Source organism: Lepisosteus oculatus, chromosome 1 (genome assembly GCF_040954835.1).
Source record: "Lepisosteus oculatus isolate fLepOcu1 chromosome 1, fLepOcu1.hap2, whole genome shotgun sequence".
Taxonomy (NCBI): Eukaryota; Metazoa; Chordata; class Actinopteri; order Semionotiformes; family Lepisosteidae; genus Lepisosteus; species Lepisosteus oculatus.
In genome coordinates, this window is record NC_090696.1 from 32,634,394 (window position 1) to 32,778,572 (window position 144,179).

At 35.5% G+C, this 144,179-nt stretch overlaps 1 protein-coding gene across 2 annotated transcripts; it reads left to right on the top strand.

Moving 5' to 3' along the window:
• The first annotated feature begins 3,545 nt into the window (after positions 1-3,545).
• LOC102692336 (B cell scaffold protein with ankyrin repeats 1) lies at positions 3,546-111,724 on the top strand. 2 transcript variants are annotated; one of them, XM_015345060.2, is made up of 16 exons: positions 3,546-3,636; positions 8,429-8,818; positions 14,958-15,097; positions 24,193-24,331; positions 27,933-28,075; positions 37,566-37,680; positions 55,406-55,602; positions 93,954-94,038; positions 94,993-95,220; positions 102,889-102,951; positions 105,971-106,152; positions 107,855-107,918; positions 108,562-108,591; positions 109,262-109,338; positions 110,891-110,926; positions 111,159-111,724. In XM_015345060.2, the coding sequence occupies exons 1-15, from the start codon at positions 3,624-3,626 to the stop codon at positions 110,921-110,923; spliced, it is 1,899 nt and encodes a 632-aa protein (XP_015200546.2). In that variant the 5' UTR covers positions 3,546-3,623; the 3' UTR covers positions 110,924-110,926; positions 111,159-111,724. The 2 variants fall into 2 exon arrangements, with proteins under 2 accessions (XP_015200546.2, XP_015200547.2); XM_015345061.2 differs by having other exon boundaries at positions 111,657-111,724.
• The last annotated feature ends 32,455 nt before the right edge of the window (positions 111,725-144,179 follow it).

Below are 144,179 nucleotides of genomic sequence, written 5' to 3' on the forward strand. Positions count from 1 at the left end.
TCTGCTTAGAAAAAATATAATCTGAACCGATTCAAAACATTTTGGAAATATTCAAAGACATTCTCAATTACTGTTCAGGTCAATATATAGACTAATAATAGTTATGTCTACCTTTACTAGCCATGACTGCAAACCGTCAACCCTTGGAGAGAAAGACGTTCCTAATAAAGACATGACTCACGTTGTGGAAGCTGTTCAAGGCTACTTGAAGTAGCTCATTTAAAGTTACAGAACATATGGGGCCCTACTCAACATGATTCACACAATTCTGTCCAACACAAATTCAATTGATTTCAATGTGGGTTATGAGATTTTGACTTTGTTTTTGAAATGTTTCTCTGTGCTAAGGATGATTGTATATTTCTTGCAGCGAGAACTCTGGAATTATTCTGATGATAAAATGACTACAGGCCACATACATTCTGTATTGACCTGCAATACCCCTGTCATGCCCTTGTCCTTCATTTGGAAATTAAGTGTACTTGAATTTTATCTATTTTATGCCCAAGAAATGAGGGTCCCTAGCACCTTCAACCATAGAAAAAATTAAGTTGGTGGGTTAGTGTGATTCAAAGCTACACATTGCTGTTATCTTAAACTATAAGATTTGAGTTTATAGTCGTCTTAGAATGAATTCTGACTTCTCAAAAAGCAAAAAAAATATATATTTCTCGTTAATTCTCGCAAATTCTGTGTGTTATTATCCAAATTTTGTCTTCTAATTACTTTTTTACAAAACAGAGGTAAATTATTTCACAGCAGGGCAAAACTAGTCTTTTCTACTAAACCTGAAGCCTAGACAGATGGGATACTGTTTTTTGTAAATCAAAAAGACATTTTTAAGTCAACGAGAAGTATGTGTATAACATATTTGATATATAGTAACACTATTAACACAGACCCCAATGTATTTTTCTACCACATTGAAGTAAAAAGTGAATCAGACTTCTTTGTATGAATCATTAGGGCAAAGTATTGAAGAAACACATTGTCATTAAAAAAAACATTCTGGATAAAGTAATACAGTATAATCTCCTTCCTTATATAGAATATAAAAGGTGGTTGTAGTGATTATTATTATTTACTGCATGGAAGGGTAATTTAATCTCTTTGGAGCTTTTAGAGGATGAAACAATGTCCACATGTTGGTGTTTAATCACTGATCCATTAAGTGTGACCATAGATGCATATAGTGAAAAGGGAAGTTACATGTAATGTTCTTTTTATAATACCTCAAAGCCAAGAGACTCTGTGCTCTGTTCAACTGCTGCATAGAGAAAGGCTCACTTTCACCTCACTAAGAACAATAAATGCCTACTGGAATCGATTGTATGTGAAGACTTGAAAATAAAATCAATTAGATTGTCAAGTAGGTAGCTTTACCAGCACTGATAGGATGCAAAGGAACAGGTAAAGGTTTATTCCATGCTGAAAGGAAAGGAGACACAATGTTTTGGCTTTGGAGCCTTCTTCAGGTGTGAGGGAGAGAGGGAAACCAGCAGTTGATAAAGATTGGGCGAAGAAAAGATAGGGTAGTTGAGAAGGAGCAGGTAGCAGGAGAGAAGGAGTATCAACAGTCAGTTCTCCCTGTAAGAGTAAGACATGGAAATAGGAAACATGGTGAACACAGTGCTTAGTCAAACTGCAGACTGAACACCTTGAGGGTGAAACCGAAGTTGTTTGGGTGTGTGTAGGAATTTATATGTTCTTCTAAGGTGCTCACCAGCTGTGAGACTGACTGAGCTTGTTTCCCTTACATGCATGACAGACTGACTGAGAAAACGGCCTGCTTCCTGTCTGTTTGTGATCACAGTTTGGGTTTATTCCAGACTTGGCCTTATGTTTTTAATACTCTCTATTTATTAGTTTCAAGAATATAGATGTTTCTCCCAAGATCACTTAATAGGCTTAGTAATGAGCAAGGAAAAGTAGGAAACATACTGATGGGTGTGTGTTTAGGTCACTCATTTAACTAGGTGGTGTAGATGCTTAAGGGAAGTTAAGCAATAAAAGAAGTATTTACAATAGTGGGTGCTATTAAGACATGATTTGCCAGGTGGGTTTTCTCCCAGATGCCAAACGTCACGTGCTTTAGCCATCAACCTTCCACGTCCCATTAAAGTTTATACATAATTAAAAATTGTTGATTGTTAGATGTTTTCAGATTTAAGAAAATACTTTCCATTTATAATAATAATAATGGATAATCAACAAAATAAAATGGTATGAATAGATTTGTTTTATTTTAAAACATTGTGCAAGACCTGTTTTCAGGGATTGATTGCAAGATGGAGTCCCCAAAATGGTAAGAATCTTGTTTAAGCCTTTAAACTTTACCCCCCTTGATTTGTAACTCGGGATCAAATTGTACTCTAATTAGTCATAGTTTTGCTCCCATTTCATTTCTCTTTATGCCGATGTTCTAAGCTGTTACTTACTTTTAGTTTCTGATTGTTTATTTTCTACATAAATTGTATAAATGGGTACACAATATGTAACTTATTTCCTTGTGGCTTTTTTTTCCTGTTAGCTACAGATGAAGGCTGTTTTCTTGCATTCAATGCTAGTTGGGGGCTGCCCCAGAATTCAGATAAAACATGTCAGCCTTCTAACAAGAAGCCCATCAACTGAAAGACAGGTGTAATTGTTTTTTTCTATAAAATAATTTTGTGTTCTTTATAAACAGTATGAATATCCCACAAGACCCAACAACAGTAATCAGTTCATTACACAATAATAATAAAAAAATTATCTAACAGTGCCAAGGGTTTCCCAAAAATAATTGTTCAGGTGGTGTACAATTACATACAAAGTGCCTGATAAATGTCCAGAGCTCTGTTTCAACAAGAACTAGAGCAGAAGGTGATTCACTGTACAATGGTGGACATTTGTCAGTGCTTTCTGTACATTTTCATGTATTTCTAATGTTCCTGGAGATCTGATTGCATATTCTCTTTGCTCCTATGTACAGGTTTTTTTTAAAACCAAGGGTGTTAGTAAACCGTCCCTTGGTTTACCAACACCAACCACAATAACACAATAGCTTCTGAGATACAACCTACAGTAAATCTGAAAAGCATGGAAGCCATGGAAACCAGATACTGCCTACCGTAGATAAGGTAAACTGAGAGACAATTGGTTTTTGAAAAGGTCCCATTTGTAAGATACCTATTGTATCCAGCAACTGCACTACAGCAACCTCAGTATTGCACTCATGATCTGTACAAAGTGTGACACACCTGAAGAAGGCTCCACGGCCGAAACGTTGTGTTCTCTTTCTTCTTTTTTTCAGCATGGAATAAACCTATTACTTGTTAATTTGAAGATATACTGTGTATCATATACAGTAGTGACTTCTGGACACCTCAGAATACAGTTATTTTATGCCCTTCTTATCTCATCACCTAATCTTGCTAACCGGGAAACATTCAACTTATAATACACCTCTAAATAAATTAGTATCTTTACATTTCCTGATATCACAGCCAGTGTACCAGGAAACACACAACCTATAAATAATGAGCATGTGAGCATTTCCTCACAATACAGCCAGCGTGGTTGGGTTTGCTTCTCTTGCTCAAATAAACAAAAGCCTTCAGACAAGGAGATTAAAAAAACACAAAATGAGCCACCCAGGTATGTTATCTTTTACTATTTTGTTTTTTCCTTGTCATGTTGAAGTTGTACAACGAAGTGATAAATTCGGAGCATATCTTTGCATTTACAATTAGTTGAAGAATGCAGTCCATATTGTACATACATTTAGTCAAACCTTCTTTATTTTGTTTAGGTTGGATTAAGATGGAAGTCTTAAATCAGAACTCATACTGTAATCAAATAATCAGAACTCATAAATCCGTATAGTGAGAAAATGCTCAATTGAATTGTGTGATATCCATACTTTTGGCAAAAAAAAATCCAGTGAAATGCTAAAATCAAATTTAAATGAAAAATACAATTTTGAAAGAATACAAAATGTAAAGTGATAAAAAATCTAATTTTTTTAATGTGAAAAATCTTGTTAGATCTTGGCCTGTAAATATTAACTTTCTAAATTGTAAATTCAGAACACAGTGACTATAACCTAAGTTGTTGATATTTTTAGGAATGTTGAATGCATTCTACAACAAACAAAATGTCAGGGCTGATAATGTCAATATATTGGGCTGATAATTAGTGATACCTGCTCTGACATTTTGTTGAAATAAAAGTAGGCAAAAAACATGATAGAACTGTTTGTTCACTTATAAAGTTCATTGATAATGATAACTTATATGCAATGCAACTGTAGAAAGCAGCTCATTATGTTCGGAAATGACTAATTTGTTGAATTATTAACCTTAGTTACAGGGGTTTTATTAGAGAAAGAAGAAAAGTTTAGTACATTTTGAAGTTTCTATGCTCTGATTAAAAAAATAGGGAATACCATTGATTGTAAACATTCTAAATATCCAATTACCACCACACATACTGTATAGGTATAGCTCCAGCAGATGACTCCCATTGATGAAACAATACTACATTTAGAGTTTAGTATGGAGCATAACTACAAATCACTCAAGTAAATTACCAATAGAAAGAAATACAAGCACAAGGTCAACGTAAATGGACCAAAATTATCACAACAGTTTAGTACAGGGGTATGTGAGTATTTGGAGAGACAAACTTGAACTGCTTGAGAAAGAGGATGATATCTTGACCATAAAGAAGAGGTTATCAGGACTCCAAAGGTACAAAGGGAAACCCAATTTTGAACACGCAATGTTTTTAAATAACACCAAATATAAGGTTTTACAATTTAGTAATGATTTTTAGAAAATATACCAGAATTTATGTATGACTGCTGTCTTCTTCAGAGTAGTCACTTTGCAAAGGTACTGTATATACCAATTTCAATGATGCTGCCCTTGCTCAAAATATCTTACAAACTCCTCTTTTGAGTTTGTTTTCAAAATCTGTGTCACATTCTCATGAATATCCTCAATGGTCACACATCTTTAACTTGAAGAGTAGGGTCAAATTTGGAAACAGCTAAAATCACACAGAACCAACTAAGGCAAATAAAGTAGGTGATAAAGCTGGGTCATATCTTACTTGGTCAAAAAAATTCCACAGAAAGCTCATTGCATGCCAGAGCATGGCCCTGATGTATATCCCAATCACTGTGTGACAGTTCAAGCCTTTTGTGTAGATCCACACTCAAAATGTGGCACAATCTGCACAGTAACATTTCTCATGTTCAAGTTTTGATTGTTTTATTATATTTAATTCGTCTGCTGTTACACTCACGGTTAATTAAATGAACCAAATAATTTTCAATGTTTTCATTACTCCAGAAATTCTTTAAACCTTTTCAGCCAGAAAGGAACTCTTGCTCTTGATATTACCTCATCCTCAAGCTTCTTTTAACATGACAACTGTCTCACTTGCACATTGCTTTAATGTTTTACAAAATATCATATTAATTCTGTGTGCTTAATAATGGTCACTCATAAATTAAAAATTCCATGCATAAGCCCTGAAAATGACCCCTGAAGAAACTCCAAAATCAAGTTCTCACAGCTTAGAGGCAAACTGCTTGTCTAAAGGTGGAAAAAAAATCTAACGAGACAATGGTAAAGGAAAGAGAAAAGCGGAGAAAAGTCTAACCTTCCAGTACAGTTTACCATATAACAGTGACGAACAATGACCTATTGTGGCCGATGAAGAGGGAATCAGAAAACAAGGCACTGATGATAGCATCTGGGAGTGGATGCCAGCTGAAGCACAGACTGAGCATGACCAACAGGGAGAACAGGGACCAGGACACAAGCTGGGGTCAACAACACAGAATAAAGGATAAGAAAGATTATCATGGGCTGCAGGAAGGTACAGTAGCTTCACTGTACCTGGTTTATATGTGGCTCTGAAGAGGAATGAAAGAGGTGAATGTAGGTTTGGGAAAGATCATCTGAGTATAGGAGGGAGATAGATACTGTACTAAAGAAGATCAAGCAGTATTTAACTAACTAGGTTCTGCGGTAAGGAGAAGGCAAAATAAGTCAGCAAGGCATCTGAGGAAATAGCAGGCAGTGGAACAAAAAGTGCTATAACTGCCTTGGCAGAGGGAAGAGGGAAAAACTAGGGTCTTATGAATGAAAACTGGAGGGATTGGCAATTTAAATAGTAAATGGTGTTGCCTGTGGCAAATGATTAGTAGGTAGATTAGTATTATGGTTCAAACAAAAACTGTGCAATGACCTTTCTAAAATGTAAGCCTAATGAATGGGATTAGCTAGTGAAAATTTGTTCTCAAAAAGAAGAATGTCTAAATATATGGAAAATTCATTTTCAGCCCAAACAGGCAAACAAAGATATAGTACAGTACAGTATGTTTTAATAATAGATACATCTAGCTTGAAACATCCAAAGAAAGTAAACAATTTGTAAACCTTGCATTTATATACAGTTTTGATTCTCATTCAAAATGATCCCAGATTTCTTTACATATAGGAGGAGACTTCACTTCATCCACCACTGAACTGCACAACACACATGGGTGATTTGCAGCAGCCATTGTGTGCAAGCATGCGCACAACTCAGAAGTGGAGAAGTGAGAAAAGTGTGGGTTAAAGAGGAAAATTGATCATGTGTATGTCAGAATAAATGCACGAGGTGCAGGTGCTGGAAAGTACACACAAAGCTGCATACAGTATATCACGATGGGGCTAAAACAAAAGGGAGTTCAAACCCCCAGATATTAAATTAATGTTAAAAGAAAGATAATCTGTCATCTACTAGACCCGTGGTTTGGACACCTGCTCTTGCAGGGATTGATATGGCATCTGCAGTATCAGGGGCAAAACTCTACTTAGATAATAATCACTACTGCAAGAGGTATCTCAAATAAAATGTACTATACCGGACAGAACTGCTGTAGTGTTAGGAGTGAGTGTTCTAAATTGAAACTAGGAAGGTGAGCATGTATATATAGCTTAAGAGAAAGCCAGATTACATATGTAGTAAATTTTTGAATACCCTGTAGACCTTTTGCATCAGGGGCTACATTTATACCCTTAATAGCAGAGGCCAATGCAAATGCTACAATAGGCATGAAGAGTAGAGCATGAGATTCAGGAGGTGGGTAAGGTGTCAATATTTTTCTGTATTGGATTCCAGCCACAAGGAAGACAACTGCAATTTGAATCCTGTGTAAGACATCTGTAATAAACTGTAGATTCCAGAGGCAATTGAGGCCAAAAGCTATACCGTGGAGCTCATGGCTGAAGTAGATGACAAAACAGCAGTAGTGGGAACAATTGAAGTACTGAGAGCAATAGAAGAAGACTGAATTATTCTAGATGCACTTTCAGGCAATGAAGAGGATGCCTGCTTTGAGGTCCTTGCAGACGGTGGAGGCTCCTCACTGTTTATTAAATTGCCTCATCCAGGAGTATGGAGTCTGTGGATTGCTTTCATTTATCATGAAGGGAGGAAAGATGCATAAAACCCTTTTTTTCTGCAAGTACTGTATAGGCATTTCAAATATATAAGATTATTTGTGTGTGTATATCCCCAAATCATGTAGCCAGCAGCTATATCATAATGTAACTCACGACTGGCAGCCCCCTGAAGCTCAGCAGGTGTGACCCTGACAAGTACCTGGATGGAGACCTAGTGGGAAAGCTAAGGTTGCTGCTGAAAGAGGTACAGCAGGGAACACTTACCACCCTGCGATCTGTCTGGGTCCTAATGCCCCAGTATAGTGACAAGGACACACTATATATTAAATAAGTCATTCTCTGTTAGATGAGACATAAAACTGAGGTTCTGACTCTGGCATTTAAAATCCCAAGGCATTTCTCAAAAAGAGTGGAGGTGATAGACCCGGTGTCCTGGCTGAATTTCCTTTTGGCCTTTTTACCAAACATGGCATCCTAATAATCCTCATCTATGTATTGGCTTCAATACTCTGTTCTTCTCCCTGCTGATGTGTCATGAGCATACTGGTGCACATTGGCTGCAGTCACATCATCCAGGTGGATGCTGCACGTTGGCGGTGGTGGAGGGAAGTCCCCATTACCTGTAAAGCACTTTGAGTTCATATGATCATCTAGTCAACTGGCAATTCAGAGACTTGGTTTCTGTTAATGATTTTGAATCAAAGATTTCAGGGCTTTCTTCCCAATATCATTAACTCTTTCGCAAATACTACGATGACAAAAATCTTTATCCCTGTGCTTACAGTAGTTTCATATTTGATGTGACATCAAAATTCTAATGAATACACTTTGTTACAGTATGTAGCACTTTGAACAGCTATTCCTTTGAGAGAAGATCTACTAAATTAAAAACAAATCTATTAGAACACAAACTTTGATATGCTATACAAAGGTGGACTGACAAACTTTCACACAGACATGTCATGCATTTTGTATTTTTCTTGCAGCTCAAGATCTGTTAATTATCTTTGAAGATGAGGCAGAACAATGGGCGACTTATTTGAAATCTGTTTTTTTGAAAAGCACCAGAGAAGAGAATATATGCTTTTACAACATTGGGACAGTTTCCATCAGGAAGGAAGAATTCCTGCAGCTCAGTCAATACAAGTGTAAGCTGCTCATCTTGACCAAGGGAATGCTGGATGGGCTCTGTCAAATCAGGAAATTCTTTCTGGCAAGAGTCCTACAACCTTCCAAAAGCGTAGTGATACTGCTGTGCGGTGTGGATAGCTTAAGCTCACTGTTTGATATGGTCCCCATTGGATCTGACTGTTTCCAGATTTCAAGTGATCAGGATTCCAAGGAATACTTGACCATTGTTACCCAAATTCTACAAGGTGAGTTTGAAACTATACATCCTTCACTATCCCCTTGACATTGTTATGTTATGTGAGACTTAAATGACACAATAGTATACAGCTGTACTACATTATACAGATCATATCCAAGTTTTACAACAGATAATTAAGGTTGTGAATGGTAACTTTTTGAGAAAGCTACCATCTTGGCTTAAAACTGAGTTCCAGTGAAGTGGCTTTGAGCCAAGATGGTTGCCTTTTAATTGTAACATGAGGTATAACTGGTCGGAATGAGTAATTGGCACTCAGAGGAAGTAAACTGCCAAGTGAGGTAAAGGAGCTGTTGGAATTACCTGGAATTAGCCTCTCTGGTATAAGACAAGCTAAAAGGGAAAGGGTTTCAGTCTGCATCTAGCCTGGAAAGTGGAAGAGTGAGATCATAAATGGAGATTTCTTATTAGAGGCAGGTTGAACTGGCTTACAAGCTTGTGAGGCTCAGTTCATGTTATACTGAGGGGTGTCCCAGGTGCTGGACATGTAGGCTGATGGTAGTTCATTAAACAGGCTCAGTAGGAATAAAGTGCACTCCTGAGGTACAAGGTTGGTCAACTGAACCAGTGTCTGGCTTAACAAAACAGGTTCAGCATTTTAGCTACCGCAGAAAGAAAGAGATAGATTATCAGTTTTACTTTACTCTACCAAACTTTCATACAGTACCTCCTTTTGATTTACTGTATACTGAAATGTAACTGAAGCAGAAAAACAAATAAACAAACAGAGATTAATATGGAAAGTCTTTGACAAACATCCTGCCATCTGTCTTATTCACACTTCTGATTAAAACAGATGTTGAAATTCTGCTTGCACACATAGCTTCCTTCTTAAACTTGGATATTCTAAAGGCCAGCAGACAAATGTTTTTTCAGAATTTTTTGTTGCATTTTTCTTATACATGTACAGCTTGAATCACACTATGATGTCTCACTATGGTAATTATAAAACTGAACAGGGACACAAAACAACATTTGAAAAGTTACATGGTGATGAAAAGTAAAACAGCTGTTTTTTTGTAATAAAATGAGGCTATAATATAATTTCTGAATGCTTGCGTATTTCTGCTATGATTTCAAAGCCTAAGGTACTGTGTATTGAGCATTTGTCTCCAGAAGTATATACAGTACATACTGTATATATACACACACTATTTTAAACTGCAAACCAATGCAAACAGCCTTTTGAAAGTATCTGGACTTTTACTGTACAAAAGACATGGCCAATCAACCTACTGTAAGTAGTTCTGCTCATGGGGGTGAGAGCTCTTCCCACAGCCTGGTAATGGGTAGGGTGGCTCGGTCATCCCTCTTCCTAATGAGAACCAGACAGGGATTGAACACTCTAGCCTGGTGATATCAGCAGTGTGTGCTCAGACCATTGTACACCTGTACCAGGAATAACAAGGTGTCTGTAATAATACTATTGATTTCAGCAAGGTTTAGTATGATATTAAGTGCTTTAACTTTTGAACAAGTATACCATTTTTTGTGACAGGCCCAAACCTAAATTAGGTGGCTCAATGAGTATGAACACATAAGAAAACTCACAGCAACTCGGGAATTGCAACTGAAGAGTCTTCAGTCACAAGTACCTCAAGATACAGTACATAGTGTAAAGTCATCCTGCTACTAAAACAACGCAACCACCACTTATACAGTACATGAGCCTTTTATGTACATAATATTAATGGTTGATCCACATGTGAGAATCTAAAGCCTTGCCCAATTATCTACTTAATTAGCTAATCACCACCTAGTGAGACTATTTACATTTAATAGAGACCTTAAATGGCAATTATTCCTCAATCCTCTGAAAGACCAGACTGCCACACGCTTATATATCAAATGAACTAGTATAAGTTTACAATTTATGAACTTTTTTCTTTATGAAAAAAAATCTGTTGTATGACATATTTTCTTTGAGACAACAACAGAAAAGACTGTCTGCGGCAGCATTATTCTGATCACTTCGCAAAAAGGGTTGCTATGAGGTCAACATTTGACTCTACAGTATGTGCTGCTTTGCCTGGACAAAGTCCTAAATTCACCTGACCAATTGAAAGGTACAGTACAATGGTATTCCAGAATGCATTCATTTGTAACATGCACAATTGCCTTTTAATCTCAAGACAAAAGGGATCTCAAAAGGTTTGATTCTGCAAAGAGTATATTTTCAGTCTTGCCTCCTGTTACCCATTGTATTCGTTGTATATGATACAAAAAATAATTACTATACTCAGAATATGTTTGAAGTCCAGCATTCATTGATCTAATCAAGGGAATCAACAACCTCAGGAAGCAAAATCTCTTCTGTTGCATCTTCCCTTCAAGATATGGGGTGCCTTTGCCTGTTTGTTTCCTGCTGTCATTCAATTAGTAGGTAACTGGGCCTGTGTTCTATACATTAAGATTAAAATACTGTATATCAAAATGTGCAAATGTATTTGTGGAGTTGGTATTTTATCTTTTTCATTTAATGCTAGATCGCCAGAAATGCATACAAAAATAAAAAATGTATCTTGGCTAACAGTTTTGTGTTTTGTTGCTTCTGGTGATCTGCAAAGCATTCCAAATGTTCATCTCATTGAAGACATGATGGTATCATTTTAATTGCCAGTGAAAGAAACCTGCTTCTTCTGTGTTTTATAAATCGTCGGTGTGCAAAATAAACAATCAGTTCCTTTACAAAGAAATTACTTAAACGTATGCATATATTTCAACCTACAAAAATAAGGCCTTCAGTCCCTGAAATCATAGGTAGATACTGTGTTTTGTGAATAACTGTCTGTTCTGCTGCACAACATACTGTAGGTTTTGCATTGTGAAATAGTGTAATCACCAGCTCTGCTGGTGTGTCTCATAAGCCTTATCATGTTTCATATTATGAATTCACCCAGGGCTTGTTGAAAAAGATTTTTGTTTAACATCACATCCCCATACCTTTGTTGCACGCAGTCTTTATTTGAATAAGGAAAATGTGTTGGGACGATCTAATATTTTATCACATAGATTGTGCCTGATGCTTTATATTTTCAACTGCTTTGTCTTAAATGTTATTTTAATAGTAATTTGTTATTACCATTCTGTTTTAATATACATTAGCATATCAGTAAAACTTTAATTAAGACAATTATATATGTTTGGTGAATAGGAATGAGAATTAATAGGGTTGTAACTCGTTTGATTAGTCATTCATGATTCAAATTCATTGTTATACAATTTATGAACTGTTATGAAAGTAGTTAAAAAATGACAGTCCATGACTTTGTGATCTTAAGTCTGTTCATGGTCACTAATGTGCTGATGATTTTAAAACGAGAGGTTCCGCTGCCTTTAGTGCAATCAAATTGCAAATTGACATGTTGCATTGTATAAAAAATAATTTAACAGTTATTGAAAGCATAATAAGAAATAACTGAAATTGAAAATAGCTTGTGACATCAAAATGTAAAATAATTTAACATTTAATCAGCTGTATTTATTTTATGATTTAATTTTAAATTTTAAATCACAGAGACCTGTGGTGATAATTACAATGCCATGCAGATTTGAAACACACCCTGACAGGAACTGTTCTATTCTTCTTGGATTTTGATTATCTCAGTATGTGCTTGAGCAAGTAATTATTCTAGCTGCATAAAATCTCTTTAACGTAACCTCAGTATGTACCTGAAAGCACGTTTTTAAAAGATATATAAACATTTATTGCTTATTAAAAATAAAATGTGGCTCAGATCATAAATATTGATGTTCTTACTAAACAAAAAGAATTACTGTGATGAGGTATACAGCAGCTGATATCTTCCTTTTATTTTGCAACAGATAAGAGGGTAGCAAGATAAATGTCTTTGATCTCAGTTTTATCTAAGGTAGTTAAAATTCCGCTAACTCAATAGCATCAAATAAAGAATTCAAATCAACACATTCTAAATTCCAAATCTACTGTATAAAAAGCAACTTCCTTAGACCAATATGAATGTCATTTCAATGTACAGCACTGGATTTTTAAAGTTAAAATGGGCATGTTTTATTTATCCCTGGCCAAATTCCTGAAGTAAACCTAGTTTAAATCTGACTTTTAAAATTCAACTTCATGTTTAATTGTGTTTTTAATGATGACAGAGAGGGCAGTTAGGGGCCCAAAAAGGCTTTTGGTAATTGTTGCAAAACTGACATTTCATTATTTTTAAAACTAAAGGGTCAGACTAGAAATTAACTTGGAGCTTAACTGTAAAAATATTGTGGACTTCTACTGTATATGATTACTAAAACAAATGGAGTGTATTAACAGTTATATGGTATAATTACAATATATTCTATTAATTACAATGCAGGTTCTGGTTTTATCCAGAAGGCGTGTCAGATACTTTTCTGCATTACTCGTGACTTGAGTTTTGTTTGCCCATGTTTCAGTAAAGTAGAATACAGGCGGTCTTATGTCAAGTCTAAATGGGAGCCTTACGCTTTCTTCATCTATAATCTTTGTACAATAGGTGCTATTCCTGAGATTTCTAAACAGATAGATGCAAAGGCATCTTGTCTCAAAGCTGAAGTACACCTATGGTTAACATTGTCTTCCTTTTCTGCTTGTGGTTTTTTTATTTTTTAGGAGCTTAATATACTGGCCAGTAATACTGCTTTGTGTGACATACTGTATATAGTAGTCACTCATTAGGACTCTCTAAATTCACTCTGTGAATTTGCCAACTGATGGTTTATTATGAAACATTCTGGATAGGAGGGACTCTTGCTGGTTTCGAGATGTCGGATCCTTGTCTCACTATCTGTAAATTCACTGAATTCACAAAATCCTGATGACTATTTTTTTCCATTGGTGCTGACCTTGGGCACTGAGGTTAAGGACATTCATCTACTTGCCTCTTGTATGGATGACCAACAATTATTGACCATTGAAAACACTCACCTCCCATTTTGTCCGGATGTAATGATCTGTCATTATTATGAACTTCCCTCAGTCAATCAGCTCATCGGTGATGATATTAGCAGCTTGGACCAAGATGAGCATTCTGCTACTTCAGTCATCATGGCAGGTTCTCTAGACCTTGCTTTAGAATTTAGGGGCTTCATTACTACATGTATGATGAATCGCAGTAGAATTTATGTCTTTCTTGACCAGAAACTTGATTATGGCCTCTGTGCTTAATTTTAGTGAGAACTATGCTTTATATTTCATTTACAGTAAATACCTTGCTTAATGACTTTTGGTATTTTGTTTGAATAAAAATGATATAATATAAGGATAAAAATTAATGAAATAAGGTAATATTCATAAGTATGAATTAACTTGAGATTCCAAACATGCTGTAGTAAAACCCAGCGATGCTTTGATTATGTAGTTTATGTTTTAAGAAATTGTTGACTTTATCCAGGATTAAATTTTTAAATTTCCTAAGCTACTTTGGGAAATGAATAGCCATAGCCTAAATAGCAAGGCTCTTGAAAAAGTACACTAAAGATATTTCATGTTTTTTGACAAAATCTTGCTTCTCAACAGTTTACATTGCTAACTACTGTGCCACAATAACTTAAAAACAGAATTCACATTGTTTCACACTGGACTGGAGCACTTTTCTTAAATTACTAATGCATGTAAAAGGCACATTATTCTGCAGAAGTGTACAGATGGCAAATCACATGCAAATAGGCAACGTTCCCTGCTTGTTGATGTTCACTTTTCCTGACAGACATGCAAATCAAAATGTTTTATGCTCCCTTACCAATGAAGGCTTCCTGTTTCGTGAATTTTTCTGTTCTCTGTAAAAAATGTCAGAATCCAATGGTACAGGGTGTATCATAGTGTGAAATGTGAAGACAATAGTTCTGTATTACAAACATAGTATACAGCACACAAGCACTCCATTCTGGGCTGTTGTCATAGAGACAAACACACTTACAACATACTGTAGTGTCAATGTTTTTATTTTACACTCTTAGTCCCCCAGAGTGACAAAAACGTTGCATGGTTTAATTTAATATAAATGGAATGTCCTGGAATTAGTTCACCATTCCTTTGTAAGAAATTGTGATGTACAGTACCTAAAGCATTTTATACTAACTTGTAAAAAATGTTTAATATTGTGCTGTATATTTATTTGTGCCTGTAGGTACACAGAGTTCTTTGCAATCCAGTTCTCTATCAGGAAGAGCAGCTGGAAAGGAAGTAAAGCTCATAAAAAAATATTCTTCTGAGTCACCACCGGTCGGATCATCAGTGGTTGTCCTTCCTACTAGAATACCATGTGAGGTGAGTGATGCAGCGGAAACAGAGGGGACCACTTTATTAACACTATTATCCAGAACACCCTTGCACAAGCAGGTAATCCAGGGCCCAGGGAGGCAGCTGTCTTGCAGGTTTTGTTATTAACACCTCTGTAAAACATGGGAACAACAATTCATTTGTTCATCTCAACACTGATTGATCCGATTCCTTAAATGAAAGCCCTGGAAAAAGAAAAAAATAACTTAAGCCCAGTGAGCAGCTGTGACCGCAAGACACATGGCAAAAATGTTTTTTTCTCATTTCCATTAATTGTATTATATAACAGGTAATGTAACGTTTGATTTCTGATCTTTCTTGTTTCATTTCGTTGAGTTCTTTTTTTCATGAAACATTATCCGTTATTAAGAAACACAAACAAAATACAGGACACACATAGAAGAACCAAAGTAATATTGCTACAAATAGGGGGGTTTCAAAAATGGGACTGATCAAGCAGATTAGTCAGTCCTAAAATAAATATTCATAACCTCCATCTTGAAAGCGCTTCCTCCAGAATAATACCTGAATGGTTGGTATGTGCATTTGTGTTCTCCGGCACAGCAAAAATAATTATTCAGGCACACTTTGTTAAACAAATATTTATTAACAATGACAGTGACACACTTCTCTACACACAAAATAAACTTACAACACACAGGGTACTGCATTTACTGTACAAGTTTACAGTCAAGGCATTTCAGAGCCCAAAACATAGACCACCCAGAAAATCCCAGGCTGTTCTAGTTATATTTTACAGCTACTTATTTGACAAGGACACTACTGACAAAGCCACGGAAGCAATGTCCTTACGCTCACCAGTTGTACTTTGGAAAATACAGATTCATCAACACTTGTCTCAGAGAAAATTACATATACTGTAGAAATGTGACCTGTCTGCTTTCAAGACAACAAGTGCAAGAATGTGATTACTTCAGCTTTCTCCACAGTCACTTGTTATTATGGAACTGTTACCTTCATATCAACTTTTTCTAGTAAATGTCAATTACATCTATGTGGTTTGTATTACACAAAAAAGGAACATTATCCAACTTGTTCAAATTTATGAAACTTTTCATTTTAAATGAGCCTTGTGTGAGTAAAAGGTAAGGTTTTATTTGTGATTTCATATTTAATACAGTAAATTTTTTTATATACTGTATTACATATAATTTTTTCACATATAATAATACATATTTCCACTATGGGAATCTGCCATTGCAATGAAACTACTGACACAAAAAACATTGTCTTCAGTTCCAGAAGATGAGTTTTGGCTTGAATACTGCGCGGCTTCCTGTTAGTTACTATTTGTGAAGTTTTCTTAGAAATGTTTCATTAATTTGATCTCAGAACATGTTTCTCCATCTCAGGAAGCTGGAGTTTAGGTGTTGGAATTTGCTCAACAAAGAAAAGGTTACACACTGAGTGCGTTTTGTATGAAGAGTACAAACAAATTAAATCAAAACAAAAAAAAACGATGTCTGCAAAAAAAGCTGTTAAATGGAACAAGAAAGCACTAAATTATTCATAATTATATTTTTATTTATATAAAGTTTTAAAATAATACAACTATTTAGATTCCCCACCATAAAAAATATTGATTTAGGTGATCCCCAACTCATTGTAAATAAACATAATCAATCCCACACACTGGGTGATTGAAAGTTTGTGCTAATAGGGAGCTTCAATTCTTTTCCCCTATAAAACCATGTTGTACTTCCTGTTGTGAAACTGTTATATTTAACTACAGAAAAGAAACAAATATTTAAAGATATTTTCACAAGCAACACATTTCTGAAAAGAAAAGTTCCGTCAACATCACTAAATTTGCCAGCTAGAATGGTTATGTAAAGATGTATCAGAACAAATACCTTCAGCTCCTGTAGTACTATAGTGTGTCTTTGATATTAAACACATAGGGCACGATATTAAAGAGGTGGCCAACATAATTATTATTGGATAATGTTGCAAAAGTTTTAAAAAAAGTGTCCATTACTTTCTTTTTATCTTTTATCTCACCCAGTAAAACATACAGTTTGCATCAACAAATTATCTTGCATCACTTTTTGTTTAAGATCACTACACTGCTGTAGAAATAAGTTAGATAGGTTGAATGCCTCCCTCACATTCAACCATAACCATTCTTATGGGTTTTTTTCACTGAATGAATGCTCACTTTTATAGATATTAAGTACTGCTAATTGCCCTGGATAAGGTCGTCTGGGCAAATTATTGTTCTTCTCGTATTCTACAGTAATTTCAAGGTAATTAATTGAATAATGAGTTAGACATTAAACATACTGAAACTTAAAATTCTCGTCTGTTTTTCTGTTGATGATAATCACTCAAGTGACTGAAACGTTTGTACACTTTTTAAAGTAAAAAGTGCTTTTTAAAATAATAACCATATATACTCACTTATACAGTATATATAATTTGTCCACTTCTGTGAATGACATTGCAGATTTCTCCTTACATGGTCTGAGCACCCAGAAATTAATTTTGGAATTCACCTAAGTGCTGTTTGTTGACCTTCATTTTTAGTGCAGTGATTTCTGTTTGTTCAGAAATTGAATACAACTTTTACAACTTTCCCACATTGCAATTGCAACCCTGCTGTAACAAAAGCAAGGCACAGATTCTTATTTAGGAACTGATTGCAATATGGATTTTATGCAGTTGGACAGTTTTATGGCACTGTACCATTTGTTTTAAGCATGTAGTAATTCATCTGTAAACTAGTGCAGTGAATTGAAATGATTATTTATGGTCACATAAGAACATAAGCATTTGAAAAGGTTACCAACGAGAGGCCAATCATCCCATGTAGCCCATTTATTAAATAGTTGACTGATCCTGGCTCTTATCTAGGTGTTTCTTGAAAGAAACCAAGGTAGCGGTTACCAATAGCTGATCACGAAAAGGTGGTAGGATCCTATGCGGTGCTAGCCTAAGATTGAACAGAGGAAACAGAGGTTTTAGTGAGCCGAGCCAGGTTTACTTATCCAAAACGCGTAGTCAATATCGAGGTCCAGCGTGGGTCAAAATGCCGGTAGCACAGGACGAAGGATTTCACAGCTGTAGAAGTCGAGGCGAAGGTAGCTCGGTGAGGGTTAACTCAATACTCAGAGTGGAAGTGTTGGTGAGTAGCCCTTACGTAGTGATTAGATTGCGCGTCAGCGTTTTTGAGAAGTAGCCTGGGCTTGTATTTGATTAGTGTGTCAGCATTTGTGGGAAGCAGCCTGGGCTTGTGTCTGATTAGTGAGCTGGGTAGGTAGTTCCACACTCCCATAACCTTCTGGGTAAAGAAGTGCCTTCAAAATAAGCTTCTCTTCTTAGTTTCTTCTTAAAATACACTACTTCTACCAGTAAATGCTTATTATAATTATAACTGTGACCAATTCTACAGTGCTTTACATCCCAAAGGTCCCAAACATTAGAGAAGGAATACAGGTGAAGAAGTATTTCAAGCTAATGAAAGCCTTCATATTATGCAGATACAAAGCTTATTTTTCTATCTGGTATTATAAAAGTAAGATATGAAATGAGCTAGCAGGCATGCTGAATTAATCCATTAAAGCAATTTAAGCAATGAAACATTTCAAATAAACAAAACTGCTTCAGCTAATATTTAAAAACAAGTCCAGCACATGTGCACTTACATATCAAAATCTAACTCTGTATTCAGGACGACACTACTATAAAAGCCACAGTTCACAAGCCCCATATACTGTAATATTTTTTAAAAAATAGAAGTTTATTTAATTTTAAAAAGCATGTCCCCCTTGGCAATGAAACGCAGGTAAAGGAACTAGGGAGTCAATGATTAATGAGACACATCTTTAATAAATGCCTTGTTCTCATTCTGCAGCTAAAACTGGCAATGATTTCTTAGACTACAGCACTGGTTTGGCAAAAATCATAATGAACCATTATTTATACTGTATGTGCATAAGATGTACTGCAGGCTCAAGCCACAAATGCAAAATAGACTAAGCATATTAGGAGCTGACAAACGTATGTGATGTGGATTGTCTAGGAGGAAATGGGTTTGTGGAAATGCATTTTTCATGTATTAGTTATGCCATGCGAGGACAGTTTTTGATTGTTTTAATTTGCTAGGGTTTTTAAAGAGGCTCAGAAGTTAGAAATACTTTCTGTATAACAGAACATACAATTTTGAAAATAGCAATTAAAGAAGCACAGCTTCAGGTTTTCCAAATAAGATGATTAGTATCTGTTTCTATAAATTGCAAGAATCAATGGAGTACTGAACCTACAGTATATATGCTTTCAAATATATTTTCAGTAGTTCAGTTACATCCTAATAAATGCATTAGAGGTGGGGATGCAAGAGAAATACGCAAAGGGAGGCTTATATACAGTATGCAGGCGAGTGGAAGTCTGCAAAATTAAAATCTAACCTTTAAATTTGTCTGTTACAACCTTCATATAGTACTTTGACTGGCAGTCTGGGTTTCTTTTCTTACTGTAAGCTTACTGACCCTGCAGTATGTTATCTAAACACCGAGATTTCTTACCCACAGTGTTAGCTCTGCAGCAATGTCAGCGAAGTAGTGAGGGTTTTAATTTACTGTAAGTTAGAAATTGGAACAATACAGTAGATTGTGAGAGTTGTTTGACAATTCTTAGCCCACAAACATAATAGTTTATAGGCTCACGTTTGGGTTCTAAAGTATGCAGTATACAATTTATTGATACAACACCAACATATATTTGTGAATCAATCAGCTGTGATACCACAGGTCGATCATTCACTCAGGGATTACAAACATCTGAGTTAATAACTTCAAAGCTACAATATATCAACTATGACATGTTGTGGTCTACCAAGTAAATTTTATCTGACATAGTTACTGGAAATCACATTTACAGAATAATCTCAGATACAAGTTAATACAGTATGTATCTACATAACTATTGTGAACTAAACTATCAAATGAGTTTCAAATAATAATTTCAAGAATTATAACGTTACCAAAGAAGTTTTGTACTCAAAGTTCTGTTGGCCAGTTGTTTCTTCATAAGTCTGAGCTTCCTGCTTAGATGTGGCTGAAATGGATTAGTCCATAGTCTGACTATGTCAGCTGTCAGCTGTTTGCTCTTTGCTGGGAGTTTTCAGGTACAGAGAAGAGAGAAAGGCTTTGCCTAGTTTGCTGATGACAGCTCTCTAAGGAAGGTAGCATCGTGTTAAACTTTGATCTTTAAAACAATCTGTGCACAGTCGCCTTATTGGGTCTAGCCACAGGTAAGATGGGTGGGAGACACGTGGTTTATCCCAGCAATACTGTAGCTTTTTACTGAATAGGCTTGGAAATTCATTTGATGGTGTAAGATTAGGATTTGGCCATAACCTACTCTGAGAGTGAAAATTGGATGCACCTGGCTTATTTAGCCGATTAGTGACCTCTGTGAATTTAATGCCACGGAAGGGAAAAATAACTAATTTGATTGGCTCTGTTGGTAGTTTACACATTCCACAAGATTAATATTCAGGGAATGTTAGTAGCTAGGTGTGAATGGGCTAGGGGTTTGTGTCTAAGCTCCAGCAGTTCTGTGAGAGTACACAGAAGAAGGAGGAAGCCAGGTTGAGTTCTACAGTTAGGTCAGTGTGGGCACCATGTCAAATAAAACCCCCAAATGGGTAATAAGAATCATTTCAGCGCTACAATATGTAAGCAGGTGGAAGGAAAGGTTAGGGTTTAACTTTCTTATAAAACTACACTTATCTGTCGTTTCCCCATAGCAAGCTTTGCTTTTCAAAGATCCCAAGCAGTGAGGAATAAATCACAATAGAGAAAAAATAAAATATTTATTCAGGTATGAAAGTAACACAAAAAATGTAAAATGAGCTGTTTAGATACGAGGAGGAGAAATTAGGGAAGATAACTCGACAACCTAATTAACTCTGCTTGTCAGCTACCAGCAAAGCACTACTCCTAATTCATGTCACTTTCATTTCTCATGATCAAAACAGCAATCGGGAATATGCTTTCATGTTCTGGAAACCATTCTGCACTCACAGGCAGACAAACAGGCAGAATAAGAACTTTGATTACACAGTTAGCTGTTATTCAGATTTGTATCAATAATTCAATTAATTAGCTACTAGCTTTTACAGTGCTTACTAAAGGGCATAGAGGTGTCTCTTAATCTAGGGGAAATAAATTCAAAATATTTAGGTGTCTGTGATGGACTGATGTCCATCCAAGGTTTTGTCCTAACTTCTCTATATACTGTACCTCCAGGACAGACTCTGGGTTGTAGTTTGTTCCCAAATGATTTTCCTGGTAAAATATAAGTACACCTTTAAAAAAGGGTTGATATTACCCTCAACTATTAATGGATGGAGAGATTGTTTTAAGCACACTTTAACTTAAACAAATAGTTATAAAACGGTTATAAATCATTGCAGGGTGTTTTTACTCTGTTTAGGTGCTTTTGAACATGACATTAGTTTTGTAATATTGCATAATTTTCCTCTCAGTGCAAAATATAATTTGGAATCTTTGTTACACCCCCAGCTTATACCATTATTTTCATATTTAATCCACACCTTTAACTTTGTATGTAGGATGTACATTATAAAGAAGACACATTACATGCTGAGCTGTTGATTATAAAAGCAGTTCAAACATCTATTGAAATTGTTCAAGATTATCAACAGTTAAAGGTGCCTTTTAAATTTAAGAAAGATGACATCATAAAAAAACATAATTAAACATTAAAACCTCTAAATTCCAGGCTTCTTTAGATTGCATAGCACATGGAGGAGTGTGAATACTTTTGTCTTAGATGGTACTGTATGTACTTTGTAACGTCAAACATTATGAACTTCAGTAAAATTCAAAAAGTAAACAGTGTAGTGAGCTGTGGTACAATTAACATTTAGGTCATAGATGTAATTCCCAGGAAAGCTTTTAAAATTCTAAATGACTTAAGACGTGTGAATTTTATTACAAATTGTATAACTCTTATTTAGAAATAAATAAAAACAGAACCCATATGGTTGTGAATTAAGAGAAATGTTTTCACATTAAATGTCGGCATAAGCAATTGATGTGCTGATAACATTTAATGATACTCTTGATATATACTGTACATCTGTAACAGGTAGTTTATAATACCTGAATTCTGGTTTTATGTTTCTTGTTGTATTTCTTTTGATTTGGCACTGAACTGAGCTTTCGGTCTCTACTCTTCTTAACACGTAAATGATTGTTGATTTTTTAGCCACCTTGTGAACTGTAGTTGCAATTACTTGCATGGCATACAGTATATCCTAAGATCCTTTTCACCAGGGAGCACTGTTGAGAACGGGTGATCACACATGCTGCTTCAGCAAGTTTCTTTACAAAGCTGCTCAGAGTCTGCTGGCCTGTATGCAATTGCACCATTTGCCGGTTTAAAAAAAAAACAATGTTCTTGCCATTTTTGCCCAGCTCCCTGCATCTGAGGTGAGTGGGCGTGTGATCTGTGGCCTCTAATTATGTAGAGCCATACCTCATTTAATCAATACTGTATAGACAGCAAGAAATACATTGAGCAGAGATGCTTCTATAACTATCTGGTTCGAATGAAAGCCTGAGTGCTGTGATTCTTTTTTATTTTTCACACATGATTACTGAAATTAGCAGAAGATAACATTCTTTTTTGAAAGAACCAAATAGCACAATAATCAAAAGCACAAGAATGATTTACTAAGAATTACACTGATATCAGGAAAACATTGTACTGTAGTTTAATAAATTGTTTTTTTTTTTGCCCACAATTTTAAATTCATAATTGTATACATTAAGAGGGACATTAATCAAACAAGTTGCAAAACTGCCATTCACTATACATTTATATTACAGGCTTTTACAAGATTATAATTTTTTTGCTATTTAGAGTACTGCCACAGCTCAACTAATTCACAAAGACCCAGCTTCGCCTTTGTTACCTTTTTAGGTCAAATGTGACAGATGAATTTCACTACCTATTAATCAGAAACAAACAATTTACCCAAGAGCAAGTTTGTTTGTTTTTTTTCCTTCTGATGTTTTTTTTCAACCGTACCTTTTGGAAAGGTAGATGAAATGCAAAACAGAACCCAAGTTGCTTGTTGTTTAAAATGAATACAACACAATAATTACATTCTATTCGGGTATATTGACCTGAGAATCTTTTTAGTAAGTTATTTGTTTTGCTTAACTCACTTTTCTGTAACAAAACAAAAGTATGCTCTTGTCTTTTTATTGCCGCACAGTTGCTGATAAAACAGATGATAAAATAGATTATCCGCAGCATATAACATATTGTGAGGCATCTGTGACATTTTAAATGTTCAGGAACAAAATGAACACATACTGTATTATTCCTGAAAATGTAGGTATTCTGACATATGGATGATATCTGTATTTCATTACTTAAGCAAAGCAGCTCGGTTACATAGGGGTTAACACTGTGCCTCACAGCCCTTAGGTCTTCGGTTTGTCCACTGTGTGTCTTCACATTGGTTTTCTCTGTGGGCTTCTTTTTCCCAGTGCAATCTGAAGACCTGCTGTTTAGGTTACTTGGTTTCTTTAAAATATACCCCATGTGTGTTTGTCCCCTGAGAGATTAGAGATAGATACATATACATTATCTAGGATACTGTACATTAAACTGAATCGACTGTATTGAATCTGTATTTGTTTCAGGCAAAGCTCATTCTTCTGATGCACCAAAAATCATGTCCAAATTCCATATCCCAAATCACTAAAGAAAAGTATGTTTCTGATTACTTTCACACACACCAAAGCATCTAAAAAAGAAGGAATTTAATCCATTTGAACATTAGCTAGTGTTCATCTGTTTTATTTGAGCATCACATAATGCCAAACGCCACCTTGTTGTGATGGAGATAAAGGTATATGCAGAGTATTTTAAACTGAATTTCACAGTACCCAAATTACCCTTGAACAACACCGAAGGTACACACTATATATGTAGGCTGGTTTCATACAGTACATTACTTAAAGAATTAGGTCAATAAACAAGAAGAAGTGTCTCAATAATGTTTTTTTTCTGTTTTTTAGAAACCAGGGGAACTTTTTATTTTGCTACAAGATGTGGCAGCCCCAAAGGACACTGTGGTGGAATTCCATGGAAATGAGCAGAAAATAAAGGTCCAGCCTACATTATGGAATGAGAAGACACTCTGTATGAAAGCTTTAGGTAAGAAGGACTTAATTTACTTTACCTTTACGACACACGTTTTTTTAAATTTGGACAGTCCTTGTACATAAAATCTATGGATTAGGTTCTGCTCTTTGATTGATTTGTAGCTCCTTCCTGAATAAAAACAGTGGCACAGGGAGCATGTGATTTATGAGAAACAAATACATTTGCAGCCTCCTTTCAGAGATGGGAATGACAGTTGTCAAGTACTGATTTGCTGTTCTTCAAATATTTATGGGTCCATAAATAATTGAAGAAAAAACAAAACAGTCTTTTTGCAATCTATGTTCCTGTTGCTTTAGGAAATGTTGGCTTCTGTTAAATGTGCTTAGACTAGATCACTTTTCACTGTTCACTGTTATATTTTATCATATCTTTTGTAGTATAAAATAAATCACATTTGTTGAAATGGCAGTGACAAGCCTAGGCGTTATTATAATTTTAAAGAATTTAAAAGAACATTACACCTGTTTTCATCACCAATAAGCATTGTGTAAAATCACATTTCAAGCCTTTAAAAATTAATTATTCCCTTGAGAAAAATGGCTTATATAATAAGAAATTATCATGTTTTTGCAAGCATTTCCTTATTAGTTTATCTAACACAAAAACTGTGAACAAAAATGTAGTTATGATACAAATATAACGAAGCTTAAAAAGTAAATCGATATGTAACAAAAAATCAATCACAGAAAACAATATTATATTCCAAATATAATAACACAACATAAACTAGACATTTCAGACCAAGAAACCAGAAGTTATTCAATGTTGCTTTGAACTATTTCATGTTTCCACTAATGCAAGGTGAGAAATTCCATGGGAATAATTAGAAAATTAAATGCCAGGGTGTCAAATTCCTTTTTTCTGTGCTGTTAGGTGCTATGTGGGAAAAGACTCTTCTTTTTTGCACTCTGAGCAAAATAGAGTGGCTCATGAGCACAACCATCAACGCTCTGAGCAACTTGAAGATATGTTAAACATGTTTAATAACAGCATGACCAAAAAGTGAGTAAAATAACATAATGTGAATGTTCGATTCACTTATAACCTAATTTTATTCCATTTGCCATGGTATAACAACACTTGTGGATTCTTCCACTTTGTGAAGCTCTTTTAAATGCAATGAATGTGACAGTGTTCGCTTGGATTCTATATTTCTATTCTATATTTATTTTGTACTGAGCCTTTAGAACATTTTGGAAAGTTGTCAATACAGCTGTCTGAAATAAACAGCAAAACACATTCCATAAAGATAGCACTTAAATCCATGCACCCCACTAATACAAGGGCTATAAGTATTTTCTTTCTATAGGAGTCATTTTTATTTGCTTAATATTTATTGTATCGGATCCCACTTAAGTTCTCAATTTCCTGCCTTTGTTCTCTGAACTCGTATGTAGAATCAGACATTAAGTTCTCAATAATTTCTGGGATGATTCACTAGGCTAGGTGCTTGATTTGTTTCACTGAGCTAAAAAGCATAGTGAATTAAACTTATGAATCATCCAGAGGCTCGTGAGTTGTTGTGCAACCTAGTATGTTTTGTTCTTGGGACTTTCAAGATCACTTAGAGGCAATACCATACAAAGGCCTGGTCTGAAGTGCACTCGGAGTTTGAAACTAAAAGTATAAATGCATTTTTCCTCATTCTTTTATTATGGTACAGATTTAATTACTTATTGATTCAATAATAATGAGTGAAAATGTTTTCTACAGAAATGAAGGATACGAAGTTTAGGATAGCTCTATGAAGTTGCTCCCCCTAAAAACAGCACAAATGATGAAACCCACCACATTTGTTAGTGATGCATTTGTGCCACTGAAAGTATCTTCCCAGCTGCTTTTGTTCCTGAGATATAGTGCTTCTTTTTTCAGGTAATACAGTGGCCATTTACAACATGTAGCACTAGTAACCCTTTATGGGAAGTTAAAACATTCTATTATTGGATACTATGATACGAATGCCTGCAATTTTGATTCTGTGTGTGCCAGGGGGAACATATGCATTTTATACCAGTATTTTCTGTGCGTTCATGTGAACAGGAAAATTTAATTTGTCTCCAATATCATACCGTATTTTCAATAGTTGAGGGTTTAGCCTTAAAACACAAACATAAGGAAACAATTACATGTTCTTAATAAAGGCTATAACTAGCAAGTCTTAAAGTCAGTCAATATTTTTTGAAAATCTGAAGAAGTTGTCAGTTTTTCATTTTGTCCTTTTCAAATAAATAAGCAAATCCATGGACATTTATGGATTCGATCCATTTTTCAGACTACGAATTTAAATAGATTAGTATAAGCAACTCTGTGTATTACAAAGACCATTGTTGTACTATTTATTTTATGCAAAGTAAACTTATAAATATCAAAAAGGGAAACTATGTACTAAATTGAACATGGTAGTACAACATCGGAAACTCTCATAAATGCAGACCTCAGAAATATTTGAAAATATTTTTTATTTTCACATATATTAATTGAACATATATCTAAGTTCTTAAAAATGTAATTATCTACTGTACATGTACAGTACATTATGTATTTGTAGTTACAATGCTCTAACTTGTAAACATAACACAATTAGGTCACAGTCCTTTTATTTTCGTATTTCTGGTAAATCCTGGGTGTAGAACACAGCTTGAGGGAACACCTTGATGTCTGTAAGATGTAGATATGACTGTCTTAAAGTCATCATATTTCTCTCAGCTGAAATCATTACTTTTGCAGTATGCAATGTAATGACCAAGAACATGTTTGTTTGTCCAGCTCCACGAAGCACCCCAAAAAAGCACTATATCTCAGAAACAAAAGCATTACAAATGCTACTTTCAACATCACAGACAGGCGCAAATGCAGCACAACAGGTTTCGTCATATGTGTGTTTGTAGGGGGTCAACTTCACAGAGCCGTTCACGTTGTATCAAAACAATACTTTATTTACTGAATTAGCAAATCATTTTCACCTTAATTTGAACACATTACAATATATCAAATTTCAAAGCTGGTTAAAACTTTGATGTTTCTCTGGCATCCACAATAAATGGCTTCTTCTGCTTTTCAAAATATTATTTTGCCTAAAACGTTTATTATTTGTCTTAATTATGAATTCTAAAATTTTCTCTTTAACAATGATAAAAGCAATACGGGGGTGGGGGGGGTAAAAATAGATCCTTGCAAAGCTTGCAGAAAATCCTAAATTGAACCTCTACGATGGTCCATTTTTAGAAAATGTTCTTTTTTGAACCAGAAGACTTTGCAAAACAGTAAGGGAGTGAAGAGAGAAAAATATATTTTAACAATGTAACAAATCTTTCATTGAATGTCATAATAAAGATGGAAATGTGAAGGAAAATGTGAAAAGTTGTTAAATGTCAACCAATTACACATCAAGGTGAGAAAGTGTAACTTCTGTGCAGAATTTCACTACATAATCCTTTTAATGAGACACTGCATACCCTCTTAAATCACCTGTGAATCGTAAAACAACCTGATGTCTTTTAACAATGTTTTATTCAGCACAAGGGGATGGTTTTGAGGGATGATGCTAATTAATATTTTTATTCATATCTAAAATTAAATGTTTTCTTTTCAGCCTTTCCTCCAGGAACTGTTAATGTCACAGTCTACAACAGGGGAACTGTTACAGGCAAGACACAAGTACAGTACTACAATACAATGGGAGAAATAGCAGTGCTTCTTAAGAAAGCAGCAGATCCCATCAACTTCATGTGGCAGGTAAGTGTTACATTTCTTTACAGCTTACTGACTTGGTGGGTTCCTATGTCAAATATGTCTAAGATAAAAATAAAAACAATAAAAATTTAACAAAATTAATTTAACACAATAACATGGCTCACATACAAAGTTGTTTTTGATTTTGTTGTGTTTGTTCATTTTGCTTGAAATTTTTAGTGTCTGCAAATTTAGAAAACTGCTGAATCATAGACAAATATGGTCAATATTTCCCAATAGTAGAGAATCACTGTCCAGGGCCAGACAGTGCACTGTCAGCTCTACAATCTCCAGCCTTATTCTGAATGTTGACCCTGACCTGTCATGTCAATGTTTGAACCCCCAGTTGTGACCAGCATCTATGAAGCCCTTTCTATTTTTAAAAAGAATAGTGAGAAAAGAATGTTGCCTGACTTGACTTTGCAGATGCTAAAGAGAACATTCACAAGCAGCTTTTGAAACTACGTACATCATTTGTTCACATAGTCAGTTCATATTGTAATTGTACAATCATTTTTATACAAATATCACATGGCTTGATAGCTTCACAGATTTCCCCGCTACTGACTCACGATTTTGTACTGTATGGAAGAGGTCAGTAAGTGACTCACTGTACCTCTTCAGCATCACCCATATTGGAAATGAATTAGACACATGCAGTATTAGTGACTTTTAATTTCACTTCATTTATTGATTCCCTTCAAAGGGTATATAAACTTACATGCAATACAGAATAGTTGATGTCTACCATGCAAAACCAAGCTTTGTAATCAGATGTGAACACAGCAGATTGCTTCAAATATAATTTTGAGGAGTGAGTTTTCCATTTTCATACCTTGAGGTCACAAAAAATACTGGCTCATCCACGGTGACTTATTTGTTATTTTTACAGAGCCCCTTCTAAAACAATGAATAGTTTAGTTTAGATGATACTGTATGTAAAGCAAAAGATTGATATGAAACATTTAAAAATTTGACCTGATGTTTTATTGATATTGATGGTTTGCACTTTCTGTGTTACTCTTTAAGAGTAAGAGTGAAATAAGTAGTTTCTGTTGTGTGAGTGTACTTTCAGTGACAGAACCTTGCATCTCAACTTTATATACACTTTTAGTTTGTCTTGAGCATAAGCATTTTTTCAGGTCACAACAACATTTGCTACTGACAATAACCACAATACTGTTTCACTAAATGTGTTTAAAAAGGGCAATAATTAAGCATGGTTTCCAGTTTTTCTGCATCATTCCACAATGCTGTAGGTTGAAGAACATGGGAAGATAGATGTACTGTAAATGCTGTTTAGTGAGGTGAAGTTCTCAAGTATAAAAATGAGTATTTTTATTCACCGTAGTAGTTCAGGTGGGTAGCTACGTCAGCATGCGTAGGCTGCGTAGGAACAAGTAATAGGTTTATTCCATGCTGAAAAGAGAAGAAACTGGTGTACACTCTGCTTGAAGTCTGCATTGGCCCTCTGGGTGATCCCATTTGTCCAAAGACATACTGATAGGTTAATTGGCTTCTGGGTAAATTAGCTTTGATGTGAGTGTGAATGTGTCCATGTTTGTGTCTGTGTGTGTCCTGCAACGGACTGGAGTCCAGTCCAGGTTGTATTCTGCCTTGCACTCGATGCTCCAGCTCTCCCATGCCCCCGAATTGGAATAAGCAGTTAGAATATGGATGGATCTTACCAAGATATACTGCAAAAGTACCAAAATTAAACTTTTAATTTTTAAAATGAACAACAAAACGTTTTATGCAGCTGTCAATGAACAATGTGGGGGAATTTAAGATACCACAAGCTAATGTGTATTTTAGTCCAGAGACTTCCACTAAACTATTGCAAATCATTGTAGAATGTACTTTAACAATCCCTTGGGTTGGTTTTTAGAATATGCAGGTACAGGACTACAGACACACCAACCACAGCCATAAGGTTCTGAAATACCAAATATAGTGTATTTACAGTGGGGGGAAATAAAACAAAAACAGCCACAACCAAAAAGACACCGAAACAAAACCTAAGCTCCACTTTGAGCTCATAAATGTGTTGAAGTCCTTAACTATCATAGCCAGGCAAGTAATTTGCTTACTATCTTGAAAACAATCACAGCACATCATTGTTTCCTCCTTCTTTCTCAAAACTCACAAAAGTTTCCTTCTCCCTTGTCTCATTTGAGCATGTACTGCTCAGGATCTGCCCTGTGTCCCATATACAGTAACAGCCCCCACCCTGAAAACCTCTGCCTTATGGTTTTAAAACAGTCACCTGACCACTTGCTTTCAAACAATTGGTCAAGAGACTGAGAGCAGCAGCTCATTCCCACAGATCACCGGACAAGGCTGTGCTTTTACAGTACCTAACACTGTGTTTAATGAAACACAATGTTTGTTTGCGCCCTCTACTAACAGAGGGTAGCAAAGAAGGCTAAGATAATTTTGGAGTGTGGTCCCCTCTTCTGTAAATTTACTCCTTCCATCTGGGAGATATCGCTTTGTAACTTTCATTCCCTCTGCAATCTCACTTTAAAACAATGTATAATAACTCTTATTTTCTGATGTACAGTACACTGTGGTACTGTATGCTTTGTTGATAATATATGTCTGTATTTGTTCAATTGTTGTATTGTATTATGCCATAAAACCAATTTCTCCAGGGGATAATAAAGCTTGAATTGAATTGAACTGTCCACAGTTTTCCCCTTGCTATTACTAAATCTGCCTGTGTAATTATACCACACACAAGCCAACATAAGCAAATACTTTTTTCTGCAGGACATACTTTTCTGAGGAACACATTTAGGTGTGCTTACTTTTTTTGATTTTGCTACAGTGCTCCAGTGTGTGTAGGAGGCACATAAATCTGGAGCTCTTAACATTAACTTAATTAAATTTTTTAACTTGCTGATGTTGCAAAATGTATATGGTCTATGAAAAGATAATTCTAAAACACTGACTGTGCAGGAGTAGGGTATGAAACCATTTTATTTATTATTCATTCAAAAAAAACTTAAACCTTTTTTGGAAATCTCTGCATGGGAAATTCAGAAGATTTATTTCCCTGTTTTACATAAAGAACGGCTGGTTTCCAGAATATATACAGGTTTAAAAATGACTAAACATTTGTATTTGTATCTGTCTTTTGCATTTACAAACTTCTAAAGAATGTTTTAATTAAAATGTGATGACAGGGGTTCATATTAGAGGTGATATTGGGAAGAACTAATAGCTTTTGTTCTTCCATTTGTTATAATTTATATTTAAACTGGTAAGAAATTTAGTCCATTGACTGCCACATAAATTTAAAATCCAATTGTATCCTTTTATGCTGAGTTTAACTGATTAACTCATACAATGTCATAAAACCAATCACCCTTATTACTTCAGTTATTATGTCAGCATATTGAGCAGACCAAGGAAGACTTCAGCCAACTTTCAAATTAAGGTTACAGCAGCACCAAGGTTACAAATTAAGGTTACAGTGTAACCCTGCCTAAAAGTACATATTTAATGTTCCTTGTAGGAACCAATTGGTTCTTAAGATATAAAACTGGAGGTTTATGTTTCCTTAGTGTTCAGATAGGAAAGAAAAATGTTAGGAATTGTAAAGCTTGGACTTGCACAGAGGACTGTGCCAACTTTGCTTCATGGGTTTTAAAATGGATTTAATAGCATGGCAGCAGCTAAACCTTTTTAATGCACACAACCTCACATATTCTGGTTTATAGAAGTCTGCTTAAAGGTTTTACATTACTGATACCCAAGGAAAACCCACAAGTAGGCTATGTTTAATATCAAAAGCTAATTGAACAGATAATGGTGTTATTGAACAGACATATGGATGGACATCAAATTCTTATCTTGTCCACGGTTATCACGTCCACTTCCCCGTGCCTAAAAGCTCCCTGACTGAACTAAGTACTGTGCGCATCTTTTCTAGTACTCTTCATTGCCGTTTGTTGCAGGTGGATGTGTTTCACATTTAGCGTTGTTGGGTTCTAACATTCATCACATTCATCCAGGCCAGGAGATGCGTTTGTCACAAATACTTGACTCCTACATGCAGGAGTACCCTTCTTCCCTGACCACAGGTTGTTTTATCTTTCAGAACCCACAGTACACCCACAGATTAGACAAGGCAGTTACAGTAGGAATGTTTAAGTGCCTTTTTATTATCTAACAGTTACAACACCCTGTCTACCCAACATCCAGAGCCCTTTGCACAAAACTCTCTCCAAGGGACACACAACCAGCAGTTCTGCCCTCCATGTAGTTCCTTTTTTGATACTTAAGCATCTTCTTTAATCCAAGGAATCCTGAACAAAGTGTCTCTGGTTTTCCCCCTCTACCCTGTTTATCTGTGAGACCACCTTTGGAACAAGGGGGGAGAAGGACGATGTTGGCTTTCCTCCTCTTCTCTCAGTCCCTGGTGTCAAACTCATGTCCTCTCCTGGATCCAACTGCTGCAATCTCTCTCACAATCCTTCCTCCTCCAAAGTTCCTTGAGTTCCCTGACTCTGGATTTTTGAAGCCCTCTTAACATGGACAAGGGCTCATGACTCATTCTCAGGAAGAGTGGAACATACTGTATGTCGGCAAGCAGTATTAATTCATAGTTGAGACACTGTGGTGCTAATGTGGATACCGCATTACGACACAAAGTAATCTGGACAGCTCACAGCCTTTCTGCAGCAGTTCTCTAATATCTTCAGTTACCGTAGTAATATTGATCTCAATGGAATCCTTTCTCAATAAATAAAACTGAGGAAGAAAAGAGAGATTCGATATTGTTTCACAGTAAAGTCCTTACTTTTGTTCAACACATTTTTAAAATTGAACAGAAATGCTTCGATTACAGAGAAACTCAAATTATATCGTTTATGGTGTAAACAGTATGAAATCAGTTATTAGTCTGTAAAATTAGTTTGTAAAATAACTAAATAAGTAAAATGCAGAGAATTGTTCCATGATTCTTAACTTGATTTAAGAATTTTAAGGCAATTAAATAATCCATTAAAAACACTTATGATATAAATACACAAAACCGTAGAGAATGTTGGTTAACAAGAAATGTTAAGGATTACAGTACACATATAGATGTGGCATCAGAGTCCTAGAATGAAATTGTTACAGAGCCTGATGTAAGAAGATGACAACAAAAATAGTTTATATGTGCAGTAATCTGCAACATAATTTTTCATGTTGGTGGGAATTCTTTGAACATGCATAGTAGTGAACACTTACAAATTAACGTGGCATTTGCCATATGTTGACACAATACATCATTACAAAAAGACCAGCTCTTGTTGGGTCTTGTCTCTTTATGCAGACATTTCATGTTAACAATTCAGTTGACACTAATTACTGTTTTCTTCGTAGATGCATTTTAGCATGTGACTTTCACCTTATTGATTTCTTATGTGAATCTGTTTCATGAATCTCCGTGCTACAGTTAATGGCACATTATTAAGGTAAAGATGACTTGTGACAACATTTCCCTTAATCTGTGGAAAGACAATTATCAAAGTGGAAGAGATGAGAATTGAACCAATGACCTTAACTCACAACAACGACTATGCTAATCAAAGCAGTATTCAGGTTACTCATAGAGAGTCATCATAACATCTACAGTAATTAACTTACATCTTAATTTAACATATTCAGTTCCAAAGCAGAAAAAGATAAAGTAGACATTTTTTACACATATTTGAAAATGCCATAGAAAAAGACTTTAGTGTTAGACTCGACCCCGCTAGAGCAAGGTGGAGGGAGCTAGCAGACTCTAAACTGCCACTCAGTGGCCGTTACCATGGAGATGCATTCCAACAAGAAATCTGCATCACCTAATGGAGGCGAGGACAAATCCATCACAAGGTGCACAAAGACACACACACTCACCCCAGGGCCATTTTTCCCAGAATTCAATTAATCTACCAATATGTTTTTGGGGTTGTGGGAGGGAACCGGGAACAAACCCAGGCAAACGCAGAGAAAACATACAAACTCCACACAGATAGCACTCCAGAATCTCAGCATTGAAAGGCAGCAACACTTACCACTGACCCACCATGCTGCCACAACTGGAGCTGTTAATCCATATACACAACACATACAGTAGCTGAAGACATAGTGTGCTGAAGAAGGCTTTCACTTTCTTGACAACTAGAAACCTTGCAATGGAAAAGTCCATCTGTACAAACATCTGAGATTATCCAGCATGGGGCCAGGATCTACAGATGCAAGCAGGTTTAAAAAATGTTACAAATTCATAAATCTGGATCTAGAAAAGAGGGGAAGAGAATCCAAAGAAAAACTGTGAGCAAAATGCATAGGGAACATCATCAAAACATACTGCAGGAAAAAAATCAAAATGTTACCATATTAGATAATTAAGTTCTCATACTCATGGTAGGAGTATTGGAAACAAAATGCAGGAGATAGAAGCTACTTTTGAGGTGATTATAGTGTAATTGGAGTCAAAGAATAATAGCTGTTGGTGGAGTTAGACAAAATTTACTTTAAAACACAGAGGAAGCAGAAATTATTTGAGATGAATCAACAGTCTCAGAATCTAGACGGGTCAAACTAGTGTTAAACGTATTCTAGTCAATCAAATTTAAATTTCATTATAGTATCATTATCACACAGTCTTTTTAAAGGAATAAGGGATGTAAATGTAGTCATTTTGATTAATTGATCAGTCATGATGGACTTTAATACACTCAGGTGACTTTAACTCTTCCATGAGCACTAAATTATCTCAGAGTGAGATGACTGGATACAGATGATGAGGTTGTTTATTCCGTTGACTGTCAAGTCAGAAATTGATCCTGGTGCCACTTCTATGTTGGAGTAATGCCAGAAATGGAGTTTCTGTTACTCAAGTAACTCATCAAAATGTGATCTTATTGCTAGAGGGTGAACATTTTTGCAAGGTGAAATATTGCATAGAAGAAGTAAAGGCATGGCAGATAATAGAAACACCTAAAATAAAATAATCTCCAGAGCATGATGATATAATCCCAGTAGAATTTAAAAAGTACAGTAGATATTATGCATATGTTGTTAGCAAAACAATTCCAAAGATCATGATAGAATACAATTAATTTAATGGAAATCGGTTGATGGAGTGCCAATCAATAAAAACTGTTTCATAGAAACTACGGTACTGTATGTAATTATAACAATGTCTTATTTTTCATTATACTCAAAATTGTTGGAATGAAAAACATAGTTTCTGTTTACATTCTGCATTCAACACTCTGCACTTGTCATTAAACTGTCTGCAAGATGTTTGCATAGTTTTTTGTTCTTTGAAAGGTTTCATTGCAAGTTTTAGTGTCTGCTAATCATCCTGATTTGGTATCACCTGTGAACATTGTAGTAGTTTCCTTTCTATAACTGAATCTACAATGCTGACACACAGTAAATTAGTAAATTCCACTAATTACAGTATATCACTTGAATTTGAGAATTCACCTCTTTATCTGTATTCTGTTTTCCATCCATTTATTGGTTCTTAATACCAATACACACATTATGCTGAATGCCTAATGCCTGCAATTTGAGCATAAAGCTTTTATGAGACATCTTTTTGAAATTCTAAATATGCCATATTGCATGATTTTGTTTGTATCCATTACTGCTACTGTCTGTTCAAACAGCTAGAAAGTTAGTATAGTGTGATCTAGCTTTTCTCAATTCATGATGACTATTCCCTCGAATCATATTACCATTCAGTACTTCTATTTAACTGTATTATGCATCATGCAATCGTATATCTTCTCATGTTTCTGGCATTATAACTTTGACTATTAACAATACAGATTAGTTTAGGTATGAAAAAAACAATCTTTTGTTTTATAAATATTGAATTCACATTGATCGGAATCTGGGCAGAACAGTGGTGCAATCAACAGCTTTGCTGCCTCATAGCCCTGAGTTGAGTTCCTGGGGTGGTACAGTATCTGCATGGAGTTAGTGCATTCTCCCTGTGTTCATATGGGTTTTTGCCAGGTGCTGTGGTTTCCTCCCACTAAACAAAGACGTACTGTTAGGTTAATTGGCATCTGGGGAAAAAGGTCCCAGTGTGAGTGTATCGGGTCACATCCAGGATACATCCTGCCTCTCGCCCATTGTTTGCCAGCATAGTTTCCAGCTCCTCCATGACCCTAAAGGCAGAAAATGGATGGATTTTCATCCATAATGATTGGAATTTGCAAATGGTTGATCACTTCAACTAAAGGCAAACTACACTACTGTATATATGTGCATCCAATATGAAAAGCTGTAACAGTTTCTCCTGTAAATGTAATCACATTTGCTTTTCAAATACAAAAGACTCATAATGTCAGGCATTCTTTATCAATAACACATTTATTAAGCTACAATATATATATATGGATATTTTTGTGCAGCAAAAATAAATATATTAGTAATAAAAACTCCCAACAACTGTTTTGAAAAATAACCAAAATTTCAGTGTATAATCACCATAAAATTGTTCCTGTATAAAGGTAAAACATTAAAATAAAAAAGTAGCAAAATACAAAACATGTACAGTATGTCAGGTGGGTAGCTGCGTCAGCATGTGTAGGCTTCAAAGGAACAAGTAATAAGTTTATTCCATGCTGAAAAGAGAGGAAAGAAAACACAAAGTTTTGGCCGTGGAGCCACCTGAAGAAGGTTTATTAATCAGTCCAATTTTCACACAACACTGGCTTCAGATACTGTACAACAGTACAGGCTACAACAGTCAGCCTTCTTGCATACAACAAATATGTACTGTAGCAGTAGTAAATACATCATCCCTGTCAATCACATTGGGCAGGTCTCATTCTACAAGTCCTCTTTTTACCGGCTAGCTGACATACAGTAGCAGCAACCGAGGCTGCTACACTGTTTCACTCAAACCAGACATCACACAGATGTGATAACCACTTAACTCAGGCAGCACTATTCTATCACTTGGCCTTAGAGCAGGCTGTCTATAGAAACCTCCAGTCCTCACGGGGATGGCTTTTGGAACCAGTCCCCTCCTGGGATTCTGATCTTTTACTCGTCTGGCATCCCACTGCGAGATCCAACTACCAGAGTTCTCCCCATGAGACTCTGATACTTGCTGCCACGCCTGGTAGTGAAGGTCTGACTCCCCTGAGTCCCCAGGATTCACTCACTCACACCTTATATAGGGAATTGGCTTCACATCAGTGATGCCAATCCCCCAATATTCTTTTGCATTATACAATCTCCAGCTGCCCTATTACATGTAGAACATTGGCACATCAGTGTGCAATAGATTTCTAATAATGTCTATGGGTTAGATGTAGGTGTAGGTACTGTATGTTAACATTTAACTGTTGTGTCCAATATAGAACAAGGCCTAATATAAATCCAGTATCCAGCTCTGAATGATCATTTACTTCAGTACAATAGGTGGTTTTAGTGAAGTGGAATTTCATTTGAGTTGGTGTCTCATTTCTGTCTCCCAATTCAGGCATTCCAGATTTCTTCAACAGAAAAATTAGACCAGTTGCTCTCCTCATCACTGAGACAGAGGATGCCCACAGGGGGATTTGGGGTTCTTCAGCTTGATGAGAGCAACAAAGGCTGTAAGTACAGTATGTGAATGCTTCAGGATCAGTAATTAAGAAGCAAACAAATATTCTGATTTGTCATGACATTAAGAATTTAAGTTAGACATAAACATGGAACACATAATTATTCTCTTACAAACAAAGAAGAGGTGAATGAATTAATCTAAATATAATTGTGTGTACTTTAATTGGAAATGCCTGGGATTTTCTTTTTGTTTTCAACTGTTTTTGATAGTTGCAAACTATAGGTGCAACTCAAGGGTCTTTCAAGAAGAGAGCTTTGTAACTCTTAAAATTAAAGTGATATGCAGATCTGAAAATAGTTACAGTATATATAAAGAGAACTAATTGATTTTTAGATATAATTATCTAATTAAGATTTTTATGTCTTACTCAGTACAGACATTAGACAGAAATAACCAAATAATTCTTCAAAAGTCAATTTTTCAAGTAACAATACACAATAACAAAGTAACAAAGTAAAAAAATAAAGTAACAAAGCAATTTCTTTCATTCTTTTCTTAATAGCTAAAACATTATAAACAATATAATAATAGTGGACTTAATTATGGAGTATAATTATCTGTGTAGAAAATAGAACCTCTATCGTCACAATTGTGATGACGATTGGTTTTGAGTTACTGTATATACAGACTTAGTAATGTAGCTTTTTTTTAAAACAATATCATTATTGTTTTTTCAATATTAAATATAACACTAAAACTTTGTACAAGTAGTATGCACATTTACAAATAGCACATACATCTGCAGTGATTTGAAGTACAAGTTTGTATAGGAGTTCATTTTTCTTAAATATAAATATATTGTGTACAAGGCTTAATGTATTTCATTTCAGAAAACAGTTTCTCTAATTTAAACCATTACTCCCCTTCCCGCAAGATTTTACCCTTCTGACTCTCTAGAAAAATTTTGGAATGTATCCCAAAGCTTTCTAAATTCTTCCGTTTTTTTAAACTTAAGGAAGTATTATTTTCCTGTGCAGGGTATGAAATCATCTCCTTCAACCATTGTGTCACAGAAGGACATTCCTCCTGTTTCCAAGTACAGACTATCACTCGTTTTGCCTCGAAAAGGCAGAGAATTACCAACTTTTTTTTAGTCCTCAGTTCTTCTGAGTATACTGTATATTGTTACAAATAGGGGGTTACAAAAATGGTGAAAATCAGGAATTGACCAAGCTGTTTAGTCAGTAAGTAAAATAAATATTCATAACCCTTAACTTATATATGTAACAAATGTTTATTAATGATGACAATACAAACACTACGCTACACAACACAACATACAACACACAACTTACTATATTTATAGTACAGTATGTACAGGCAAGGTATTTCAGCGGCATAACATCCTAATCACCTAGAAAACCTTAGACTGCTGCTAAGTATCAAACTCCAAAATCATGCCTACAAAGGCCAAAATATGGGTGGAGCGGTGGCTCTGTGGCTAAGGATCTGCGCCTGTGCCTGGAAGGTTGCTGGCTCAAATCCCGCGGTCAGTAGAGGAATCCTACTCCATTGGGCCCCTGTGCAAGGCCCTTAACCCTAACTGCTCCAGGGGCGCCGTCTAATGTTAGATCCTGCACTCTGACTCCAAGCTTCTGTCTGTGTGTCTGTGTCTCCATGGAGAAAAGCTGGGGTATGCGAAAAGACGAATTCCTAATGCAAGAAATTGTATAGAGCTAATAAAGAAACATTATAAATAAGAGATAGGCTGCCTTCTTAATAATTGCAATACAACCTGCAGTTAAATCTCTCTGTCTGCAAACCCGGATGCCTCAAAATAAAACACAGCATAGCAAGCTCTCTCTAGCAAGGTTCAAACGCTTACAGTGTATCTCCAGGTTTTGTTTGGATGACCATGAAGTAGGGACTCTTGCCTGATGCAGGCTCCTGGCTTCTCTCTCTTCTCTCCTCTCTTCACTCTGCGCTCTGCTGAGCATAGTCAGAAACCAAAATAGGAGGACTGAAGCTAATAATTAATGTTTGAATATTGAACACCATTTGAGCATGGATAAATTGAATATCATAAGGAAAGAAAAAAAAGATCAATGACATTTTTGTCTACATCTGTGATGTAGAGTGAATTAGGACTTGTAGACTGTTTTAAACACAGGTCCTTAGACCTTCTCTTAATATTTAGAATAAGTTGAGGGGTAATATTTTTACTTCTGATTCTCTAAACTGGTGCATACAAAAATCCCTAATGGAGAAATAGCTCAGGGACCCGAGGGAAGAAATATTTATGAAGTGTCAGACTTGTGAAAAGTAAATGCAACACATGGTCTGCTTCACTTCAAGCACCCAGTAGACTTGTTGCTTTCAGCTAGAATTCACAAGCCCATAACACTTTGGGTCTTTCTCTAGGTAAACTGAAATTATGTAAAATAATAATTTCTCATACAGAAAATAAGAAATCTGGAAAACAACAAAAATTAAGACTTGGTTTAATTTACAAAGAAATACAACCAGAAGACAGCTATTTTTTTTACATTGAATTCCTGATAGTTGTATCACTAAGGTAGAAAATGTTCCTTCTGGCTGAATGTTCAGTGGATAATGGAGCAGTACTAACAGGCGCTTGTTATTAGATTCTTTGTTATTTATAACCAATCAACCACTGTAACACTAGCATGCTGAAATTTCAAGAATGATGTTGTGTGTTCTTCCTTTTTTGGATTCATATGAACTTTTCTGCTGGATATAGTATCATCTCAACAGATTACTTACAGTAGCAAAATTTCTTTTGGAAGCATTAGTATTTTTATCAAGGGCAGCTAACACATACAGTACCTGACTATGTCAAAACAGTATTTACCTGAGTATGAAGCTCAATTCAATTGAAATTGTATTTTAGAATGTACTCCTGAGTCTTTAGTTTTTAGGCTTTTTATTATTGAAATTTTTAAAAAATAATTTCAATACTTGCCAGTATTTAGACTCTGGGAGGAAACCCATATGAACGTGGGGAGAACATACAAACTCCCAGGCACAAATGAGTAAAATGATTTTGAACAAATGCAATATTGTTCATACTGTACAGTATGTATGTTTTGTGGAGTAATCAAAGTTATTTGTTGCACTTTAGTATATAGGCAGGGGAACATTTTTTCTGTTCATTTTTTAATCTGTTTTAGAGGAGTTCAATCATAACCTAAAAAATGGTATCTTTGTACCGCTGGCTCCACAGCCAAGCACATACAGTATACAGTACCAGATGTCTGAACCTCTGTATGCATGTGTAGAAAGTTTTTCTTTTCAAGTTTGACAGATATTGACAACAAAAACAGAAAACATATGAGTGACAGAGAAAGAGCTTTATTTTTAACTGTCATCAATTCCTGCCAGGATAAGGTGACTGCACCTTGAGGCACACTCATACTAAATAATGAAATCCATTTTATTTAAAATGTTAATAGTAATGTTTAATTGACAAGTACACCCTTCTACTTATTCGTGGTTTTGCATGCTTGCAGTGTCAGATGAGGCTTCCCCTGAGATACATTCTGAATCTTTCTAGAATGTTCTCAGAAGCCCAAAGCTTCTCTTTCCAACTCCAAGGCTCAATTCATAATTTGTGCACACATTTTTATGTCACCCATTGTACTTCTACATCTTCATCACCTCTTTCTGAAGTTTATGTACTCAATAGCTGTAAAGACATATGCTTTATGCTCATTTTATAAAATGTCTTTTAAGAATAGAAAACAGTTGAGTATTGTATAAGTTTCCTGTCTTGTTCTGTTTTTGCATGAAGTACAGTAGTACAGTAGGTATACCCATTAGTATAAATATATAAGTATGATAGGAACAAGTAATAGGTTTATTCCATTCTGAAAAGAGAAGAAAGAAAACACAACGTTTCAGCTATGGAGCTAAGTATGATATACAGTACTATAGATTTTTCCCAGTTTATTAAGTTTCCCCTAAGATGATAAAAGGTGAGAAACACTGGCCTAACTCACTTTAGAATAAATCAGTTTTGTCCATAATTTATACCCATTATAATGTATGTAATTAACATTATTAGCAAACCATAATTAAGATAAAATTATACCTTATGCCTCACCAGGCTTCCTCTAGTCACATTAATTTAGAATTAGATCAAAGACTATTTTACTTAATTAAGAAAAAACAGAACCATCAGTTAAAGTGTTTTATTTAAATGAGAAGTAAACAGGAAAGTGATTTGTTTTTAGTGTATGCCACAGATGTTGTGAAAACTGAATTAATTCACATTAATTAGTGCATGCAATTGTAGGTTGAATGAAAACTGAAAATAAATATTGTTCAATATACTTTAAGAAAAAAATATTCTCCTTTTCATGCATTATAACTTTTTGGGGTAAAATTGTGTTCTGATTCCCACCGAAGTATCTACTCTCAAAAACATTCAAATTATTTTAAATTTGTTATCTTAAGTTTCTAGTAAGTATAGAGAACTCATTGAAAATTTCAAAGCTCATTCATGGCAGCAGACGTTTCTACTTTTAAATGAATTATAACAGTCATCAAAATATCCTCTGCCTATTAAGGCAGGGTTCGTAAACTTAAATGGAGTAAACTAATTTTTATTTTTGATTTCTTGATGATCTGACAGGATTCACATTTGTAGGGCAGAATGTTTCTTCTGACACATACCCAGCAGGTAAGCTGCTTACTGGCTTCAAAACACAAAACACTCCTCTCCAATCATTCTGTACATCTCACAGACTCCCAGTTCCACACAATAATAACCGTCTTGCTCAGAGTCGTAAGCAGCTCTATCTTCATTTGTCCTTTTCTGGATGCCTCAGCTTTCCTGTTGTGAAATCAGTCAATTGTCTTTTAGCAATAGGGGAAGATGATTCGGGCCAGAGCTGCCATCTTGCCTGAACCTGCTGTTCTCACAATATGCTCCACACAGCCTATACCTGTAGTATTGATCTGTATGGTGCATTAATCCCTGGTTTAAAAGGTACTATACTGTACAGTATGTCAAACACAGAGAGGGTACAAGAAAATAATTCAATTATGCACAGAGTTAAAATGGTACTTCATAACTGTATAACATGAATAACATTGTTAATTCTACTGACATATGTCACAGATAAGCCAACACATGAAGTCACATACTGTATGGAAATTAGGAGCTGGTGCATTTAGCATTGAGAATAGAAAACACCTCTATAAACAAAGTGTTATGGGAGCCTAGAACAACCACCCCGACTATATTGTTGAACCTGGTTTGATCTCATCATGCAAAGGCTACATGTAATCACGTAAACTAAATGTGCCAATTCAGTTCCACTCATTTTGTACTTTTTTTGGTTGATGTTAAGACTTTTCCAGTTTTCATGCAAAATTAAAAAGATGTGCAAATTGTATTGTTTTTTAAAACAGACTTTTATTCACCTGTAAGTTACAATGTATGTCATAGCATCTTAATTTTCAAAGTCTCTGTTGACACACCAGAAAGCAAGTTATTTGTGCAATAAACAATAGGGGATTTGCTATTTAATGATTCTACTCTTAAATGGTTTTTTATTCATCCACTATGATTTCCACATTCTTAGACACTCATATCATTGTTACTAATTCTAACGTTTTTAATCCTAAACCTCTTGATTCACTTTTCAGTACAACAAACCTGGATGCAAGTTAGCAGTCATGTGATCTATAAATAACTTTGGCATCCCAGAATAGGATATATACTTACATTATACATATATAAACATACAGTTAATTTACACAGTGGTGAATTGTTGCACTTGAAGCCCACAGCAGTTTGACAGTCAATAGAAGACTTCTAAATAAATAGCACTATAGACTTGTGTATGTTACAGTATGTTACTTTGCTTCAGTTGTTTTGAAAGTAACTAATCTCAAAGATGTTAAGGTGAGCCTGGTGTGGTGAAAAGCCACTTACTGTAGCTAACAGTGAGGATATTTCAAAATGTTCATCTTTTTTGTATTTGAAGATTTACTGTATGTACAGTATGCTAATTATTTCACTTATACTGTCTTTATTTTACTCAATACAGTATACCCTTGGTTTAATGGACTTCCCTTGAATGGTCTTTAACTGACAGAAACAAAGTCTGCTACAGGGGGATTTTGTCTGTAAAATCAGAAATGTCAGAGTTTCCCTTCAATGATGAACAAAGTCTGGCAAAGCAATAACTAGTCCAAAAAGCAGGCTTAGTTTATTTGTAAAAAACAGAGTAAAATAGAATAAATAAAAGTTTAAATAAGTTGTTCAAACCTTTAATTAAAATACTGTTAAAGTACACACACTGAACAGTGTATCACAATTTGAAATTGTTTGAATAAAAAAGTGTCCATAAAACAATCACAGTATAATAATGTATACTAAAATAAGATCAGTAAAATCCACAAATAATAAAATGATCAATAGCATCTTTTGTGCAACAAACTGTACCTGGTCTAAAAGACTTGAATATCAATGGTGCCCTATAGACGTTGTAAAAAAGTCAAACGATCAAGGAAACACACACACATATATATATATAGTATATGTTTGTGTACAGTATATTTTCTCATACTGTATGTGTTTTGGGACTGAAAAAATGTCATTCATAATTCATGATCTGCAATAACAAACACCCCTTCCCCCATATTATTCCGTTAACTATGTCTTGACCTCTGTAATGCCTGTAATGTAGTGTATATCTGTGACAAAACACAAACTGTGCCACCACAAAGCTGATGATATTAGTCACAGTATAACACTGAAATAAGAAGAAAATACATTGCAAAACCTCAAATCTACCATTCTTGAAAATTTCATGTAATCTTCCACCAGTATAATCCTTAACATAATTCGTTTAATGACATTCTACTAGAATTTTGTCCAACAGTTAATCATTTACTGATTAAATTTCATATGTACAGTACAGTATGGCAGATCAAGTTTTGATGTAATAACTTCTTACTTTGTTATTTTTTATCTATGTAGCTACTATAGCTAACTATAAAATAACTACAGATGTCTAACAGCACTTTGTTTAATGGCTTCTAATTTAATTTAAATTTAAAGAAAATATACAGGGTCTTATGGCTACCTACTGTACAAGTTATTTCTATGGGGGATGATTGACTTGATCCCATAGCAATTTCAGATTAAGAGAAATTAAAATCAATGTATACCACATAATTTCTGTTCAGTCATGAACACATAGTATGGACATTGGTGCTGAGTTAGACACTTCAGTCATCTAAATTGTGCAGTAGAATGGCAATCACTAAACTAGACTTGTCAGCAGATGTATAATTTTCCCTTATTGAGGTGTTTAAAGATAATTCAATAATTCGCAATTGAACATACACAATCAGAAAATCTATGAAAGACAGAAAATGCAAGATGATGCATGTTTTATCACAGACCCCTACTCCAATATACCCTTTAAGATAAGAAAATCCTGCACTGAGTCTGAGTCATTTATAGTATTGGTGACATTTAGAAATGTTGTTGTGCCTTACAGTTAAGACAAGCATTACAGTGTTCTTTTCTTTAAAAATCACACACATATGGGATGTTCTTAGGGTGTCTTCCCTTTGATTTCTGTTGGCAAATTAGATATTCAAAAGCATTTAAAAGGGTATAAGAACATGTTCCTGTACTTCCACATACAGCAAAAATGAATTCTACAAGAGCTAACGATTATATTGTTCACCTAATTTTCTTTTACCAGAGCAAACAATGGCATACAGACAGCAGCAGAACTTGGTACTGTTGCAAAACTTTAGAGCTTTAAATAATAATTGCTGCATATATACTGTATTAACAGATATAGAAGTTACATGACAAACGACTTACACTGTAATGAAATGAACTACAGATAAGTGTCCTTCTTTTGGATTTTGTTTTAAATTAATTTCTGAATATTTATTTTTAAAGAATCCAATTTCCAGAATCTAAATAACACAAACTTTATCTTTAGTTCAGGTAAAATAAATGTATATTCTAAGTGTTAACAAATAACATCAAAATAGCCATTTAAGGGCAATCATTTCTTTAAAATAGCTTTAAAGCTTCTATATGGCATAGAAAAGGACATCCTGTGCAATGTTTGGCTAACAAAGGTCATTGGTATGTTTGATTCAGGAGCAGTGAGTACCATCTCACTGGTTTTGTATGTGTGTTTACTGAGACTGATGGGACTAAGGATATTGTAAGTGGTTGAATTGTGGTAAGCATTATTGATTGCAATTGCATGCTTCTTATAGTGCTCCTTGTCATGTGACGGTTCCCCTGTCTGTAACCCTAGTGTGTCCTGTGTACAGAAACCCCAGAAGTTTTGGTACAGTAGCAGGGAAACAGATATTTTGGCTTATCACATGATTCTGGCCTGTGTGCATGGCTGCACTTTTGGCTGTCACCTCCAGTGCCTGAAAGCTACAGTAATGTATGTGGCTAAACAGGTCTTCAATAAAATACTTTTGACCTTTCTATTTGTTATTGCCAGCACTTGAGTATTTTTTGCATAGTTTCTACCTAACTACAAGAAAGAAGATTTTTAAATTATGTGGAATTTGGGACTGATCCAGCTCCAAGATAAAACACTCACTATTACAGGCAAAGTGCTATGTATAAAAAACAATGTATCAGTACATGAATGCAATATTAAATTCCTTCCAATTTTTGGGGGGTGGAAGTTCATTTAATTGTGATTTTTGCACAAGAAATACTGTATGCAAATGTAAATGGTTCTGATACCAAACTGAAAATGCATGCTGGAAGAGTAGCATCAGTTTTTAATTAATGATGTGCAATTAAAAACTATGTAGAGTACAGAACTAAATATTATACTAATTATTTTTATAATATGTATTTATTTATAAATTACAAATATTTATAATATTTAATATTTACTAATTATAAATATTAAACTAAAGATTCACTTGCAATGAAAAATAAAGGCTTCAGCTGCACTATAACAACTGGATTTTATATACAGTACATATTCTAGGGAATAATGGGTAGACCCCCTGAGCGCTTGGTGCACTCTTTCTCGGAGAGCAATCTGAAAACTGCTAGTGCAGAAAACTGTAGTCAAAGGTCATCTGAAAATTAGTTCGCTCATTGGGAAACTCACAGAAGTCACTCCATTGACCTTTGATCTGAAGTGAGTCAATCAATCAGTTGAGTTCATGTCATGTGTCTTTGCCATGACAACCCTCTCTAGTCAATTATTTGTTGGTATGTGTGTGGAGTAAGCAAGCTGAGACTGGTCCTGTATTAGTTTTCCCTTAAGGTTGTCAATAGGCTTTGTGATTGGAAGACAACAGTCTAAGGATTTTATGCAAATAAAAATGACCTCAATCTACCACAAATGAAGTTGTGCAGTCACCGATGTGTGGTCTTTCCAGAAGCTAAAATGTGAACCTAGTCTCTTGGATTATGGTGGAAACCTTCAAACCAGATATCCAAAGGCTTTTTGAAGAGTTATTAAATCAATTTTCTATTTTGGTAATCCCATGTATATAAACACCTACCACATGTTTTGGGGAATATTTAATGGAAGTAGTGGAAATAATTACTTTAAAAGGAGTATTGCACCATTTATTTTTTCACGTAAACTATTTTACTAAAACTTTTTACAATTTGTTAACATTATTTAAATTATGAGTCTTCAACGCATCAGAAGGAGAGCTTCAAACTGGCTGCAGTGTTTTGCCTTAAAACTGGTCTTCCACAATATTCTAAAATAAACTCACTGCCACAAAATAAAATCCAGTGAGATGCATATGCTACTGTATGTGTTTTGCAAAGATAAGCTAGCCGTCCATGTTTTAAAAAAGTTGAATGAGATACAGGTCACTGGATCTAGCAACCAAAAGACTCAGATAGGCTGTATGGCCTACTCTGGTTTGCTACCTTATGTTCTTAAAGCAAAGACAGGAGGAACAAAGCAGATAGCCACTGAAATGTGTAGGGTTTTGTGTTTCTCCAATTAAGTAGATTAATTCGTCTCCCCTATACTATATTGTAAGACATTTGCCAGAAAAGTTATAAATGTACTGTAGTTTGATGTCATTGTTAGATGAGATGATTGTGAGGACCAGGATTACAATGATGCATTGACTCATTGCATTTGACATTAGTGGTGTATCTGTGGATGTGGAGTGTTTCATGATGTACATTGTCATATGAAGTCTTTGTCAGCTACACATAAACCAGTTCATATCTAGTTAGTGGCTATATTACAGCCCAATGATTCTGCCTGCTGAATCCTCCACACTTCGAAACTGCTCAGAATGTAAAATGCTCTTTCTTTTCTTTTTTCTGCCTCAAGACTAAATGTCTGGAATGACTACTTTGGTGCTGAACAGCAAAACGCCTACAACTCTCATCTGTAGAGTTACAGTACATCAATATGGCGGTGTTTCACAAGCATTACAATATGAGTCCAGAATACAGTTAGAGCTTCTTTCTGTCAGTTTTTTTTAATTTACACAAGTTCATACAGTAATTGTTTTTAGCTGAAGAAAGAACTTCGCAGTAGCTTCTGCTATCTTGCTGTTTTAAAATTCTTGACATGGAAAATGGATTATAGCTCTCAGCAGAGTAGTTCTTATTTGATTCCATAGCTGAATCTACCATCTCAGCTGCAGCCCATTGCAAGATCAGTGCCTTCCATCTGCTCAGGACTCAGGCAGAAATTAAAAATATGCTTACGCTTTTATGCTCTCTTCTAGTATTTAGAGTAAAGGAAAGTAAAAAGGTTAGATAAGATATGAAAACCATTGAGTATTTCCCTAAACAGAAAAGTGATATTGGCTTTCTGGAGTAAGAATACTATAAATGTATTTTTTTCCTTTTCCTTGCCTTGTCCACTCCAGTCCATGTTCCTGGCTTCCTTACTGTGACCATATTACTATACATTTACTCCTGAACAGCTAAATACCCAGTTTATCTGTTTTTCTATGAGGCTATTTGGAACAGATGTTAAAATAAGACTGCTCCACCAAATACCCCCTCCTTCAACGATCCAGCAACATTGGAATATTTTATTATTGAATCCACTGGTAGTTAACCCTTATGACACAATGCAATTTCTAGGAACCCTCTTGAAAGTAATTGCTCTTATGTAAGGATCTGCTTAATTTGTCCAAATGTTTTCGACCAACCTGTGTACCATAGTCAGAAAATGTTTTTTCATCTCTTCATCCAGTTTGGTGGTCACAAAATGCCTGCTGACTCAAACATCCTCAATGCTACTGTGAAGACAAGATCTGAAATTCTGTAGTTAGTGATGAACCTTTGTTGTGCTTTTGCTTGCAACAGCCAGGAGCTTTTGAGGAATATTTTTCTGCACTGCCATGTTATATTCTACTTACTGAAAGGAAGGTCTGATAATCTTGGGATTACATTAAACAAGAAATACTTGCCCTCAGCTCTGAACACAGAAAGTCAAAATGAGACCATTCAACTATCTTTGTTGTCAGAAATCTTTGAGCTTCCTACAACTCCAGGTTCTTCACTTTCAAACAGCCTGCAGGACTCCACACTGTCAGCAAGCAAAGGCCTAGAAAAGTCTTATTACAGCTTTATACTGCAGTAGGTCTGAGAAATATTTCTGACTTTCTTTCTTAATTCTCCTTTGGACTTATTTCTTCTTCAAACTGTTTCCCTTGTTCATAAAAAAATATAATTGTATTATAAAAGCTACATTCTTATTCTGGGTCACTGCAGCTTTTACAAAGATTTATTTCAATATGGCCCTTGTACATTTTAGACAACCACTTTTTTCTCCTAGGAGATGGTTACAAATGAGGCTCATTTCCTTATTTTTTTTATTTTGTAGTCACATTCTAACTCATACCAGATTATAGGATACTTTACATACAATCTTCCTTAATTAAACAAATTCAGGTTTCTTGAAATCACATGTCTATCCATGTTGCATATTTAAGAAGCCCCTTATTTGACATCCCTCCCAAGTGCAATTTGCTCTTCTCAAATCCCTGGGTCCTACATTTTGATTATCATTGGCCAAATCTCTCCACATTGAATTTAAAGTTATTAGTTCAGTCCTTTCAGGGAATGTGCTATGGGGGGCTTCATTTCTCTGGAAAATTGCCTGTTCAGGAAGATTGATTAATTGATTGACTAGAATGAGAATGCAGCAGAATACTTTGCTCTCATTTCTTGGGTACTCATTTAATCAGCTGCCTGAGAAACACCTAGTCTTCAAAAGACAAAGCAAATTCCTTCATTTACTGTATACCCTGCTTTGGATTCAAAACTGATTTCCACCCATCTTCAGTCTGGATGGGATTCATTTAAAATTGACTCTACATTAGGACTAAATTTATAGCAGTGGGCTATAGCCAACTTTTTAATTCTTTCATCAACACAGCTTAAAACTAAACAAAAATTGACATTAATGAAAGCCTCTTGCACACTTCTTATTTATATGAGTGATATACTGTAAACTAACATAGGCAGAATGAACATATCAATACAGATGTAAATATACATACGTACAGTACAGTATACGCTTAGCTGTGTCACTCTGATACTGTAAGTCCTAATAAGGGTGAAACAGCTGTCTGTGGCTGTTGAGTTTCCTTTGGATTTATTTCTGTTTTTATATATACAAAGCAGAATTAGGAGTCTGTTTAAACAGCTTCTCTTTCTAGGATTGCAAAGTGACCAGAGCTAATGTTCATATTCCCGTAATTCACAGTAACTGCTTGCTCTTCAAGAAGCACTGTGATCCTGTAAGGTGTTCCTTATAAGATATATGTAAGTGTATGTGTACTTCTAATGAAATTCAAAAAGGAAACATTCAGAATATTCTACAATAATCACAAATTTAGCATTTCAGTGAAATTTTTAATTTTATAATAGGAGAATCATTTTTATGCTTGCCTCTCTGTATTAAGAAAAAGATGCTGATGTGGCAAAGGTAGTTGAGATTAGATTAGCATATATTTAATTCTTGAAGCTATCCGTCTTGGTATCTGATGCTTATGCTGTTGAACATGGTCAATAGTGCAATCTATCACCAATCATTACAATCACGCCTGAAAGAAAATCCACCCACTGGGAAATCAGGCCTGCAGAGAATACACTTTCACAGGTTGATTATCTTATTCATACATTATAAACAAGCCTATCATGAAATAATAATATATTTTTTTCATATTTAAGTTTTGCATTTAATTAATGTACTCTTTTTCTCCCATGCTTTTTTAATGTGCATTGTTCATTATTTAAGTACTTTTGTACTTAAATACAAAGCTACTTAACCTTTGCAAACTAAACTAAACTAATTTATTATGCAAACTAATGCTGTAAGTACAGTACATTAACCTAGCTCTATTCTCTTTACTTAATCAGTATTTTCTTAATATTCAGAAAAATAATATTAATACCCATTGAACAGTATGAACTGCTGTACAGTATACTGCTATTATGCTGTATTTTAGCCTGTACTGTATGTATTTGCCCATAAACATAAAGCTAAGGTTACTAAAATTTAATTAGGTAATTTAAATACAATGTTTTAAAATAATTCACATCTGTTAAACATCTGTGGTTTCAAAGAAAATAAAACCAGAGATGTCCAGTCCAAACACACAGAACATATTACATTCAGAAAATTAGATATGTTTTTTTTCTTCTTAGTACTTAATATAATTAAAGTTTTTATAATCATTTGGCTTTGCAAAAATCCTGAAGCACTTTCTCGCACAACACATTTCCCCCTTCCCTCCTGGGAATGTCAATCCTCAATTTTGGCACGTCTCATTTGGTATTTGGTAGCAGCTATGAGCTTAAGAGGCCGTAAATGTAAAGTATACCCTATAGTATATCTGCTGAAACAGTATTTTTCAAATAAAGATTATCAGCAAACACTAAAGGGTTTTGGCAATCTCTAAATATTCCTTCTCTTCACATACAGAAGCTCTCCAGACAGCTGCTTCAATTTTAGATGGATTCCTGAAGAAAGGTGATGTCATTTTTTGCAGTTGGCTGATTGGTCTCTTAGTTGAGCTCTTAACCATAAGTCAGTCCCAGTTTAAAACCTGTTAGTGGCAAAGACCCTTTTAGCCTACTGTATGTCTGCCTGGAATTTCCTCCCCTTAACCATTTTGTTATATCTCTACAGCAGAACATAGCAGGAGCCTGATTCAGGTCTTAAATTGAAGCTAACCCCATTGGCTTTGAGTGTGAACAGTCACATTTCTTATATTTTTAAAAGTACCTTGGAGCATGTTAGGAATAAAGGATTTGTTGCTATAGTTACTTAACCGGATAGAATTTGATCTTGCTTTTTGAAAGAGAACAGCCAGACTTTGACTTATAATTGGTATTCTACGGTACTGTGTGGAAAAACCACAGCAAAAGAACACTTGTCTTAATCCAGTGACCATGAAATACAGTGCTTTATAGAACACTTGTCCACGCTTGAGATCCGCTGCTGGGATTTGTAGTGCGAAGTGTTACTCAGCAGATGACTGCAGTTCACTGCAGCAGTCTTAAAGACAGTGCAGGACCCAGGCTTCTCTGCTGGGTTCTAAGAAGAGCCAACGATGACAGGGCGCTTGGCTGAGGTGAAAGGACTGCGAGATGTTTACTGGCAGGTGGTAGACAAGCGGGTGACAGACATGGTACAGGGCTGCCTGGAGAACAGGCAGACTGTGGGAGATTGACAAGAATAGGGCTGCCCGGGAAACAGTCAAATGCTTGCAGGCTGGCAGGGTATATTCACCACTGGACAGATGCTGATACCAAGATACGGTCTTTGGTGATTGCAAGAATAGGTGTCCAAGCGCAGGGTTGCTTGTTACACTACTCTCAGTAGCTCAATCTCTGAGCACTGGTCTAAAAGTGTTTCAGGCCCTAACTGTGGTGGATAATTGCAGGCTTGATTGTAAGATTGACTCCTTGATTGAATGGGAGCCAGACAAACAGATAAGTAGCCCAACCTAGTCCTCAACGGGTCGGATGTAAAATGAGCACTCATTGGAAGACTACAGTTTCCTGTGGTAACTGCAGGCAGCAAGCCAGTCAGAGTCCAGGCATGACACTAAGTACAGTAATTGAGTGCAGGGAACATGTTTACCCAGTCCCGAATTTTTACATTATGTACTGTATAAAATATTTCACAAAAAAAAACAAATATTTTCATGTTTATTTTTAGTTTCATTCTATCATTTAGATTGTATAATTTTCATTAAGACAAAATATTACGTTATGTTATTAATGTGCATGTAAACCTGAAAAAAACACATTGCATTCACAACAGACTATATGTTATTTTTTAGATATTCAGCTAACAGTAAATTTACTTTGTGATAGAGGCCAAGGGCGTTATACTTCATGCATTCTACACAAAATACATTATATGTGCTCCTTTATACTTATTTGCACAAAGAGCAGTGTGACAATATTTTTTGTTAATGAAAGTTAAACTTTGCATGTAGTAATATTATTGTGTATATATTGCAATATATTAATATATTTGGGCAATATTATTTACACAATGTTTGCATTTATACACAATATACAGTAGGCTTCCATTAAGAGTCCTGCAGGTCCCCTCTTATTATACATGGTACAGTAATTTGAGTAGCTGTGAAGTGATGGGATAAAGACCAAAGACAAATATTTACCATACATGTGGTTTTTGTGAGTGGCATTTATTAATTTTACATTTCTAAGGTAATATTCAGTTTCTGTAAGTGTTTAAAACAGAACTGGAAGTACCAAGAAAAGCATGTGCTGCACTGTTGTTTTTCATTTGGTGTGTGAGTCAAATACCTGGACCAAATACTACATTTTCCAACTTGCCACACAGGATAAAAACAGTAATTATGCCCTGTATTATATAATTTTATAAGATATATAAAATATATTTATTAAACCATTATTGTATTGCTTACCGTCAGTGCAGTTTTGATGGGCATTCCAAATTCCAAATAATAGGTTTATTCCATGCTGAAAAAAAAGAAGAAAGAGAACACAACGTTTCGGCCGTGGAGCCTTCTTCAGGTGTGAGGTCATTCCAAATGACTGCATGTTTTTAAATTTACTTCAAAAAACATATTTATATAAATATTGTAAAGTTATTTTGAAAATAGTGTTATCCCACACATTCCACTTACCACATTTTTTTACAAGATGTTCACAGGTACAACATACAGTATAATAAATGGGATTTATCTGAAGTTTTACAAAATCGAGTAAAGAATACAGTGGATGATATTTTGATTAATTCCCTTGATTTAAAGTCTGTACTTCTCATCCTTTATATCTCATCTCCCCATATGCCTAAAACATTGGTTCTCAACCACTGTCACAACAGACATTGGTATAGAGTTTTGTAAAGTCACTCACATAAGGGAAGGATAAATATGAATAGATTAAATTGTTGATATATACAGTATGTATTAATGTTGTGGAGTAAACGAAGTGTTGTGTTACAAGTCCATGTATATACAGTACATACATTTGACGAAGGCAACGTGGTAAAACAGTAATAAATAATTGCCTGCTAATGTGGTAGCTTACATCTTATCTAATTTGTTTTGTATTCTCCTAGCATTTAAGTGTAAGCGCTTAATTCATGTGTTTTGTTTTTACCTTTAGTTCTCCCTTGTTTGCTGCTACCAAGGTAGCTTTCATTTTCTTTATTTTTCTCCTACCATTATATTTAAACTGAAAGGCTTCCCATGATAGAAATTTGTAGCCTTCCCCTGCATCTTTTGTGTTGACAGTTTAACATTTGAAATCATTCACCTTTGCTCAGTGCTGGTAGGATTCCTGAGAAAACAGCTGATTTAGTTCTTCAATTTATTGCCAAGTTGTTTGAAATTTTTTCTGCATGGAAAGGCTCTATGGATGATCATCTCCTTGCCACAAACCCAGCAAACTATTTTCTTCTCATGGCCCCTGGTGAAAATCTCACTATCAGTGTTCTGGAGAATAAAATCTCCAACAATCTCCACTTCTTTTTCAATTCTTGGTTGAGACCAGTGATTGACCCACACTTCCTTGCTCAGTATTTTGAGTCACAAGCTAGTCAGTTTGCTGCTTCTTACTTTCTCTCACCACACCTGAATGATTTAATGGATTTTGACCTCTCCTTTCAACCCTTGGATTTTGCTCTTTTGGACTATGCCTCACGGACTCGTTTGCCATCTCAGACACTCGCTTCGCATACTGTTGGTCTCAGCTCATTTAGCGACGCTCCGGCCTAACAGTTCTCCAGTGTATTAACCTTTTTGGTTTCTATGTGAAAATTAGGCAGATGTAGCTTGGGTTTAGAGTTCCTCTAGAATGCTCCACATGTACACAAAATTATCTAATGTATTATACACTACGTGTGATGTACTTTATGCAGAAAACTGTATTTTGGAGATGACTACTGTACATGGACAAATGGCTGAAATAATGTTAGCCTTCCTGTACATACTGTAAATAACACCTTTTCAACTCCTCTTGAAATACTGCTTTGTAAACTAGGCTAGCAGCTATCATAGATAAAGATTAAAGAAGAGTTTATTTTTATTTAAAGGCAAACAAAGGCAAATTACTGGATATATCAACTGCTAGCTACCAAACAAATTCTTGCCCAATTAGAAAATGGACTTCACCTGGCTTGGTTCTTCCCTCTTTAATCCATTCTTTAAGTATTAGAGTATAATCACCCTCCAAGACTTGCACATTTTTCTTTAAATTATCTAATTTCCTTTATTGATAGCTGAACATTCAGATGATCTACCGACTCTCCTTCACTTTGCGGCAAAAAATGGATTGAAGAATTTGGCCAGTCTGCTCTTACAATGTCCTGGAGCTTACCAAGCTATCAAAATGATGAATAAAGACGGAGATAACCCTCTGAAGCTTGCTGAGAAACACGGCCATACAGAGATGCAGAAACATATGCAAGAAACCCTGGTAAGTATCCACAATTCTATTAATTATTTCGAGCAGATGATGATGGATTAATGTATGTTTATTTTATTTATGGATAAGGAGACAGTCCCAAAAAAATTGTGTTGATGCAAGTTTGGTAGGTGAAACATACAAAATCAGTTCCTTAATAAAATTGATTTCAAAAGGGCTGACAGCCAGATCAAACATCCTGCAGGGAATTTTAATACTTTCAGTGTCATACGGTAGGTGTCTCACCAGCAACATGTTCTTTCAGTATTAATGTAATTCTGCATTCAAACAGCACCAAAGGAGTCTGCTTGCAATACTGAAAACGTATTAATAAGTGAAGGGGTTTGTTTTGCTTGATACGACACAGCGCTCCTCCACCTCCACTGGTCAACATCAATAAGTCTTGTCCTGTAAAAAGGGGAAATAAACTCTCTCCTGCTGACTTTGACATTTAAAGTAGGGAACTTTCTAAGATACTTGGCATTGCATACCTAGAGTACTTTGCATTTTGGTTTATTAATTATTGATTGTAATGATGTCAGTTTCTTTTGCAACAAGACTGCTTTGTGTTAAACATTTGTGCAACTGATTTAGCACTGTCTTTTGCACTGTTTTGTGGAGGAAAGAACAGTAACAACATGAGAGAACATTTAATCTAAATACAGTATGTAATTCAAAAATTGGAACTAATATTTTGGTAATATAATAGGCAGACGTTTCAGCACAGGAGCAGATTCCTTTTGGATAGATTTTAAAAACTTTGAGCCATTTGGTTACCTTGAGTGAGAGTATCTCGGTGTTTAAGACTGGATTTTTCATGTCTGACCCTGGATAGAAGGTGTATCTGTTTTTTTGTCTCTTTTTAAGCAGGAACACCCGAAGACCTAGAAGATGTTCATGAATAAGATCCATTTATGCCAATAAAAAGCTGTTATAAGTTTAATTAATTTTCACTCATTGTTATCAGCTACAGCACTTGCTGCATTAATGTGTGAACTGTACAAACTATACAATTGAAGCATAGTATTTAATATTTCTTCACTCACGGCCCAGGTACAGACATGCAAGACTGGTAGCTTTCAAAATATTCTCAGATATAATTCACAGAATTGGAAAAAATACTGCTTCCCATTCTGGTAATTGGAGTGCATTGAAACTGCATGTTAAAAAAAAGGAAACATTATCATGAAGAAAAAAGGCTAAGAAAAAAATCTCCTGGGATTCCACTGACCTGGGTCAAATCATTATGCTTACTGTCAGCTAGGGCATATGTTCCCAGCACGCTTAATAAGACTTTTATGACTGTTCATGGGTCATGCCTTCTTATACTTTAGGTAGATGTTTGTCAGTAATTTAGATAATTAATTTGACATGTGAAGCTTCTTTCCCCTTAGGAATTCATTGCTTTTGACTAGGTGTTCAAAAGAGCATGGTCCCTTTTTAATACTATGGAACTTTAATTGGATTTCATTTTATTCCAGTATGTAATAAAAGCTTTTCATATTTTTTTCTGCAAATACAATTCCTGTTTGCTCATGCATACTTAAATACATACTGCAGTGGGCGATCTAGTGTGAGCTGCTTGTATTATTGCTATTTATGATAGTGATAATGTTGAAAGCTCTTTGCTAATGGTGCCTTTGAAAATTTTAATGCTGAGAGGAGCTGTTAGCCCTCATAATCCAGGTTGCATTTACTGTAAGAGGAGAGTGAGTACAGTACATTTAGCAGGCGTAGAACATTGCATTTATTCTTGATAGGCACTAAAAAATTCAAATAGCAGTGCGAATACATACACATGTGCGATTTGCACAAAGGAATGTGCAGTAGTCTTCTTCACAACCTTGATTCCCATTGTTACAGCCAACCACAAAGAAAACATGTAGAGACAAAAGGAAAACATTCACTTGTTGCTAAATATTTTAAATAAAAAAACAAAGGCTCCTGTAAGGAAAACTATTTTCTGAAAGAAACATTTATTCATGCTGCATAGATTGAAAAAGAAAGTGGGGGATGTGTAATCTTGTGTTTTTATCAGAAATAAAAACATATTAACCTTGAAGATCCTTTTGTGAGCTTCTTCACTAGTCTCAGACCTAAACACACTTTATTTATGCAAAGACTTTGGACCTGTGTGCTGGTATAATATGTCTTGTAAGGTTTTAATCAAGTGAACAAATCATGACTGCTAGGGGAAAGAACAATCAAGAAGCAGATCCAAGAAGCTATGTCAAAAAGAGTTTGAAGGAGTGGCATTGGCATACCCCAGCAGAAGGAAGCTAATAAGTACTGTAGCTGAAAACATGGTGGTGTAGTGCAATGGTTTGCAATGCTGATCCTGATCAAAGCAAACAATTTCCTTTCCTCAGCAGTTAAGGACCTGGATGTGGCAAAAAAATTACTACCAATCCTTAACCAATTTCCAGGTTTCAAACCTACCCTCTTTAAAATACAGTACAGTATGTGGAATGTAATTAATTGTTTGTTACAGTGATATTTCTGTCTCTATCTGTTCATCATAAACTGCTCAGCTATTAAAAGTTGTTTAGGGTGAAGTAAGAGGGCAACTTAAAAAGTAACTGGGGAACGAATGGCTCCATTTGCTAAATTTCTTCAACAGCCAAAAAATGCAGCATAGTATCTTTGAAGCCAAACAGTGAGATTAGAAACCGGTTACAAAGGTGAAGTCAAGCATAATTTTCAATTACATGGATTAGTTATCCTCTGTGATTAAGAATAAAGTTAACAAGAAAGCATCAGAAAACAAAGTGGTCCTTCAGTACTGGGGTTTATAGAGTAACTACAGATGCAGAGATTTAAGAGGATTGTAGGAATTAAAACGAATCCATTAATGAATACCTTGGATTGTCACATATTATTCCTAGTGAACCGAAGCCACATTGCTACTGTATGTAGGTTTTCCCTTTTTATACCTGACCTAAAACATTTATATAGCAAATGAGTTAGGAAAAAAAGGCTGTTTTGCAAATTACAGTGACAACTTTGTTATTCCCAGTAATCATTGTTTAGTATTGTTGCTGTGGTCACTGTAGTCAGTGATTATTGTAGTAAATATAAATTTTATGTTAGTGGTCTTATCTATGGTTCATTCCTATGGAGACTAGCTTAACCTCCCACTGCTATATACAGTAATATGTTTAATATGGTGGTCTTAATGACTTGCTCATGTGTCTGTTCACTTGCCTCCTAGCCTAGGCATATCCAGGTAAACAATCTCAAATATAAAAACCTTTTGTGTAATGTAATCAATTTGAGAATGTTTAAATTATAGTTATAAAATATTTTATTGAAGAGGGGAAACAAAGTCCTTCACTGTATATTGTGTTTTATGCTGCAGAATTCTAATTTGATTTGACTCCATGTGTGCACTGCTTTTAATGTAACTATGTAATATGGTCTCCAGGAAAACCTATTAAGGGTTCATGCTAATTTTTGTGGTGATTTTTTTTTAATACATCACAGAGGAAATTTATGTAAACAACAGCTTTTATCTGTGATCAGTAATCGTTCAGAATCCTTTTACATCCCTCAGAACCAGGTAGCTATAGCTTTTCCCATCTTTGAAGTGGCATAATTGAAGGGGACATTACAGTCTTCTCTTATTTCTGGTAAATTTTATGTACATTTTCAGTATATTTATTTTATTTATATTTATTGATATATTTCACCTTGTTGCTGATCATAGATTCCTAAGTTCCAGACAAAATGGGATTATAAATGTTCATTATTACCCCAGTACAGTTCAAAATTCAGGTTTTATCCCACCAATATATCTTTCCAACTGTACAATCTTTCTCTGATTGAAATGTAATTGATGACTTTAAGTACATTCAGTATATTTTAGGCATACTGTATGTGTTTCATGCTATTATGTTCTAAGAACCCTCAAAGATGCAGACTTTACCAAATTAGATTTTAGTTCTAATTTCAGTTTTCAATCAATTGTATTCTCTCTCTTTCATCATTTAAGTATATCCATTTCTCAAATTGCACAGGAGAAATGCTGATTATCACTGCTACTCATCATTACTGCTCTGGTGCACTGATAAATTTAAATACCTGAGTGTCTCTTTGGTCCTCCTGATAGCTTTGCTTTTTTATTGAACTGTTCTAAATGAAATGCACCCTGTGAACAGAAGATTCCACAATGAATGCTGAAAATACCAACATCTGTTCTGAAGTCATTTATTTCCTAGCAACAGTCTTAATTATAGTCACTTAGGAAATGGCTTGGACAAGCCATGCAGTTGAATTGGTTTTCCAGATATATGGACATGAATGTTTGTGCTTACACAATGATAGCAATTTGAAACCAGACAGCAATAAATTACTGTTACATTTGAAAAAAAAAATGGCATCCCTTAATTACTTCTCCCAGATATTAATTTATTATAACACCCTGATTCCAAGTATGAGGTTACATGTACTGTACATTGAAGTACTGTATATTGTATCATGAGTATAGGATTTTGTTAATCCATTATAGTTAAGGTAAAAACCTGTCTACATTCAGTATATTTTAGGCATGTGTGTTTCATGGTATTATGTTCTAAGGAGCCTTAAAGATGCAGACTTTACCAAATTCAGTTAACATGTTCACTATATCTTTATCGTCTTCAATTATCAACCTCCTATCATCTTGTAAACTATTTGCTTCAACTTTTACAGTTTTTTTTTCTTTTGTAACACTAAAAAATGCTTTGCACTATTTGCCTGTCCTGCAATGTTATTCTCTAATTTATTAATAGCAGTTTTAACATCTGTTTTAATCTGTGCCTGAATCTGTGCTCAGTATACTCTTTCTATCTTTGAATCTTGGGCCCATTAATACAATCTGTAGGCTGCTCTTTTCCTAATATCTTCATAAAACCATTTCATTCATACTTTCCTAGACATGGATTTATTTAGGAATAAATTTGTTTTGAGTGCTTTTGTGTTTGTATTTGGGATTCATTTGTAAAAAAAAATGCTGATTCCTGTTTCTTCAAATTCTAAAGAACTTCAGGTTAGGGTTGTATAATAAAAACAATTTGCTTTCTCCTATTTTAATCTCATAATCATATTGCGTTATTTTTCAGTATGGTTTTCATCTTTCCAGTGAAGAAAGAATTCTGTTTTTAAAAATTGGTTTTGAACAGTGGAGCAGAGTGCACCAGTAAAATATTTTGCTTGGACTGGAGTTGATAAATACAGTAATTATAGTAATAATAAATATTTCAATTAACAATTTCCACAATTGAACTAAAGATATCAATACATTTATCCCTTCAGAGAGCATTTCCAATTATTGCGGCTTTCATGTTATATTGATTGTATACATATAATGTTAGGGGGGCCAAGTACTAATTTCATTACTTAGTTTGCCTGTGTACCCTGGTATGTTTTAATGGAGAGATAGAAGTGAATAGTTACAATAGCTCACAATTATTCTTTAATTTCCTGAAAGTGCCTGCTTAAAGTTAAGGATTTTTGCTTTTCCACATTTAGAAAGTCTAATCATAATTCAAGACGAACATCAGACTAAACAGTCTTTTAGATTGCAAATCCAAAGTCCATGGTTCAGAAACAGAGGAATGGTATGTGGCTAACAGACTGCCTGTTGTAAATCCTGCAAGAATATTTTTCAATCAATTGTCATTACAACAGAAACTCAACCTTGAGAACACAGATGCTCATGGTGGCATCTTCAAAATGCATCTTCAACTTGCTATTCAATTTCAATCTAGTGGAATGTAATTTAAAGCTGTTGTATGAATTATTTCCTTACTCTATACCACTTAAATTACTAAACGATATGTCATGTACAGTAAATGCAGAATTCAGATAGCTTGAGGTGTTTCATGTTATTGACTGCAATAATGTAACAGTGTGGGGAAAGTCATGCCATGTCATTTATCATACCGCTTTATACCATACTATGTAGTGGGTAAGTAACATAGTGAAATTAGGGAAACATACAATTGCATAAACTACATTTACATATTTATAGAACTTCTGTAAGAATTATTTTGTTGTTTTAGTTAGATTTCTAAAATATTTTAACAGACTTTCTTCTAACCATTATAAGACAGACCAAAGGTCTGAAAAACGTTTGTCTTTTCTCACATCAGAGAAAACACACTTTTAGCCTGTTCCTAAACATAACTCTTCTTAGGAACATTTTATTTATAGTTTAATAACATGACTGATGTTTACAGTACCTTTGTTATTCAGGTGTAGTAAATCAGTTTATCCATTATATCTTCATCTTAAAAACTAAAAATGAAAGTCTGAGGTAACCACATTATATTTAACTTAGCAGAAGTATTTTGTACATACTGTATCATTTGAGGTTTGTACAGTACCACTGCCTCACTAGTTAAATTGATAACTTCCTATCACTTTGATTAAATTAACATACAGTATGACTGTGTTAATGCATGAAATATGTTACCCGAGATGGTATAATTGCACCAGAAAAGGTAATAATGTCTGCTAGTTATTATATAGTATGTGATAAAATAAAATGCTAACTGTATTTTGCTTACATTGCATTGGCTGGGTTTGAGTTTCTGACTAAGGTGGTTATTTTGTAGTTACTTAACATATATATCATGTATACATACTGTAACTTTTACCTAAAAAAAACAGAAAGAAAACTTAAACTTCAGTTTACATTTTGATTTTTGTTTTCCTATTTGCAGTTTCAGAGCACATTCCAGTGCAATATCACAAAAGTAAGAACAGATATACAACAGGCATCTGAAAACATAATGTAGGAATGTCAAGTTATTATAAAGCATTTATTTCTAAAATTTGCAGTGCCAGGAACATTTTATCATGAGCAATGCACTTGCATATGCTTTTATAATAACTTATTTTGTAATATCCAATGCTGTGTAAATTACAATGTTATTTGTTCATTTGTCATGCCCTATCATTATTAAGGAAATGATTTTCCATAGAAGTCAGAATACTGTATGTTTTTCTTTGCCATCTAAAATATATATAGTACTGTTGCGTTGCTAAATATTTTACAGCTCTCTTTAGTTTCAGCCTGATTCAAGACTTTGCAAAAGACATTAAAAAGCAAAGGCCTTGAAAATTTAAGTTTAGTTTCTTTCTGTAAAAAGTAAGATGCATGATGCATTCACCACTGCAGAAGCACTCATATTCTTTTCCATTAAGATTTGTTTATTAACAAGAGGCAGCCACATCTGAGTTATTATAATGCACTTCTAGAATGCCACAGCTATGTGGAGGTATTATTTGAGCCTGTCAAGTTTCACATCACCGAATAAAATGTGAATGTGATACAGTATACTAACAGATACAATAAAGAGTTAATGAAAAAAATCTCATGAAGTAGGGAGTTTCAGAAAAAATGGTATGATAATAATGAAAGTACTGTATGAAAACGTGAAAGTAGGTACTTGTCACAAACTTAACATGATGTAAATTGATTGACAAAAGTTTTGCTGGAACCCATCATTGGAGAATGATTGCATATAAACTAATTATACAGTACATACTGTACAGTGCCTTGCTGCTTCTAATAATGTCCTGTTTTGTTGAAAAATAAATGATGCACTTTATTCACATTTTTTAAAATGAACATTTTTAATCGGAACATAACAATCAAACCAAACAGTTGTATAGTTAAAAGAAATTACATGTCTGCAAAAACTGCAAAGAAAAATCTGAAACTAATGTGTGGCAATCGAACATATTCTGATTATCTATTCACCCCCATGAACACTTGATAGAAGTGCCTCTGGCTGCAGTTGTTTTGGTTAACTTTCTACAAAAGAATTGCATGCATAGTGTTCATCAGTTTTGATGGACAGAAACCAAATTAATTCCACTGCAATAACAGTAAGATGTAATATGAGAAAGGCAATGCAATACAATTCTGCATTTCCTTTTATTTAGTTAGTTTGAAATTTACATTTTTAATTCAACTTCTGGGCAAATAAGGGTTATACTGTATGAGGGCACAGAAAAGGCAGTAGATGAGGTCCCAGGACTTGATCAATATTGTGCCGTGCAGTCAAGTAAAAATTAGTCACTGTAAGTAGGGTTCTCTAGTAACAAGACTCTCCTACTCACACTATCACAGTTGGACCTCCCTGTCAGTTTGGTAAGGTGTCGTGATTTGTGGTTTACCAGATTGCAGATTTACATTGATGAAGTGTGTTTGAGGCTGATGTTTTGTCTGGTTGGATATGTTGGTTCAGAACACTCCAGACAAATAGGGAAATGACTTACTTTCACCAGTAACTCCATTCACCAGGCTCCATATTCAATGGAGTTGAATTGTGGAGCTTAGTTGTGAAAGATCAATTAATCAAAATCATATCACAAACATTTTTATCAGTATCCCAAATATATACTTTTTATTTTATGTAAAGATGGATTTATAGAGTTTTAAGATTAAAATAATTTCACATCCATTTGAGCCACAGTCATACCTGATTAAACTGTATATTGCAGAAGACTGCCTTAAGAAGACATTGCAATTAGAGATGGCCAGTCCCTGGAAGCCACCATAGGGTCTCTAATTGTTGTAAATAGCCACATCAAGTCATTTTTCAATATTGACTTTACGCTTTCTAGTAGTGTAACAATCTGTATTTTGGGGAAGAGCCACGACAAACACCAGTAACAGTCAACGCCCCGTTTGAGGTCAGCAAAAAGAGAGAAAAACAAAAAAAGAAAGAAGAAAAGGGAAAATACACCTGGTACAGCAGTGTCCAGACTGGACTGTCCCCATTTAGAAGGGTCCAGTCTCGGGAAAAAAAGAACCTCTTGGAACAGAGGGATGCAGCCTGGACTTTCCCTATTTAGCAAGGTCCCTATTAGAGTAAGAAGAGAGTGAGGCCTAAACATTCCCAGCTCCGGAGAGGATACATGGCCTGATAGGAGAGGAGAAGCTCAACCTGCCCTGGTGAGAATATATGGCAGGACAGGAGAAGAGAAATAAAAGATGCCATTATGCTCTTTCTTCACAATCCTCTCCAGGACTGTCGCTCTAATATTCCCCCCTTGCAGGGGTTCAGAACTAGCTTCTTCCTCCGGGGAAGTGTTCAGTGTGTTTTTAAATGGCTCCCACAGCTGTGGCTAATCCAAAATTAACTGCCGCAGCTGTGGTTCTCAAGGCAACACACCACCCATAGACAAGAGCTCCGCCTCCACACTGAACACGCCCCGTATAATACCACAGTAGATATTTAAAGAAAAACTGCCATTCAATCAAGTATATGAACCTGTCTGAGTCTTTTCCTGTAGTTCTAAGAGCATAAGAATTTATAAATGAGAGAAGATAATTTGGCTCATCTCATTCATTTGGTATCAGTAAATAAAGTATCCACTCTGCAATGTACTGTATCCAAAACATGATAGATCAACTGTTTTTTATGCTCACAATTCTGTGTATAATTAAATACCTATGGTTCTCAGTACCTGTTATATACAGTAGTTTTAGGATTAATAGAAAAATAAAAGAGACTACATGTAGCCTTTTGTGTTTGATAGGTGCTGTGCTGCCTTAAGTCTTTGTCAGCAAACAAAAACAAATGTGACTAGCAGAGTCTAGGAGGGTTTATAAGGGAAAGATGGTGTCTTTTTAAAATGGCTTAAATATTTGTAAAGATGCCCCTCTCATCCTTATAAACATCAGGCTTCTAATTAATGTCAGGCTGCTGTCACACTTGAGCACACTTATCTTATTGGATCTAGTCTCATTGTTAGCCCTGAGGCCAAGCAGTGGGAAAGTGACTGACAAGAATCAACACAAAATCTTACTGCAGAACATCTAGAAAACAATAACACAACCTTGCTTAGAAGCAAAGAATTCACAGACATAACAAAATAATCTGAGAATGGTATAAACAAAAAACATACTACTGAATATATGAACATTTATGTATACTGTAAATAAGGTATATTCTATATACGTTACTGTAGTTTTTATATGCTTAAGTCATTTTCAACTTTGTAACACTGAGTGTACAAAACATTACTGACCATCTTTTGCTCTCAGAACAGCTTCAATTCTTTGGGTCATGGACAAGGTGTCAAAAGCATTTCACAGGGATGCTGACTCATGCTGACTCCAGTGCAGAGTCAGCATGCGTCAACTCACACAGTTGAGTTGAGTTGGCTGGTAGTGGATCTCTACTCCGAATAGCTTGTTCACTCTCATCCCACAGATATTCAACTGAAATGAGATCTGATGACTGTGCAGGCCAACACATTAAGCTGAATTCATTGCCATGTTCTTGCAACCTTTTCTGGAGAATCTTAGCCTTGTGGCACCGGGCATTATCCTGCTGAAAAAATCCATTTGCAAATGGATACACTGCTGCCATGAAAGGATGCACCTAATTGGCAATGATGTTCAGATACCCTGTGGCATTCAAATGTTGCTCCACTTTTATCAAGGGGACCAATGTGTGCCATGAAAACACACCCCACACCATCACACCACTACCACCAGCCTCCAACATTAAAACACGGCATAATGGATGCATGGGATCATTTAGTTTTCTCCATACGCTACTCATCCCATCAACGTGAAACAGCAGGAACCAGGATTCAGCAGACCAGGCAATGTTTTTCCAATCCTCCAGTGTCCAATGTTTTTGTTCCTTAGCCTACTGCAACAGCAGATTCTTGTTTTTTGCTGAAGGGAGTGAAACTCTGTAAGGTTGTCAGCTGCCATACTCCATTTGCGTCAAGGTGTGACGAGTTGTGCATTTCGGCACCAATGTTGTACTGGACTGTCAGGTGACTAACTGTAGACTCACTGTTGATCTGCACTTTCTTGTCAGTCTCCTTTCACCTCTGTCATCACTGAGCTGTTTTTTGACCACTGGCTTGCCGTTCGATGTCTCCTGGGTGGTGGTCTCAAACTAGTGCGCCTGGCACCTACTATTATATCCTGTTCAAAGGCATTTAAATCTTTTTTCTTGCCATTCTCCCTCACATACAGTACACAATACAAGTCTCACTTGTCTCATGCCTTAAAAATCCTTCTTTAACCTGTCTCCTCCCCTTCATCTACACTAAATGAAGTGAATTCAATTAGGGATCATAGCTTTCACCTGAATTCACCTGGTCAGTCTAGTTCAAGGAAGAAGCAGGCATCCCTAATGTTTTGTACACTCAGTGTATAGAGGTGACCATGAGGCTCAAATATTATTGTGCTGTCACTTTGTCTCTCTTAATGGGTATAGGTCTGAAATTGGTCTTGTTAAGTCTGATGTTCCTCAGGGCTCAATACTGGACCACTTGCTCTTCAGCATTTACATGTTTCCACTTGGTCAGCTTTTATGAACACATGGCCTCAGCTATCATTTCTACGTTGATTATACTCTACTATACATCCATACCAAACCTGACACTGATGTGGTCGTCTCTATTCTATATAATTGCATATCCGACATAAAAACTTGATCCAACATTAAAATTTCGTTCATCTTAACTGTGACAAGACTGAAGTCATGCTTATTGGCACCCCCCATCAACTTTGTAAAGCCAGTCCTGTAACCCTATCTGTTGATGGCTCTGTACTTGAGCTTCAGTCTAAATTGAAAAATATTGGGGTTATATTCAATTCTGGCTTAACATTGACCCACATGTGTAGCATATTGTCAAAACATATTTTTTTCACCTCAGAAATATTGTTAGACTAAGCCCTATGTTATCACTAACTGTGGCTGAAAAGCTGATCAACACATTTGTGTTCTCTCAGATTGACTATTGTAATGCTCTACTCGCTTGGGTATCTAAATCTACAATGAACAAACTACAGTATGTCCAAAATACGGCAGCCAGAATCCTGACCAGGTCTAGTGCAAATGTTGACATTACTCCTATCCTGGAGTTCTTGCACTGGCTTCCTGTCAAATTCCATGTGGACCATAAAATCCTCATGCTCACCTTATAAGGGTCTGCATGGCTTGGCACCTCAGTACCTGCCTGAACTATTATCGCCCCCCACCTCACAACCTTCGCTCTTCTAATTCTGGTCTTCTAACTGTCCCCCAAGCTCTTTAGAAGAGCTTTTACTTAACTAGTTCTATTCTTTACCCCTCTGCTCCTACTATACTTAGTACCACCATGCAGAGTCTCCTCTGTGTATTGTAATTTTGTTTTATCTTGTGTATTCTTTTTATTTATTGTTGTTGTTATTCTGTGAATCGAAGAGAAGCCACCTTTATAGGCCTTATTTAAAATAATGTTTATTATTATTATGATTGCTCAAGGTGCTCTTTTTTCCATGTTACACACACATGTGCCTTGCCAAGTGTAATGAGCTGTTTGAACACTGCAACCTAACTGTGTAGCTCTGAGGAGTTCTTAATAGACCATTTTTATTTAAACTGGCTGCTGTACTCCCAGGTTGAAATTTGCAGTCACAAATATAGCCCTTTTTTATTTATATGAACATTAGCGGCTTCACAAAGTTGATGGGGGGGTGCCAATAAGCGTGACTTCAGTCTTGTCAGAATGTGAACTTACAATATGTATATATTGCTAAAAGCGGTGATATTTTCAAGGACCCATAAACATAAAAGAACATTATATCTTCAAATATTTGTGCCCCAGGTATTCATTATGTTTTCATACAACGCGAATGAAATGGCTTGTTGATAACACAAAAACATATTGCCAGAGTGGAAATGTATTACTGTGTGCAGAAATATTCACCTAGAATTGAAAACGTGTGATGCATCGACATCTTTCTGCATCTTTTTGATTTCCTCCAGTGAGATGCTTTGATATCCGTGGCACTGGAGCTATCTGACAGCACATGTCACTTGATATGCATCAGTGTTCTTTTAACTTGTAAGGCTGGGTATTTGAAGACAATAATTGAATACTACAGTACATGGTTCAGATTTGCTTTACATACCACAGGCTGTATTGTAGAATTTGTACATTCTGTGCTTGATTGAACATTAAGAATAACATCTTTTTATAATTTGGAATTGGTCATACATTTCCAATGTTTAAGGATAACTTGTATACTATTTAGATCTTTCTTAATTTCTTTCTTGCTTCAATTATTTATTTTTTTTAAGTTAACTGTGTTTAATTGTCAAATTAATAAATTATATTGTATTCTTATCAGAGTTATAAAGTCCTAACAGACATTAATGACACACAGTAAAGCAAATGTTACAGGTAGTTTAGGTGAGTGATTATTGTTAGGTGAGGACTAATTTGAAATTTGGGAAAATGTAAAAGGATCTTGCTGTAAAAGGATAATTGTACAAATAAAAATGTACACTTTGTCAAAATTTCCATTTCCCACTTTAGATAATAGGAAAGAAATAAGTCATGAATCTAATCATAGGTGCCTTAGTGAGAAAAAATGAACAATTCTCCATTTCAATTCCTTATGCCTATCACTTTTAATATTAATATCTCTCTTGGTAAGGTGAATAAGTATGCAAATGTTATTCTTTCACATTTTGTAATAACTCCTCTATCATAAAAATGTAAAACTTATGCATTGAATTATTAACAGGAATACTGTCTGTGATAGTTGCCATCACTATAATATTTTTCATTTGTTTTTTCTTTTTGTCCATTGAGAGCTGTTCTTGAATTACAGTAAGTCAGACCAAAGTGAAAATTCTGCATTTAAATCACATGCAAATCTTCTCTATACAGCTTCAGACACATTGGGATTCAAGCAGAAGAAGTAACCTGGAACAAATAATCTGGTTCAAATTAAAATTGCAGGCTTCACAGAAACTGCTGCCAAAATGCATAACAAAGGATTTAAGTAGGCGTATTTCTTAAATGATGAATTTGAATTTGTACTTTAAAGTTTGTGTAATCCTGAATTGTACCATTATGCTTCTTCCTGATTTCCCAGCTGAATTTTGGTCAATTAAACATGCTTTTATTTCTCTTAAGTTTGTATAAGAAGAAACCTGCCATACAGTATTATGAAGTTGTCATTACATTGTACAATTTGTATTGTCTTTGATTCAGATAAAATATCTTTATACATAGGATTTCAATATTTTAATTTTGTGTGTTTTATCAATATACAGGACAGTGCAGCTGCTGTATCTGTACTACCACATTGCATATTGGAGCCTCCCAAGAAAGGGTTAAAATATTTATTTTTGTACAATTCTCTGGTCTCAAAAAGAGCAGTGAATATTTTTTAATCAAACAAAATATTGTGAAAACAAATACCACTGTTTTTGTTTTTTACAATTATCTGTTATGACTATCAATTTAACTGTTTTGTGCAGTGTTGCACATCCACTGTATGAACATTACATACGTTACATCAAAAGTACATTAATGTTAAGTTCTCAACCTTTTTATCAACTGGGCCTCAACAGTGGCTAAAAGCAAGTCTTGTGGGCCGCATATATTAATCACTACTGGTCCTACCTTATCTGCGTGCATAATAGCTATTAGCCATGTGTATGTATATACTGTATAAAGAGAGAGGTTGGAAAAGTTATGGTGCAGTACACAAGGTTTCTTGAGAAACAGGACGTTTCAGAAACAGCACTTTGCTTGCACAGCTAATGAAGGACTTCCGTCCAAACCTATACATTTACTACTGAAGTACACTGCAGTTACTCCCTGGATTTTTATATACATCCTTAACCTTCTTAACTCTGACAGTATCGTACTCACATTCACATTCCAAATTCACACATCTGACCCAAATGCAAAGCTGAGCCACATCCCCATTACTCTGCAGCTAAGCTCAGAGTGGAAGCAGTGGCTACTTTAGCATTTAGCTAAAGAGTCAAGTTCTCAGACATTTCTGCAATCCACCGTGTAACTGTGACATTGCTTAGCTGTACACTTTTTATCCTGCAAATTAACTCGCTCTTGTTGCTCAAGTCCTCAAAGAGACATTGTGCTTCAAGAAAACGGTTCTTTACTAGTTCACCATCACTGAATGGTTTGCCATGTTTAGCGAGTAGCCATGAAATTTTTAACTTGGCTAGCGTCCCCGTCTGGGATGCTTTTAACGTAGCTCACATGATTTTCTGATCAGCAATAGCATTTTTTGTCGAGATTACTTATCTTGAGAGACCTGTAATTTGAATCAGGTGGGTATTGGTTGTCAAAATTCTTGTGAGCAGTATCAAAATGTCTTTATACATAGTTCAGGTGGGTCTTCACACCCGAAGAAGGCTCCACAGCCGAAATGTTATGTTTTCTTTGTGTCTTTATACTTTGCAAGCGCCAATAATTTTACTACAAACTGAAAGGCTGCCGATCTCCATTAATCACAGCAAAGTTTCTCCTCCATTCTTCCAGTACTTTCCTACCCGTATCGCTGATGCTCTGACTCTTTTTTCTGTTTGCATGTTTCATTGTCTGTATTTGTTTCGTTGATTTTTTCTTCTTCTGGCCCATGTGGTTTTTCAACCCTTACAACAGACTTATCCATTTTATCTTTCTTTTTTCATATGAACTAGCAGGCTCGGCAACCCTGCTGTGAGCGGGCTATTCTTTGCACTCAGACATATGACGGGCACGACGGTGAAGGCAATATGAATGTGTGTTCTAGTGACGCGCATTATAGCCCACGTACAGCACTTTAATGAAATAAAAGATTAATGAAAATTAATCTGATCACCAGTGAATCTATTCAGAAACAGTTTTACATGACTAGAACACACTTTTAGTGGGGCTGCGAGTTCTACCTACTTTGTATTTTTTTTAACGACGGAATCGACTGCAAACAAATGTAATTTATTGAAAAGGGGTCAGACATTGCGAGCCGCACTTCCGTGTGTGGCGGGCCACAGGTTGAGAGCCAGTGGTCTAGACAATGTGCAAAATGAAATTGAAACACTGCTATGTTTCTGCATTCAGAACATTCAATCATCAATATGCCCCTAAGTTAATCACAGACTATACCTGGGCTATAAACTGTAGGCATGACATTTTTTAATCTTGTTTCAGTAAGTTATGTTGACAGATACAGTAGAGGTATATTAGCCCTCTAGTAGACTGCTGCATAATTTCATGTTCTGACGTTTAGACTTCATTATTAATTTAAAATAAAAACTTATATTGATAGTACATCATAAATGAGAAAGGAGTGCTTTTATAAATGTATTTTCTATTAAATCTTCTGTATGTTTATTAGTTTATTTGCATATTTGCTTCTGAACATTATTCCCAGCATAGCCCCAGACCTGAGGAAGAATAATGTACTTCCTTTCCATCCTTATCACTGTTATAAATGCTAATTACTTTGTGTCTCACTATTTCTGTTATTATTCTGTTCTGAAGCTATCATGGACAATGACACCACAAACAGTACCTTTACATTTTTCCAAGGGAGATATTTTGCTTCTCTTTGTAAAGCAGAGAAAGGAAGGGTATTTACTAGTGCCTCTTGCTCTCCTTTCTCAATTTTAGGATGTTTACTAGAGTGTTAAGGAGTCATGCAGGCTATTTTTGTTTGTGGACAAAATGTTTTTTTATTCATTTAAAATTCATTTATTTTACTTGTACAGTCAAAAATGATTTTTTTCCTGTGTACTAATGAAATTTGTATTTTATATTGAAAGACATGTAGCAAACATGTAGCAAAAGTACGGAAGGTCTACATATAATGCTGTTGATTTTTCTCATACTATTGGTACAGCTTTGATTGAACTTCATTATGTTGATTTCAAAGCACATTTTAGAAACCCAGTGTTCACATTGGAGAATGTCTTTGCAGAGAAATTCTTTCTGACTGAAAATCTTCATCTTCTCACTGTTTTTGAATTTTCAACATTTTGTTCACTGTTAAAAATAATTGTTAATATTAATTGGCCTCCTTAAATGCAATATGAGCACTGAAGAGGCCTACAGTATGTGAGCTCTAATACAGTGCCTTGCGAAAGTATTCGGCCCCCTTGAACTTTTCAACCTTTTGCCACATTTCAGGCTTCAAACATAAAGATATAAATTTTTTATTTTATGTGAAGAATCACCAACAAGTGGGACACAATTGTGAAGTGGAACGAAATCTATTGGATTTTTGAAACTTTTTTAACTAATAAAAAAATGAAAAGTGAGGCGTGCAAAATTATTCGGCCCCCTTGCGTTAATACTTTGTAGAACCACCTTTTGCTGCGATTACAGCTGCAAGTCGCTTGGGGTATGTCTCTATCAGTTTTGCACATCGAGAGACTGAAATTCTTGCCCATTCTTCCTTGCAAAACAGCTCGAGCTCAGTGAGGTTGGATGGAGAGCGTTTGTGAACAGCAGTTTTCAGCTCTTTCCACAGATTCTCGATTGGATTCAGGTCTGGACTTTGACTTGGCCATTCAAACACCTGGATACGTTTATTTGTGAACCATTCCTTTGTAGATTTTGCTGTATGTTTGGGATCATTGTCTTGTTGGAAGATAAATCTCCGTCCCAGTTTCAGGTCTTTTGCAGACTCCAACAGGTTTTCATCCAGAATGGTCCTGTATTTGGCTGCATCCATCTTCCCCTCAATTTTAACCATCTTCCCTGTCCCTGCTGAAGAAAAGCAGGCCCAAACCATGATGCTGCCACCACCATGTTTGACAGTGGGGATGGTGTGTTGAGGGTGATGAGCTGTGTTGCTTTTACGCCAAACATATCGTTTTGCATTGTGGCCAAAAAGTTCGATTTTGGTTTCATCTGACCAAAGCACCTTCTTCCACATGTTTGGGGTGTCTCCCAGGTGGCTTGTGGCAAACTTTAGACGAGACTTTTTATGGATATCTTTGAGAAATGGCTTTCTTCTTGCCACTCTTCCATAAAGGCCAGATTTGTGCAGTGTAAGACTGATTGTTGTCCTATGGACAGACTCTCCCACTTCAGCTGTAGTTCTCTGCAGTTCATCCAGAGTGATCATGGGCCTCTTGGCTGCATCTCTGATCAGTCTTCTCCTTGTCTGAGCTGAAAGTTTAGAGGGACGGCCAGGTCTTGGTAGATTTGCAGTGGTCTGATACTCCTTCCATTTCAAGATGATCGCTTGCACAGTGCTCCTTGGGATGTTTGAAGCTTGGGAAATCTTTTTGTATCCAAATCCGGCTTTAAACTTCTCCACAACAGTATTACACACCTGCCAGGTGTGTTCCTTGGTCTTCATGATGCTCTCTGCGCTTTCAACAGAACCTTGAGACTATCACAGAGCAGGTGCATTTATACAGAGACTTGATTACACACAGGTGGATTCTATTTATCACCATCAGTCATTTAGGACAACATTGGATCATTCAGAGATCCTCGCTGAACTTCTGGAGTGAGTTTGCTGCACTGAAAGTAAAGGGGCCGAATAATTTTGCACGCCCCACTTTTCATTTTTTTATTAGTTAAAAAAGTTTCAAAAATCCAATAGATTTCGTTCCACTTCACAATTGTGTCCCACTTGTTGGTGATTCTTCACATAAAATAAAAAATGTATATCTTTATGTTTGAAGCCTGAAATGTGACAAAAGGTTGAAAAGTTCAAGGGGGCCGAATACTTTCGCAAGGCACTGTATCTAAATTAACTTGCATTTTAGTCCTGCAGTTTACCAATAATCATATATAGTTTCACATTTATTTTCGCCAGATGTTAAATGACATGGCAAAAATATTATTTGCAACACAGCACAGACTTACTGTACATGATGTGTAATTGTGATGGTGCAAGCTGCAGATTTGGTTAAAAGCCTCCCCCTGGAGTGTAAATTTGACATGATTCCCTGATTTAGGTCCCATGGGAGTAGCATTCCACAGGAAGGAAGGAACTGGTTTGATTGGCCCTGCTGATAATTGGACCTTCCGCAGGATTAGAAGACAGTGTATATTAGTAGCCAGGTGTACACAGACATAGGGGTCTGTGTCTCAGTGACAGTGACACAGGATTAGTCACTGTGTTTTTTTTAAATCAGTAGACAGACTGCACTCTTAGTACCTGTGAAGATCTGTAGAGTTTGAGAAGGTTAATGAGCAACTTGCAAGCATTTTGTTGTTGATTTGATTACATTAATGAAAGATGGATTGAGTGAATTTTAGCATCTTCACCCAGGTATATATTTGAGGAATTAGCTCTAAAACTCCAACGTCTCTCTGGGGATGCGGCTCATTTCATTATAGTTTGAAATCTGGGTGTAAAAAGCTAACCTAGGAGACACAGCAGAGAGTCCCCGAGAAGACATGGGGACACTTCTTCCAATTAAAGTGGAAGAATGACATGATTAGCCATATACAGCCAGCGTGTCCTAGTGTAGGAAAAGGACAGTCTAATTTAGGTAATAGAGAGATATGGAGTCCTCAAGAGGAATTTGCCTGTTGTGGTTTTTCTGATGGATTTTAGAAAGGCTCAAGCTTTGATCCACAGAAGATAAAGAGGATCTTGTGCTCATAAAACCACTGTGAGATCAACCTACTGTACCATGCTGGCTTTTCCAGAAAGGGATCACTGGTACCCCATAGGAGCCTGAAAGGGTTCTGCTTGCCAGTCATGGTGACAGACATCTCGAACATACTACTGTAGCTTGGTGACATGCTGACTTAGAGCCACTTTGGTGGCTTGTGGGTTGGCATTTGCTGCAAGAATAATTACAACTCTCTTAATTCACTGTTAATGATACTAAATACTATTTCACACTTGGGGGGTAATGATTACGTTTTGCGAAACTGGTGAAACTCCATTATGTGCTAATTATTTTGTAGGTAAGGTCATCAAAAACAGAAATGTACAACAGCATATTTTGATAAACTGGTAAATTTCACTCATCTGAAGTGTATTTGAATCACATCAGGTCTGATGATAAATGGGTTTGACATGCATGTCCTAAACCAACATCAGCACAAAACAAGTTCAGATTGGAGAAATTCCTTTAGACCATGTTTTGTTTCTGCCTTAGCTTCTGACTTGATTGCAATTTGTCAATATTGTTTACCATACTTTATACTGTGATATAATATAGTTCTGCATCTGATGGGCTGTGCTGTATTTCAAGATATGGTATTTGGTAATAACTTTTTTAAAACTTTAACTTTTACTTCCTACTTAACGCTTAACAGTTGTAATGTTATTATGCATTGACTTTTTTTTTAAGTATTTGCATTAACATTTTCATGCAGCATTTTGGCATCTGTAGTATCTTCATATGCTCCTAAATTTGTTTTCAATTTGAATAAAACTGATACAGTTTCTGTTTGACTACTGTTTCATTTGAAACGTCACAGTGCCTTATTCAGTCTGTGAATGATAGTCAAATGTAGCCTGTCTTTGAACCTGAAACATCAATGAAAGCTGTTTCATATTTATAACATGAATGTGTAGTAATTTAGGATTGCAATGACACCCAATAAAAGTAAGTTGTAAGACTTAGTTGTTCTAAGGGTTTATATTAGTAAAACTCTATTCAACTCTATTCATGTTACATGGTCTGTTTATTTTTTAAATATAAGTATGCTGACAGAAGCCTTTTAAAATGTTACATATATACATTTTTGCTTTAATAATACTTAAGCTTTCATACAGACCTTTTCCATTTTGTCAGTATTTAAAATAGAAAAGGAAATTAAAATTATCTAAAAAACTTTAAAACAAGCATGCAGTCCGTGGATTTTACAATTCAGCCAAAGCAGATCTAAATGAGGTTAATCTGAGTGAAAGATGTGGAAAGATTTTGTTTGTGTGTATGTATCTTGTAAGCAACATTATTCAGGATAATAGTAGTTTTAAGAACAGGCATTGCTATGAATAAAGTAATTGTGAATGTTATCTTACCATGTAGCAGAAATATCTAAAGAAGCCTCTATTTCTGCTTTATATATATATTTAGAAAAAGCAATCATCTGAAGTCTCACCATTATATACAGTTTTAGGTATTCATTGTATTTGTACTGTATGCATGTATTGATTTATTAAATTAGGACAGCTCCCACATTGCACACTGTTCCTCATTCCAGATGTTTGTTGCTCATTATTGATTCTGCAGTAGTCTAGTGCCTGTCATTTAGAGATAATGCAAAGTCTTCCCTATCCTGATGCAATATTTTGAATTTTATTTATTTTAAATGAAAATATTTCAAGTAGTAGGCAGTTCATTAGCTGTATTTCAATGAGTGTAATAAATAACAGGAAAATGTAAATTTACTTACATTTATATTTGAATAATATAAAATACATAGTACAGAATATCAGGCCATATTTCAAAGAATATTGAGAACAACGTTTTTAGCAATCCATTCTGAATGATAAATGCTTGGAATGTCATTGTGAAAAGCTGCCTGGAAAATTTGTATACAAATCAAGACTTTTTCTCGTGACAAAGTGTTCTTTTTTTAAACATTGGAGTTGTATAAATTATTAAAAACATTTTAAATGTTGCAAGTTATTAGATATTAATAGTAATCACTTATCAAAATCACAAGATATTAGCTTTGAGTATTGCTGAGCTAGGGTCTAACCTTTTAAAATGTGGGAAAGTACAGTACAGACAATATAGAATCAGTACACAAACGTATTCAGACATTTCCCATTTTGTGAAATGATTGGGTAAATGCTGCATACAGGTTTTTTAAACTAAACATTTTGTTCAGAATCTGGATGTACAAACTAAAGATTTAATTGGGTAAGATACAGTAGGTTACAGGAAATGTCAGCAAAAACTAAAGGGAAAACACTGAAATATGTGGATTGCCTAAGTATCCAGACCCATGACCTCAATATTTGGAAGCCCCTTTGGCAACAACTACAGCCACAAGTGTTTTTGGGTAAATCCCTCCAGTACAATACTTGCCCGTTCTTCTCTTCAGATTTTCTCAAGTTCTCTAAAGTTTCTTTGTAATTGTTCATGGACAACAGGTGTCTACTCTTTCCACGGATTCTCAAAATGATTTGAGTCAGGACATGCTGTAAACTGAGATCATTACTTTTCATTTCTATCATATTAATTAAAGTTGTATGCAAAAGTTTGGGCACCCCTGGCCAAATGACACGTTTTGTTGATTCTCTAAGGGAAAAGAAGTTAACACAACCACTGCAGAGAACAAGTTTAAACTTGATGCACAGTTACTGTTTATTTGCTGAATTTAACAGATTGGGAAAAAACAGTAAATATGGCATGTGCAAAAGTTTAAGTCCTCTAGTATTATTTTTTTGAAAGGTCTCAGAACTGAACTGTGCAGTAAAATTTGCAAAAATATGTCAAGTTGAAGTTTGTTTGCTGCAGAGGTTGTGTTAACTTCTTTTCACTTAGAAACACAACAAAACATAATTTGGCCAGGGGTGCTCCACCATTTGCATACTATAGCTATTTACTTCTTTCTTGAAGTATTGCTGATTGTTCAACACTATTAGAATGTAAAATCATCCAAAGAAATTAGTACTGTTTTGCATATACAGTACTTAGATTGCTTCATCCTTATTAGAGCTCATCAACATGATACTTAGACCAGTCTAATAAGCTCCATAGTGCCTTACATTTAATTATGTACTGTATATATGCAAAAGATATTAAAAAGTTTTGTTTTGATAGTTCTTCTTTCATATGTTATAAAGCAGTAAGAACTATCTGTCTTGGTATTGCCATGCATTTGTTTCGTGCCAGTTATGTCTTCTTTTATGGTTCTCTTAAAGCTGTCTGGGCGCATTGCCATGTTGGCAATCAAGACTTCCAGGGATGTAGGCTAAAGCTCCCACATATGTGTATTGTTTTTGGCTTTCTTCATGTCACTGTGACACCAAGTGCAACAGTTTTGTATTTCATAAAGGAAAATACCTTTTTTTAAGATTTCTGTTTAGCTTCAGCTTGCTTTGGTGTAGTCTGTATGTACTGCTGAAGCCACTAAGTGAAGAATGTACTCATATGTACTGTATGTATCTCAGCATTTCAGTGGTCTCTTTTGAGGGCATGGAATATGGTAGTTCTTGTTTGTGAGGATGAATTCCTTTTAAATAGTAATACTATTTAAATTCATGCCTGTGTCTTGCTTTTCGTAATTGAATGCTTCTTCAGCGTAGATTATTCTGTACAGTAGATGGCATTAGTAAAACTGCTTCATAGAAGTGCAATGCTTCAAATAACTGACTTTCTAATTGTGATACAAGTACCTTTCAAATGAAAACTTTCTGTGTAAAGGAATTCAGAATTATGATATAATCATAATTATTCATTACTGTATATGTAATGTGAAAGTTAATATTAACCAGAATCACTCATTTACTGTATGTTAATTAAGTGAAAGGCTTGACGTTCAACTTAATTGGAATATTTTTTGAAGGCAGTGTTAGGGAGCTTGAAATACTGTATATTTTATCGATACACAACAATAACAAAAATTACATTCTGAATTTATACAGTATATGGTGGAATGTGGTTTCTACTTTATTTAAAACCACATTACCGATCCAGAAAGAAAACTTTATGGCTTGCATTGTTTTTATTAATTAGTAACTGTATATCTGTAATAAATCCTGAAAATATAGTATATATTTCAATTTTAAAACTACTGTGTAGCTTAAGTATCAAATAATTGATAATTGCTTAAAGGTATCGTTTAAAATATTGCAAAAAACATGGAAAGTATATAGTATAAAGTATCAAAGACCTGCTCTTTTAAATTTAGACTTTGCACTATTTACAGTATCCACTCATTATTCTTTATTTGCTTGGCTCCAACCTCCTCCAATATCTAGATAATGTACAGTAAGATAACTTGACCAGGCAGTCAGAAGTGAAGTTTGTTCATGTTTGTTAATTTACCTCTTGTATTTGCTTTAAAGGATTTTGTGTGCATTATGTTGAGTCTGAAAATAAGCATAGAAATCCCATGTTGTAATTAATATCCTTCGTGTTAGTAATGACATTCCTTTACACTGGAAGATAATGAGAAACATTTAAAAAACTCTAAATCTGTGACATAGAGTTAGAGGAATTACATTTCTAGTTTCTAATAAGTATGTATTTATTGATTTTTTTAAAATACAAATATTTGCTTAAAACTTATTTTTGATTTTTGATTTTCTCAAAATGAAATCTGATTCCATGGCATCATTCATGGCAACAAACTCTATTCATCTTTAGGTGGGTTATTGGGAAGTGAAATTTAAATCTGAATTATTTTATTTCTAAAAGTATACTTTGTAATAAGTATTTGGTTTGTAATGTGGGTCGAAATGCCCGTTTCTTTCTGCAGAGGACAAAGGAAGGAAAAAAAGTCTAGATTCCTTTTAGTTAATTGTGATTCTACTCCTGTATGTCTGTCTCTTCAGATTAAAACCCAACAGACTTCTCACTCCCCAGATAATTCAATTTTGCCCTCAATGTGAGGATGGCAAGAGCAATAAGATGATTTTTGGTTAGGTTGTAGAGTGGTTTCTTCCTTGGGGGGGGGGGGGATTTTGACTATAATAGAGAACTTGCAAGGAATGGGCCTGGTCTGTGTTTCTCTAGCAGTGACCACACTCTTTCATTTTATCAAGCAAAACCAATGTGCATCTGAAATATAGCTAAATAGTGTTATTTGGAAAATGAAAAGTATTAAAAACTAAATAATAAATTAAACAATTAGACAAATCACTATCAAACAGATATGAAATATAAACATGCAAGCACCAGATATGAATAACAGCAACACAATTTCATTTTATATTCTGTCATTTTGTTCATTGTATACTGTTTTACCTAATCTTTTCCTATTTCCAATCAATATTTTGGATTTGGACAAATATTTAATGTACAGAGTTGCCATGAATTTCAAATATTATCCCTGGTACTGCCTCCGTCTGATGTATCATTGCTTATAAAGTCTTCTTCCAATAAGAGGGTGAAGAATAAAAGTAATAAAAATAAGAAAATCTTGCAACAATAACAAGGCTAACATTTACACTGTAGCATTTTGACTTTTATTTCAATTTTGATTTCTATTTTTGTTGAATGGAGTTTGTAAAGAACATTTGGAAGGAATAACAGCAGCCAAATTCCCCTTCATATCTACTGCTCTAGATCGTAATCCTTCATGACATAATGTTATAGAAATCACTGTGAGCCCCTCTCTTTCACATTCACATTCATTTTTCTTTTGCATCCCTCCCCCTCCCACATCTCAACCTTTGCAACAATCTTTGGCTAATTTGACCGTGCTGGGGGGTCCTATCTCATTCTAAAGTCATGTACTTGTCCCCCAGCTAAGTGGGTTAAGCCTAAACTCTTTTTGCCTACTTCTTCCAAAAAAATGTTCATAAATCATGTTTTGAATTGCAGTCGTTATTTCTTGTGACGTAAAATATCTGTAACACAGGATGCTCGCCTGCCCATTTAACGCAATCGTTAACAGCCTGTGACTGTTGCACCGACTCCTGGAGCTAGCTTCCTCTCAAATGTTAGAATTTCTCTCGGAAGTTTTTTACAAAGTTTTACAGACAACTGAACAATAAAACTCTGCTGTGCCCGCCAAAATTGTGACAATCGATTTGAAATGGATTATAGGAAAAAACAGCCTTTCAACTAAACTAGTATCTTACAGTTAAGCCACTAAAGCAAAAAGCATGAAAGGTCAGGTTCAAAAAATAGAATAAAGAAGTACTGAAGTCTGTTCTTAACTCAAAAAGCTTGTCAATTTACAGAAAGCTTTCAAGTTAACTTAGGGTTCCAGAGCGAGAGAGAATGTGAACCTCCCTTGATGGGCAATAGTCCATTACAGGGTTACCACAAGCAATGTTGTACACCATTTCTACCATCTGGGTCAGCTGAAGTAATTTTGGAAATCTTGGACTTGAACCCACATTTTTTTAGTTCAAGATGTTCCGACAATATTATTTTTAAGGTAAGCAGGCACTTTTAAAAGATCTTTTAAATAAAATTCAAGACTGTCATAATGCCTGAATATTTTCATTAATTTTGTGGTTGGCATACAGTACTGAACATGTGAAAAGCAAATGAGGAATGTGTTAAACCTACCTTTACAAAAAATATTGAAATGTCAAATGAACTAAGTATTTTTGAAAAACAAAAATGCTTTAATATACACAATATTAAGGTCAATATAAAGTTGGTGTTGGTAAATTATATTATTTGAAATAATGTGTAAGTCAGATGCCCTTGACGAGATTGTAATAAAATATACCACAGTAGAAAAGGCAGCAGAAATAGGACAAGTGCATATTTTTCTTATTTTTTGTGGACATTAGAATGGCATTCTAATTATTCTTGTAACCTTAGCAAATATGGAAATATGTAAAGTGTGTTCCTACTTTATTAATAGCCATAATAAAATAATAACAAAATATTTAAAGAACAAAAAACTTTATAGAGCACTCAGGATCTCTTTGGAAATAAGTCTTTTAACGCGTGCACTAAATTATGTATTCTATAAAAGCAAATAGCCTGGGAAAAGTCTAAATAATGCAAAATTCTTGTAACAAAGAATGTAAAAAAAATTTAACCCAAGTCTAAACATTTAAATGCATCCTAATTCTGCAACATTTAAGCTAATAATTCACACATTTTAAATTTCAGGCTAATATATACCATATACTGTACATATACCAAATTCTGCAATTTCCCTCACGGGATCAATAAAGTATCTATCTATACTGTACAATCTAGAAATCTTGTTTGTGTGTTGTGATTTGTTTCAGCCAACTCAATTTATTATTAAGTACATTCATATCATAGTCATGATCATTACTATTGGTTATAATGATATTTGAGTAGCATATTACTTGGTACTTGTCACAAAGCATTTTTCAGGACCCTATGCAGACGATAGAATCTGGAAGGGAGTGCAACAAGCATGGGGAAGGAAGACTAGGATCAGGGCTGGAAGAACAGGGGGGTGTGCTGCTCGGGGGCAAACAGACAAACAAGTCCAAAGGGAGTGTGTAGGGAATCCAGTGAAAACAAAAGTCCAGAGCCGGGTAATTCAATCCAAGACAGACAAGACAGGACTTAAAAGCCGGAGCGGGATCCAGCGAAGGCCTGGGGGAATAAAAAGGAGTAACGGGGCCAGGCGCTCCAAGGCCCGGACCCAGATGGTCAGGACGCCTTTGTGAAGCCTATGCTGTCAAGCCTCTCCTGGGCTTGCGGGTTTCCAAAGCTGAGCCCAGATTGGTAGGAGCATCTGGCTTTTATAGGAAGGGGGCTGGAACTGGAGGCAGGTGCAAAAAATCAAAGACAAACAAGGAAGAGAAGGGGCTTACGATCGTGACAGTACTCTAACTTAAACCTATCCAGGATGGATCCAACATTTTAAAAGAAGTAGCATCTTATGTATTTTAGTGTCTTGTAAATGTAAATGTCGTTGACTCTAGCAAATGTGTTGTAAAGTAGTCCCTTTATCTCTCTCATCGAAGAAACCTGTTTATAAAGAGGTAACTTTCATCAGAGTGCTGTTCAATGCTTCTTTCACATGTGCTTGCCAAATGCAGAGTGTCACACAATAGTAAACTTTATTTCATAAACTCCCCCACAGGTCAAGTGCCGGAAAGCTGCTGGCATTTCAAAGAAAGTACAGCAAAATGGTGCTATGGGCTAAGGGTCATTATGAGATCGCTTTTTTTCTCTCCACAAAGGGGTCATTAGAATGATGAATTTAATTATTTGTTTAAATCTGAGCTGTTGTTTAAAGGACCTTATGGGGGTTCTGTGGCCTTTCATGCTTTTCTAATGTTGTGTATCCAAGCAATTTAATCATACCAGAGTGGCTGAGCTAAACAGATTGCAAGTTCATTTAAAGAAAATTATTTGCTTTGCTCCCTCTGCAAAATGTTGCTTGATAGAATTATTCAAATAAAATGTTAATCAGCATAACTATTTTATGTGATATACAGTACAGTGTTCATAACAGGTTAAACAAGACTGGATGTAATCTGTGTTACAGTTGCTATGATTAACTAGGATCAAACTTATTTTTGCTATAGTTTTTACTTTTGAGCTGAGTTCTTCCAAACAACCTTGTGATTCTGACAGATTTTAAGTATGAAAGTGTTAAGTGTGAAATTCAACAATAAACAGCATAGTAGGTAAGAGTAGGAAAATAAACTGTTTTTTTTTTCCAATCTTTGAAACCTAAAATAATTCATTTCAATTTTAAAGAACAAAATCCATTAAAGGTGTTAGTAAACAAAAGTTCAGAGGGAGGACAAATTCCGATCTCGTACTTCTGCTTTCTTAGGTACTATAAATACTGGCCAGTTATCCACAACTCTGTTTATCTTTTGTGGTACCTGGCATTTTGGTAGTGCTAGACCCTATCGAGTGCTACTCTCCTCCAAGCCAGGATAGGTGTTGTTTTCTTGCATCTTTTTGAACAGCAGCTCTTACAGCTCTTCAACTTCAATATCTCCATGTGAAACAACTGGCTCCCTGCTCGTGGGATGTGATCTTTTCTTCCAGTTCCTTTGATGTAAAAACCCTCTCCCTTCAGAAAAAAAAATGCTATTTTCTCTCCCTCTCTCCCTTTCTCTTCATTCCTGGTCTTCATTCCACTGCACCAATAGCCCCATCTCTGCTGTTCCCTCTGCCCAGTCCCCCTGGTCACTGATACCCACTGCTGAGTCAGGACTTCTTGTTTGCAGCCCTTGCTGTCCCTGGCTCCTGCACAGAAGTTCCTGCACAAGCTGCCAAAACTATGGCTTCCTCCCCACTTTGCTGGCATCCAACTGGTGCAGTGTTGATTGTACACTCTCTTCCATCCCCAGGTTTCCACCTCCAAACACAGGTGATACAGTATGTCTTATTCATTGTGTTTTAGCAAACTTCAGGAAGTGGTGACTCACTTCTGGTTCCTATTCTACTTCTGTGTAGAATCTTCCTGAGTCACCGTAGTGTCTTCCACTAACCACTACAGAATTCCAGTCCCAGCTGCTCTAGGGTTTGTTGGCTGTACTACGACATGTTCTCTGACTCTCCTCTGTTTTCTTCCATCATACATGCTCCTCAATCACTGCATTCTCTACCAGTGATCTTCCAAGTCATTGCATATCAGAACTAACTAGATAAAATAAAGGTCACATCTGCATCAACATCAGTTTCATATGGCTAGGGGCTGATGAGTTAACCATTAAAACTGCAGAATTACTCTAAGTACAATATGCTATTCCTTTACATAGCATTTATCAGCTCATTTAATCATCATTAGAATGTAACCAAACTACTGAAACAAAAAAAACAGAATGAACAATCATCTCCTGCAGGCTTTCACTCTGATATGATAATTTTAGGCTTATAAACTATAACCATTAGAATGTCCTATTTGATGTTTTATAACAATTCTATAGTACTATTAGTAGTGTACCAATTTAAAGTTAGTTATTATTGTTTGATCTGAGAAATGCTGTACAACATGGATCTCCACCTCTTTTTCTACAGATACAGGTCTCTCTGTTTTTAATCAAATTGATTCTTCAGTTACATAATAAAATCCATTATTAGCTCTATTATTTATAATAAATGAGAACTTTTAATACTTATTAAAGGTACCCATAAAATCTGGAGTACTAAGGCTTTCCCTTACCAGGGTGAGAGACCGGTGCCATGTATAGAAAATAACCAGGGGATCTGAAGAAGTGATTTTAAGTTTACAGATTAACCTTCAGGCAGGGGAGGATTGCTTTGTTCATACTAAATTGTGCTGCAGATGGGCACTACTAAATTAAATCTTTATATTAATTGACACTTCTGACAAATCAGTAAGCAGATCTATGATGCAGGACAATAGAACGCTACACTAAGGCTGTGATAAAAGTCATTTTGATTTTTCATGCATTACAGTGAAATTACAGCAAACAATTCTTTTTGCTGAAGTCTGTTTTATGCTTACGTTTGCTACAAAGGGCACTGTTTAGTACTATTTCTATTGCACTTTGTGAGTGTGGATGAATCAGTGACCCTTAGGCGGTCAATTACATAAAGAGGTACTTATCAATTATTTGTTCATTTTTAAAAGCCCAGGAATCTTAATCCGGACAGAATACGCGGATAATCTTAGAGTTTTATTAACATACGGTTATAAACAAGAGGCAGCCATTTGACACACATCTTATTGGGTTGTTAGCTACAGTACTTGATCTGAGGATCTTATCTAGCCATTTCTTGAAAGCAGCCAGGCTATCAGCTTCCACATCATGGCTGGGTGGCTGGTTCCAGCTTACTATGAACCTTTGTGTAAAGTACCTATGGTGCCAAACAAGAACAGGTGGGTTGTGTCAATTACTTGAAGAATTTTAAATACTGTAGTTGGGTCACTTTTCCTCATAGTCTTTTATTTAGTTTATGCTTATGATACCTGAACGTAACACTCCGCACCTATTACATTGAAAACCATCTACAAAATGTTTGACCAGTATCGAATTTCCTTCACAGCTTTTACATTCTTTGTTTCCTAGTTTGGTATTATCTGCAAACTTCATTAGTTTACTGTATATAACCAAAACTAAATAATTAATATATATTAAAAAGTAAAGTGGTCCTAATACAGATCCCTGTGGTACTTTACTGATCACATCACCCAGTGTGAGAATTAATTCCTTATAAATTCAGCTCTCTATTTTCTATACTTTACCCAGCTCTATCAAAATATGTGTATTGTTTTGAATACTTACCATCTTTAATTTGAGAATCAATAATCTATAAGCAACTTTATCAACAGTCTTCTGAAAATCTAAAATATACTGTATTCTATGGTCTCTTTCTATCTATTGCTGCAATTGCTTGTTCAAAGAACTTTAACATTAGTTAAAATCTATATCTATACTATTTCTTACATTGTCATGCAGACGCCACCTAGTCTAATTATTATTTTAATAAAATAACAAGCAATAGATATGTTAAAACATATGTGTTTATAGATACTTAATTGAGCTTTGTCACGCTTATTATGAATAGGCAATACGTTAGCAATTTTCCTGTCAATGGATATTACACCTGTGATTGAGTGATTATCAGAAAGGCATTGTTATGAATAACATATTTTTTACTTAAATACAATTGGTAGATTCTGCTAAAGGTAAAGTCCAAATGAGCAAGTGTTTGGGAGGCTTCAGGAGGTGAGCAGAGATGGTGCAGAACAGGGAATAAGAGAGTTGACTGAGGAGAATATTACAACACAGGTATCCAGCAGGAGATGAGCAGGATGAATACAACATAAAAGTTAATCAGGATATTTTAGTTAAGTAAGAATAATGCTGATGTTACACCTTGATCATACTTAATTTTTTATAAAGAGTAAAATGAATGACAAAAGAGCAACAAAAAAATCCTGAGTCTGAGATAACTGGAATTCCAGAAAAGGCTAATTTGAATGACAAAGCATTATCAGCACTAGTAAAAAAGATATAGAGGACAGAAAACTATACAGCTCAGTATTGAACGTATTTGTTGTATTCTATCATTGAAATTGAACAAAAAGTCTACTTGCATAGTGAGTCTAAGCATAACAATTAACAGTAAATGTGTTTAAATAAGATCCACTTGTTGTTTCAAATATTAGGTTTTCATCTTTTTATATAATAATTTGAAAGTGCATTAATGCTAAATCAGGAAGATAAAGTGCATAGGAGCAAAGGTTAATGAAAATACAGAAATACTGCATAATCTGCATTAATTGAATCTCATACTGTAGATTCTTGCTACTGTAAGTACATTGTATCTGGTGAAAAATCATTCATCTATGGAATATCCTTATTAATTTTAAGGCAATAGTTTGTCTTCAGTAACTAATATTTTGCTATAAATTGTCAAGGATGAAGAGGAGTGAAAGAAACAGGACGTGGGAACGAATATTTGAATAGTTAATCATTGTAAGGTAAAGAAACTACATTTGGAAGCCCAAGTCTGTGGTTACAGACTCTTCAGTGCCACATCAAAGTATTATTTTGAATACTCTACAGATGTGATTAATAATTAGCAAGTCTCATTCATCTTTGAATACTTCCTGCTTAAAAAAAATGAAAAAACTCCATTATACATGTTTGAATATATTAATATTACCAAATGTATAATGTGCATTATTAATATTGAACAACAGGGTAAGAGCAGTTATTAGAATTGAATTGCATAGTTGCTAAGTAACAGCACAAAGAAAAGAGTTTTTTTAAGTTGAATATGCATAATTTTTAGGTGTTCTTCTCATTTTGATCACAGCTGAAAATGTATAATTACATTTTACTTAATCCTAAACACAGCTCAAATATTTCTTTCAGACATGTACTTTTAAGTATTTTATCATTAAACTGTGCCACGTGAATAGTTTTCGCTTCATGAAAGTGCATTGTAATTTACGCTACTGTACATCGATGGTGAGCTTTATCAGATACGATTGGAGTTTTCACAGTGGTTTACAAAGTGTTAAGTGAAACTGTAAAACAAATAGGAAAATCTGAAATGTTTTTATATTCTATAATCCAGTGATTACCAGTTACTGTAGGTGCTTACAAGCATCATTCAAACTGTATTTCTGAATTTTGTAGAGCATGTGACACAGTGAGGGTATACTGATACATATTTCATTAAAATCTTAATGAATGATGCTGCACATGATCATTGGTTTATCATTTCAAACAAAGATTGTCTGTCTATGTGTGTCCATGCTTTGGTATATCAATTAATATGAAAGTAATACAGACATATTAACCTAATCAGTATTGGAAAGGGATACACATGCATTTTAAGTTTAAAGAACAAAAGGAATCAGAGCCAATTAATTATTTCAATTCATAGCTGTAATATAAATATAAAATATATATTTTAGGTAGTTTTAAGGTAGGCGTGTTGATTAATGCTGCTACTTCACCACTCTTGGGTCTTTGTTTGTGGTCTTGACCTGAGGTTGGGAGTTTGCATATTTTTGCATATTCGCACATGTCTGTTTTTTCTCCTTCTGTTCCAGTTTCCTCCAAAGCACTTCAGCTATCTTCCGCTTGCTTTGAGCCCCACATGGCCGCTTTGACTTGGATTCTTCAGCCTGTCAGCAAGAGCAATGTTCTATATCTAGCCATATTCTAGAACTGAAGGGTTAATAAACACATGTTCTAAACACATAAACATTCAGTTAGGTGAACAGCATGTGAGTAGAGCAACTACAAAAGTTATTTGAAACACAAAGGATTAACGGCAAACCAAAATACTATAATTGTGCTTAATACACCATATCTTTAATGGAAGTAGATATATTGCACAGAGTTTATATCTTGTGGTTATAATTTAAACTTCCATCCATCAGTTCCGTTGATGATTCAGTGATTCCTTAGTAAGAGTCACAGCAAGCTGGAGCTTGTACTGTATGTGAAGGACAGTGTGCAAGGATGAGCCAAGATCATGTCCCTGGTCTCCTCCCAAAAGGGACACCCAAGAGCCACAGAGAAAGGAAAGGGATTTAGCAGGTCATCAAACCTGGTTTGTCAAGCCTTTTGGAAACAGGAAGGAAAACAAAGACATGGAGAAATCTAATGTGAATTTGGGGGTAGAAGATGCAGCAACACTACCCACATCACCACAGCTAACCCCCTTAAACTGTAAGCTTATGCAACATTTCATGTTGGAGAAACTGCAGCTTCAGACCATTTTTTTCAGTTTTTTTTAGAAAACAGAGATTTAGTAGAGTGTGCTCCTTCCAGAGCTAAAACTGATTTAATGTACAGTATTGCTCTATTGATACATATCTTATCTGAGTTAATTGATCTGATATAATAATTTTCAATGAGTGACCTCAGCTATGTAGCCACAAATATATTGCTTTGCATATATTTTGTACATATATTTTGAGATCTGTAAAATCACGACGCTAAAGATAATCTTTTAGATACAGTAGATGCCATGTGAAAACATTTTCCATTGGTTTATATGAAAGCACTCAAAACAGCTTTGCAGTCATGAGTCGCTTCAATATTTATTATGGTATTTTTTTGCATAAATTCAATATTTGAATAGATGGGATTGGCACTATGTTATTTTCCTTGCACAGTGACAGTGTATGAATTTGTTTAGTCTTCTGCCATTTCTAATCACATTGCTATCAATAACTTGTCACTTAGAACACCAAAGCATGACACCCTCTTATTTTCAAATTTAATGCCAACTCAGTGCAACATTAATGCATTATACAGTATATTCAGATTTTTATTCTAAGATTTAAATTAAATCAGTAAATTCTGTGCTTATTTGTATAGTTGTGTACAAGAGAGCTCTTCATTTCCAACATAAAAAATTAATTCAGAAGATAAACAGTAACCCGACAAGTAATGAATGTGCATTCAATAAAAAGAAAATGTATGTTTCTTAACGCAGGTCAGTCAGTCTGTCTTGTGGTTGTAGCATTCACAATCCCCTACAAAAAGAGCCAAGTGTCACAGCATTGGAGGTGGCAGAGGGGTTGGTGAAGGGGTACTGGGAAGGAAAGACTCAAGTGCCATACTGTATTTGCACCCCAATACGAGATTGGCAGGAGAACTGTCTCTTGTTCTTTGTTGATGGTTTCTGACTCTGTATCACTTCATATCCTTCTTTTTCTGGACTGAAGGCATATTTCTTACAGCTGGTTAACATTCTTTGGTTAAGGCTTATACACTGCATGTCTGAAACAAAAATAATGCTATATGTTTTTACTTAATAAATATTAAACTACTGTAGTGCCATCGGGGCATCTTCTAAGGTACTAAATACTGTGGCATGATATGTTCCAAATTCAATGGACTAATTAAAATTACTAAGCATCAGCACATAACTCCCATTTTTTGCAAAACATACCTTGTGAAATGTACAGTAGAGTGGACTAAAAGGTTTTCCCATTTATCTATAAGTAAGTGAATTGTCTAGCTCCAAATTATTTTTAGGACTTACTGCTCAAGTGTAGTATAGTTATAAACCTTAGATCTGCAGATTCACTCCTTCTTAACTAGTGATAGTCTTCTCATGTGCAGACCTGAATCTCTGGAGTTTAGTGCCCAAATTCATACAGTAAGAGACTCAGATATGACTGTCAACATTTTCCATAGTTAAAGATGTATCTTTTCCGAAATATTTGAATACGTAATTTAGTCCGGCTCCTGGTTTCAGTTTGCTTTATTTCTTTTGTTCTTTTGTCATAATATGCTACATCTGTGGTATTGTACAGAGCTTTCGGGTTCTGGAAAGGCAATCATGAATAAGATTGTATTATTATATTTGTCTCATCATTACACATGGTTATTTATTTCAGTTACATAAGATGACACAGAGGACTGGGCTTACTTTTTAGATTTACCATATGAAGACCTGAAATTTTGATTACATCTTGACAGGGCAGATTTTCTTCTTTTCAAAAGAAGAATCATGATTCTCCTACATATGGGGTGACATCATATTTCATATGTACTGTAAATATGTGTGCAGCATTGTCAAGCACAGAAGGTTACAGAAATATTGACCACCACGTTGCACTCCAGACCACTCAGATACACATTGCATATATACAGTATATAGACCGACGCTCCATTTTTCATTATACATCATAATTGATGATGTACAGTATAAAGCATCTGTAATATATAGAGTTTGTCTTTAAAAATTAAGAATTTTACAGGGTGATTTAAATAACACAGATACCACAGAAAATACAGTAAACCGGCTTCAATAGATGACATGGCATATCATATTCCCATATAGATAAAGAATTATACATGGGGGTGTAATAAAATAAGTTAATTTTAGTAAGTGCTGACATCTAGTTGAGTTCTCAAAGTTAGAAAATAAAACTTGGTCCTATATTTTTAACAGTTTGGTGTTTGAAAAATGAATATACAGTAGCTTAAGAGACAAGGATCCTGTACAACATACAGTACCTGTAGGTTGAAGATTACTGAGGGAATTCTACAGTATGTGCAAATGACAAAGGTGAGGAAAAGGCCTCCTCCTGAAAAGTGCCCAGGTCAATGTGTGTCAGGTAACAGATCGTTGACATTTATTTCTCATGAACTTATTAAATGAAATTACAGTATAAGTTGGGAAACTGTAGACAGTCACATTTGAGTCTCTAATTGATTTGGACACTACACTTCAGAGAAGTGAGTTTTTTTCATTTCTGTATTCATCTCCTATGCGTATACTGTAACGTATTAAAGCAACAGGTATCGTATGTCTAATACAGATGGGTTTATTCATCATGGAAGATGAGTGTGACAGAAAAATCCATTCTACATGATCAGAAATGTGCCAGCTACCACTTTCTACTAACAGTTTCCTGTAATACAATCATGCTATACTTTATTATGTGATGCTAGTGATCCATGGCAATATAGTATTTTTTCTACAATTTTTAATGTTCTGTAATGGCCTCACTGTCTTATTTTCAAAGTCTTATTGAACTGTGTGAGCAAATTATGTGAATTCTCAGAGATGAAAATAAATGCAGTGAACAATTTGGTTGCAGTGGTCTTTACATGAGAAGAAATTAATATGCCTTAAGCTAAAAAAAAAGACTCCTGATGTTATGAGTAATACTACCAGATAACTAAAACAGAGAACTAGGTGCTGCACAAACTAAGAATGCTTAATTCAAGCCAATTGCCTTTGGCTAAATGAAATACAGTATGTGAATTGCATTCAGAGAAATGACAGGTATTATTTACATATTATTAACAAGGGAGTTTCAAAACGCTTAAGAAAACCGACTGGAAAATAGTTGAACTGACGCTCACCAGTACAGAAACAAAACTGGACCAGGTATTTTATAGTTCTAAATTCTTTCTCATTTGTATGGCCCTTAAAGTTCTGGAAAACCTGGTGAACAAAGGAAAACAAAGGAAGTAAAATGTTTATTTTAATTAATGAAAATCATAGAATTCAAATACAGGGCTGAAATTGCACAATGTATTCTTTAGACTTTACTTGGAATATTGTTCTCATTTGTGCTCACTATGCTGTAATAAATATATTTCTGTCTTAGAGTCAACATAAAGGGGAGGAAAGACTGGTTGGCAATTAATGTCATTCTAGAACTGATTAAAGGTTAACTGAATATTTTAAGCTTAGACCAAAAAAGATTTTTGGGAAAATATGTTTAAATTGCATGCATATTGTGCCCCCGTTGCATTACAATATACATATTAGATTAATTCTACTGTTTGCAGCAAGGACAAGTTAAATAATATTAGCCTAGAAAAGTCATAGTTATTACAAGAACTAGTTGTATTCTACATAAGGAAACAATATTTTATGCATAGGCCTCTAAATCTATTACAACGCTCACTCAAGATAGACGTAGTTACTTTTGAGTGAAAAGTCGCACATGAAGCACCCTTCCATAAAAAGGGTGACAAAATGTAATTAATTATAAACCAATTTGAAGTTTGAATGAAGCAACAGCAGGAATGGAAAGAAACAGTGCATATGATGGTACTGTATATTTGGTATTTGGTATATTTAGAAAGTGTTTGGAGAAGTTCCTCATATAAGATTAACTTTCAAACCAGTGGTAGGCATTCAAGGAAGTATGTATCTGGACTTTGAATTGGTTAATAAATGGAAAACCAAAGAACACAGATAAAGGATAAATGCTGGTTGGGATATAAGCATGTGCCAGTAACAGACAGGTCTCTGAGCCATAGAAGCCATGTGTTTCCAAAGCTAATGTTCACAACTTTTAAGAACATGTTTTTACATGAGCTGCAGGAAGGCATGCATTGTCCTGCTGGATTGTTGTCATGTTAGGATGATTCCACAGGATGTCAGTGACATCCCAGCACTTCACTTCAAGAGGAGTTCTGAACTGAACTTCTGAACTGGACTTCTGTCCAGTCCATTACACCGGAACCTCCTTATTCATTGGTCTATATTGTAAACAAATAATTATCATTCTTTATGTTTGCGTCAGCCTTGTTACTGTAGTTGGCTCCCATGCTGGCACAGACGTGCTGTTCTCTTCACAATCTTGGCCCCCTCTCTGTGTTATTCCCTTTTTATTTTTAAAAGGGTTGGAATTCTGCGAGTTAGGTCACCTCTTCACCTTCACCTTTACTCAGCAAATCATCTCACACTGAATGATCAGTTTATTAAAATGACACCAATCACATGTAATTAAATCCAAAATCTGTATACTTTATTTTTACACAAACATAAATGCATAGATTGATACATTTCATTTGACCCTCTGTGTATTTTTGAATCTCTTGTCATGCCTGAGTCACCTAAATGCTTTGGAAGCATTTGTCCCTGGATTTTTTCGTTGTGTTTTTCTTTTTTGCAAGGCTTGGTATTCAGTGAGTTAATCCAACTAAGCACCTGTACTTAGGAAACAGAAAAGCATTAACAGTGTACTTTGCTGTAAAGCTCCATAGAAATGTCCCCAGTAATGCAGGTTGTGCTATTAAAGCAACATTTATGCTTTTGTATCTAAGAGCCTATTTCTCATTGTAGGATATGACACAGAGCAGCAGAAATGAAGAAAATGAAGACAGTAATATTTGTGGGCTGACGGGGTTGGACCCTGCGAATCATGAAAGTAAGTGCATCATACAGTAAATATTTCAATTTAGGTAATAAAAACAATAATATTATTTTATAAAAAGCTTCAGAATGGAAGTGGTTAATTAGAGTCCTAGTTAAAAGAACACAATTGCTCACTCAGAGTCATATTTAAAAGAATACAAGTGGGTACTAAGAGTCTTAATTACTTATTTCTAAATATTAATAATTATTTTTATCAACAATCAAAAAATTGTAATTGAAAATGAGAGCAAAACTAAGCCAACCACCCCCATCCATCCATCTCTACAATAGCAACCCACTCCCAAACAGGAGATGACAAAAACACAATCAAAACCCCTACAACTACAACAATTCTAGGAATATTCAAGCAAATTCTATATCTATACATGAAATATATACATAAAAACAAACTAAAATAGAGGCTCAGAGTCCACTTAAAAGAACACAAGTGGTCACTCAGAGTCCAAGTTAAAAGAACACAAGTGGTCACTCAGAGCCCTAGTTAAAAGACTGCAATGCACACTGTAGGTTAACTATTGTGTTTGATGCATTAGGGACAGGGAATGAACACCACATCCTTATTCTGTAATGTTTTTCATCCATGAGTAGTTGACAAACAACTTCTTTAGTCTCTGCTTTTTAAGAATCCTACAACATCTTATACAGTAAATGTGATACAGTAATGTATACTTATACCAGGAAAGCAACAGACCTGCGCACAGCGTGTTACAAATTTAGCACTTAGCACATTAACAAATGTACATTATTTAAATACTGTACTGTATATACTGACAAATATCACTTCCTTTTAATCCTTGAGATAATTGTTTCAATCAAAACTAACTGGATGGATGATATACTGTAAATGCTGCAACTGTCTTAACATTGTTATCTTATATACAGTATATACTGTATATATTTGTTCATGTTCGCTTGTACCCTAACTAAATTTGCATTTTGGGGTCAGAAAACAACAATGGAGATGATATTCAACAAAAAACAGAAGAAGAAAATGTTCATGAAGATGAAGATGAAGATGAAGATCCTTATGCTCCCCTTGGAGGCAATGATGAAGAGTATGATACGATTCTGGTCTCAAACAAATCAATGTCAATAATTAACCGCCCACCTGCCCCAACCCCAAGACCTGATGCATCTCCGGTCAAGGAAGACAGTACACCATTTATAGCACAAGGTAAGCCTCTGAAAGTGCTTCCCCATCTTTTCTGTTTGTGTTTGTTTAATCCATCCTCTCATTGCCTTCATCTGTGTAGAACACCATGTTCTGCCAGCGAGTATCCCTTAACAGGCTCACTTTACGCTCAGAAACTAAACCCCCTCACTTTTCTCAACTAGCTGAGCTCTTAAATGTTCAATTTCTGCAGCTTAAATAATTTAAAAAGAGTAATGTTCCATCTGACTAGTACTGTTAAGAAACTTAAATCATTTATGTGTCTGCTTTATTACTTCTAGTTCTCTGAGAAGAATCCTTGCTGCACAGTGTGTCACAATAAAGGCTGTATCACAAAAGACATTTACCTACTGTACAGCTTCCCATGAAAAAGGCTCAGGCATACATAAACAGACCTAAACAATAAAATTCAAAGAATTTAGTTTAATGTTAACTAAAATGGCATTCTTCAATGCGATTCAAAAGAGCTTTACAGTAGTTGAACGATGATCCCATTTTTAAATTAGTTATCCTACTGGAATATCCTTAAAGTGTTTTTAATGGTTCTTTTATATAAAAATAATTCAGCTACAATAATGTAGGAAACATCAATCCAAACCGGGTTGCGCATTTAAGCTGACTAATATGGGAATACTCTCTAACTGCGATTGAAAATGACTAGTTTTCAACCAATTTGAAAATTTGAATTTTCTAAACTAATTTGAATGACTAATTTTCAAAAAACTGTGGAAACAGTTTTTTTTTCTTCTAACCTGATGCAATGAACCAACCTTATACAAGGTCTGTATTTATCATTTATTTGTAATAATATCAATTATATTTTGCCTCTTTGATGACTTGAAATGTATGCCTTTTTGCATGATAAACATCCTTGCCAAAACCTACTGTATACATTGACACTCTACAAATACATGGAAGTTATGTGTCCATGATAAGGACAAGTTGCATATACTGTACAGTATTTGGAGACTCGTAGTAATATGAAGTCGTTCAGTTGGGTAGCTGCGTCAGTATGCGTAGGCTGCAAAGGAACAAGTAATAGGTTTATTCCATGCTGAAAAGAGAAGAGAGAAAACACAACGTTTCGGTGTCACACCCAAAGAAGGCTCCACAGCCTAAACATTATGTTTTCTTTCTTCTCTTTTCAACATGGAATAAACCTATTACTTGTTCCCTAGTAGTAATATTCTAATTTAAAATAAAAATAATTTAATGCTTGCCAGGGTTTCTTCCCAAGTTATTACAGAGACCCCGAGGGGCATATTGTCTATTGACAGCAGTGTTAATATCTTGTATTTTTTAAAACCTGTTCATAGCAACAGTGATTAATGTAGATGTGTATTTGCCAATAAAATTATTTTTCATATTTAGGCAGCAAACCAAAACTCACAAAATAAATAAGCAAAATGGAAAAAGCTCAAAAGATGCATTAGCATTAGCAGGGGGAATTCCAGATTACATTCCCAAGAACACGATAATACACTTCAGATACACATTAATTTACTCTGAGGCCAAATTTGCCATAACATTTACTGTACATAAACAAAGGCCAATTCAAGAAGAACTGGTGAAGCAAGTAAACCACTTCAACTACTGTATGATAGTAAACACGTTTACAAATTGATTTAAAGATATAAATCAAGAAACAATTCGTCATAGTCTGGGAAACGGTCCCTAAAAGATAGTAACATGAGCAATGGCACCAGACTTTGACAGCTGGACTGTGCAAAGATACTATAAGTACAGTACATAAGAAATGAGAGCAAGCCTTCTATTTATTTCACTTTTTATAGTTATACAGTATTATAGAAAGTGATGGTGAAGATAGATGTGCAGCTTATTGATGAGTAACAAGTTCCCCCCCGAAAAACAAGAAGTCTATCATAATTGTATTGAACATTTTCTGAGTTCTTAGGGCTGTCCTAATTCCATGCTGTTATTGTGGGAGACATATTTTTAACCAACAGTATTATTTCAATATGGCTCGTCTGTTGCTTTTGCTCTTAAACATCCACACATCACCAGAGAGCCCCTCTACTCCTTCTCTTTGTATTTGGGTCTGAAAGGACACATACAGTAGCAGGGCTTTTTAGGAGCTGTTTTCGGACTGGGATTTCCCTTCCCAATGGATTGGTGAAAGAGGCCCCTGGGTTACAGATTCCTCTGTGAAATTGTCCACATGCTCTATATGCACTGCATATGAATATCTTGTTCGGTTTACAGCTTTTTGTGCTTTCTGTGAAGAGTTCAGTGGGGTCTGTTAAAATAAAACTCTGTTAAAGTTTTTAATATACCTCTTGTTATCCCTTTCTTTTCAATATGTACTGTATATGTACTGTAAGTCTTATACTTCTAAACCAGATACAGATGTGTCGCCACCCCCTCTGAAATGTAGACAGCGTAAAACTCTACCACAACAGAGGAACTGGACCTTTGGCATGAAAGAGTTATTTGGCATTGTACATCCTTGAAGCCCACATGCAACCAGGATTTAATCCCAACAAAGGCAGGGAGAGCTGCACTTGTCAAGTATAGGCAGCCACAAAAGTAATAACTAGTGTAGCACCTATTCAAATTAGGCTTGTCATGCACCACCATACCACCATTATTCCTTGGTCTGTGCCATGAGTAGAATTTTTCTTTCTTCCAAACCATAATCTGTCATTTAAGAGACATTGTGTGTCTGTGTCTTAAAAGAAACTTCATGTGAAACAAACTTTGACAGGACACAATTTTTGGTTTAGGGAATCGGCTTTCTTCCTATTAAACTCATTAGACATGCTTTCTAGAGCTTGACATTAGTTCTTATTTTAAGTTTGGCAAAATGTACTGCTTTATGCAGTGTAATCCCAGTACACTTTGCAGAATATTAAGAAAATAAAATAAGTTTAGGAGGTCATAAGAAACCACCAGTGGAAATCAATTATTTTCAGTCAAGTCAGCTGTATTTAAACAGTCCCAGTTATTAAACTGTCACTTTATAATCGCAGCTGTATTATATAATGCATCCCATATGCTGGTACTGTAAATCGGAGTCTGTATGAGGGGAAAATCATTTATTTTCTTTTTATTACAGTATTTATTTTTATTTTTGTGTTTTTTAACTTATGACACGTATAAGAAAATACAAGTGAAACAAATATGTATCTGTGTATTCCTTGTATTATCTATGTTTATAAGGATACTCATCTAATAAATAGCATGTTTTTCATTGTATTCATTTGTCTGAGACGCTGACCCATGAGCAGATTAATTGGGCTTCATTAACATTTCTTAACAACAGTTTATTTATACAGTACATGTATGTCATGGTTTGGGAGTCATTTTTACTTCCCCTAGGAGAAAACATTTAGCTGGTGACAATAGCAGAGGGGAGGCTAAGAGCATATCCTCGGAATGCACTTTCCAACAGTAATGTATTTGTTCATCTGATGGTTGACATATTATTAAGATAGCTTTTGACTAGGCAACCTGTCAAATTGCTGATGATGCTAAAACATGGGCAGTGACAAACACAGAAACACATGCTTAGATACAGTATATACAGTAACAAAATGTGTGGAATTTAAATCCAGGGAAATAAAGTTCTACAATGCAGACGTATCCAGGTACAGTGTATAGAATCCTAATTGTGTAACAATACCTCAAAGTCACAACTGAAACCTTAAGGGGAAATATTTTAGGTCACATCTTTACTCAAAGAATTCAACTGTGAGTCTGGGAACTCAAATTCATGTCTGGAAATAGGCTTCCTAGTCAGGTGGTTGAGGCCAAAACTCTGGGCACCTTTAGTGATACCTCATCAACTGCATCTTCCATTCTCACAAGGTTTCCCATGCAATTTATTTGGCTATAATTATCTTCAATAAATAGCTATTGTACACATGTAAATTCTGCTCACTTGATGCTACTCATAATACACTATACTTTCCAAAACAGCTTATTATTTTTTAAAATACATGGTACACAAGTGAATGAATGAATTATCGTCTCATTTTTCCTCGTCTTTCTTTTCCAAGTACATGTAAGCCTATTGTAGTTCCCAACAAGATACTGTAGGTAATTGTAGAAAATTACCATTTTCAACAGAGGCTTGAGGCACATCGATTTTTAAAAAATATTTCTGGCTTTTAGGGAAAATGTTTACACGCTTAAAAGAGTAGTCGGAGTACTTATTTTTACGTTTTTTTAAGGACTTATTTTTAGGAATCCTTCTGTAAACAGCTGGATAAGATTTTTGGACTGATAAGCTACTACCAATCAAGGAGCAAGATTGGCTGAATGGCCTGTTCACATTCTTTACCTTTCTTAGGTTCTTATTTTTTATTTTAAAAAGTGATATGCAAGGCCAGGTCTGATTCAGCCTAAATAGGATGCATTACACTAATACCCTTTTTCAATGATGGCTTTACAAAACATCTTCTCTGTGGCTAGATCAAATAAAACATTAGACAGAGATTCACATGTCAATCACACTGAGGGAGGAAGGAGGGCTCTGCATGGAGAATCCTTGAAGGTAATTGTGAAAAAAACGCCAGAATGATAATTAGTGAAGGGGATTGAGCAGTTGCTCATTTCTCCCTTTCTTGTTCATCCCCCCAGTACATTAATTTCGGTAATGTGAAAGTCATGCTTTTGAAAACATAATGCCTGTCAGAGCCCTTCATCACTCTATTAACTCTTCAGAACATGATGTCACACTTTCGTTTATAAGGATATCTGTTCTTGTAATTAACATGCTGTCAGATATTCATTTCTGAAGAAAATGTTGTAGGCCCTAAACAACCAGAGTATTCTAGATCCATTCTAATGACTATTCTCTTCCATATCTGCATCACTGTTTTACTGTTGGCAGCCATTCAGAGTACTCTTTCACCCTCTGCCTCCCTAGATATCTGGTAACATGCAGGAATGAAGTCCAATTACATAAGAGACTAGAGATTTCTTTATATCGAGATCTTATACTGTGGACAGTCTCCAGTTTTGATAGTGTTAGGTAGATGGAGGTACAGTAGGTACCACCTTGAGGGTGGTACAGTAGGTAGAACACAGTCGGTCATTGCAGTATTTTTATTATTATTATTAACCCAATAAGGTTACATTTGTTCTTGTTTTTTTTTTGTAAAATGTATTACATTTCCTTTGAATCACACTAAAGATTCCAGTTTTACTTTTCAAGTTTATAAGCTGTACTCTTACAGTACCTGGAGTCTGTAAGATTCCACTACTATATTTCTTTCTGATTGACACTGAATAATGGACATGAAAATTGAAACATTTGAAACAGCCAGAAGTATTTTTTAAGTGAAATTAGCACACTACAGTATACTGTATGGTCATAGTCGTTCCTCAACAGAAGCCAAGCTTAACTGCAGCATCTGTAACAGATCGATGGAAAACTGAGTCCAGGCAAAGATGCATTATTTATTACATGTGTTTTCCATCATTTACAACACAGCTCTTGACATAAGAGGATATAATGCTCAAAGGAATGAGCTGAGCATAGAGGGTTTTCTCTGTATTAGAACAACAGATTTGTTTTAACCTCATAATATCAAATTCCAGATCCACTTTAAGACGGGATATCTCTCTGTAAGGAATACACTTGTGTGCTTTACTTACAGAGAAATGCATTCACTTCAGTGATCAGCTGCTGGGAGGCTGTAACTGGGGAGTCAGCCCAAACCTTGTGCAAATGCAGGATGACTCTTTCAATGTAAATGTGAGCAGGGAGGAAATCACTCTGCCAGCCTTAGTAAACCTCATCACTTTAGATGACTGTGTACAATGAATAGTGCCATGCTCAGCAGAATGGCACAACATATCATTTAAAGTACTTACTGCCCAATCAATAGCATTATTGAGTGTATCCTTCACTCTGATTCAATTTATTTTCTGTATCGATTGCTTCAGCCAGGGCTTTCACACATGCACTGTTACGTTTGTACATCCTCTATTCTTATTTTAAAGCTAAATAAAAATGTATAACATTTTTTATTGAATGCGTTTTAGATTTTTTTTGCCTGTACTGTGCACAACAAGAAAACAGGACATCAGCATCATGTTAAAAACAGTAGCACTGGACCGTCTAAAACAAAAGTGCATCTTTGAAATTGTAAATCAATACTACCATCTGGTGGGCATTTGTAGAATATATTACAATTTTTCTATTTTCATAGAAAAATAGTAATAATGTAATAATAATTGTATACAGTACAGTAACATAAAAGTAATGTCTTGACATTTTGTATTTATAGATATATATTTTATTTAATTTAATATTCTCATTTTTAACCATATTTTTAGAAGAGTACTTTTTATAATCTAACAATTAAAGTACTATGACCTACTGAGGCTGCTTAACAAACTGATTCAAATAGGATTTAGATAACATTTAAGATTCTGAGGATTGGAGTGGAAATTCTAAAGAGCAGCTACTGTAAATGGATTGATTGAATGGTAATTCTTTACTATTCAATCAGTAGAGTAACGTGAGACCCCTATTTGGGTCTCTAGAGGATAACAAATGCATTGCAGTGTAAAACACAAACCATGAAAAGAAAATTGCACGGTTCTTAAGGCCACACAGGGACTGGATTGTAATTACCTTACAAAGTAAACCCTACAAGTTTAAACCTCGCTGTTTGAATTGTGTTTGTCCATTGTATCTCAATTGTCTGTCTCAACTGTCGCAGGCATCAGCACAATATACAGTATAATCCCATGGGAACATTTACCAGTCACAACCTGGTAGTCTGAAATTGCTGTGTTAGTAGTTCCCTACATAAAACAAATTAATAATATGAGTCATTAAATACAATCAAATCACTTTAACTTTTCAATAATAAAACGTTAACATATACTGTAAAAGAATGGTAATGTAGAGTTGTATTTAATATTTTCTGATCTAAATACTGTAAGATACTGTAAGATCTTCAACCCCATGTGTCAACTTATTGGGTTTTAGCATCTCCCAAATAAAAAAGTACATTTAAATCTGACAGTAACAGATTATCGCCTTCAACAGTTTAGCAGCATACATCAATACAGCATTGTCTGATAATTTGAGTTTCATTTAATGAAAAGTTAAATGTGTCTTTTTTAAATTTGAATTATAGCTCATGCAACAGCAAGCACCAGAATCATAACCGTTCCAAACACCATCAACAGTGGACTGTTTTCACCAATTTCTAGATTAATAGATACTACTGTATAATCTCCGCCTACTTCACAATTACTTAACGCCTCCCAGCTCTGCACTGAGTGTGTATCACTTTGCTGCACATTACAATGAATTGTAGCATTACACATTGAAAGAGACAATTTAGAGTAGTCAATCAAACCTAAACAGCCTATATTTGGGAGGAAGGAGGAAACATGCACCCAGAAAACAAAAACATAAGCTGTTCTGCCCTCCAAGCCGCCCATTAGAATCTCGTTTCTTGATAGAAGCCAGGTTATTCGTTTCATGCAAACGTCACAAGCTAGACAGATTGCCAAAGTGAGAATCAAACAGAGCTCTCTGAAGTGAGACAGCAGTGGTAACCCCCAAAGCCAGAATAACAAATCTGAGATCAAGGTTACTTTTTTCTTGCACCTGTAATGTGTTGCATATTGTGTATTGTCCCATGTAAGACAGACAATTATAATTGCGTCATATTTTCTTTCCAGTATTCCAAAAAAAGATGTCTCAGGCCGACACTGGTTCACTGTATTCTATTTCTTCAAGGCAAGGTAAGAGTATACAGTATGTGATGAGTCTGTTTAGAAGTACATTAAATGTTTCAAAAGTCCATAAAATATTACATTTATAAAATAAGGCTATCTGTTTTACAGTATCTAGTCTTAGTCTATATCTGTCTCTATCTTCTACTCCTTTAGTTTGGAAACATCCTGCCCAAAGGCCAACAGAACACTGTCGGTCTATTGTTCATGTCTCTCTGTATTCTTTGCAATCACTGATGATTCTTATGTACTTTACACAGTATGTATTTAGGAAAATAATTATGGAAAAAAAGGGACATGGATATAAACTGCTAATATGACACAATTAAATCCTACCTAATGTGTAAAACGGACATGTGTCATAGTACAGTGAAGTGTTGATGTAAGTCAAGTGGGGAGCTGAGTCAGCGTGCACTGACTGCAAAGCAACACATAAAGGTTAATTCAACACTGAAAAATAGAAAAAAGAGACACCTGAAGAAGGCAAAACTACTGAAACATTGTGTCTTCTTTATGCTTTTCAGTGTGAATTAACTGTCACTTATGCTCATGTATTAATGGAGTGTACTATGATTGGCTGCCATGTGAGTGATCAAGAATTGTCAAAACTGTGTAAGTAATTTAAAAGTTTAAACAATTAATAATTTCATTATGGTGAATACTGCTGCTCCTGGAATACTACTACTAGGTGCAGATCGCAAAATGTGGCTGGTGCGCAGCATGGAGGACCTGCACACAAAAATCCCATTTCTATTTAGATAGAGGAATATCAAGAACCAGAACTGAAACTGGGCCAGCTCTGATGTTTTTACCCTTCCCAGCCCTAACTTGTTTCCACTTACAGTACTTCTGAAACCTATTCTCCTGGCTGATCCTGTTTGGCCAAAAGTGTGCCTCAAAAAAGCAGAATTCATATCCCTGACACAGGAGCAGTTTGTTCTTTATCATTCTCTCTTAACCTGTAATCATCAGTGCTGTCTCACCACATTACTAAACTGCTTAACCATACATCCTGTCTTTAGGATACTGGTTGATCCTAAAACCAGATTAGACAGCACTTGTTGTGGAATACAGGAATCAGCTTGCAGGTACTGTCGCTTGTCACGCCCCACACTACCTCAGAAAAGCTGTCCTGTCCCTGTCACACTCAACACTCTCCCTCTCAAACGACGTTACATTCCCGGAACCTCTGCTTCACAATCTCATCCCTGATTGAACCCATCACATTCTCACATTCATCAGATTCCTCAAATTCTCACTCCCTAACCAATCATCCAATGACTTTCCTTTCAGTATTTAAACTCCCCTCACACACCTTCCCACGCTCACTATGGAGAAGCATCTCGCAGTATTCTCCAGTGTGCGTTTCCAAGCCTTTTGACTGATCTCCTGTTACAAATCTTCTTCTTCCGTCTCTTGACCTCGCCTTCTGGATTTTGACTTTTGGATTGTTTTTGGATATCTCTCGTTACCGGACCCTCTGCCTCCCTTATTGACCAAGCCTTTGGATTTCGTCTTTCGGATCGTCCCTTTGCTACTCTGCGTTCTGTGGGATTCCGGTCACGCATAAGGATCCTCCTATCCTACCTATATGTTCCCTGACATAGCTGGAGTTGATTCCTCTCATAAGCTCGTTCAAAATCTCTCTGTATCTGAGTGCTCCTAAGCTATCCTATAGTGGCCTAAACCAGTGTTAACACCCAGTTACAGCTGCTCCTATACAGAGAATCAAAACAAATGAAGAAAAAGGCTGGTCTTTGTAGCAGATTGCTGTCTGACTCCATATTTCAGCAACAGCTGTATTCCAGCACTTGCCTCCGGAGTTCATGAAACTGGTATCCTTTACTAAAGGGGTAGTCAAGGCAGAACACCCAAACTATCCAGAAGTGATGTTAAGTAATATGTTGATGATGGTCCAGTAGAAAAATTGCTTACAGTTTATCTAAACTGTGAGTAGTATTACTCATATTTAAAACAGTAAGATATAAAACTGTGCAGTTATCTAAATGTTTAATTTCTGCAACTCAATTAAGTATACATCCTTTCCCCTTTTTACACAAAACAAGACTTACACAAATGCAACCTTATGTATAAACCTCTTGTGAACTCAAAATAAAACTTTCTAGGTAAGAAAGGTTTGTTACATGCTTGAAAAGCAAGTAGTGGGGCACATTCTACCCGAGGATGAATTGCATATACAGTAGGTTTCCCTACTTTGGTTTCCCTCAAATGTGGCTACAGTATATCTGCACATTATCACCTGAAAATTGTGAGCATATCCATATTCAAGCTATCATGTCAGATTTTTTATTTATTATTCACTGTGTATTTTATTTTGATTTTTAATTACTGAATAGCACAGTGCAGGGCAATGAAATTTACATTATTTGTATACATTTGTTAAAGGGTAATTCAAATTTATTTACTGTGTTTTTAAGGTGTATGCTATATTTGGTGTTCAATGATTCTAATTATAGGTTTTAAACCTTTTTACATTCGTCGTTAGTTCACTTTTCTCCAACTATATAAAGGAGGGGTGTTTCCTTTCATTCTCTTGCTCTTTACTCTCATCCATAATGAGCACAGATGCCTGCTAACCATTAAAGGGCAATAAACCTGCTGTTCCTGCAGTTCTGCTCTCACGTCCCTAATTCCTCAATTCACAGATACAGCTAGGGAAAATAAAGGAGGATTGTGGCAATATTATATTATTCTCTCTATGTATTCACACAACAGCTAAGAAAGGGTGGCCAATTTGTGTCAAATGTACATAAAGACTCAAGGAACCGAACTCTTACATAATCCAGGGAGTGGGTGTTCTGTGTACTTTTCAGTAAAGTTTTTCTGGCTGTTCTACAGTACATTCATTCTCTAACCATATGGAAGGCTCATTGTCCCCCAATTATGAACATTTAACTAATTGATTGATAACTAACATTGTATTTAGAATGCCCTGGGCACAAACACAACCTGAGAGGTTATGTTTAATAACAGGAATGTTTTATCGTGTCTGTCTGTGTTCCTCCAGGTAAAGAAAGAGACAATATCTCTTCTACATATGACTCATTTGCCCCTTACCAGCACTCTGGTTTGGAGGAGCTGATTGAACTTCAGGAAAAAGTAAAAAGGGGATCGCTTACAATGGATGAAGCTTTGGACAGATTCAATGAGTGGCAGAAGATGCAAAAAGGATTGGATGCATTGCAGCAGGTAATGTTTTTCATTTAGCTTAACAGACATATACTCCTTGCTCATGTCTTTTTATATTTTCATACTCATTATGAACCTGGGTCTATTTTTAAAGAAGAGATGCACTATGAATAGGGAAATTCCAGTGTCCAAATGTTTTTTTTATCTAAATTCATGTTTCAAGATTCATTTTATCCTTTGCAATTGAATTTATCTCTTTTGCTAATTACTGTACATCCCACATTTCATTATCTTTACTCTGTAGAGCAGATCAATAGACTTTACCTCTGGGAGGTGTTCTGAGGAACTCAAGCAATAAGCAGTAAGCAGAAAGCAAGCCATCATTAGCCATGTGTACCATTTCAGTTTCATATGTTGACTTTCCTGATAATCCTGATAATTTTTCACAATCATTGTGAAGACCATTATTCAGCGATAACCACAGATATCCCATATAACAATGTTTTGTTCTATGTCTGCATTAATAATTGATAACTGAATTCGGTGGTCTCTACTGTAAATCATTTTAGCACTATGTCCTTTGAAATGACCCTTGATATACAGTATAGAGGGGAATTACTGTGTTTGAATGCTCTTTTTGATGCATACAGTAGTGCTACACCTTTCCTTACAGGACATCTTTCCTGTCTCTTCAGAATGCTGTGTATTCATGTTCTTTTCATTGCTGTGTTCATCACCATCATTCTCTGCTACTGTACCTATGTTTCAGTGATTTAGATTACAATTGCCTGCTAATGCAGTTGCGTTTGTTTCTTGTATTGTGTTCCTAACGACTTTACCATGGGGACAGCACAGTATTATGGGTAAACGTTTAAGGGTTCAGTTCCCCCACTGCAGAAACTTGTGTTGTACTCTTAAGTAAGGTGTCTGTGTTGCACCAAACCACCCAGCTATAAAAGTGGAGACTGGCAATTTTTTTTAAATTAAGAAATAAATCAATCTTAAGTAAAGAAATGTCACCTCTAATACAATGTTAACCATTATAAGACAACAACCGAAGATTAATACCTATAAATTTGGGTGTGGCTGTAGGGTTTAGAAAAGTGTAACAGGGGTCATAGTTGTTTTGTATTTTAATTTTATTTTGTTAGTCCTGTCATGCAGAAAGAACATATTCTGGCTACTTACAGTAAGTGATCACTGCTTCAGAACTGCATTGACTGCTGGCTTACAACAAAAGCTAGAAACAAACTGCAAACATGAAACAACGAGAGCAATGTAATATATTTGAAGTTTGAAGATCCTTTGAGATATGCAGTTTGGGCACTTGGAAGTGTGGTTGACGTGACCTATGTGTTCCAATCCTGGACATAGCTAAGAACAAATTTGTCTGTGAATGCAGAAATGGCAGAACCAAACATTATACAGCTTTGTCAGCTTTAGGGTACTGGACAAATTATGATTACAAAGCTATAGAAATGAATTTCTCTACAAATCAAGTTGTCATTAGAAAATAATAAAAATGTATAAAATATCCCGTTAAAAGCTGAACTTCCCCATCTTAATATTAATTAATAAATAAATAAAATAAACACTGGATTCCTTATCACAAAAGTGATATAGTAAGAAAAAAGATAAATTTAAGGAGAGAAATTATGCATAATTAACGTAATACAGTACGTATCAATTGCTTTACTCTTATGCACCGTTAGTATGCAAACTAGTAAATAGTGATTTGGATTTTTTTATTGAATGTTTAAAGGTAAAATTGCAACAGCTGAGGGCGAGTATTATCAACAACAGAGAAGATGATGACAATGTCTACGGTAAAGTTAACACAGAAACATTTGCTTATAATTGTTTTAAAATGTATGATTTCATAAGAATGATGAAAAATAAGAAATTGATATGAATTTCATACAACAATTAAAAGACAACCAGTTGAGAATAAGCAATTAATAATAAGCAAATGAGAATTCAGTACTGTATGCTACATTATATGAAAGACCATAGAGAACAAGAAAAGGTTATATTGGATATTTTAATTTAAACCAACATGTTGAGTGCCTTCGTCTCACTCAATTAACTCCTTGATTGTCACACTTTTTATTAAAACATAAGTTATACATTTATTGCATTCATCAGCACGTAGGCTGCAAAGGAGAAGCTGAGGTTAATTCCATGTGGGGAATTTTTCAGGGGGGAATTAACCTGTACTTTTCCCAAAAGCAAAAAAGGTATAATCTCACAAGTGCTGTGCATGATTTAAAAAAATACCATTCAGTAATGAGAGTAAAGGTCCACTGGTTCTTTAGTTTAATTATCTAAATGTTTGTGTGGCAGTTTACTTAATTTAAAAAGCACTGTTCTGCTTTTTGGAAAACTAAATTTTATCAATTTAAGAATGTCATACAAGACTGCTGGTCTAGGAAAATAACTGAAATGAACAGAGTGGTATTTTCTTCGCAGATAAAATTAACATCATCCATCATACACCAGGTAAGTGCTGTGTTTGTTTCTGCACAATGAAAAGAATTTAGCATACAGTGAATCAGCAAGATAGTATTTTAATTGTTTCTTAAGCAAACAAATATCAACCTACAGGATTTTGTTCCCCTTTAGGTTCCAAAATCACAGAAAACTGGTAGAGCGAAAGCTTATTGTTGATATTTATCATAAATTTACTATTGCTTATCATTTTTAATAACAATGCATTGTTTCTTTTGTGGTTAATTGGGGGGTCATTAAAATGTTGATGTAGTGTACTGTATAATACTGCATGAGTTTATTTAAACTAGCAGTTTATTTAGACAGGATATTTTCCCAAACACCACTTAACAACTTCCAAGGAATAAGGACTTTACTATGTCTTATGTCTTTACTATATACCTTTGGATTCATACACCCCTTGATTCATTAGCTTTACATTAATTTTCACTTTACATTCAAAATTCACTACTGATGACAGTGCTGTATTTTTACAGGCTTTTGAATTTGTAATCACTTTCACAAGATGGAGGACAGCAGTAAATTGTTAAGTTATTTATTAATACCAGTTCTAGTGGAAGTGAACCTAAATTTACAAATGGAATTCAATGCACAAAATCCCATTAGGCTTTATCTCTTATTTCTTTTGTTCATGTTCTGACTGTTCTTTATGTATGTACAGTAGGTATGAGTGACTCTGGGCAGGGAAGCCAAACTGCAGAGCAGGATTTCTACAGCAAGCCCTTCAAAGGCCATCAGGTAATTGATGGAAGACTAACCTAAATACATAAGTATACCTTGTTTCTTTAATTTTTTTCATCTGACTTGGATATACTGTACAATCAAGCTACTGTAACTGTAAATCCTGTTAAAGTTGCCAAACTTTAAATTTTTAGTAGTCATATACAGTATAGTACTTAAATGTAACAGCTAATACGTACTGAGAGGTATTCAAATGTAACAAGTACTGATTCCAATACTCCCAGCTCCTCCCAGTTTACCACACATTCAGTATAACGAATTTACAGTAAAATGTAAAAATGATAACCTGATAATATCTATAATTTCCATGTTGTTATTGCCACACAATTAATAGCTAAAAAACAATTGATATGCACAGTATAACTCTGTGTATTACTTTTTTTTAAAATTAAGTAGACTTTTTTATTCCAAATCCAAAATGTCCCCAGACACACTTCTAAGAGCTAGTGGACATTTTATTTTAGTTTTTAAACTATTTAATTTTAGATGATTTTACAAAACATACTGTATTACTGTATGAATGAATTAGTTGTCCTACAATTGACTGGTATCCCATCTAAGGTCTATCCTGTCTATCCTGCCTTGTGCCCACTGACTTTATTGGATAAGGCCCAGGCTAATCACAAATTTGTGTTCAGATTTCTTCAGCTAAATTTATCAGGTCTCCCTATAGTAATATCAGCTCAAAGACCAAAAAGATTTAGTTCTTTCAAGCTGACAGCTGTCAGGAGAGTTCTGTAAGCACATATATGCATCTAATTATTCTTATCTGGATAGATTTAACAGCAGCAATATGTTTTTTTACACAATTTGTGTTCACAGTATTCTATATGAGAAATTAATAGTACATTTTATGGTGTTAACTTAATATCCATTGATTAAATGTCTACATTTGAAACATTGTTTAGAAGATGAGAATAATGTGTCAACAAAAATACCTACTGTAAGTAATGTTTCCCACCTCATCTATTTATTGTTTGTTTCTGCTACTCTATACTTCTGCTACTTACTGTATTTACACTAAATGTAATCTTTCAGGTATTTGAGTAGCCCTTGATCCCACCTTAATCTTTCTGAATTTCTTTTTATCACTGCAGCAGTGTTTTCCTGATCTTTCTATCTTCTTCGCATAAGGAAGAGAAGTGGTTTAAAATTAAATACAGCATAACTTAATGTATGCTTCATTTATACAGTATCCATTGCTTGTTCAAAGGCCTCTGTTTATATATTTAATAAAGACTTACCTTTTCTAAATCCACATGAACTATCCCTTATAATCCTGATCCAATTCAACTAATCCTCTAATTAAGCTCTCAGTATTGTTTCCATAATTTTACATGTGATAAAAAAGAACAAGTTATATTGGTATGTAATTATTTTATTTGGCTTTATCAACCTTTTTGTTAAAGAGTGTTATTTTTTGCAGTAGTCTAGTCATATAACTACTGTCTAACAAATAACTTACAGTACACAGAGAAAATTGTCTTGTGAAGTGCAGCAAATAATTTTGTCTGATTTTTTTTTACCTTTTAATGTATTTGTTTTGCAGTCTCATTTCTTTGGGAAATCTGATAAACGATAAATGGTAAGGTGAATATTAAATGCAGTAAATTGGCTGCCTAACATGAAGATTTTGAATATTTTTTTTGTTCTTGTTTAAACAGTCACACCCCATTTTATTTAATTATCGTTGTTGTTTATTTGTAATCAATATAAAATCAGCAATTGTTTAATTTTGCTTTTTAAATTTACATTGTCTTGAATGATAAATCTAATTAGTCAATTTAAACCATCTTTAAATACTGTTTTTATTACAGACTACTGCAAAGCTGGAACAAAACAAATGAAAGCTGACTGCGAATGTACTTCTGTATAAAATTACTATACACAATGTTACAATGATTTTTATACTGAATCTTTATATTATTTGCAACACAACTATCTTAATGATTTGTATTAAAAACAAATTAATCATTTTTAACAAAAAATATAGTTTTTAACTTTTAATAGCATATATGTTAGTATATGAATGTGAGTAGGACAAATACATTCTCCTCATAGTTTTAGTGTTACATTTTTTGTTTAAAGTTAAAATGTTGTTTCTGTTCATTTCTGTTTATTCATGAGTATTCACCATTATTTTTAGAACCAGTAGAATTTTTCTTATTTGTGTGTTTTATTATTGTAAGGATCAGTGAATCTGTGTGATAAACATTTTCCTTGAACATTTATAACATATTACCATAATAAAATGCTTGTATATCTTATCATTGTTTTTCTTTTTTCTTCCATTTTTAAACACTGATCTGTAAAAGGGAGAAAAGGACAGGCATCCTCAGCTTGACACAAGAAACCTGCAAATAAACACTTGCCCAGAAAACTGGGTTATTTCTGATCCACACTTGTAGTCTCTTGCATGCACTTGTCAAAGTGGCATGCACAACACCTTTGAATTGAGCCCTACAGGATTAATTCTGAACTGTGGTCAGTGGTACATGTCAGATCAGCTGGTCAGGAAGTACTAGCAACCTATTACATAAATAAGTACTTCAAAGTCTCTCCTCAAAGAACATAATAAGGGTCATTGTACATTTGGCTGAGTGCCACTGGGGTTGGTGGGTTTGAAATTAGCTGTGCAGAAAGCCGGAATTGCTGAGACTGTCAGGGTGCTTGTGTACAGTGTTATCAGTGAGAGATGCTTCAGCTGACCGTCTGATAGCCTTAGTTCTGGTGCGCTTGGTAAATGAAAAGAAGCAGATGACCTGACAGCACAATTTAAAGGATGCATGACTGTTATTTTCACCTCTCTTATACATACAAGATTTGAGCTGAGCTGATTTAATAAATGGTTACTTCAAACTAGAGTACAGCATATAAACAGCAATATAAATAAATATATATTTATAAAATAAATGTACATTCCCAGTTTTAAAAAAGTACTAGACTTTGTACTTCTGCACAAATGCTGTATGCTGCAGTACATTGCAATGTATTCACCTCTTTCAAGCATTTTTTTATTTACAAATGCAGTGATATGTAAAGTATTGTTTTAATAAAAACTGAATGCTCAATAGAAAAAAACAAAAACTACAATTTGTTGATTTGTATAAGTATTCACCCCTTTTTGATATGTTTGCAAACTTAAATTAGTTATTTGACAAGTGGTTCACATCCTTCAGAATAAATTCAGTTGTACAGTGATGAGTTTAAAACTATATATTATATATTATATATTGCTTACACTTATATAGTGCCTTTCTGGACACTCCACTCAACGCGCTTTACAGGTAATGGGGATCCCCTCCACCACCACCAATGTGCAGCCTCACCTGGATGATGCGACGGCAGCCATAGTGCACCAGAATGCTCACCACACATCAGATATCAGTGGGGAGGAGAGCACAGTAATGAAGCCAATTCATGGATGGGGACTATCAGGAGGCCATGATTGGTAAGGGCCAATGGGAAATTTGGCCAGGACGCCGGGGTTACACCCCTACTCTCTTCGAGAAATGCCCTGGGATTTTTAGTGACCACGGAGAGTCAGGACCTTGGTTTTGCGTCTCATCGGAAGGAAGGCACCTGTTTACAGTATAGTGTCCCGTCTCTATACTGGGGCATTAGGACTCACATAGACCGCAGGGTGAGCGCCCCCTTTTGGCCCCACTAACACCTCTTCCACCAACCTTAGTTTTTCCCAAGAGGTCTCCCATCCAGGTACCGACCAGGCTCACACCTGCTTAGCTTCAGTGGGTTGCCAGTTGTGAGTTGATATGGCTGCTGGCTGCTACTAAAACTAGCTAAACCAGCTAGCTAAAACTACTCATGGATAAAGTTGTAGAAAGGCAAGGTTTGAAGAAGAAGAGTCTAAAAATTGCATTCATTTTGAGCTTGGTGTCCGCCACCAAAACTGAGCAACTGGACATTAAGGAGACCAATTAGGGATTCCACCATTTGGGAAGAACTACAGTTCATTGGCTAAGATAGATGGAAATGTCCGTGAGTGAGAAATACTGTATCTCTGTGAGAAAATATCTTTGTCATTCCAGGGAGCTGGCATTTATGGCTGAGGCTCAACTCAACAGAATTTGCAATGAAGCATTTAAGTTACAGTATACTACAAACATGTGGCTAAAGTTTCTGTGGTCATACAGTATGAGACAAAATTGGAACCATTTGGTCTAAATGCAGATATGTGTGTAAACCCAATATAGTGCACCACTCAGTCAACACCATCCTTACTGCCAAGCATGGTGGTTGCAGTATTACTGTATGTTATGGATTATGGATAATTAAAGGCATATTTTAGATGGAAACCTGATTCAGTCTGTAAAAGGCATAAAGCGGGTATGCAAATTCTCCTTTCAGCAACACAATGATGCACAAGGACAAAGCTAGACTGGTGTGGCATCACAACATATTAAATTACGTTTTTTTTCAAACTCCAGATTTATATATGATAGAAAAATATTATTCATATATAAACATTATTGTTTGTTTTTCCCAGTTCAGTTGATAAGAACAATAAAATACAAGGCGCTCAATTCAGTGGTAACTATCGATAAATCACTATTTTCCCATTTAATCCAACTTTTTACATAAATCTGTGGCAAAACTTGAAAAGTGTTGTCAATCAATAAATCCTTGCCAACGTGACAAAGTCAATAAAGAAAAACTGGTATATCCCTGTGTGTAAAGTTGTTACTTATTCAAAAAGACTTTCAGCTATAATTGCTGCTAAAGGTACTTATTGATTCAGGCAGGTGAAAACTTGTGCAACTGACATATTTAAGGTTGGAGTTTTTCCTTGTGGTTTTTGCTTACATGTAAATTATTTTTCCCTTTATAAGTGTTCAGTTTGATCATTCATTTTTTTTGCCAAAATACTCACTTTAAAAAATGTGTAGACATTTGTAATTCAACAAAATGGGACACTGGAGGGGTGTGAATACTTTTGCAAGGCATTGCGTATTGTCCTTTAGTAGTGGGTGCTGGACCGATTTCTGAAAGTCTGGGTGGGGGGTTAAATTCTGATTAGGGCACTGCTGTTGTTTCAAGGTAATTTGCTTCAATAAATGGCAAGCAGAATAATTAGCTATAAATGCAAACTACTTTAGATAAATACATCAGCCAAGGTCATTCATAATAATCATCTCTGTGGATTTACTTCTTCAGACCTTTACCATAACTTTCACAAAAACACAAAATGTTGACTCTTCAGCAAAAAGCATTGAACAACACCTTATGTATATTTTGTACACTGAAATTTGTGGCCGTTCCTTAACTAAACCATTTTTGTGATGAACACTAAGTGTTGAAAATTGTTCTTTTCATAAAACTACTATATTTTAATGGCATTTTTTTCTTTCATGCAGAAGAAAAAATGTTTCAGTATACTGCAAATGCAAATGATTTACTGGGTTAAAACACTGTAAATCAAGCCAAGTGTATCAAATACATCATGCAGCTGTCTATTTTTCTTTTAAATCCAACTGCTTACATGATCTTCTATCAAATGCTAATGAAAACAGATGTCACGGTGATTTTTATTTATAGAATAGCAACACATAAATAAACATTAATATTTATTGACGTCTGTTACAACTCTTAAGAGAGAGAGAAGAAAAAACTAGAACTTGTCATTCTGCTTTAAGTAAATCAGAAATGTTTGATTAAAATAGAAAATATTATACTCCTGTGGGTCCTTAATGTAAAAAAAACAGAAGTTGTGAACAAAAAAATCATTGCCCTCTACATGAACTTGAAACATGAACAAATATTTAAAATCTACAGTGTGTGCTTTGATTCCCATACTACACTGGTTAAAAAAATAGAGGAAAAACTGGGTGACTTTCAGTATTTTTTTAATGATCCTGAAAGTCTTTTTCATCTTTGCAAGAAATACTACAGTATATCATCTCTAAGATTTTGTAACTTATGCGCAAGAATACTTTAGCTGAAGACAAATCAATGCCATCCATATTTTGAAAACAATACATTTTCAATTTTAATCCACTACCATGACAAAAGATGCAAACTAGCCTTTAATCTGCAAACTATTCAAACAGTTTGCTATGATGAATAAATATATTGTGTGCTCTCGATATGTACAGTATCTTAATTTCTGTTAATATGTCACTTCTGATATAGACCTCATCTACAGCATGAGACAAATTCTCAGTATACTGGAAGCATTTTGGGACACAGGGTCAACTGGTACAGTACCATATTTTAATTTGAAACAAAAACACATAAGTGCATTTTAACTGTTTGTTAGGGCTATTACCCTGAATAAACAAGAAAACAGTCTTGCATTCAAACAAAAAGCTTGGATAATAGAGCAATATATCTGAAACCAAATGAATTTCTTCAGAAACTATTGAATATGTTTCTGTGGTCATGCTGGACAGCCACTAAGGGACTTATTTTAGCATGCTAGCTGTTGTGTCAGTGCATTAATATGCACTTCTTTGCAACAACGTGCACTCAATATGCCAATTTTAACTTTTTAAATTGGCTGCTTTTATTATGTTTTTATTAAATCATTTGAATATAGTGTAATAAAAATGATCTTTTCTTCTTTTTTTATTAAGGAATTCTATTTTACATTATTTTACTTAAAAGTGTAAACTAGATAAGATTTTATGTGTTATTTTGTCAAAAGTTGACAATTGCTACTGGTAGACATAAGGAAATAATAAAAGAGGACACTAGAGGGGGCTGTAGCACTTATTATAGGGGTTTAAAACCTTTGATAGCCTTAAAACCTGCTGTGGTTCAGAGGACAAAAGAGGGAATCTTCAGCATTTTGATCTTAGTTTTCTATCATAATTCTAATGGTGTCTCTCATTGGGTGATGATTATGGGTAGCTCCTTCTATGGCTTTGCAATACAGGTTTTTAAAAGAAATCATTTTGAAGAGGGACGTTAAAATAGTTTTATTTAACAAAACAAACTCAGAAACTCCCAATTTAGGATTTCTGGGTGACCATAAAAGCTCTGCTGGTGTGTAATAGCTGAGGAAAACATTGATTGCTGCCAACAAAGCAGCTGGGCATACATTCATTGAATTTGCATGATCAATGGTAGTCTTTGTGAATAATATGTATTAAACCAGTTTCCATTTAGATGTGCCAGTTAGCCTTTGGAAATGATTGAGATCCAGGGACCCGGTGGCATTTCTAGCATATGCTTGTGTTTTGCCTTTTCTGTGAAAATGCAACCCACTGAAAAGCTTTACTTTATAGGCGTGGCATGGCTGGAGACACTACACATTTTGTATTTCTTCAAACAACTCGAAAATAAAAATAACTACCCATTTAATTCCTTTGCACCAAATTGCATATCTACGATATCCTGATGTTTTCTCTGTTGTATTTATTATGACATTAGGTTCTGAGTCCATTTTGATCATTTGTGTCATTGTTCTGTACTGCTATTTAGTGCTGGGAATATTGAAATAGAAACGCACCTGCAAACCTGCAATAATACAAATCTATGTGGATCTAACTGGGACCCTTCCCTGCACTAACAGGGACACTTTCAAAAATGTGTTTCGTGTGCAAAATGTGATAAGGCTTCCAGGATTTGTGGATTTTTTTTTCCCTTTGTTCTGATTTCTTTTTTAGTTTAGAAACATTTTGGTTTACATGCAATGTTGCAAAATTATAAGATTACTACAGGAGAAAGGAGTTCATTCTAATGGAAAAATGCAAAATGAACGCTGATTAATTCAGTGCAAATAAAATGTAATAGAACATACTTTTGTAGTGGAATATTATACACATGACATGTGTAACACAGTCTCCCTCAGAGTTTGAAAAACTTAAATGTGTCCAGCACTAGATTTTTTTTCCAGTTCCCTGAGAAGAACAAAAGTATCAGGGAGACACACCTTTACTGTTGCACTCTCTACTATACCTATGTCAATTGCATTTTTAATATTTTCATTCTACCAGTGTGAATATAGTTCACCCCTTTCTTAGTAAAAGTAACTAATTTTATAAGCACTGTTCATTACCATCAGCTGCAAAGCTAAAGACTCCTCACAAATATTTTTATAATCTTCATGCATAAAAATAGTTTATTGTACATGAGTTGATCAAATTATTTAATGTATCCACAGTATACATTTAGTGTGTATGTTAAAAGTAATTAAAATTGTTTATAATAGCTTTTACTGAAATATACTGTATATAGCATTTCCAGTAATCATATATAGTGAGAGAGTATATACAGTACTGTTTAACTCATTTACTGTAATTGTTTCCGAATGCTTGTGCTTCCTTATTCTGAAAATAAACACATGTAGCCTTGATATTAGTCTTTCTAAGAAGAACACACCATTGAAAATAAGACGCATGTAGTATGGAATGAAAATGCAAAATAAACATCACATCAATCATGAATAAAGAAAAGAAAATAAAATTTACTGAACAAACACAGTTTATACAGATTTCATTACAGACTGGTACAGAAGGCTTCTGTTAGCAATGAATAAGCTGAACACAGAAATAACTAGATCAGCCACAGCAGGCAAAATGTATTTGAATTTGGAGTTTTTAACACTTCCTAGGAATGTTACCACCTCAGTGGACAACAATATTTGCCTTTCACCTGAGGTTTTAACTTCTGGTTATTTCTTCTACATTTTTTTCATTAATTAAAAGTGAAAGTATAACAACAGTTTTCTTTTTAAGCACCATAGATTGATAGCCTAAATGAACTATTGCCTGTGCAATAGTCTTTCACAATATTAAATTCACATACAGTAAATGCGTTTTATTCAAATCTAAATTCAATGTCATATACTGCATTTTTTTGCAGATATAATTTTCTAAGAGCTTCATGAAACATCAAACTAACACATAATAGAGATGTCTCTGACCAACTGTGATCTCAATTCAGTACTTACAGTATGTTTTACAAGAAAGTAGATTTATTATTTAAAATCTGTATTATTTCATTTACAGTACATAAATAATCTGCTCCCCAAACCTCATACTATTGTAATATGAGACATTTACTCTAAATATCTATTAGTCTGAGCTTCCTTTGCCTTAGGACAACAGACCCCAAATGGATTAAGTTTGAGCATTTTAGAAGGTCAAATGAACAGAATAAACCCCCAACTGTGTTTTTCAAAACAGCCTCCTCCAGACCACTGGAAAGGGGCACAGCCATCTAATCCCCATCCCCATCAGGAACGAGGCAGTACCTTGGAGGCAAAATGGCATCTGCCATGGTACTCAGGTAGAACCGGCACATAACCTCAACCTACCCATTCGTCTGATCTCGAACCAAATGAGGCCCTCAGGGATGGACTTGACCGGCATCTCCAGGCAAAGCGACCCCAAACTTAGAAAAGAGTGTGCTGTCTTTGAGGCTTTGGGAGATTAATGGTCTTTGGTCCCTCTGGGGCCCTTCTCCAGATCTTTTCAACTCAATGCCCAGGCATGTCCAAGCTGTTGTAACTGCAGGAGGTGGACCAGCCAGATTCTGCTATGACCACAGGGGTGTGCTAATTCTTTGGCAGGTCAGTCTGTGTCATCCATGCATTTGAGTTGATATGAAAAGAGGCATTAACAAGGCCATATTGGTGCTGCCTAATCTTTTCAGAAAATATAGTAAAATACCCAAAGAGATAAGAGGAAACTCCACACAAATGCAAGAAGTCAGTCTAGTGATCATCAGTCATGAAGAAAAACAGCTGTGCTCAGTGGTCAGTGTTTTAAGTTTTCTTTCATTCTTGTTGTTTATGACTCAAGTACCTAATCGCCTCAATTTTCTTTCAAAAAGTGATAATTTGTAACTTTATGAAGCTTCTCATTTTGAAGAATGACACATCCTCCAGCACAGTGTCCCTTGTCCCAATAATGGAACATTGGTTCAGACAATCTGGTTCTGTATGAAGATTGTGCCCTACTGGTCCACCAACACTACATATAGCCGCAACCTGATTCTGCTCAGAGGTTCCCATCATAGTTCTGATCGAGCTAGGCCCTGCTTAAATTCAGGGATCTGCTGAGTTCAGTCAGTAAGATAGTATTGCCGCTGCCATACTAATCAGTACATTTTACAACAGCAAATAGTGACACATGCTAACTACAGATGCGTAAAAACACAGAGAAACAAGCATCCTGTCTGCCAGCAGAGTGTTCACAAACTGGTAATTTACCTGAACAGCAAGCAGAAATGCAAGATGGTGAAGAAAGTGGCCAGAAAATCCTAAAATGTGAGCTAGAAGACCTGGTATAACAATAAATACAAAATGAATACTCTCTGAGGGGTGTGAACGAGAGCCCTGAGCCAGTGCAGCCATGCTCTCGTACCCTCTCAGTGAAGAAAGCATCAGCGCCCAAGTGGCAGGGTGGCCGTTGTTTCAGTGAGGGCTGACAACATCAGGAGAACTGGAAGAAAAGAGCATATATCATGGCTCAGGTGCAGGAAGCCGCTTATTTTCAAGGGAGAGATCAAGGTTGACAAGCTACTTGTTTGAGAAGAGGCAAGAATGTGATTCCCCATGCTGCCCTAAAGGAGATAAGTACAATAAAGGTAAGGTCTAGCAAGGTGATTGTGTACAAGAGACATCTGATTCAGATAAGACCGGATCGTGGAGTGCTAGAAAAGATGTGTGCAGAGTTCTTGTCTCTTATATACAAGTGAGAGATTACAATTTGACCCCATTCTGAACTTTGGCTTACAAAAATATTTATCGTGGTACAGGTTGGTGCAAGTTTAACCTGCATTTCATTATTCTCATCGGTGATTTACTAATTATGACAGTTACCATTAGTATTAATTCATTTGATTTGATCAAAGCAACTTACACTCGGGCGTTTTATACTCAAGCAATTTGAGTGAAGTACCTTGCTCAAGTGTGCTTGGTACACCTCGCTCAATGCCCCACCTAGGATTAAAACTCACAACTTTCCAGTTACAAGTCTAGAGCTTTAGCCACAGTTACACGTTGAAGAGCTGAATAATGTTCTATTCAATTTTTGTGAAATCCTTGTAACAATGTGTTAGGGAAAGTATAGTGACATTTTTAATCATACCAGTTGTGCACACCAGTATCTGAATAACATGTTTTCCTTTCTAAGCTGCGGTGAAATATTTTATGGTTTACTGTTGAAATTTATGCTAAAATACTCAATGTTTTGATTTATTCATCTGCAGGTAAATTGTACCATGTACTAAATGTTGTCCTTTAGTGTTTAGGATGGGGTTTTAGATGGTTTTTGACATTTAGAAATTCAATGTGTATACTTTCTAGGACTTTAAACTAACACATTAATAGACTCATGGGAGGCAATGTTTATCTCAATTCTATAAACAAAACATTAGCATCCAAAATTAAGGAAATATTCCTTCTACTGTATATACAGTATAAAGCATCTGAAACACATCATTGTTTAATCCTACAGTATATTAATTTATATGTAAAAAACATTTATCTGTGTATGACATTTGTTAATAGAAACTAAATAAATGTCATACAGCATGTTTGTGATGTAGGAAGTTCCACACATCCTGTTTAAGGGAAAATGTATAATGTATAATTCTCACTATATAATTTGCAGTAGAAGACATATTGGAATGTGTAATCCTTTACTTTACCTCATACAGAACAGTTGATCATCTTTTCTTCTTTTGGGTTTTAAGTTCTGGCCACTATGCTACCACCTCCAACAGCTAACATGTCATCATTTAAAGTATCATTCTGCACTTGACATTGCAAAACAGAAGATGGGCAGCATATAGTACCTTAAATTATAGTATTGCATTTGCTCATTAACACCATTACTGAGAAGGGACAAACAGGAAATTGTGATGGCAAAAGTGTTTTTTTTTTTAATTTATCCAAAATGTGCATGTAACTCAGTTCACACACTTGTATCAGCAAATACATTTTAGTTAACTGCAGTATTATTTTATTGAGTTGATGCCCTATAATGACTTTCTGTTACTGTATTTCAGAATAAAAAGGGGGAAATTGTAACACATTAATACCTTTAGTATCTTACACTAATTCAATTCCAAATACAATCTGTGGTAGATATCACCTCAATGTGTAAATGATAGGCATACTTTAGATTACTCCTGCAATATCATTTTGCAGGCATTATGGTGGGTCATGGCTGCCAGCTCTGGCTTTGACATTTTCCCACAGAAAACTCCTACATGGTTACACATAAGGTGCTATAAATGGCAGAATAAAGGCAAGAATTCATAAAAAACTAACTTCAAAAAGTCAGTCTTGAAATACATTTTATGGTCTTAAAAAACGCCTGGGATAATTTCCCCATAATTTAAACCTGGAAGCCTTTTAATGATATTTTAAAATCTTTTATGCAGGTGAGAGAATGGGAGTTCCAGCTGAATTGCGCATTTGCCCCAGGTCCTCCAGGTGCTGTGGAGCGAAACAAACACCAAATAGTTGTTCAGCTGCTTGCAGCTTTCCATTGGATGGTCGCCATTGCATTATTAAACCTACAAGGCATGCTAATTTGAATCCCACAATTTTTCTGTTTTTACTGCCTCTGAGAATTAAAAAAAACCCTCTCAGCTGAAAGTATGGGTTCACTTTAATAACAAAAAGCCCGAGGCTACTAACTATAGGTGATTTTTGAAAGAAACAAAGGGGATCTTGGATGTACAGATATGTATGGATTAAATAAGGTCAATATAACTTCAGGGTTTCATGTGCTCTGTAATCAGCCACCAGCAGTGATTACAGGATGCCTTCTGTCTTGGGGATTTACACCTCTTCATGAGAAGCATTTTATACACTTTATCATTACATAGCACCACAAATACCATTCAGGGTAACAGAAGTGCAGCAAAGACGCATGCAGTACGTTTCCTAAAGTAAGCTGCATTATTTAATGTGTTTTTAATGCACTGTGTGTCAATTAAATAGGTCAGAAATAATAGATGTTTAGTATTATAATGAAACAGTGCATCCTCTCTTTATTGAAAAAAAAGGTATTACAATATTTGAGAACATGAAAAAGCTAACTAGGTAGAATTTTGTGGCTCATCAGTTTTCCTCAGCCCATATACACTAGCTGGTCAAGCCTAGAGATCTCTAAATTTCTCCAAATAATCTCTAACTACCTTTACATTTTCTCTAAATAAACTCTGAAGGATTCTTGTTAAAATGTTTTGTTCTACATCCATTTATGGACATGAACAGCCATGTGGATCTGTATGTGACTCAAAGTTGGAAAGATACATAGCACGTGAAATTCAATCTGGGAAAATGCACAGTACATGCATGATAACATAAATTATGCTAACTAACTGAAAACACAGAGGGAAAGGGAATTTAAATAATACCACAGATTTAGAATTATCAGCATGTAGACACTGAGCAGGAGTGGGTAAAACTAAAAATGGAAAGGTGTAAAATGCATACATAAAATAATCCCGTATTTACAGTATTTACTATGACAGTTAGAGAAGAGGTCTCAGTGAAAGGGCCAGGATGTAATAGGATTTATACCTGTAGAAGCAATTTGGAAATTTTACCAAAATAAACTAACACAAATACAATTCACGGAGACATTGTGTAATGAAGACTACCAAATGTGTAGTAAAATGTACTGTAACTTAAATGAAAACATGTAACATGAGGATCACCACCTTTCACTTCATGAAAGATTTTTACTGAGGTTTTGGGGTACTTTAAATAATCTTAATGTTAAGAATAAGAAAGTGAATGCCCTTGAGTGGTCCAATCAAGGTACTGATTTGAATCCTACTTTGGAAATGCTAGAAAACTGCTGTCTATAAGTGATCCCCAAGCAACTGGAGAGAGCTTGAGCAAATCGTAGGGGCAGACATTGCACCAAGCAGGTGTACAAAGTTGATAGAGACTTTACCCTCAAAGACTTGCAGCTGTAATTGTTGATAAAGGTGCTTCATCCAGATATTGAGCTCATGGGTCTGAATACTTATGCAATTTCCTTTTTTTCATTCTTTTCTCTTGTTCTAAGGCTGACATTTACTGTAAGTTAGAAATCCTCTAGTATTCAGTATTCAGATCTCAATCTGAGTATTCAGATTTTGAATAAAATACAGTACTAAGTTGAAAAATGTATGCATCATTGTGTAATTTGACAAAATGGGAAGCCATAGGCAGGTTCTGAATACTTTTGCAAGACACTGTAATGTAACAAGCTACCTTCTACAAATAGCATACAGTCGTGACGATGGTGCAGGTCAGGCGTAGGATTACGAAGCAATTAATATACAGTATACAGGAAATTGCTTATTGACACATTTACTGTATGTCTTTCTAGAAATACCTTATTACTCCATTTCTAAAATGTTTGGAAAAAAACATTTGCCAGCACAATCTAAAGTCCTGAGGGTATTTTCCATGGTAAAGAAGAAGAAGAGGTTATGTGCTTTCCTATGGATAAATCTGGCAGCAGCAGGGATAACAGTGTGACAAAGGGGGTTTAAGATAAGGACTTAATGGATAGCTAAAATGTAAAAACCCTAATAAGTAAAAGCATGATATCATGGCATTTATGTCAGACATGAACAAAGTACAACTACTTCCTAAATTCCTAAATCAGAAAATAGTCATAATAATCAATCTATAAAATCAATAAAGTAGCTACAGTATAAGAAAATGATATATTAATAAAAAGCTAAAATGTATTTTTCTATCAATGAAATTGTTAGAAAAGCATTATTTGAAAATCATATATACAGTATAAACTGTATGTAATCCAATATAAAGAGTTAAAGGTATTTAAATGTGTTATTTTTGGGTTTTCATTTAATTAAACCTGTGAAATAAAGAATAAAGTTTACTCTAGTTGCAATTGTTATAAATATTACACATATTGTAATATTAAAGACTAGGAAAATTATTTATGTAACATTTAGACACTTAAGATAAAAGTTGTTGTAAAAAGCTTTTATATACAGTATGCTAACATTTTTAATATATATAAAAGTCAACAAGAAAGAAAACATTTCTGGCAGAAGTAAAGCCTTTTTTTAGTCGTTCTAAATTTTACTGATAAACTTATTAGGAAGTAAAGCACTCCTAGAGCTGACGCATCTTTAAAAAATGTAAGACTTTCCTTACAGGGTCATCTTGCATAAGACATGAAAAAAAATCAAACAAAAACATTATGAAACTAATCTCGAGGTACTGTACCTGTACCAAAGACTCTAGTTTACAGTACATTTCTTCTGTTCTTCCTGTATTAAAGAAATAACCCTCTCCAGAACACTCCTGACAAACTGTAAGATATCATCTGATGTCCACCATTCTAAATATACTGAAACACTTCAGAAGCACAATCAGGTTCAAGATACAGTGCATATTAGATAAGGTTACTTATCATGTACACTATAAACAAGTTCCTGACAAGAATATTCCAAAGTCAAGTGTGGTTTGGGATATACAGTACTATATGGTGCTTTCAAGGTACCCTTATACAGAAGATGAATGCCTAGTGTACACACTATTAGCATTTAAACAGTGTGACACAGAACAGAAGACAGTTTGCCCCAGCCCAAAGGGGAGTTCCTCCTTTCAATCTGTTAAATAAATGGCCAGATCAGTGACACGCTTAATCTTTAGTATTTTCTTTTCTTTTCCAAATGAATCGCATAACAGCATCATATCACATCACTTTTCATTAATATCCCAAGGGTTGTTGTCTGTGAAAACTTGCAGTATTATGACCCTGTGATATTGAACCTGGGTGCCTACTGTACAGTACATTGGAAACTATGAACTCAGAGTTACTGTATCTGATGTCTCCCATTGGGTTCATGGGACACATTCCCTGATTGTGTAAGCACCCTTAGTTGTTGCCATGTGGAAAATATTTCTCAATTGTTCTTGGTTCCTTGCACAGAGTTGACAGGGTCACGGTAAACCATGTGTGCCTAATCTTGAGGATAACACTGCCTGAGTCTAGTGAGAGTAAATTTACAGACACTGAATGTCCTAGCAAATTCATATTGTGCTGTTCCTGCCAGAAAAATTCCCTGAGCACGTTCCTCCTCTCCGTTACTGACCCATGGTATCATTGACCTGTAATTTGAATTAATAAAATATGAGTCTTGAATTTCCATTTGTTATAGTGCTGCCTGTATTTTATGTGAGCACAAAAATTCCAAATGCAACATCACAGGTATGCATTTCATACCTTTTAAATATTTACACACTTTTTGTCATGTTGTACATACGAAATAACAAAGGACAAAGAAATGATGCACAAGCTCTAATATTTCCTATATATACATTTTAAGATATATAAAGGGTATTAAGTTATGCATATATAGAAATATAAACCTGTTGCATTTCTTAAGTGTTAAAATACATTTCATAATGTGAAAGTATACCCTTTTCAACAATTTTCCTCTTGAGATAAAGAGAGAATATTCCTATCAGGACTGCAAATAATGTTCCAAAAGTACATCACATACCTGGTATACATAAGGTGACACAAATTGTCGCAAATGGACTATAAATAACAGGTCCTTATTTAAGATTCATTCCACTGACTTTAGTCTCCACAGATGAGTTTACTTGTCAAATTAGAGTTTGGGTGCATGTTCATTTTGTAGCTTACTAGTACAGCAAGACAAGACAACTGAGAGGACATTTCCTACAGGATTAGGTCCAGGAGATTAGACATAAAGAAATGTTTGCAAGTTGCACAGCAAAACCAAGATCCTTATTTACTCAGGAACAGCTTCAATATGTTAATGGAATCATGTATACAAACTAATTTTCTAGTCCATCTTGGATTATGGAATAGTATAGATAATTTCCTAACAAAACCTGCCATTTTATATATTTGTTTACCAGAAGATAGAAGGAATACTTGTGAATGTTGTCAGTCTAGATTATCTGTGGATTTCTCAGCAATGTGTTTGGTGAGAGCTGGATCAGGAGTTTCTGAACCTGTGAGTCTAAAACTCAGGCAATAAGCATGATGATGACACTGCTGTGCCCTGTGGGCAGAGAGCATCTGAAGAATCGATTGATGTACAGATTGCATACGAAGGTGGCTGCAGCTCTGACAGATGGCATTGGATTAAGTCATTATCAACCAGTCTAGGCACCCACAGGACTGAGAAAAAAGAGGGGCAGCTTTCTGAGAAAATGCTTCATATTAAGAGTATGAAGTCTGGTTGCAATACCAACTGATAAAGTCAAATATGTCTTGAGAGATAATACATGCTTTGTGTTGCAGAAGGTTGTAGTTGGCACACTACCTCTCCGTATCCTCCAAATGCCGTTTGAAAAATAATAAGGGATGAAAATACAGGGTTTCAGGGTCTACTATAAGATCAGAGGCAGTACCCTGCTCAGAGTGAGAGAGCAAATTAGCCTGATTGTGTATGTTAGTACAAGTTGTCTTTCATTTTATTGTAGGATTAGAAATGGATTTATAATGTAATAGTTATAGGCAAAATTCCAAAAAGTGGTCAAAGTATACAGAGATAGTAGTAAAGTGAAGTTATTTTAACACGTGATTAAAAAGGAAAGCTGGAATAGCACACCTATCCTAAAACATATCGTGAGCTGTATAAATATGATCAGGAACTACAGCTGTAACAAAACAAGTGAAAGGTGGAAGGTACAGGGCCAAGGGCCATTGGGAAACCAGGACAGACTGGTCCTGTTTGTCTATATTGGTTGTCTGTTTCCTGTCAAACATGACATTAGCATATATTTGTTGTATGAAAGATCACCGCACATTGGCAGCCTCATTTATCAAAAGATGTTAAGAATTTTTAAAACTACACCTTCACTTTGTGCTTTTAAGATATTTGCATTCAGTGCATTTGATTTATTACTTAAAGCGTGCTAGCTGTAATTTTTTTATTAGTCTGTGCAAGCACAAACAAAAAGGTGAATTGCTTCACAGACAGCTTCAACTCATGGTTACACGCATAATACATGCAAAGATGAGGCTAATATATGAGAGGTAAGTGTAACAGTGAAAAACGAACCCTAAATCAGGGAGTTAACAAAATGATCCCATATTCTGTAGGTGTAGAAAAATCCTGTAGATCCCCTTTCAGTTAATATATCATTGCAAAAAAAAAGGGAAGGAAAAGCAGAAATGAATGAGTCCCTAAAGTTTTAACTGCTTTTAACAAAGAAGTTTTCTTTTAATTTAAAAAAAAACATCAATTTGTCTATGATAATGTCAAGTTTCAGGGGATAGAAGAGCTTACGTGCAGTCAAAATACATGGTAATTTCCGTTTGCTCCATATGTGAATTATTATTAATAGTGATTCATTTATTTAGCATCCTTTTCAGATCCAAATCCTTCTCAGAGGCAAGCTGCATGAGGCTTTTTCCCCCACAGCTTCCACTGTTTCCATAGTAACCCAAGATCAATCAGTTTCTTGTGCCTGCTGAACACTTGGCGAGAGAGTCGGAGCCGCAGGTGGACTGCATATGGAACAATAGCCCCAAACCTGCCTTGCTAGGTGTGCCAGCTCCAATTTTAATCACATAGCTTTGGTATCAAGCCCTGGTGGAGATGCTGCTTTGGAATCAAAAACCAGCAATGAGCTGGGTGTTTGCCAAATGTTCCAGCTTGCGGAGACGGATGATGGTTTACTTTTGTTTTGTTTTTTTTTTCCTCACTGACCAAACATTACTGAGCATATTTTCCAAGTTCAACACTGTTAATGCCACCAGAGCATTAAAGGGAGCAGAGTGGAGTAGTAGTTAGGGGTCTGGAAAGGAACGACATGGGTTCAAGTCAAGAACAAGATGCTACCCTTGAGCAAGGCACTCCATTCAGATTGCTAAATGCCCTCTCATATTAAAGAGTATTCTCCAAAACATAATGGAAATAAGCATTTGTTGTTAATAGGCTTCAGTTTAGGTGTTTGGGTAATAGGTTAAATCACATTCTAGAAATGTGAATGTAAAATAAAGTGATTTCTCTTTTTTTTCCGCTTTAGCTTGCATTTGAAACAGTTCCATCTATTCAATTCGAACCATTTTGTCTAATTTATGTTAATAGGGGAGTCGGAGCCTATCCCAGCAATCAACAGACACAAGGCATCCTGGACAGGACACTGGTCCATCGCAGGGCACACACACAAACATGCACACACCTACACCTACAGCCAATCACAGAAGCTAACCAATCAGCATGTCTTTGGACTGTGGAAGGAAACAGGAGCACCCAGAGGAAACCCAAGCGAGCACTGTGCTGCCCATCTGAAACAGTTATTGTCCCAAAATGAGTGATGTAGTTTCCATGAGTCAATTATTCTTTAATTTCTAATAAAATGTTCCTTATTTCCATTCAGTTGTTCTGTAAAATCCTAATTAAGGCAATGTTGAGATGAAGTGTATTAGGATAACATATTGAAAATGTGTTTAGCTTAACTTGCCTGACTGAGGAACTGGCAACCCGACTGTAAGGAAAAGACTGAGAGGACCACAAAAGACATTCAAGGACCCCCATAACACAAAGAGTTCTTCAGCTCAAAGCTTATTGTGGACAAGCATTAAGGTTGGTTCAAACACCAAGGCGGCAGTAAACGTGACTCAAAAGATACATTGAAGTACTGAACGTAAGCAGCTTGATCTATGTGATCCGTTTACTTAATCTAAATGACAAAAGATAGATTTTTGCTCCAGTTAGAACTCCAAAATATAGACTAAAACAATGGTGTCTGAGGGCAAGTAGAAGTCTACTGTTCACTGAGGCCGAGTGTAGAAGACCTGGGAGGAGTGGAGTTGTCAGCTGCAGATACAATATACAGTACAGTAGCATTCAGTTGGACAAATCGGTGGAGAGAAAGGCAGAAGGGAATTTATTGCCGCCATTGCCTGTGCTGTGAGGCATGGCAGGGTTAGTAAGGGTTATGAGCAAGGCTTCTTAATTTGCCAACAGGATTTCTTCCACCCAAACAATCTGCCAAAGACACTATTCCCACCTCCCATCTTACCTTTGGACAAGACCATAACTCCTAAACATTAAGGAGTAAACCTCCTCTCCTCCCAGTCTTCCCTTCTTTAGCCATGGAGGAAACCAGCTCCTCTGAGAGCTCTCTGGTTAGTGGCTCGACATAACCATGGGGAGAACTGCTCCCCTCACATGTCTAAGCCATAACCACTGTGTCCTGAGTCCTGGCCAAGAGCGCTAACTGTTCTTAACCAGACAACTCTCTCCACAGGCCTCCTTCAACCTATTTAAAGAGACCTAGACAGCAACATCCGCAGCAGAGTGCCCTGTTACAAGCACAAGCAGAGCAGTGCATATTAGCACCAGTCTCATCTCTCATTTTAATACAGATCTCCAGTTGCCTCATCCGACCCAACCCCTCAAAGTGACTGCTTCTCTATTACATTTATCGTTAAATGGAAGGAAAGAGTTATTAAAAGCCCATAATGGAATAACTCCTTAACTCAGAGACAGACAATCAAGTATCACATAAGCTGAATGAAGTTATTTGTTATTATAAATATGAGTTATTTATATTTATGAACTAAACTAGTTTGAGTTTTATCACCTTCTCATAAAGAACTCACAGTAATACATTTCAGGGGTCACCTGTAAGTAATGTGTTAGTTCTTAGTAGTGACACAATACCTCATAAATTACAGAAAAACCCATTTATATAGCCTGAATAGGTACTTGTTTCCTGTTGTTACAAATAGTTAATTGTGTACAGCCAGTTCTACTAATAAGCCAGGCATTACGCTTGTATTAGTCATGTACTGCCACTTAGCAAGCTACAGTATGTTTCAGGTGTAAGACAACAATAAGATAATTCAGTAATAAGATAATAATACAAATTTTACATGTTATCTCTGAACTAAAGTTTTACCAAATTCGCATTACCTTGTGTGCATGAATTACTGTACATTCAAGTCACAGAAATACTCTGTGGAATTTAAGTGCATTTGTCCAAAATGTCCATGTTTTGATGTCTATTTTTCACCTAAAATAACTTATTTGTTTACTCAAATATTGTGCAGTACAGTAGATTTTGTTTCAGTCTGTTCAGATTATACCTGGAAATTGTAACAAAATCTGCCAGTCTATTATTATAGTTCCAACAATATGTAGCCAACTGCTCCGAACAGTCATCTCCAAAAGCAGGAGGAATCATTCATTTGAAACAGATGTTTAAAAAAACAAAAAAGAAGGATAAATACCTCTCTGAGTGGCTAACTAGCTCCATATTCACATTTTCCTATGATATGTTTAATTATGATCAACATACCTGCAGTGCAGCTTCACCAGCTGCAGCGATCTCTCGGCTTAAATCTTTTGAATAAATGAAAAATGGAAAAACAGGAAAGACTACTGCCAAACATGCTGCTTTCAATTTGTTTCTGGGTCTCAATTGCTTCTAACAGTCACACCAGCTCAAAATTGCAAAGAATATACTTTAAAAAGGAAGATGTACAAATTTTATGTATGTCTCTGACATACTCAGTTTTAGGGATTGAGAAACAAGAAGTTGAAAATATTGCATATGTTGCCTTTTAGACTTATCTGTAAATTGGCTTCAACATAAAAATCTAAACCTTTTATATTGTTGTTGAAAGCCAGTGTTGCCTGTAGGGACAGCTGTTGAAATCGGTGCACATGTAATGTGGATTATGAAAAGAAAACTTCAAATTAAAAAAGTAAGGAAATAAGACAGTGACAGAAAATGTTCTTAAGGCACAGACGTTCAAGAGATATCCTGATTAAAACCACCCCCATGGGCAATCAGTTTTTCTAATATTTCATTGTTTTCAACTTCTATCTTTTCTAGTCCCAAAAATTACCAATCTTATCAAGATAGCAAACAGCCTGTTTGAATTTACACCAGGTACCTTGATGATTCTCTGGCATTTGTGTTTACTCTCTATGGCATCATGTACAGTACAAGTTTTAATTAAGCAGTAATTCCCAGCACAGAGGGAGCTATCACAGATTACTGCTGGGTTTTGGCGAGTGTTTATTAGCCACAAATAAGGCCTTAATTTATGAAATGTCCTGATGTGCAGGGGTATTAGTCACATCACATGTAAATTGAGATAAGGATGGTTTTCATTTTTGATTCATTAATTGTGTTTCATGTTTAAGGTTACTATTCATCCACTTATAAATGTAGCTTCACAGAATACTTCAGTTACTTCCTTATTAAGTGAAGCATGGGAAAACTGCTTGTACCGTAAATTTCCATTTAGCTTAGTATCTTCACTAAATTAGAATACCTCCTTGTGAGCACAAAAAGAAGAAAATATACTTTGTAGTGAAATTAGTTAAAGTATTTATTTTTTAGTTTGCTAATGACACCTAGAAAACCATGAATGTGCCCCTCAGGCATTTACCACTTCCAAAGTGTGTAAATGACTATGGTTCAAAGGACAAAATGTAATTTAAAGAGGTAAATAGATAGGGACAGCTTTATGAATTTTAATATAATTTGTAAAACAAAAATGGTTCTGTGATGGGAGAACTTAACAGTGTTTATTTGTAGAACACCATAGCTACATTTTTAGAAATGTTTGCTGTTGGATTAAAAATGTGCTATCAAATTAACACACAGACTAATAATTAATAATTAAAAAACATTTTTTTGTATTGTAAATCAAAATCAGGATGTACAACAATATACTTCTTATTCTAATCATTGTTAAGGAAATACAGTAAGTCCAGAAGAGTCCTGAAATAAAATGAGTAAAAGTCAACCTTTTTTAATTTGAAGGTCCTTAAACACCTCAATAATGTTATAGATGTCAATGGCTAACATAGAAGATGAGTGAACAATATCCCCTTCAGTCTGCAGAGCTGGACTACATGTACTGAACAATCAGGCATTGAGTTTGCAACAAAGCATACTAGTTTGATACTGCAAGCAATGCAAACAGTTTTGTGATCAGATTAAACAATTTAGAAAACCTTTTTATCCATTTGCAAAGTATCACATCTGGTGCAAACCCAACACAATTTATCTCCCAGTCAATACTGTAGTTTGCCAGGCTCTGACCATGCTTTAGATTAAGTGTTCAGAAAGATTATGATAATATTTCTCTGGCCTTGAAATGAAAATAAAGTCTTGGAACTGTTCAATGCCTTTGAGTCACACTAATAGGAATGTTGCTGAGACAGGATTCTGACAAGCAGAATGGTTCCCCAGCACCCAAACCAGACCACGACCAAGTTGGGCCCTTCCAGACGTCTCTAGGGATAAAAGTGCCCAAATTGATGCCTTTCAGTCTACAGCTCTAAGAAGGAGGTTCATTTGAACTTGGCTGCTGGTTCCCTATCATAAATCCACTGACAGAGTTACAGTGATCCCCGAGTGAGGAGCATACCATAGGGATCCCCACTACACCTGATGAAGTTATGATGAATCACTACCCCTGACAGTGGAACTTAAAAGGTTCTGCAAATTACTTTAACATGTTCTCTGAGATACCAATAACTTTACAGTGAACTAATCAAATGACTGTGACCATCTCAACAGTCTCAACAGTAAATAAACTTATGGACGCAACTGCTGGGCCGAGAGACCACATGTAAACAGGAATTCTTCCCAAGACCTCCTGTTAATAAGAGAAGTTTTTAAATGAATTTCAGTTTTGCCTGATCAATGAGATTCTACAGTTGGATATTTGTCAAATCCACTGAATATCAATGAATATTCAGAATAGCAACTACAAAATACTAGAGAAATTTTAAGTTTCTCTCCATGTACACTAAGCCTCAGCCAGCTTTCAGCTCTAAGAGCCTTTGGCTGAAAACTGGACGAGCTCCAGACATGAATCCATCTGTTCTTGTCTATGCTGAACTTTTAAAACTTCAGCAGAATTGTCCCTGACCAAGCATTCTCAATTTGAGGTTCACATTTCTGCACCCAAGAATTAGGTTATTATCCACACAAGTGTATGTTTGATATAGGTTAATTCTGGAAAGTAATATAATAATTATTTGTCATTCAAGTGTTTATTCATGTTGTTATAATTGTTATGATATTGACCCGAGTATTAGAGTCAGTGTATTTTAACTCTGTATCACAGGTTTCTTCTAAGTGATTGATCAGCCATTTGTGTGTATCATGGCAGATTCATATTCTGATTCATATACTGTACACTATTGTATAAGTTTAATTCTCACTATTTTATTGTTGTATCAATACAAATATTTATTGTATTTTTGGAATCTATTTGTAAACATCCCTGTTTGTCCTGCCTTACTGTCCCAATGTCTGGTAAGTAATTTCAAACCACCTAATCATTTGCACATACACCTTCCCTACTATCAGGCATTGTGGTATCCAGCATGTTAGAGGGGCATTTGTTATCAGCAGGGACTGGGAAGCTTGTCAAGACTGAGGGGGAAATTTATGGAGCAAAGTAGAGGCAATCTTATAGGAAATCCTGCTTCAGTCTGCTACAGACTTCCAACTAGGACAAAAATCTGCCTGTCTGTAGAACAATTATGTGGATTTCAAAGAAGAAAGTGAAAGTTCTTGATAGGTCTAATTGGGTCCAATACATAAACGGTGGCAAGACAATCTGTGTGCAAAACCGGTAGAGACATTTGCAAAAAGACAACCAATTGATTGCAAAAGTTGCGTTCGCCAAACATTGACTCAATCTAAAATATGTTTTCAACATATTTTAGTCTTTGATTATTCTCTGCAGTTTATGTTGACATTTAACTTTTTCATTTATCATTCAAGTACTGATCAAAAATATTCATTTGAAAAAAACGTTTTATACTACAGAAGCCTATTAGCACCATGGAGAAAAGTTCAGATGATATCACATTTGCATTTGCATTTAAATAAGCAAGGTTATCTTATTTAAACACAATCTTTTTTCTCCATGGCACTAATAGGTTTCCATAGTGTATGTCATTTATTTAACAGCAATATGGGGAATAATTGGAAGTGTTGAATACTTTTACAATGCACTATACAGTATATACATACACTCATATGTACAGTACATGACATATTTAATGGATCTAGTTAGAGGGAATCTTGAAAAGGACAGAGTCTTTTCTGCAAAATGTAAAGCATAAAGTCACAGCAGGACATATTTAATCACATCAAAAACACCCTTTAACTTAAACAAAGCAAAAAAGTAGAAAAGTGGTTTGATTCATCCATTTGTGGTCATGCACTTACTGTACATTTTTTTTTTGCTACATCATCATATGGAATATTGCTGACTCTTTAATGACCATATACACTAAATTAATATACAAGTGAATGAGCTCAACACAGTTACACGGTTTGCGAATATGCTGGGGAAGGTAAATGAAACATTTTCCATACATTTTATGGATTTCATATGTTTTATTTTAAGCTCTTATTATTTTTATTATTTAGTTCTTATTAATCCTTTTATAGAGTTCAGCAAGATCTTTGGATTGACATATTTAGATTATTTTATCATGTTTAGGGATGTCAGAATTAGAAAAGAATTCCCATACTGTACATTCAGCATACTGTTTGGTTTATTTACTGTATGTAGAAGGAAAATAAGCTACATTGAGGGACAGTGAGTAGAACACAGGTAGTATAAATACATCACCTGGGCTTGTGGTTGTACTTGTGCTGCTGAACACTCAGGAACTCTTAAAATTAGTATTAGTACTGTATCTTAGCTGCTTTCTTTATAGAGTGAGTTCTCAGGAAATCTTATCCTTATTATTGCTTTGCCTTCATTATTTGTATTATTCCACCCATGGTCATAAAACAGAACAAATTGTACCATATACTTTACCTTCACTGTTATTTCATAGGTAAAACACAGCAAATAATGAAAATGTGTGGCACTCTGGCAAACACCAGAAACTCCAACAATCCAATCCATCTCAGTGAGTAAATTTTGTTTCCATGGAGAATTGATGTACAGTATACACATCATTTACATAGAATAAAATTCTAAATTTTATTTCACTAGCAATAACAACACTCAAAAGAAAGTGTCCCAATAGAATTATGTTTAGTGAAAATTTGGTTTAACCTGTTTGGCTGAGGGCTGACCTCCTGGCCATACAGTAGGATGAGGAGACCAGGACTCCCATGCAGTGACCAAAGGGTATCTGCAGAGGTGGAGATGGGCTGGAGGTGGGATGCAAAAGACATATGTGAGGGAGAGAAGGGGATCACATACGATATTTATAGAGTTTTAGGAGAAAATGGCATTGACAGTGATTGCTAATTACTGACAGCCGAGTCTGATTGAACTTGGTTGTTCTCATCCCTCCTGAACTTTCGTTACTATTCTAGTTGGTATAGGTTATCGTTAACTTAAGGTCAAGGTCGTTTGACCTCGGAACCGAATCTATTAGTTGTCCACCGTTTCTTGTTAGCGAAGTGAGTGTACAGAAAGTAGACTGTACTGTCGTTTGAGATGTTCTTAACTGTTCGTTAAATTACAGTAAAGAGTGTTGAAGTTCATCAAAGCATGCTTATTGCAAGTTATCACAATTTTTGTGACGAGGGTAAAAGTTGAAGCTAGTGAGTGGCAGGACAACATTGCAACGGCACATAATGGCGTTGTTCGGCTCAGGTGTTGAGTTTGTGGAGGAAAATGGAGACTAGACAGAGTATACTGAAAGATTGGGACATTTTTTTTCTCAGCTAATAAAATTACAGAGATGTCTAGAAGGCGCTCGATTCTCTTGAGTTTTTGTGGCGCTAAGACATTGACTTACGAGGAACTTAACTACGCTGCGGAAGCCGGCAGACATCACTTACAATGAGTTAATCACTCGTTCAGGACATCACAGTTCAAACCCGTCTGTAATCATGCAACGTTTCAAACTTCACAGTCATTTCAGAAAACAAGGAGACTCGGTAGTTTGTTGCCGATTTGCTTCAATTATCTGAGCACTGCGAGTTCGGAGTGACATTGGAAGACATACTACGGCACAAATTGGAGTGTGGGATCAGTGATGATGCAATTCAGCACCAGTTGCTGGGAGAAGCTCCACTCACGTTTAAAACAGCGCTGGAAATCGTGCAAGGTACAGTATATAGTCTGCTGCGAATAATGCAAAATACATTCAGAAAGCAAATGGAAATAGCTACAATGATGCGCACCTTGTAAATAATGACAGAAAAGCTAAAAAGTGGACTGTTATAGGTATAGGGAAGCCCATTTTGCAAATAATTGTAAACTTAAAAGACCGTATTTGTCACAATTGCAATAAAAAGGCCATTTAGCTAGGAAATGCAGGGGAGACAAATAAAACGTTGTGGAGATTTCAAGAAGCCATCACTTGGGGAATTCTGATCAGGTGAAGGAGTGCACCTAAGCAATGTTTAAGGTGTATAAGTCACGAAGTGAGCCTTTTTGTGCTTCTGTTAATGTCAGACAGGCATTAAGATGGAACTTGACACAGCAGCTTCAGCTTCAATCATAAGTGAAGAAGCTTCTAAAAATTATGGACTATTGGTCAAGCTCCTGCTCTTTGTAATTCTCCCATTAAACTAAGAATGTATACTGGAGAGGCAGTTCTCTGGTGGGGGCAATGCAAATGCACATTGAATATGGTGGCCAGAAGACAGAAGGCCAGTTGTTTGTGGTCAAGGGTGCAGGGACAAGCTTGCTAGTGTGTGATTGGCTTAAAGAAATTCATTTAGACTGGGGTGAAGTTAAGTATATGAAGGAAGTGACAGTACCAGAGCTGGTACAAAGATATGCAGGTGTGTTCAGGAAGGAACTGGGCACTTTGAAAGGCAAAGACAGTAAAGCTCTGGGTGGATTCTTAGGCTACATCAAGATTCTTCAAGACCACAGCAGCGCCTTATGCCATGAAATCCAAGGTAGAGATAGAACTAGGGCAGCTGCAGCAACTAGGCATCATAGAGCTTGTTCAGTTTTCTCCAATTGTTCCCGTTTTGAAAAGCGATGGTCATCTTTTCTCTATCTTTACTGATCACAAGCCACTCATGAGCTTATTCAATGAAACCCGGCGCATTCCACCCATGGCCTCTGTAAGAGTCCAGAGGGTGGGCTCTCACTCTGTCTGCTTACCAGTATCGGAATGTGTACAGAACTTGGGAGGATAATGCAAACGGATGCTTTAAGTCCTCTGCCACTTCCAGATGTACCAGCCACAACTCCTCTTCCACCGTACACAGTGTTCTTGCTGGAGAAACTGGCTAGCTCACCAGTGAATGCATGGCAGATAAAGTTATGGACAGAGAGAGATTCAGTTTTGTCTCAAGTTAAGAAGTTCTTGCCACAAGGTTGGTCGTCGTCAGGGAAGGACAATGAGATTAAACTATTAAGGAGGTGAAGGCATGAGCTCAGTGTTCAAGATGGTTGTATCCTTTGGGGTTCTAGGGTTGTGGTCCCTTTTCCAGGCCATGCTAAAGTATCGGAGGAGCTCCACAAAGCTCACCCATGTGTTTCTCGCATGAAAACCTTGGCAAGGTCTTATGCATGGTGGTCTAACATAGACCAAAACCTGGAAAATAAAGTAACGTTTTGTACAGAATGTCAAAAGATGCAAAAAATGTCACCACTTGCTCCAATGCATCCCTGGGGATGGCCAGACAAACAGTGTTCTAGGTTGCATTTGGACTTTGCGGGTCCATTCATGGGGTGCATGTTCCTTGTTCTTATGGATGCGCGCTCCAAGTGACTCAAGGTGCTCATCATGAGCAACAGTACTGCTCCAGTGGCAGTGGAGACTTCACGTCACATTTTTGCTATCCATGGTTTGCCAGACACCATTGTAACAGAAAATGGTCCAACATCCACCAGAGATGTGTTTCAGAGAGTTTGTCAATAAAAATGGCATTTATCACACGGACCACCCCTTTCTTCCCTACCTCAAACAGGTTAGCAGAAAGGGCAGTACAGACATTGAAGGAAGGACTGAGAAAGATGAGAGGTGGAAGCCTGGAAACTAAGCTTTCCCATTTCCTAATCCAGCACCGTATTTCACCACACAAACGACAGGCCAAACACCTGCTGAAATGTTAATGGGGAGGAAACCTAAATCACATCTAGACTAACTTCAACCAGATGTCAGGACAAAAGTAGTAGTTTGTCAGGAAAAGGAAAAAGCAAAGCATGATCAGCATGCTAAAGAGCAGTGCGTAAATCCAGATGATGCTGTCTTTGTTCTGGATTTTGGTGGTGGTCCTCATTTTTAAAAAGCAGGGCCCACTCACCTTTGTAGTACACCTGAAATGGGAAATTGATATGGTGACATCAAGATCACACCCATTTGCATCATGTTCAAGTAAAATAGGCTATTCCAGATCATGCAGCAGTGTCAAACCAAAGTGAAACTAAGGAACTGGAAGGAGTGCCAGAATAGGTACCAGAACTAACTACTCCAGAACGGGGAGGAGATTCAGCCATTCAGCCATCAATCCGAGTGATCCAACTCGGGGTGTTCAGCACCTCCTGTTCCTGTTGGTGATGATACTGAGGCGCAGTTGTCAGGCAAGGCATCGAGGCCATTAAAGAGGTCTAATCGCTGCAGGAATTCCCCCTGAGAGCCTGAATTTAATGTTGAAAGTTTACTAAAAAGAATAGTTCAGGTGGGTAGCTGCGTCAGCATACTTAGGCTGCAAAGGAACAAGTAATAGGTTTATACCATGCTGAAAAAAAGGAGAAAGAAAATGAAATGTTTCGGCCATGGAGCATTCTTCAGGTGTGAGAAGGTCCTCACATCTGAAGAAGGCTCCACGAAACGGTGTGTTTTCTTTCTTCTTTTTTTCAGCATGGTATAAACCTATTACTGTACTTGTTCCTAAAAAGAATAGGTTGAGTTCTGTATAAGTAATGGAAAAGTAAGGCCTTAACAGGACATTATTATTGTTACTTGATATTGCAGATAGAAGAAACTGATTAAATGGGGAGAAGTTTTAAAGTTGCTGTAGGTTATCGTAACCTAAAGTTCAAAGGTCGGAACCGAATCTGTTGGTTGTCCGCATTTTGTTGTTAGCAGAGTGAGTGTAAGCAAGTAGACTGCACTGCCATTTGAGAAGTTTTTCTTAACTGTTCATTAAATTTCAAAAAATATTTTTTAAATAGGTTTTTCTTCCCTCTTTACAAAGTCATATCTGCAATCCTACAAACTTCTGTTCTTGGTCCAGTTGTTTTTAGTATCTAAAGTATATGTAACCATTGGGTTAGATTCTTTATAGGTAAGGTGTGATACCAATCAGCTTTCTTTTCCATGCTGATGATGATACAGTATCTGTTCATTTGACACCTAATGTTAATCAAGCACTATGAGCCTCATCATACTGCTGAGACGCTGATATTAATAAACAAAATTTTGAGCTTTCACAAGACTAACATTAGGTTGATTGGCTTTGAAAATGTGTCAACCATAGTTTGACTATTGACTGTCCTGGAATCCAAATACTCAGCTGAGAAATTTTAGGGAAATTTCTACTCCAACTCTCACATTTAAAGATCAAATTAACAGTATCATAAAGGTGTTGACTTTTCATTTTTTCAGTACACATCTGTCTGATACAGAAAAATGAATGCATGCATTTATCATTTCCAGACTGAAATTATTATAATACAGTGCTTGCTAGAGTATCAGAACATGTTCTGAACAGGTTCAAAAATGTTCAGAACTCAGTGCTAGGATTTTAACCAAAACTAAAATTAGCATGACCATATATCAGCTATTTCAACTTACCTGCACAGGCTCCTTGTAGACTTTGAAATAAAATTCAAAATATAGCTTGACTGTTTTGCCTCCTTTAGTGGAACTGTTAACTCCCTAAACACCTACATGCCATTTGCATTCTATGGACTCTGGCCTTCTTTCAGGTCTCCAAACAAGGTTCTGAACACTAGGAGACCATATTCTGTTGCTCCAAGACATAGGAATCTCCCACCCCATACCAGATTTTATACAGTATGTTAGTCAGCACTTTCACATCCTCTTTTGAAAGACATTTTTCTGCTCTACGTTTTAATACTGAGGAATTTATTATTTCAATTTGTGTGAGCTTTGAGATGATGGTTTTCTGATGGAAAAAGTAGCATCAGAAATGCTTCATAGACTAACACCTTCTCTTGTGCTTGTGGGTACTTCTTACCAACTGAATTTCAGAGAACTGGCATCAGGCTTCCTCTGTTATGTCTCTTAATCACCCAAAAATCATTACATCACTTTTGATAACTGCTTATCCAATTCAGGGTTACGGTGCCTAGAACATTGGGCATAAGGCTGGATACACCCAAATGGGATGCCAGTCCATCACAGGGCACACGTACACAAACACATACTGTACACACTACGGTGACCTACAGTACCACCATGTCTTTGAACTATGAAAGGAAACTGGAGCACCCAGAGGAAAACCATGTGAACATGGGGAGAACACTCAAACTCCAGGAAATGAACTCACTGTGGGTAATAACTAGGGAACGCAGAAATTTATTAAAATAATTAGCAACTGAAAAAATTCAAGGTAATTGGAGAGATTTGACAAACTGAAATAAAACTTAACAGGATTGTTGGTGAACAACCATTGTTTTGTGTGTTTTATAAATTGATTTGGAAATGTATTTGATAATTGTCACCTCAGAGATACTACAAATGTGTGTGTAGACTTTATATTTTGCTTGATATCTACTTCACTTTGTCAGGCAGGTCCTATTTAAGTGATTTCTTGATTGAGAACAGGTGTGGCAGTAATCAGGCCTGGGTGTGGCTAGAGAAATTTAACTCAGCTTTCCAAAGATGTGATAAACCACAGTTGATTTATGTTTTAACAGGGGTTTTATGTTTTAATCACTTTTTCACACAGGGCCAGGTAGGTTTGGATTTTTTTCCCCTTAATAATAAAAACCTTCATTTAAAAACTGCATTTTGTGTTTACTGGTGTTATCTTTGTCTAATATTTAAATTTGTTTGTTGATCTGAACCATTTCAGTGTGACAAACATGCAAAAAAGTAAGAAATCAGGAAGTGGGCAAACACTTATTCACACCACTGTATATATTTTATGTTTTTGCTACTTGCATGCAAATTCCTGCAATTGCCCTTAAACTCTAAAACACATCACCTTAATTTGAGTATGCAGTCCTTGTCTGTACTGTTTCTATAAACTAATGATGAATCTCAAACCCAGATTGCTTATAAACTGTTACTCAAGAATTAATCTTTAATGAGTAACTTTACCAAAAGCCTTCTGAAAATATAAATACACCATATTGTTTGCCCTATGTGTATCCCTTACTGCTGTTGATTGTTCAAAGAACTCTTAACAGGTTGGTCATGTACTGTAAGACTTATCTTTTCTAAATCCATTTTTCCCTTGGATTTCCCATATACTGTAGGTGACCCCCTAGTTTAGCTTTCATAATTATTTTCATAACCTTACATGTAATAGAGGTCAGATTTATTGGTGTTACCACCCTTCTAGTGGATGAGAATTACTGTACAGTACATTGCCAGTTTTGAAGCCCATACTGTAGGTACTACCCTTCCTCAACAACTGCAGGAAGAGTTGCATTATTGGCTGATGAATAACATCTTTCATTTCCCACAATTACAAAAGATATAATTGGTAAGATGACATTGGGCCCTGGGAATGTGTTAGTCTTGAGCACTTTTATCACCAAAATATTTCTGCCTATTCTATACTAATAGAGAACTTTTATTTAATACAGAACGTATTCCTTTTGCTTTCTGAAGCATGTGTTGACTTCTTTAGTGAACACCTGAGTGAAATATTCACTTAGTATATCAGCCATTTCCCTTTCATTGCTTCCCATTGTCACAGATGTATTTTGCTTCATCTTTGATGGTTATTTATTACTGCTGTACTGGAAGACCTTCATTATTTACTTTAGTGTCCATTGCAACAACCTTTGTCTTTAACTGTTTTTATTTTTTATTTTATACAGTGATATATACAGTATACTGTATAGTGTTTCCTAATTGGTTTGCTGTGCTATGTGGGAATCTGAGAGAAATCTGTTTCATGCTTCAAAATTTCTTCAGGCTGTTGACATTCGTTCTTCAGTGATTCCATACCTGTCCTATCTACAGTAATTCTACTTCTCTCTGTCTCATTCCTTCAAAGTCTGCTTTTATGAAATTTTAAATTTTTGAACTCAGTTTGTACAGTTTCAAAGTTCAATTGAAAGCATACCTGTTATGATTCAGAGATACTGCAGAAGTACTACTTGTAACGTACGGAAAATGAAAACGGCTCCAATAGAAGTGAAGAGCAATTATGAGAATGTTTTATGTTAACCATTATTTTGTAAACACTAATGATGCCTGATCACAGATGTACTTGTCTTCAGGGTTACAATGCTGGTTGGTAATCAGGCCTCCCATACAGGATAATATATTTTAATATATGCATGATTAGATTACTGACATTTACTGTATCATGATGTAGGACTCTGGGGAGGAGAAGTAGGGGTTAGACTCAATCATAAAACCAACCCACTATCCTCTAAGAGGCATCTAGCCATTCATAGCTGGTGTTTCAATTGTACAAACAAAAACTCATTATTTCTACACCATCAGTTTCCATGGAACCAAACTGCAACTAGCACAACACCTATAGATCCTATTATAATAGGTGTTCAAATTTCAAAAAGCATAGGATCTCTCATTTAATCCTGAAAGCTTACCAACAACTTGAAGATATCTCAGCAAACATGTCAACCTTATAGACCACTTAGGGTTTGATAGAGATTGGAGATACTTTGCCAAGCCTTAACTGTAACTACGTAGATGTCGTGCCTGTTTTTGGGGGGATCTGACTTTGTAAATATGTAAACGTAAAATGCATACATAATTGGATTTAAATCTCCAAAGTGACTTGGACAGTCAAAGACTGGCCACTTTTTTTTTCTCCTGATGATATCCTTGATTACGCTGTCCATAAATTTTGAGTCCTGGTCTATGGTGAAGTGCCTTCCAAGAATAATTATGGAATATAAAAACAAATTGTGAACCTCTGAATTTATTCTTCTGCTGCCATGACTAATTATATCATTAGCAAACATTAATGACATTCTGACATTACTTCCAAAATGCTCCAAATTGACCCAGGGGGATTTTGGAACAACGTTTTATAGACAGATGAGACCAAGATAAATTTTCACCAGCGTGATGGAATGGTTAAAGAGTGCAGAAAGAAAAGAATGCAGATGCTCCAAAGAACACCACATCTGTGAAGAAAACTTTCTTGATGTATAAGTAGGTTCTCCCCAGGTCATTGTAAGAATGTGTTCTTAGTTGTTTTATGTGGTTAAAATAAATAATTATGACTCTTTTTGTAACAAACACTCAACTTGCTATTTCGACAGTCTCAGAATTCTCCAGATAAAAAGAGCCTCAGAGAAGAATGTTATGGATTCATAAATATTTCTTGGCTCAAAGTATAAGTTGAAAATTTGATTGTCAAAAGGCTATGTAGCCCCTACATTGAAAATGGTGGCTGTGAAGTAGCTGCTTAATGTTACTTAATGAAACTGGTTATATAGCAAAAGCACAATCTAATTTTCTTCAAGGCTAATGTCATACAATATAGGAAGAAACTTGTGTTTGAAGGAATTATTTTTCAAAAAATAATGATCTGAAACAGTGCTAGAATAATTACTTCTAAACACTATTACATTATTTATATTGAAATGATTAAGGGTTTTTTCAACCTACCTGTTCTCTCTTTGAAATATTGTTTCCCTGTTAATAGAGTTGTCTGCCTTATGGTTTTACCATATAATTCATAGGATCTAACCTTTACTCACTTTGTGTTATACTGTTATATTAGCATTCCGAGGGGTTCCACTCCTCAGTTACAAGTGACTCAAAAATCATTGTCCCAGACAATAAGCTGA

Bases quoted from the DNA above. Each gene is read 5' to 3' on its own strand.
- LOC102692336 (XM_015345060.2), top strand. The intron at 95,221-102,888 runs GTAAGCCTCTGA...TTTTCTTTCCAG, and splicing joins TACACCATTTATAGCACAAG to TATTCCAAAAAAAGATGTCT. The intron at 108,592-109,261 runs GTAAGTGCTGTG...ATGTATGTACAG, and splicing joins CATCATCCATCATACACCAG to TAGGTATGAGTGACTCTGGG.